The 138,296-nt window shown below is 37.0% G+C and overlaps 3 long non-coding RNA genes across 4 annotated transcripts in view; all 3 read left to right on the top strand.

The window, feature by feature from the left end:
* Positions 1-16,452: 16,452 nt before the first annotated feature.
* LOC306645397 lies at positions 16,453-25,596 on the top strand. Its single transcript, XR_013759638.1, has 3 exons — positions 16,453-16,974; positions 22,665-23,402; positions 25,389-25,596. It is a non-coding gene; the product is annotated as an uncharacterized lncRNA (long non-coding RNA).
* Positions 25,597-33,922: 8,326 nt separating this feature from the next.
* LOC306645063 lies at positions 33,923-112,817 on the top strand. 2 transcript variants are annotated; one of them, XR_013759529.1, is made up of 4 exons: positions 33,923-34,187; positions 84,020-84,161; positions 85,057-85,239; positions 108,727-112,817. It is a non-coding gene; the product is annotated as an uncharacterized lncRNA (long non-coding RNA). The 2 variants fall into 2 exon arrangements; XR_013759530.1 differs by lacking the exon at positions 108,727-112,817 and adding an exon at positions 93,641-95,895.
* A 25,477-nt stretch (positions 112,818-138,294) lies between these two features.
* Positions 138,295-138,296, top strand: part of LOC306644797 — a 2,631-nt gene continuing 2,629 nt past the window's right edge. Inside the window, exon 1 of the long non-coding RNA XR_013759476.1 lies at positions 138,295-138,296. This exon is cut by the window's right edge and continues 616 nt beyond it. This is a non-coding gene — a long non-coding RNA (uncharacterized lncRNA).

The following is a 138,296-nucleotide window of genomic DNA, read 5'->3' as shown; positions in this document are numbered from 1 at the left end:
TATGTCTAAGATTATATTATTGGTGGTGGCAACACACTTTCTCTAAAAGTAAAAAATTGGACCTGTTGACATCCAAGTCCTCTTGAAATCTGAAATCTATCATGCCTTTGAAAATGAAGAATGGAAGTATTAGGATTAGAATAGAAATTTCAGAAACATAAGGACTTCAAGACAGTGTAAACTTATATTAGATTTTTTCTTTTTAGTAGTTTGGATACTTTGGAAAATATTATAGATCTTTCCTTCTTCATGCAGTTGCATCTGGTCTGTTTAGGTAAAATTCAGTCGTCTATGTTATGTGTCTCAAAATAGAGTGCATTTAACCTTTTATTGATGTAAAATATTCTGTGATTCTTTTTCATGGTAAGTATATATTCCTTTAAAAATATGAATACCTATTTTATATTCAGTGAGTAAGAGTCACATGATAAAGTATTCTAAGTCATTTACACCTTAGCATAACTTGTTTTAACTGATCTATGAAGCTGAATAGGCATCATTTTTTAGAGAAAAAGGGAATAAAATATTGCTCCAAGCTTATTATTTAGGTAAGATTAGATAATGTAGCAAACTTGGGCAACTAAGTGGTATCATGAGAACAGTGGTAACCACTTAGGAGAGAAGACAAAAAGAACTCAGCAGAAGATGGGAGAATGTCAAATGGCAATGGTGCTTTCTTTTAGTCTGTTAGTGCTTTACAATTATGTGCCAAGTACTAAGTCAATGCCAGAAGCACAAATATTAATAAGACATGACCTCATCCTTTGACAACTGCGTCAATTAGGATTGTGTTAGATACTGTGACAAAGACTCTAAACACACACACACACACACACACACACACGCACACGCACACACGCATACAGAATTATTCCTTGGTATCCTGAGGGGATTTGGTTCTAGGACCTTTGTGGTTACCAAAATCCATAAATGTTCAAGTTCCTTACTGAACACAGTGGAGTATTTGCATAGAAACTACACAAGTCTCTCAAAACCTTTAATGCATCCCTAGATAACTTTAGGTAACTACTACAATGTCAGTATTATGAAAACAGTTGTTATACTACATTGTTAGGAATAATGACATAAGAAACTTTACATGTTCCATACTGGCACTTTTGTTTTTGAATATTTTTGATCTGCTGTTGGTTAAATCTATGAATGCAGACCAGAGGATAAGGAGGGATGACTATACACATAATTGTTCAAAAGCAAGAGATATGTATTTACTCCTTTTATGATGTCTAAAGTAGATGCTCCTGGTCTATAGGCAGTCCATAAGGGATGAAGCCTCCTTCATCTTGTAGCTCCACCATGTACTGGGGCTCCACCATTAATGACATTCAGCTGATGGGAGGGGGATGCTCTCATGGAGGAGACCTACACTCTTAAAAGGATTCATCTCACTGGAGCTTGGTGACAACTAGTTACATGGTGACAACTAGTTACATGACCACAACTATAAGGAAGATTGGGAAGGCATCCTACATGACCATGAACAAAGAGCAGAGTTTTGATAAACAGCAGCTAGCACCAACTTTGAACTTTGATGCATAAAATTTTATGAGAAAATTTACCAGATCTCACAGGAAGTTTGCCTGTTCTACCATGCCACTCTGCATGTATGAAATGCCATAAACCCTGATCAGGGGCATTGTAAGATTGAACTTCCCAGCAGATTTAAAAATTATAACTTCTTATATATTACCCTTCCTTTCTTTTTTCCTCTCCTCTCCTTTCCTGCATCCCTAGAGCTTCTCTTCTCCCTACATCCTCTAGTAGGGTCAGCAAACAATGGGTCAAATCCAGTCTGATGCCTATTTTTATATGGCCCTTGACATGAAAATGTTTACTGAATTTTTAAATAGTTGAAAAAAAAATCAACAGGATCATTTTTTGTGACACACTAAAAATTACAAAAAACTTGAATTTTTGTGACCATAAAGGTTTTCTAAAATACAGCCATGCTCCTTTGTTTACCCATTGTCTATGTTTGCTTCTGCCTATAACCAAAGAGTTAAATGGCTGCAACAGAGAGTATAATCCATAAAACACAAAATATTTCTTGTCTGGCCCTTTGCAGAAAAGTTTGCAAAACCTAGGGCATGACAGTGGGAGAGAGCCTCTACTGGATATGAAGGTATGAAAACCACGCTCTAAGTGTGCTACAAAACTGAAGAAGAGGCAGCAAGGACAGGCAAGGTGAGCCCATTTCTCAATAATGATGAAAAAGAGCAGATGAGCAGATTTAGAAGATGAGGCTTGAAATTATATCCAAGTCAGAAAAGGAAAGCAAAGAATAGTGTATATAAAAGGGGCTCTCAGGAGGAATTCAGAGGTGGGATCCACCTAATGGGGGGAGCTACTCCTAATATTTCATTTGTGCTTCTTTTAACCTTTTAAAATTTATGTTCATATGCATACTTAGTGTCCTGAGGCTACATTCTTTCATCTTTTTATCTCATTCAATATCTACAATAATTACCTTTCATTCAGTAAGTACTTAGTCAATTTTAATTGGTTGAGTGAATGAATGAATAAATGAGAAGGATATAGACTGTGGAATTTGTATACTTTTATGCAAATTTTGAAAACATGACTAATTTGGGCATATATAGCCCTGTAGGCACACGCCTCCCCTTGCTGTCAGATAGTCTGGCAGTTCTGGGCAGAGAAGAATCTGTGCAGAAGGATGCAGTATTTTTATTGGAGTATGTTAGTGGGCATTTGTGTTCAGCAAGACTTTGAGTACACATGAAGCTAAGCAAGAGTGTTGGTTAATTTTATGGGATGACATAACTGGCTAAGTGATGCCCAAGTAGCTGTAAAACATTATTTTTTTGTGTGTCTTTGAGGGTGCTTCTGGAATAGATTAGCATCAAATCTGTAGACTCAGTAAAGATCTACCCTTGCCAAAGCAGGTGGGCAACATCCAATCTATTGAGGGCCTGAACAGAACAAAAAGGAAGAGAAAGGGTGAATTTGCTTTCTCTGCTTGCCCTTGGACATCATGTTTTGTCAGTGGACATCAACATGCTTGACTCTTAAGACTTTCATGTTTGGACTGGAACTATGCCAACAACATTCTGGGGCCTCTATCTGTATGTGGCAGTTTGTGAGATTACTTAGCCTTCATATTGCACAAGAATCTCTTGTAATGAATCTCTCTATGTATAGTCGTGTGTGTGTGTGTGTGTGTGTGTGTGTGTGTGTGTGTATTAGTTGTCATGTATCGGTGAGTGTGTGTGTATATGTACATGCATATATACACAAACATACACACACACACACACACACACACACACACACACACACACAAACTGTTCTCTGGAGAATTCTAATATAGCAAGATTCTTGTTTGTGCTCACCTATACATGGAAGTTATCTGGTCTCCTAAATCTACCCAAAGTAGAACAATAGAACAATGCAAAGAAATTGTGAAGTCATTGACCTGCAGCATAGTATAAGTATACATCTTCAAATACTCAGATGATGATCAATTTTCAGCTTAAAAGATGACCAGATGCTAGTTCAGAGGGAAAGGTTATATGCTATAAAAATACTTCATGCCAGATATGGGAGTAGTGTAGAAATTGGAGCCTATATAAATACTTTGGTGTTATTCCATTTGGAAACATGCCATGAAAAATAACCTAGAGTAGTTCTGAAAAAGTGTCAATAAATCATCTATTTAGCTCAACATTGCAATGTATCAATTTATTTCTTTTATAAGCTTAAGTGCTCTTCAAAGCCAGACAACATTAAAACTCTAGTTTTAAAATTTCCCCTCAGATAGGCTAAAAGGTTGATCAAAAACTAGTTTAGAAGAAAGATTAGGGGAGGTGCTCAACTTCATTGGTACTAAAATAACTGACATTTCATGCAGGACCCCTAGATCTAACAGGATTTTGAACTCAAAGACGTATGCAGTGGTTTCCAATATACTTTTTCTAACCGAGTGCATACTGGTCATTTCATTATCTTTTATTTCCTCTCGTCAGTCTCCCCTTCCTTATAAATTTGTCTTTGCCTTTTCCTGCACCACTGTTATTCTAACTGGCTAGTTAGTAGTTGCTGCATTACTAAGTCATGTGAGAGTGATCTCAGAACAAAGAAGTTGGTAATTAGTTTATCGTAGCATTACTGGGGGAGGGGAGGACAGAGAAGAGAAAGAATTCAGTGGCATGGAAGAAACTTGGAATACATCAGCTTAAATAAAAGGCTGCTTCATCAAAGGCGTTCAATGTACTAATGAGCACGTGATTCCTAAGGTATGGGGCACATATGATATACAATGTCAAACACATTTTGGATACTTTTTTGACTTCACAACTTCTTTTGGTGGGAATGAAAAATGTTCTGGGATGCCTTAAATTCAGAGTCAGAACACAATGGCTATCAGTATGTTGAAGAACAAAATATAAAGTCTGAGGTTAGGAAAGACTATGTATTTAGAAACTTGCATAAGAGAACTCATCTGTGGTCACTTACATTAGCAGGTGTACATTAGCGTGTTTTATAGAATTAGAAAGAAGAAATACTGAGTCTCTCTGATTGTCAAGCATTCTATTAGGGTGGGACTTAGGAATTGGAGGTCACTTTTTAATTTGTCTTCAAGAGTATTTGGCCCTCCTCAGCTAGCTATAAGGGGACAAGAGATCAGTGTGGGGACATTTCACAAAAGGAAGGAATAGGGGCTGATTGAATGCACTGTCATCAGCTGTCATAGTCCTTATGGAAGGCAGTTGCTTGTCAAATAGCTTGTCAAATGTAACAATGGGCCAGAATATGTAACTCTGGATTGAAGTAAGACAAAGCATTTCTCTGAGCCAATCACTGTACTAAGTCCCTTGCATTAACTTTCCACGTGGCATTTTTCTTTATTTTGAGGCAGTCGTTATTCCATTTTACACATGAAGAGAAATTAAATAATTGTCTAAGTTGATGGCAGAATAGTTATGGAGTTCAGTCTCTAATTTGACCAAACCTGAAAGTTCTTCCCAATACATCAGTCTTTTTCTCTTACTGAATCCTGGTAAATCTAAAAGTGCATGTATTTCATATTATTTGATATCTCACAAGTCACAATAGGGTAAATTACAAAAGAGAGAACAAATTTTGGTTATTCTGAAATACTGTCAAATAGAGAATTACTTGTAACAAATGTAATATTTATCTGCTTTTTACTATTCTGAGGTCCCTATTTTGGGAAAAAGCTGTGTGCTTGTTTTTTGTTCTATGATTTGTGCTGTTACTGTACTTGATCTAAATTGTTTTTCTAGGCCTTTGATGGCTCTCAATAAAAATTACAATAATGGATTAAGGTAGAGTTTAGAATTAGAATGAAGAGTTATTTTGCATGGTTTTCAAGATTTGAAATTAACCCAACATTCCAAACCTCCCACATCTTCCACATCTCATATCTTCTTCAAAAAGTTGGCTACTTTTACTTTATAGAAAATGTTCCCATTTTAATTCAATTCCTAATTCTTTCTCCCTAAACTTCCCTCATAATTCAAAATTTAGCTCAAGCCTTCATAAAGAAAATCAGTGCAAAGGAATGGCCTGAGCAGAGAAAACTGTTCTTCTTTATAAAGTGAATATTTTCTCCAATTTAATATTGCTACAAAAGTAGGAGTAACAATGAATGGGTCTTCCACAGTTCTCACGCAGGCTTAGGATCTAGGAACATTGCAGATTTGGGTTCATCTCTTGTCCCTACCACCACTCTTTCCTTCACTCGGCCACTCAAGCCCTGAAAAGCAATTCAAAATGTGATATCATTCTACCTATATTTTCTTCGATAAGGGTTTTACATTGAAATTCTAAATGACTTTTATTTATTAGTTGTGTGATTGTGGGGAGATTTTTCAATTTTTTTCTGAACCATTTCTTCTGCAATGTGGTAGTGATGATGGTGATGATGGTGATGGTGATGGTGATGATGTTAATGGTGATGATGACACAAACACACTGGTTCATGCTTTGTAGCAGTCCCTTCAGGTATAAATGAGATAATGTATGTGAAGAGTTTTAGCATATAGTGAAAGCTGAAGCAAATTTTACTTCTATTACCCACTTGTAGCATTTGCTGAAGACATTTTATTGAATGCTTTCCTTTTAAATCAGATTATTCCAATTTGTGTAGCCCTAATCCTTTAAATTCTCATAGTAATTAAAAATTATTTTCTACCTCATTCTAAGTATATATGAAGTATAAGAGAAAAAAGAAAAATAATCCAATACATATGGGCCAAAGGGAAAATATGAATTAAAGAAATACACTGGAGAGTTTATGCAGAGAAATGTCCAATATGCTACATCATCCAATGCAATTGTGAGAAGTTTGGATATTTAAATGCACGTAGATATAAATGCATATATCTGTACTGAGGTTGCTAAGTATAAACAGGAGAGTTCTTATCTTCACTGTTTACTTTTCTTCTGAAAAATGACCAGCACTGAAGTCAATAATTGGTTCTCAGTGGAGATGATTTGCCAGAGAGATTTTTGAAAAATTATTGTGTTTTAAGATGTCATGTTTAATGATTTCCCCTGATTTCAACAATAAAACTGACTACAATTTATTGAGGCATAAAATACAATGGAATGTTAGCTCTTAGTTGACAACTGTGGAGACTAAGTCCCACACTGAACTGAAACAGTTTTACTTCTTTCTCTCCATATTTTGTCTTTTAATTCCTTCCCTTGACTTCACTATTAGGTAGTATGATTTTGAGTAGAAGCCCTTAGATGAGACTTTTAATGTTTTTTTTTTTCTGTTCAAGAGGACTTGTTCAGTATTTTGTGATTAATTAGATTGGTTGTGGGTTTTTGTAGATGTCTTTTTCTGATTGAGAAAGTTCTTTTCCCTTCCTAGTGTTTCTGAGAGTGTTTATATTGAATGGAGTTGAATTCTGTGAAAGGCCTTTGGTTTATGTATTGAATAATCATGTAGCTTTTTACCCTTTGGTCTGTTAATATTGTGTTTTATAATGATTGACTTTTGAGTGTTACAATAACCTTAGATTCCTGGAACAAACCCCACTCGCGCATAACGTGTTATCCTTTGTATATGTCCTTTGTGAAGAAATTTTGAGTTTATTATATAGGTCTTTAATTTTTTCTTTCTGTAATGTTTTCATTAGATTTTGGTATCAGGTTAATGTTATAGGCAGTAAAATAAGTCGGGAAGTATTTCAAAAACTCTATTTTCTGAAAGTGTTCCTGTGAGATTGGCATTATTTCTTTCTCAACTATTTGCTACAATTCACTGGCAAAACCATCATGACTTAAACTTTCTTTGTGGGATCTTAAAAAGAAATTACTAAATCAATTTCCTTACTAGATATGTCTTCTCATATATATGCATGTATATTAATATAGGAATGTATCCTTTCCCCTTATTTCTTCTTGTGTCAGTTTTGGAATACTATTGTGATTTTCAAAAAAAGTCTTAAGTTTTATTCAAGTTGTCAAATTGATTGGCATAAAGTTATTTTCTTGTGCTCATGATGCTAGTAAACGGCAAAGAAAAAGGCAAGCCAGGTCTTGTGACCTCTTGCCCAGCAATTTATCTACTACCCTAACATATACTGCAAATCATGACTTAATGAATTGGGCAAATATTTGTTGTTACCCTATCATGCACCAAAGTTTTTGCTGTGCTGTGGAAATTAAAATGCTTATGATGATATCTTTGGCTTTAAGTATTCCTTAGTCTAGTAAAGCAGACATACTTATAGATTTTTGATACAAAGTGATTAAGAGCTACCATAAATTGCATTTCACGGAAGAGGAAGTAATTAATTACCCCTGAAAGTGGAGAGATCAGAGTAGGCTTTATAGAGGGAAATATTTACCCTGGACCTTAAAGGAGCTATGGGAATTTCCCAGTAGAAAATAACTCAGGATAGTGAAGAGAATATGGAAAGGAATCCAGATATGAAAAAGCAGGTTGTATTCAAGGAAGAATGACAAATCTGTGCTAGTGAAGGTATGTTCAGAAGAAGAGTTTAAGATGTGGGTGGAGTCAGGTTTTGAAAGCTCTAGCCATACATGCCGCTGGTTAGTATCTGAGCAGCCACTTGTGTTCCTGAAGTAAAAATGTGAGGCAGTCAGGATGCAGAGATTGAGCAGAACTGGCAGTACTCCTCAAAAATGGATTTGGAACTAGATGCACAGGATCACCTGGAGAAGTTTGTTAAAAAATGCAGATTCCTGAGTCCAATCCCAGCTCCACTCATTGGCAGCAGGCCAGGAAATATATCTGTTATGTCCCTCAGGTGATTCTTGACACACACCAAGATTTGCAAACAAATCCAGTAGAGTTTCGGATTTCAAACTTTTCTCTGATCCAGATTCTCCTGAACTTACTTCAAACAAAGCATCTCCTTTTTGTTTTCATAGTGAACATCCACATAAAATTTTACTTTAACAAGGGGTTTCTATAGTTAAAAATAGAAAACCATGGGATGAGAGATTGGAGAAACCAGTGTTGCGTAAATCACTTAGAAGCCACAGCAGTGATTTCTAAGTTCCTTGAGAATTGCCAGAAGGAATGGGGAAGGGAGCAGTAAACTCACTCCTCGTTTCTTTTTCTTTTTCTTTTTTTTTTTTGGCGGGGGGACCAGGGATTGACCCAGGGGTGTTCTATCCCAGCCTTTTTTATTTTAAGACAGGGTCACACTAAGCTGCTTAATCACTCCTCATTTCTAAGATATTGTCAACAAAACTTGTAAAAGAGCTGTAGAGAATGAGGAAGCAGAAGTAGTCCAGGATTACTCTGAGTCAGATTGCTCACTTAGGTTCTGAGGACCTTTATTTGTATATCTTTTCCACTTTTTGACTCCTGTCAACTCAACAATAATAGCAGAAAAATCACTAAATACAAACTATAAGACTCTTATGTTTATACCCAAGTTGGCAGTTTCCTCATCAAAAGTCACTTGCTTTGAGGATTAATCCTTAAACTTTTTATCATTCAGCATTACCACCTCTTACTATAAAGTACCTAGAATTACTTTAAAAAAATACATGCCTCTCTCTAATCCAGAGAACGGGTAGGCATGAGCTGGGAAATTATGCTGTTACTATAATTCAGTGCCAGAAATTCTCCTCTTTTCTGGGACAGTGAGCCAAATTTACTGCTCTGTTCTTGAGTAGAAAGAATTCATAATCAAAATAAAATAACAACAACCAAAAAAAAAAAAAAAAAAAAAAAAAAAAACCTCTGAGTTCAAAATACATAATTTTAAAAGCTTGGAAAAGAGACTATTTTCATGATCTTAAAATCTTTTTGGTTTGTATTGTTTCTTTGTCTTTTATTTTTAAGACAAGTTTGATAGTTTACTTGAGTTTGGCCCCCTGACCAAAATAAAGACTTAGGTCCCTGTTGTCTTGGTGCCCTCGGTGCCGGTGGTTCTCTGTCCGTAACCCTTGGGTACAGAGAGACTCAGCAGGATGGGATTGCCACAAATGAACAAAGAGCAATCCCTTCAGAAAACCGATGAGCCACATATCTGCTGACCTGTTTGAACTGGCAAAGAAACAGAACACACCGAGTTTTTTCTTGGGTTCTACTGAAATCAACTCCCAGAGTGAGTGGCAAAAACATCCACTCACCTTTCAAATCTTTATCTTATGACATCCTTCTATAAAGTACCCTAACCAGTGCCATTGATTAAATATATTATTATAATATGACTTTGTACAGATACTCCAAAGGTAGGAATGGGATTCCCTTCCTTTTATTCTTTCATACTAATTAGAAGGTTAAAAATAGGGGTAATCAGGAAGTTAGATGTGACCACATCACAGAAACATAGCTTAGACAATGGAGCCCAGTCCAGATCTCCTTCAGAAGAGCATCAAGATAAAACCGTGCTTCTTTAAAGAGAGGCGATCACCCTGGCACTCTCCGCCCCTGCCTTCTTTCATCCCTCCCTCTGTTTCCCAGATTTAAAAAGAAAAAAAATGTGATGTTGGAAAAAATCTCTTGCCTTTATTCAGGTTGGTTTCCTAATCTGAGGAACTATCACACTTATTTTTCCCATTATACAACATTTTATTGTTTTTAAATTTTTATTTTCATAGAATACATTTTCTCATCAGGAATTTCCACTGTGGGAAATAATTTGTTATTTACAGTTTTATATTTGTGGACAGATCATTTAAGTGCAAGTAAAATACTTATGAGGTTTAAGTTCAGTTTCAGATACATCTATAAGAGAGAACTTTCCTCTAAATGGAATTTCTCAAATTCAGTAACTTTCCAAGCTTTCCTCCCTACAATTTAGAAATCTACAATGTGCCATATCAGCATGACCTAATTTTGAAGTTTTCCTAGGACCAATAACCATCAGTAGTTCATACCAACTGAAAAGAGAAGGAAGTTTCCCAAAATTAAACACTGTCTAATTTTCTGCAAAGTCTTTACTCATGTATCAACAATCTTTTCCATTACTTTTAGGACAAATACATAAGTATTTTCATGTATTGATAATAATACAATTAAATTCTCTTTAAGAGATTGGTAAGTTAAATGGCAAAGGTTCATTTAGTTGTACTGCGCAGTCTTCAGAGCTGGGAGTCAACCCCATTATCTCTCTAGAATATAGAATTTCACAACTCCTTGGACACTTTCCTCTCAGAACCTTTTCTCAAAAATTAAATTCTGGCAATAGTCATGTGATAAGGAGTTATCCACCATCAAACTTCTGAATTATTTTCTCCCTTTTGTGAGATGAATGGCATCACAGAGCAGAAGCAAAGAGGCATACCAAAATTCTTTTATTATTATTTTTAGTACGGGGTATTGAACTCAGGGCACTCAACCACTGAGCCACATCCCCAGCCCTATTTTGTATTTTATTTAGAGACAGGGTCTCGCTGAGTTGCTTAGCACCTTGCTTTGGCTTAGGCAGGCTTTGGACACTCGATCCTCCTGCCTCAGCCTCCCAGTTGCTGGGATTATAAGCATGTGGCACCATGCCTGGCTTTATTTGTTCTTTTAAGATATACCAGATAGTAGAGTGTATTTTGATATATCGTACATACATGGAATGTAACTCATTCTAATTAGAATCCTATTTTTGTGGTTGTAAATGATGTGGAGTTACCCTGGGCATGTATTCTTATACAAGGTTAGGAAAGTTATGTCTGATTAATTCTGTCTTTCCTATTCTCCTCTCACTTCCCTTCCCTTCATTCCCCTTTGTCTAAGCCAATGGACTTCTATTCTTCCTCTCCCCACCCTCCCTTGTTGTGGGTTAGCATTTACATATCAGAGAGAACATTCTCCCTTTGGTTTTGGGGGACTGGCTTACTTCACTTAGCATGATATTCTCCAGTTCCATCCATTTACCAGCAAATGCCATGATTTCATTCTTCTTTATGGTGGAGTAATATTCCACTGTGTATATATATCACATTTTCTTTTTTCATTCATCTGTTGAAGGCCATCTAAGTTTGTTCCATAACTTGGCTATTATGAAGTGAGCTGCTATAAACTTATGTAGCTGTGTCACTGTAGTATGCTGATGTTAAGTCCTTTGGGTTTAAACAGAGGAGTGGGATAACTGAGTCAAATGGTGGTTCCATTCCATGTTTTCTAAGGAATCTCCATGCTGCATTGCACAGTGGTTGCACCAATTTTCAGTCCCACCAGAAACATATGAGTGAACCTTTTCCCCACATCCTTGCCAATATTTATTGTTACTTGTATTGTTGATAATTGCCATTCTTCTGGAATGAGATGGAATCTCAGTGTGTTTCTAAATTTTTTTTTTCTTTTTAGTTGTAGACGGACATAATACCTTAATTTTGTTTATTTATTTTTATGTGGTACTGAGGATCAAACCCAGTGCCTCACACATACTAGGCAAATGCTCTACCACTGAGCCACAGCCACAGCCCAGTGTGGTTTTAATTTGCAATTCCCAAATTGCTAGAGATGGTGAACATTTTTTCATATATTTTTTGACTATTCATATTTCTTCTTCTGTGAAGTGCTTGTTCAGTTCCTTTGCCCATTTATTGGTTGTGCTATTTTTATTTATTTTTTAAATTTTTTTATTTTTGGTGTTGAATTTTTTGAGTTCTTTCTACATCCTGAAGATTAATGCTCTATCTGAGGTACACATGGCCAAGATTTTCTCCCATTCTGTAGGCTCTCTATTCATATTCTTAAATTGTTTTCTTTGCTGTAAAGAAGATTTTTAGTTTCATACCATCTCACTTATTGATTATTGATTTTACTTTTGTGCTTTAGGAGTCTGTTGAGGAAGTTGGTTCCTAGGTCAAAATGATGGAGAGTTAGGCCTAATTTTTCTTCTAGTAGGCACAGAGGTCCTTGATTCACTTTGAGTTGAGTTTTGTGCAGGGTGAAAGATAGAGGTTTGATTTCATTTTATTACATATGGATTTCCAGTTTTCCCAGAACCATTTGAAGAGGCTATCTTTTTTCCAATATGTGTTTATGGCAGCTTTGTCTAGTATGATATAACTGTATTTATGTGGGTATGTCTCTGTGTCTTCTTTTCTGTTCATGTCTGTTTTTATGCCCATACCATGACACTTTTGTTACTATAGCTCTGTGGTATAATTTAAGGTCTGGTATTGGGATGTTTTTTGCATCCCTTTTCTTTCCTAAGGATTGCTTTGGCTCTTCTGGGTCTTTTATTTTTCCAAATAAGTTTCATGACTGCTTTTTCTATTTCTATGAAGAACATCATTGGACTTTTAATAGGAATCATATTAAATCTGTATAGTGCTTTTGGTAGTATGGCCATTTTGACAATACTAATTCTGCCTATCCAAAAACATGGGAGATCTTTCCATTTTCTAAGGCCTTCAATTTCTTTATTTGGTGTTTTATAGTTTTCATTGTAGAGGTATTTTACCTCTTTTATTAGATTAATTCCCAAATATTGTATTTTTTTGAGGCTATTGTGAATGAGATAGTTTTCCTGATTTCTCTTTTAACTGATTTGTCTTTGGTGGCATACAGTCAATTCTTATGGTTTTATGTGAGAAAGGTCAGAGCTTCCATGGCACAGTGACAGCTTTGCGGGGCCCACATCACAGGAGTAGAAATAACAAAACCCAGCAAAGGTTAAAGCTGAGAGGGCCAAAAGTCCCTGTCCAGAGCCATAGGGAAGGTGGAGCGTGAGAAGACAGCCAGGATGCAGTCCATCACAGAGCAAGGATTCAAACATGCAGCTGGAGGAAGGTCCAGGAGCAAAACATTGACAGTGCTTTCAGTAGTCCAGTGGAGACATACAGTCTTGGAACCAGAAGCCTGACTTGGTGACAGGTGAATAAGTTGTACTTCACACCATCCTTGGGTAAGACTGTCCTGGAGCAGTGCTGTGACAGCAGATCTGACCTTTGGGGTTTGGAGGACTGTGGCACCAGAGAGGACACTCAGCCTCAAGAGAACTGCCATCTTCCTTTTGAGGGCTCAAGATCATCCACCAACCTGACCAGACTTGTGACCCAGAACTTAAAACACAGAGGTTTTTGTTCTTGTTCCACTCTGAAGACTGATTCAGCTCTTTATTATGAAGTTGTATTTACCAGATCTGCAGTTTTTTGATCATTTCTTCCATATAATTTATGAAAAGCCAAATTAGAACAATAATGTTTGCCAACAATTCTGGGAGCTTTTTAGTCCATAAAGCACATTGATAGACCATGTATTTGGATCCTCACACACATTTTAAGGGATGGTTTTATTTCCCAGTTTATAATGTGAATATTGAGGCTCAAAGTGGTAATAACTTATGTAAGACCATGTAATCAATAATGAGCCAAATATTTTTATATAATATGTGTTTTTCTATGCATATATTCCAATAAAAGTTCTAGATGAGTTTGTAATTTATGATATAAGTCAGACCATGCTTGCATGAAAGGAAGTAGTATTGATAATTATGTGAGAACTGTAAAGGTTAACTGTTTCCACCTTGGGCAAACAGGAACATCTTGATAAAATTCAAGTTTCATGAAACTAGATGTAAATATGAAATCTTCTTGTCAGTCTCATTTTTAGACTATGCTTGACAAAAAAAAAAAAAAAAAAAAAAATAGTAGTTTTAAACCAAAGCTTAAAGAAAAGGTTTCCAGACAGAGAAGATAAATAGAAAGAAGAATATTGACTCTTTGGCACAAGACAAGAGAGAAGAAAAGAATTTTTGATTTTTAAATTGCATTTTCCCCTGCATCTTATAGAAGAAAAAGTAGGTTCACATCTTCACCTTGTTGGCTTAGGATCAGACTTTCTTAACAGGACTCCCATAGCACAAGAAATAAAAGCAAGAATCAATAACTGGGATCGATTCAAACTAAATAGCTTTCTCTCAGCAAAGGAAACTATCAGCAATGCGAAGAGAGAGCCTACAGAGTGGGAGAATATCTTTGCCACTCATACTTCAGATAGAGCACTAATTTCCAGAATCTATAAAGAACTCAAAAAACTCTATACCAAGAATACAAATAACCCAATCAACAAATGGGCTAAGGAAATAAACAGACACTTCACAGAAGAAGATGTACAAGCAATCAACAAACATATGAAAAAATGTTCAACATCTTTAGTAATAAGAGAAATGCAAATCAAAACTACACTAAGATTCCATCTCACCCCAATACAAGCAACAATAGGTGTTGGAGAGGATGTGGGGAAAAAGGTACACTCATACATTGCTGGTGGGACTGCAAATTAGTGCAGCCACTATGGAAAGCAATGTGGAGATTCCTTAGAAAACTTGGAATGGACCTACCATTTGACCCAGCTATCCCACTCCTTGGCCTATACCCAAAGGACTTAAAATCAGCATACTACAGAGATACAGCCACATCAATGTTCATAGTGGCTCTATTCACAATAGCCAGACTATGGAACCAACCTAGATGCCCTTCAATTGATGAATGGATAAAAAAACTGTGGTATATATATACAATGGAATATTACTCAGCTATAAAGAATAATAAAATTATGGCATTTACAGGCAAATGGATGAAATTGGAGAATATCATGTTAAGTGAGATAAGCCAATCTCAAAAATCCAAAAGAGTAATGATCTCACTGATAAGCGGATGATGACACTTAATGGGGCGTTGGAGGGGGACAAGAATGGAGGAAGGAGGGACTGTATAGGGGGAAAAGAGAGGTGGGAGGGGTGGGGGGGGAAGGAAACAAATAACAGAATGAATCAAACATCATTACTCTATGTAAATATATGAATATGCAAATGATATGCTGTTACTCCATGTACAAACGGAAACAACATGTATCCCATTTGTTTACAATAAAAATAAATTTTAAAAAATCTCATATTATCTGAGTTATGAGGGATGCTGAATTAGCATTTTCTATATATTAGAACATCTATCATGTCTCGCCTCTATGTGCTAAAGGAAAACAAACAATATTATCTCTAAAAACATTTCACAGAGATTTTGAAAATGTCCTCATGTGGATGCTGTATCCATTTAAAAAATTACCTCTCTCATTCTGCTCCCCCTAATGTACTAGGATTGTTGACTGCATTGTCTGGCTCTCCCCTCCACTTTTTTTTTTTTAATTCTTGAAAATGGGTAGTATGAATGATACTAGATTTTATATCCCCATGACACTGCATAGGACCTAACCCGTGGCTGAATCTCAATAAATATATGTTGAATAACAAAAAATAAATAAATAAATAAATAAATAAATAAATAAAAATTTAAAAAAAATTTAAAAAAATTGCATTTTCTTCCCTGGTGTAGGTGCATGGTCATTTACTCCTCTTGAGTCAGATTCCCTGTGATCTAATTTGAATCAATACTGAAAATGCCCACAAAAGGAAAAGAACTATGTATGTTATGTAGCAAGATGACTTGTTACATCTGAAAGATTATAAAACACTGAAAGATTATAAAAATTTACTAAACGGGATTATCAAGGCAGTCTGGGGCTATTTAAAGAATGCATGAATTTCTGGAAAACCTAAAGTGATCTTTAAAGATGAAAGGCTAACTGTTGTCTTCTGTCCCCTGTATTCAGTGATGACTGGCCAAACAAGGATGTAAAATCTATAACATCACAACAAAATTCATGAGGCTAAGGAAGGCCTTCTTTAGAATTACTTTCAATGAGGGGAACAGCCATGAGTTGAAAGGGATTTCAATTACCTATAGATGCTTGGCAAGGGTTTCTTTCCCCCTTCTCTGCCATCTTCCCTCCTTCCTGTCCTCACTTAATGGTCACACTTCTTCCTTCCTTCTTCCCTTCCCTTCTCTCCTTCCTTTCTTCTCATTTTCTGCCTTTATTGACATTTTCTTCCTTCTATCCCCAACCCTAGCACTATGCTTTGTACTTTCTAGAATTCTAATAATAGTAAGAATTGAGTCTTTGTTTTTTAAAGGAAGTTTGCGTTTTTTATCCTCTTGCCTAGCAAGATGGGTGGGACCACCTTGGTCAGCACCTCCTTTCTCACAGGGATGTTAGGAGGAGTCACATGTCTTATCTGAATGACTTTGCACTTCATCAAGGGAGATCTTAGGCAGATACAGCCTATCATTATGCCTTGGCTGTTGGACACTTTTGAGTTGTCATGAAAACAAAAATCACTTCAATTAAAGCACTCTAAGACAGTACTAGGCTCTTGGGCTGGGGAGGGAAGAGTCTTTTTCTAAATTTAAAAAAAGAAAGAGGAAAAAAATGGGAGCTAAGTAACTGAGATAGCTTTCTACAACACACACTTTGTACATTTCCTTCCTCCCGCAGTGAGTCAGTACCAGTGAATGAAAGCGGATCAGAAAGATCAAACTTTCAACATAACATCTCCTTTACTTTTGTTTTGAGTCCTCGTTCCACCACTTACCATGTGTGTTCCCTTGCCAGATTGCTTCAACCATCTGCAAAAGGAAAATAAGAAGAGTCCTCTTCTCCAGGTGTCGCTACTGGAATCAAACAATGTAATACAAGTAAGGTCGTGGGAACAGTGACCCTCACTTAGTAAACACTCAAAAGTAGTGCTATTATTCACTTTCCTTTGAGATAATTTTCCCTTAGATGGCATTCATGCTGTTCTTCACAGTCTTGTCTGACACTCAGGCAGACTGTGTTGCTGCCTGGGTAATGTTGAGAGGTTCTGTCAGGGCACCCCAAACCCTAAATATTTCATGTGATCATCCACACCCCAAGGTCTTTAACAGGGAACAAAACCTCCCACTTCTAATGCTTAAGAGTCAACTCTTCCACTCTGGTATTGGTCCCCCGCCACCCAAAAAAAGAAAGACTTTTTTAAATGGAAATAGTTAGAGGGTCTAAATGTTTCTTGGGTGTTAAGAGGAAAGACAGAAAGAAGGAGAGGGCAAGGAGAAAATGAATATCATATCCCACTGTCCTGCAACTGTCTGAACCTCCTCAAAATTTACCAGCATCCCTATGCCACAAATATTTCATTCATCCAAAACTTTGAATCAAGAAAGGGCAAGAAAGTAACAGCAGCCCACAGGATATTTTTCAGGATAAAGATGATTCCCAGAGTGGCAGGTTGCCTAAGTGACACCTGGGGTTATGATGGTGCACATGAATGAATATTCCATTGTTGTACTGAGGATTTCTTCCTAAGTATCTTGCTTCAAGAATGAAGGGTGACGTCAATCGGAGGGGAAAAAAGCCCAGTGAATCCTAGGACTTATTGCTCCAATTGAGCAGGAAGGCACGTTGCGGCATGAAAGATTGGGTAATAATTCATACCTGTTGTGCTTCAATGTTAACTGTGAGCCTTAATGTATACTACCCTCACTTATGCATGGATTCTTTTTACACAATAGCTCAAGGCGTCCAATATATAATTGAATTTTTTTCCTTGAAGAAAATTACTTATAAGGAAATGTTGAAAAAGAATCCATCAACAACTAAAAAAAAAGAAAGAAAGAAAGAAAAGAAAAGAAAAGAAAAGAAAAGAAAAACAAAAATAAAAACAGAATCTCCCTGGAAAATAGTAGGGATCTCATGAAAAATACATCTGGGTAAATTGAGTCATAAAAGACCTGTTCCAGTAGGAACAGAAACTTTGAAGTTCTTTTTCTGTTCAAAAATAAAAACTAAACTTCCCAGGTGATAAATTTCTGGCACAATAGGTTTTTGGGTATCACAGGAGCCTGTTGTCTATCTGGGCTTCCAGATCATGCTGGGTTGAAGCCTGACTACTGTCCCTCTTCCTTCTGTGACCCTGGCATTTCTGGTGCACAGGAGCATTTAGAGACCTTCAGAATCTGTCCCTTTTGGTGAAGGATCTTGCTTTTTCAGTCCAGAGCAGCTGGCTGTTTATGTGTAAGCTGGGCCTGGGTTCTTTCTAAGAAATGACTCTCAGAATAAGGACCTGGAAGGCCTTGCTCTGCTGACCGAGAGGTAGAATTACACAATGGCTATGAATATGAAAGTTGGAACCAATGACCTGTGTTCAAACCTAGTCTTGTCAATTCTGTAAAAGGGTGAGCTTGAGCAAGTTACTTCGTTCTTTAAGCCTCAGCTTCCTTAGTGGTAAAGAAAATGATATGACCTGAGAGGGATTCAGTGAGGTTTTAATTGGAAAATGTAAATAAAGTGCTTAGCAGGTTGCAAGGCACAGAACAAGCAGTCAGGGAGAGTTAACCACTATGGTCAATTCTGAGCATCTTAGGATATAAGGTGGGGGTTCTTTGATCAATAGTTTAACTGAACTACAATCAGATAGATTCTCTCACTTGTAAATAAAGGTGCAAAAATTGTGAAGGTCTCCCATGGGCACAGAGTATGCTACTCAGAAGTGTTTTCAGGGGTATTGCCCTCAACTAGCTTGACTCTGCTTGAGAAGATTAGACATGTGCCTAAGTAACACTAATGCCAAGTAAAAGTGACAAGGCTCTCTGATGAAGTAAATAAAATGCTATTGGAGTTCATAAGAGGGAGAGTTTATAATCTAGTTGTGGGAAGTAGAGAAGACTTTGCAGATGAGGGCCCGGAGGTGCATGTCTCTGTAATCTTAATATTTTGACAACAGGACTCATATAATTATATTGACTTGAAAATTACAGGTTGGAAAGATCCACATTCTATAGTGGACACGTCTGAAACACGTCTGAGAGAGTTCAAGCTCAATGTATATTCTCTGATTACAAGTAACCTAGGGCCATAAAATCGGTATCCATTTAAAATGAGAATCAGGTCTGGCTTTCCCCAGAGGACAGTTGGCCATTTGCCCAGTGGTCTGTGCAGTAACATACTTATACAAACTTCCCTCATTTAAAAAGAAGGGGAGGGCAGTAGGAGGAGAAAAAACGTCAAGCTGTGCTCATCTTTGTCTGTAAGAACTCTGCATTAGGGCCAGGTGTCAAGAAAACTGACTCATTTTCTCAGGGAAGGTTGCCCCGCTCTTGGTAGGAATGATGGAAACTTTCGTTGTCTCTGTTTCTGCTCCCCTATCCTAACTCTCTCTCCATATCCTTTCATGTGATTTGCTGTTGTGTTCATTCTTTTGTCCATTCATTCATTGCATTTCTAGACTGAGAACTTAGGTACTGCTGGAGGTAAGAAGATGAACACAGCAAGCTTCTGTGTTTTAATTCTGACCAGGAATGCTCAAATACAAGATATTACCCAAGGTGTAAGGAATGGGGTCTCTCTAAAATGCCAGAGAATTTGTCTTTTTTGGTTTTGTTTTTTTCCATTTCTATGTGTTCCTAAACACTGTTAGGAGCTGATTTTGTATACCTCTTTGATTTCACTTGCTCTTACTTCATGCCTTGAGCTCTTTTTCCTATGGAAGCAACTTAGCTTAAATCTATAGGCATTTTAAATTTCAGGATAAAGAAATGATTTCTCTCATTAGGTTGAATTATAGGCATAAAAGGACACATTTGGGAAAACACAATTGGAAATGCATTCTGAAACAGCAACACAAAGGTTAAATTTGTTTGGATTATAGAAGAGAAGAAAAATATTTTCCGTCTGTTCTTTACTTCTAGAAGCTTCCATTAATGGCTAATTCTATGAGTGGGCCACTATTTGCCTGGTATGGTATGAAAGTATTTGAAGAGTGAGAGGAAGGTCCCAGTCCAAAAGTATTTTCTCTTTTTGATTCCTGAAATCTCCAGATAAGCAATTTAATTCTTTCTTAATTATTTCCTTCTTTGGTCCTATTTAACTTTTTTTTTTTTTTTTTTTTTAATTTTTCTTTTGGTTCCTCAAATGTTTCTCTTCTGGGTAGTATTGTATGAGAAACTCCTAACCTTTTAGGAAACTCTCTTAAAATCACCTTCCTCTAGATTTGAGAAAGAGTTCTGTTCTTTCTAAATAGGACCTAACTCCACTCATTCAACTCTGTGTAAGTAGGAAAGTACAGACTGTTGATTCATTTCCCTTCTTTTTCTGGAACTCTGGGGCATATCCGTGATGAAAAGTAAATAGCAAAAGGAACATTAACTAAAGAATACAGAGCCCAGAAATGTTCACCAGAAATCACTGAAATATTGAAGGGCCAGCTCATTTTCTGGCCTCTGATTTTGGGAATAACTTCTTTATCTGTTTCCTTCTCTGTACCTGTGAGGAGGTGGCGTTGACTTATAACAAAGACTATTACGGTCTTCAAAGCTCTGTAAGAGAGCTTGTCCAGTTGTGAAAGTTGGCTTCCCTGACATGAGGCAGAAAGCTAGAATACATTTGCATTCATTGGTTTGGTGGAGCCTCACACTGGAGGGTTGAGCCACATTATCTCATCACTGCTCTATAACTGACATGTGCCCAATTGTCTTATATACTTTAGAGGCAACTGTCGTTTTATCTTGAAGAACGATTAAGTCTTCTGAAGGCTAAATGTTTCCAAGGGGTGGGGGGAGCCAGACTACAGTTTAATTTATTGAAAGTTATTTATAATTTAGTACTTACTGTCCTGAAAATGCCTGTCCCCTTGGAAATATGATTCAGATGCCCTGAACTGAAGAAACATTTTCCTTTTTCCTGTGTAAAATATGAAACAAAAGACAACTGAAAAACACTTCATTAAAACAGTTCCTTTGTCCTTTTGACAATGAAAATTGAAAAGAGTCATGCCAGTTTGGCTATGTGGGTGGTCCTCTTTCTATGCTAACCTTAGCATGACCTCGCAAAAAACATTGAAAATTATTTATTTGATGGTTCTAGAGATTTTAAAAATATGTGCTAGAAAGTAATAGTCCCATGCACTAGGGGATTTCAGAAATGCCATGTATTAAAAATGAGGTTCTAAGAGCTGAAGGATCTGCCCAGGAACTTCTGTTCTACCCAGACTTCAGTGTACTGAGGATCCCACATATGTTCACACCTGGGTAAACCTCTCTCTAGTCATGCTCCTTGATCCTTCGAATTCACTCTTTTAAGGTCTTCCACAGGCTGATTTTGCCATCAAATGCATGTAATTGGTCTAAGTTAATGTATGTATGATATTTATCGAATGAACTTAAAACATGTTCCCCATGGGAATATCTCTGACATTCCTTTTTTTTGGTTCAGTAATTCTAGAACATTCCTCATAATGTCCTGAACTTCTTAAGAGTGCAGTAAACAGGGGAGTTTGATTATCTGATGAAAAATGAAAATTAGATACTGTGTTCTGTTTCTTTTCTTTTTTTCAATAGATGTCTTTTACCCTTTTTGAGTTAGTTTTTAATTTCCGAACGATCGTCTGAGAAAATTTAGCCTAGTTACCAGAAAAACTGCCTTTTAATTAATCTGTGTTGCCAGTCAAACAATTCAGTTTAATAGTTTTGAGAAATGAAAAATGAAACTTGTACTTTTGCCTTTGGTTAACGTTTCTCTGTTAAATGAAATTTGATATTGTACCTCTAATGCTATTAAAATGATGCTGTCCAAAGCTATCATATGGTAAAACCCACTCCCTTTTTGTGCTATTATAAAGAAACTTTGCCTAGTTTGGTTGTTGAAAAATAATAAATAATAGCACAAAGGGCTGTTGCTGTAGTGATAAATCTCTGCTGAGTAGCATACAGAGAAGATTCAGGGATATTGCCTTAAAGTCTTAGGAAATATATCTCCCTTTTCTAAAATATTGTAAGATTAAAAAAAATCAAAAGAATAGCTTTTTGTGACCTTCCTATAATATGGAGTCACTGCAATATGTGTTTTTAACACATGGCATACCTTTTGTTATTTGACTTGACGTGAATCATGCTTACAGAATGTTTGGCAGGATTTTGAATACGAATTCCCAAATGAGTATTCAATGCACTTTAATTGAGACTGTTATTTTATGTAGTATAAATACAACTGCTTATTAAAACATATTTATTGAAGATAAACAATTATGCAATAGAAACCAGTTATAGAATATAATAAGATGACTAATGAAAAAGGCAATTGATTACAAATGACATAATTACTGAAGGTTAAAAGCTATGTGATGGATATTACTTGTTATTCCTTATGCAGACTTTAATAAGCATTGTGATCATTATTTAACATGCAGTAACTCACTTATTACATCCAAGGAATGAGTTGCTTTCCAGCTTGGTACACGTGGCCTTTAACAATGCCTAGGGGAGTTGAGGAGCTTATGACTTTACCCATAGGATTGAGGAAAGACATTGACAAAGAATGTTAATCAAGTGTTACCAATTCTATTTTATTTTAGGAAATGCAAAGAAAAAAGTCCAAGACCTTTGATTGAAACCTTCTGCCTGCTCTGAAGAACGTGGACTGCTGCACACTGCAGAGGTTCCTCAGTTTCCACAGAGAGGATTTAAGACTACCACTGGAATTTTGGGGACTTGCTCTGTCCTAAGAATTTCCCTAAGAAATAATTTCATTACCATCATCACCCCTGAGGAGGTCCACCAAGGATTAGTAGCTTCGTTTTGATTCTGGCATTAAAATGAATCATTTCTCCCAACTTCTCTGTGGTTCCTTACTTTCTACAGTAATGTGATATGCTCAGTGGTACGGAGAAGAGGGAGAGAATTAAAGAGGCACAATCAGTAATTTATGACCTCAGTTTTAGGCTATGGAAATAAGGAATATGTTATGAACTTAGAATAGCATGTACAGACTTAGTTCTTTCCCAAGGACTTTTAAGGGACCCACAGGTGGGAGTTGGAGCCAGGAGGAAAAGACTGTGCTGAAAACAGTTTTCAGCCTATCTGATGTGTCAGAACCCACTATCAGAAAGTATTTTTCAAGGCATACAACAATTTGCATCCTTATGCAGGATGTTTCCTTTGCTCTCTAAAATCTAGTTGTGATCACTCTTCTCCAAAATCTCAAGGTTTCTGGTGCTTAACAGAGGACTCTGCTATTTGTTTGTGAATATTTTTTACTGATCACATTTTTCTGAAGGATATATAAGAAGACTTGGTCTTATCAGTGTTGAAAGGTAACTGTACATGTGCTTATGTGTTTGTATTCTAGAGGACACCTGGAGAACAATTCCATTTAGAAGTTGTGTCTTTAAGATATAAATAGACATGATAGCCACTGCTATGATTTGACCATTTGGGCGGAATGGCCTCGGTCTTATGGTTGATGAAAGGCTTTAGAGGAGTTTCTAATTGACCTTTCTCATAGTGATGAGCATGGCCCAACTTTTACCTTTTGGAAGGACTAGGATTTGATGGAATTGTAAGACTGATGAAGTGTGTGTGGGCGAGTATAGCATCCCTGTTCTCATTGTCTCACGTCTCTGTGACTCTGCTCAGCTTGCTGTTTTACCTGCCTTTGTGGTACCAGTTTTCAGATCCCATGATCCCCCTTCACTCCTACTTATCCTTATGTGAGTGCACATGTGCACACACAAACATGCAGTGTATAGGCTCTAGACTTTCTTCCTCCATACTCAACTCCTAATGAAAAAGAAATATTTTTTTTTTTTTTTCTAAAGGCAGAAAAAGGTTGTCATGGTTTGTTTAAGAGCATTGATTTTGGGTCAGACTGCTTTGGGTTCGAGTTCTTATTCTAATACTTGTATCTCTGCTACCTTGACAAACCTGTTTAAATTCTCTAAAGAAGTTAATTTTTCTGCAAGTTCAGAAATTCAGTATGATGTCTGTCACTCAGTGTTGTTGTCACAATAAATTAAGTTATCCATGTAAAATATTTATTTAGCACAATGCCATTCATAAGTATCCCAAGAAGTTGAGGATGACTGTTGCAGCTATGGAAGAGTAAGTGACCGCTGTGTAAGACAAAGTGTGTCCAGGTGTGGTGAGTCACACTAGTTGTCTCTTGTGTATGAAGGCATCAAGCCTTGCAGGAGCCGTTGTCCTCCCTGAGTTCCACACATACTTCTATTTTTACTGGTCCAGTTTCATTCATTTTTTGTCTTTTTCATGGCAACTTGCTAGGGGCGGGGGGCTCTCAACAAATGATCAAGAATGCTTCATTTTCTTTATTCATATGTGAGATTTTTTTTAAACTTCAATCTTATTTGATGTGAATACGACAGATATCTATTTCTAAAAGTAAGTCTGGGCAAAAAGGGGGAGGAAGGAAGGGACTAGTGGCAGAGTTGATTCAGGACTTCTCTTACTTATTTTTGAATTCTAAGTCTAGTTCTTAAGTGCATATGGTGCACATGGTGCTTAGTAAGTGTCATTTGATGTGTGAGTTAAGTCAGTAAATGAATATTCCTCCAGTCTTTCCAGGTAACAGAAACCATTGCATTCTGGCCTGGTCATTAGGCTGTCCCCATAGAAGGCATACAGACAGGTCCTTGATGTGACTGTGATAACTGAATAGTTGAGTCATTCTCATGAAGTTGTAGGTCACTCCTTAAAAACTGTAACTTTCTGACTTGATGTCAGCATAAGAAGGAGAATGGAAACAAATTGCTTTACCTTAGTTTCTTTTTTAAAGCAAGAGGAACTAACCTGAGATTAGAAACTTCTGTGGGTCTTAGAGTCCCATGAAAATATTTCCAAAAATATGTGTGCATGTGTGCATGTGTGTGTGTGTGTGTGTGTGTGTGTGGTGTGCACGCATGCACTGTTTTTGGGGAAATAAATAATTTTTTTTAAATTCTAAAATCAGATTCTTAAGGGACCCAACAGCATGAAATGTTACCTCTGATTTTACAAATCATTCTCTTGAGGGAAGATCAAATAGAGGCCCCTGATTCCATGGCCATCCAAAACCCCCATCAGTAAGAGTCCAACTCAACTGCTCAGATTTAAATTTAAGATATGGGAATCTACTGAATTATTCTATCTACATACATATTTTTGAAATATGGCCTATAGGTAAACATTAAATGTTACAATGAATTGGAAAGATTTTGTGTAAACTAGCTGTGAGATGGTGCAGTTTCAAAAAATCTTTAGGGAAAGAAACCAACTTTCTTTTTTTCTTTTTTTGGTAATGCTAGTGATTGAACCCAGGACCTTGTGCATATGAGGCAAGCACTCTACCAACTGAGCTATATTCCCAGCCCAAGGAACCAAATTTTGATGAGAACAAAATGTTGGAATTAGAACAAACCAAATGTGTCTCTTGTGGATTGAAGAGGTGAGCGATCAGTATCAACTTGAGAAGGACATTGTGGATTAGTGACTCTGTATAGTCCCTTCTGGAAACCTGGCCAACAACTCTACCTTTAAAAATATATTGTCTGTTAATAAACTTCAGGACTTTATAAGATGTTAGAAGTAGGGTGGAAGGACTTGTAGCGATAGTATATTAGCAAAGGGTAAGGGGATAACGTATTTTCATCTTTCATATTTGGGACTCTGATTATCATTCTGAAATTGGCAGATAATAGAAATTGTATTTCATTCAGACAGGTTTCAGAGATATGGTACAGGTTTATTTTATAGAAAATATTAGTATGTGTTTTGAAAATGAGATTTGTGGATACTCATGACATATTTCTCCTTGAGTGGAAAAAATATGGCAATTGTGATTTAGTAAAAGGTACATAATCTTGGCAATAAGAAAGAAGTGGATTTGAATACCAAGCTCCTGATTGGTAGTTGACTGGTATTGAAAAAAAAAATTCTCACTGAGCCTCAATTGTTCCACCTGTAAATCAGGGATACTGATGCTTCAGTCTGAGGTTGTTGTAAGGTTTGGAGGTTAATGTCTAGCTTCATGAATAGCAGGCAAATAATACATAGTTATTATTGTTATAGTTAATATAAAAATGAATATAATTCATTTATATGTTATTAGGCAACAATAGGCTCATTATAAGCAAGTTTCAAAGAACAGAAACTTTCCTCCTGAAATGCTAAATTTTAAATTTTTATCTAATGGGTAAGTATGTCACTGTAGTTTTGATTTGCACTTCCAAAATATTTACTTATATTGAACAATTTTTTCGCATGGCTAATGATTATTTACATATCTTCTTTGAAGGCCTATACCCAAAGGACTTAAAATCAGCATACTACAGAGATACAGCCACATCAATGTTCATAGCTGCTCAATTCACAATAGCCAGATTGTGGAACCAACCTAGATGCCCTTCAATTGATGAATGGATAAAGAAACTGTGATATATATATATATATATATATATATATATATATATATATATATATATACTGTGATATATATATATATACTGTGATATATATATACATATACTGTGATATATATATATACTGTGATATATATATATATACACAATGGAATATTACTCAGCCATAAAGAATGATAAAATTATGGCATTTGCAGGCAAATGGATGCAATTGGAGAATATCATGCTAAGTGAGATAAGCCAATCTCAAAAAACCAAAGGACAAATGATCTCACTGATAAGTGGATGATGACACATAATGCGGGGTGGGAGGGGTTAGTGTTAGGGTTAGAGTTAGGGTTAGGGAGGGGGGCAAGAATGGAGGAAGGAAGGACTGTATAGAGAGAAAAGAAGGGTGGGAGGGGTGGAGGGAAGGGAAAAAATGACAGAATGAATCAAACGACATTACCCTATGTAAATTTATGATTACACAAATGGTATGCCTTTACTCCATGTACAAACAGAGAAACAACATGTATCCCATTTGTTTACAATAAAAAAAAAAAGAAAAAAAAAAAAGAAATGTTTATTTAGGACCTTACCTATTTTAAATTTTTTGTTTTTTGTTGTGGTTGTATTTTAGGAATTTTCTGTAAATCCTGGATATTCATCCCTTATTCAGATGCAAAATTTGCAAATATTTCCTCCTATTCCATGGGTTATCTTTTTACTCTTTTGACAGGGTCTTTTGATGCATATTTAAATTTTTTTCATGAAGTTCAATTTATTTATTTTTATTGGGTTTCATGTGTCTCAGATGTCATAGCCACAAAATCATTGCCAAATCTAATATCATAAAGATTTTGCCCTACGTTTCTTTTAAAGGTTTTATAGTCTTGAATCTTATGTTTAAGTCTGATGCATTTTCAGTTAGTTTTGATAGTGTTAGGTATGGGTCTAACTTAATTCTTTGGACATGAATACCCAATTTCCCCAGCACCATTTGTTGAAAAGACTCTCCTTTTTCCATTGAATGGTCTGGATATCCTTATCAAACATTATTGGACCATATATTCTATATTCTTGGTACATGTCTATTTATATACAAACAGAACACTATAGCATTATCTGAAGTAAGTTTTGAAATCAGGAAGTATGAGTTCTAGTTTTGTTCTTCTTTTTCAAGATTGTTTTGCTGTCTGGGGCCACTTGAGATTGTACATTAATTTTAGTATGAGTTTTCTATTTCTGCAAAAATGCCATTGGGATTTTGAGAAGAATTATACTGAATCTATAGGTCACTTTGGGTAAAGTTGACAACAAAATTAAATCTTCTAATCCATGCACATGGAAAGTGTCTCTATTTACTTATGTTTTCTTTGATATCTTTCCATGAGGTTTTGTGATTTTCATTGAACCTATCTTTCATATATTTGCTTAAATATGTTCCTAAGTATTCTTTATGATGCTATTGTAAATGGAATTTTCATAATTTCCTTTTCATGCTGTTCATTATTAGTGTATAGAAATGCAACTAATGTGTTTGTATCTTGTCACTTTTCTGATGTCATTTATTAATCCTAACAGATTTTCTCTTTATATTGATGGAATCTTAGAGTTCTCTATATACATGATCATATCACCTGCGAAAGAGATAATTTTACTTCACCCTTTCCAATTTGGATATCATCAATTTATTGTCTAGCTGCTCTTGCTAGAACTTCTGATACTATCTCAAACATAAGTGGCAAAAGAGAGCTCCTTGCTTTTTTTCTAATCTTAGAGGAAAATTGTTCAATCTTTCACAACTGAGTATAATGTTCGTTATGAGTTTTCCATATATGGTTGTGGTAGTTTCCTTTTATTCCTAGTTGGTTGAGTATCTTTAACAGGAAAGACATTGAATCTTGTTAAATTCTTTTTCTGGCATCAATTGAGATTATCATATTTCTCTATTCTATTAATTTAATTTGCTATATCATATTGATATTTTCATGTGTTGAACCATCCTTGAATTCCAGGGGTAGATCTCACTTTGCAATGAAGTATAATCCTTGTAATGTACTTCCAAATTCAGTTTTCTAACTTTTTGTTGAGGATTTTTCCATCAATGTTCACAAGGGACGGTGTTTTGTTTCTTTGCCTCTTTGTGCTTAGATATTATGGTACTGCTGACCTCATAAAATGAGTTAGAAAGTGCTTACTCCTTTTCGATTGTTTTGGAAAAGTTTGAAAATGACTTGTGTTAATTCTTAAATATTTGGTAGAATTCTCCAGGGAAGTCATTGGGTACAGTACTTTTCTTTGTTGGGAGATATTTCATTCTAGATTCATTCTTCCTATTTTAATTATAGTTATATTCAGATAATTGATTTCTCTGATTCAGTCTTAGATTTTGTGTCTCTGGTAATTTTTCTATCTTATCTATGTTATCCAATTTTTGCATATGATGACTCATAATAGTCCCTTATAGTTCTTTTATTGCTTTAAAATTGGTAATGATGTCTACACTTTGATCTTAAAAATTTGAGTCTTTTTAAAAATTTTCTAGTTCATCTAGTCAAAAGTTTGTCATTTTTGTTGATTGTTTCTAATAATCAACTTTGGTTTCATTGATTTTTTGAATTATTTTGTAGGTTTCTTTCTGTTATCAATTTCAAAATCCAACCCATTGTGGTCAGAAAAAGTTACTTTGTATGAAATCATTTTCATACTATTGAGACTTCATCAGTGGCCTGACATATGGTCTATCCTGAAAAATGTCCCATGCATACTTGAGAACAATGTATATGCTGCTGTTGGTGACTATGCTGCCGCTGTACATTTTTGTTAGATCTAGTTGATTTGTCGGGTTGCTTAACTCATCTTTTTCTTGCCTTCTGTCTGGTTATTGTATTCGTTATTGAGAGTGGGGTATTGAAATCTCCAACTAATATGGTAGAACCATATACTTCTCCCTTCAGTTCTTTTGGGTTGTGCTTCAAGTATTTTGATGATCTGTTATTAGAAACATAAATGATTATAATGGTTATGTCTTGCTGTATTGAAATTTTTAATATACAATAACCTTCTTAGTTCCTTGTAAATGCTTTGGATTTAAAGTCTATTTTTTTCTGTACCACATAAGCATAGCTACAACTTTTGTGCTCTCTTTGTTATAATTTCTGTAGAATATATGTCTTCTTCTTTTCACTTTCATTCTATGTATGTTTTTAGATCGAAAATGAATCTTTTGTAGACAGCATATAGTTGAATCATGTGTTATTATTCATTCTGTCAGTTGATATCTTGAGTGTGGATTTTAATCTATTTACATGATAAGGAGAAACTTCTGTAATCTTGCTATATGTTTTTATATGCTTTATGACGTTCCCCCTCATTTCCTTTAGTATCTTCTGAATTTAGTTGATTTTTGAAAAAATTAAATGTTAAGTTACTTCTTCATTTACTTTTGTGTATGTTTTTCAGGAATTTCCTCTGTGGTTACCATGAAGGTTATATTTAACATTCAAACTTTGTTCTTTTTTTTTTTTTTTGCAGTGCTGGGGATTGAACCCAGGGCCTTGTGCTTACAAGGCAAGCACTCTACCAACTGAGCTATCTCCCCAGCCCAAACATCCAAAACTTCTAATACTCTAATTTGAATTGTACCAGCTTGATTTCAATAATGCAAGAACAATGATTCATTAACAGATCTACCTCATCCATTTTACTTATTGATGTCATAAAATTACATTTTCATGTATTGTCTATCCCAAAATACAACCTAATAATTATTTTAGAGGCATTAATTTCTTAAATCATGTAGGAAGCAAAATGTAGAGTTACAAAGTTACAAAAGCACTAGCTCTTATACTAATAATTTTTTAAAATGTGTTGGTCTCAAGTCATATAAAAAAAAGCAAAAAATAGAGTTAGACACAAACATTTAAAATAATACTAGTTTTTACAATTATGCATGTATTTACCATTAGTGAGATCACATTTCTTCATATGCCTTTGAGTTACTGTCTTGGGTCCTTTCATTTTACTTTGCAAGAGAGACTTGAACATTCCTTTCAGGGAATGTGTAATGGTAATAGACTTTCCTTAAACTTTTAGAATGTCTTAATTTCTTGCTCACTTTTGAAGGACAATTTTGCTGGATGTAGGATTCATGGTTAACAATATTTTCTTTCAGGACTTTGACTATGTTGTTCCATTTCCTCTAGCATCCAGAATTTCTGATGAGAAACCCATTGGTAATCTTAATGAGGATCCCTTGAATGTAACAAGTCACTTATTTCCTGTTGCTTTCAAGATTTTCTTTGTGTATCGAAAGACTGATTATAACCTGTTTTGAGTTCATCTTGTAGTTTGTTGAGTTTAAGTATTTATATTTCACCTTTCATTAAATTTGAGACCTTTTCAGCCACTATTTCTTCAAATATTTTCTCTGTTCCTTTCTCTCTCTCCTCTCCTGGAGTTTTCGTAATGTATATTTTGTTCCATTTGATTGTGTCCTATTAGTCCCTTAGACTGTTCACTTTTCTTTAGTATTTTTTATTTCTCTTTCTCATAAAGAAAATTTCCACTATCCTATTTTCAAGTTTGTGGTTCTTTCTTCTGCCTACTCCAATGTACCTCTGAATCCCTTCAATAATTTTTTTTTCTTTTCTTTTCTTTTTTTTTTTTTTTTTTTTTTGTTCTGGGGATTAAACCCAGGGGCACTTAACCACTGAGTAATATCCCCAGCCTTTAAAAAAATTTTTTTGAGATGGGTCTTGCTCAGTTGCTTAGGGCCTCACTAAACTGCTGAGGCTGTCTTTGAACTTGTGATCCTCCTGCCTCAGCCTCCCACGTCACTGAGTTTATAGGCAAGCATCATCATGCCCAGCTCTAATAATGTTTTATTTTTAGTTTGTATACTTTTCAACTCCAATGTTTTATTTAAGTTTTTCTCCACTCATGTTTTCATTTTGTTGATATATTCTTTTCTTGATTTATTTCACATTCTCTTTTGTTCTTTGAGAATTTTTAATCTATCTGCCATCAGGTCTTTTTCAGGGAGAATTTCTGATTTTGTTTGTTTATTTTAATTCTTCTTTCTAATGAACCATACTTTGCAATTTATTTGTATGACTGTGACTTTTTGCTACAAACTGAACATTTGAATATAATAAGGAGGTAACTCTGCAAATAACTTATATATTGTTAATTTTTTTTAAATTTTTAAGATACAAGTGCAAATCAGAAATTCAAACCACACTCTTGACTTTTGGTACATTCTATTTTATTTTGTCAGCGCCAACTTTTTTCTCACTATGCTTGGTTGAAGTAGTGAACATAGACCTAGTAAATAGCCATTTTTCTGTGGAATAAATGATGAAAGGACATAACACTGAGTTTTTATCCCCAATGATAAATGTGAAATTCACAGATGGACCATAGGGAATGCCAATGGGGAATATTGAGGCAGCATATTATCTCCTTGATTCTGCTATTTCCTTCTGATGATGGTTTTCTTACTCTCTTAGAGTTTTCTCTACTTTTGGGTTCCATTCTGCCATGAAGATATTACAAAGAAAAAAAAATGCTGTCATAAATCATAACACTATACTGCTAGGTGTCAGGGATTAGTTGAGCAATGTTAGGAGTAATTTGGAAGCCCAGGGTTCTAATCCCTCAGAGACTTGATGATATAGATAATAAGAAGAAGAAAGCAAAAAAGGGCCAGAGAGTACCTCAGTCTCTTTATCTCTCCTCCCATCTTGTACACAACACACACATTTTCCATGTCAGTGTGTTTAGGAGTCCAAATAGTTATAAATATTGCCTTGATTAGGCAGTCTCCTCCTCTGGAGATGGTCCACATTCTCCATTGAATGTGTATTTCTTGCTTTACCCCAAAAGATGTCTACCTTTTCAGATAGTCTTCATTCCCTCTTGAATGTGTATCTTTCCTAAATAAATCTGTCTCTGAAAAATAAAAGATGACCTTGATTAGATATCAATCTAGATTTGATTAACTAGCTGCATGTCATTGACCTAGACATTCAAGTTTTCTAAGTTTCAGTGTCTTCATGGGTGAAGTAGGCTACCATTTCTACTTATTTCATATAGTTCTCTTGATAATGTTTCATTGTTTAATATGTTGAGCTGTATTGTTTTGTCCACTAAGTCAAAAAAGTCTAAAACTTCTCCAACCTAAAACATTTTCAAACTAGTGAAAAGACTGAATTTTTTGGTATTGTAGTAACAATAGACACTAGTAAGTGTCTATAGATAAGAGGGAAGAAGGAGTATATAACTAATAGTCTTGGTGTTTTCCCCCTCTTTTTGTTTTGCATAAATTTAGGGTTCCCATATTCCTTGATTGAAGCCACATTTAGCCTAAATCTACCAGAATGTAACTATAAAAATTTTCCATCTATTGTTCCTGCAGTGAGCCAATTACACACCATTGCATACATAATTGTCTGTCAATGCAGTGGTTTTGCTAAATTCCATAATGTTGGAACAATATTGACAGCGTTTTGATTCTGGACGGAATAAGAACAGCCCATAAACTTTTTATGGAAAGTGTCTTTGATTGCAGATACCACTGATAATTAGGCAGAATGTATGGGAAATAAACCCACCCAAACTCCCAGATAATATTAGAAAATTTTGATATATGTATGTCCCTATGTTTGTTGAAGATAACAGAGATTATTCTGTTTGAGATGGGGTTTTCCCTAGTACAATGCTGTATACTGTTGCAGAAGATGGGTTGGTATTACAATTCGTAACAGTACTCTTTCTTGAGGCTTGAAGGATTTTGATAGTGGAAAGATTTTTAGGGTGAGTAATGCACTCTATGAATAAAACAGATACTTAAGTTCTCCTCTGAAGGAAGTCTTAACCAAAACCCCTCTTAGGAAAACAAAGTTTTTCTTAAAGTCCACATGGAAATCTAGTACTTAAGTCAGATCTGAGATTAAAATTTGACTAAAATATATTGCTACCCTTCTATCCAGTGAGCCTTTTCCTAGAAGCTCTCGGATTCCTCATGTCATTGAGTTATTAACTGATTTTAACCTTGAATCAGATGGTTGTATTAAGGTGTCAATTTACTTTGCAACTTGTGGCATATTATGTATTTCCTTCATTTGTCATTCTTTGTGAACCTATTTGAAAAATCACACACTATTTTGGTGACCGGCTCACTAGGACATGATCAGCTCGTCAGTGCTTAAAACGATTTTCACAGCACAGCCAAATTAAGGCTTTGCCATGCTGATCTTTCTCAGGTCTGACTCTCTAGGGAGCTGACATTAAGAGACCAGCAGCATTTGTAAAATAGAATGGAAATTAGCAGTGAAGAAACTTTGGTTTATTTTTCCTTTTTAAATAATTCGAAATAGCCTTCTTAGCTACATAAAAAGTGGGGAGCAGTCTAGGCCCCCAGTTCTGTGGTTATTTCAGTGGAGAGGAAAGCATGGATACTTTACCGCTCTACCGGTTTAGCAGAAATACTGGAAGTCTGTCGATCAACTGGAGGATCCTTTCTTGTCTTGGCTTGTCTTGGAGCTGGTACAAGGGCTGATAGTCTTAACCCTGTTTAATTTATGTAGCTTCAGAAAGAAAGGTTGTCAGGGCCTACATGATGAAGAAAGAAGAAGAAAAGCAAATGAGAGTGGGACATGTCTAAACCTCCTCCAGCCGCACTGTCACCCTGCTCATCAGGTAAGAAGAAAAACAGATTAAAGCAAGGTCTTTGTTTCCAAATTCCAGGCTTGCAAAGGATGTATTATGATACGCATTTCAAAATATGGTTACATCTTGAAAGCATTTTTGTTAGAAAGGCATATTATCTTTAACAATGAAGCAAGGAAAGAAAAGCTTGGTTCTTTACAGTAGACTCTTAAAATACCTTAGCAGATCTGACTTTATATATATCTTTTTACATTAGCATTCAAAAATCCTTGGCAGGAACAATAGGAATGGTTCAAAGTTCAATTCATAATCATAAGCAGACGTCTCCCCCACCCCCCTACCCTGCTTTAGTTCTCTGTTTGTGGGGGGGGTGGAGCAAAGAGAAAGGGGTCACATTTAAACATCCCCTCCCCCCCAGGATGAGCTCTAATTTCATAATAGGATAGTTTGATTCAGAGTTAACTACTTTGGTTTTGGTTCAAAATGATAATCGTAGAAAATATAAAATAACGTTTTAAAAGCTCAGACTGTGAAAGAAAGGAATCGTGCAGCTTAGTAAAAGCATATGTTGCTAGTGGGACCTCACAACCACATTCACATCATGCTCTTGCCAAATCACGTTATGTTTCTAAAGCTCCTTATTTAAATTTCCCAAGTGAGGCTCGTACAGCATGGTTTGTGTTTTTGCTCTACAGTATTGAAGGAGGTCTTTAGAAATCTTTCCCCTTAAGAACCAACTTTTTCTTTTCTAAATAAAAGTCCAAATTAAGCCTAGTTTTCATTTATAGGGCTCAGGACTCCAGGCCACCGACAACAACAGAAAAAAACATCTGCTCTTGGCACTGTTTGGGGTTGTGATATTGGCCCACGGAGCTATAGAGCGGCAGAGCCTGCAGTGGAAGCTCCTGCCAACATCGCTGCGGCTACGCAGGAGTTAGGTTTGATCTGGTCAGCATTTGCAGGACCCTAAAACGCCATCTAATCAAGTCCTAGTCTCAAAGAAAGACTTTGTTAAAATCACCCCAGGCCTGTGTATTCTTTTATTTTAAAAGATTAAAAATACAAAGTCACTGCATTTCAGTTCTTTATAAAACCTGGATAGGAATTCATACCGAAGTTGAATGTCACCAGTTTATGTATGTGTTTGCTCTCACGTTTCTCACGTTTGAAGACTGTTTCTCTGTAGCCTTCTGTTCTGTTTAGAAAGCCTGATTCTTTTTTCTTTCTTTCTTTTTTCTTTTACTTTTTTTTTTTTTTTTTTTTTTTTTTTTTTTTTTTTTTTTTTTGCTTCTTTTCAGGCTCTGTTTAATCATTGTTTATGATTTTGGTAGTTGTCTCCTGGCACCTCTGAGCTCTTTACAACTTAATTATCATATCTATCACTACAATGAATACAACGATTACTCCCCCTCCAAGTCTTTGATACTGTTTGCCCATCCAAATTTAAAAGCAAACCACACGGAATTGTGTGCCTGCATTAGGCTTGGAGCTATTATGACTTAGAGATCTTTCTGAGTCACTTTCGGAAATACACAGCACAACCAGAGAGAGAAATGATCCCTGTCTGCACTCCCTAATGGCTGTAAACTTATGCTTTCCAGTTTTGACTGCCAATAGCCATAGGGGTCTTCCCAGTCTAAGTATCTATCTCCAGAAACGAAATTGTAACTCGGCATTTTATTTAGAAAACAAAAGGATTTATTGGGAGTAACAGAATCCATCTTATGGATGACACAAACTAGTTTATTTAAACCTATCCCTACCTATGCATTATAAATCTGATTCTGTGGGGCCCAACACCCCCACACCTGCCTTGTGCTTTCCTTATTGCCTATGAACTAGGATTTTAAAAAAAGACAAAACCAAAACTCTTCAACAGGGAAAGGGGAAAGCCTTGCTCTTTCTAACCCAGATCACACCTCTCCTTTGTTTATTTAGGATCTGTTGACCTCCTAAGTGCTTTACCTGGCTTTTGTTTTCTGCTTATATCTGCAGGGCTTTCACATTTTGTTTAAATTTCACTTAAAAATAGATATTTTCCTGACAAGCAGTATAATGTTGTGGTTATGAGCTTAGACTTTCTAGAGCCAAATGCCAGTTCTGAGACTCTGGGCAATGTACTTAACTTTTCTGTCTCAGTTTCTTAATCTATAAAATGGGGGTAGAAATCATCCCTACACAAAGGGTTGTTAAAATAATTTAATGGGTTATTGTATTTCGAGCACTTACAATTGCACCTGGCCTTAGGAGGCCCTCTATTTTAATAACAGCCATTACTATTCAACTATATTGCTCTGCAGAAGTCTGGCTTCTTTTTCTATTCACACAGCCTGAAGTTATTTGTCTCTCTCTTGTGCAAGTGCTCTATGTTCTGTTTTTTGTTCTGGCCAAAGGGGAGCCTGCGCCATGTTATAGCAATGAAAAGAGATGTGTACTGGGTTCCTTTTGTTGGAAAGGGAAGTCTCCAGATTTGAGTTGAAGTCGAATTTCTTTTCCCTAATGAAGAAAGACATGGAAGCTGTTTCTTCCTGTAAATTACTAAGAAACATTTCCTGAGCTATTAGAGCTTTGTCCTCTTCCTCTGAGGTAGGTCATACTTAAATAAGACAATTTGTATATGTACAAAATCTGTTTTTTCCAAATATTCAATCTCCTGAGTCTTTACTTCCATCTTTGTCATTTTAAGACACATATATTTGTATTGCTTTTAGTGCCACAGGAAATATGATTTAAGCTGCTATTTTTAAAGAAAGTTAAAACATATTAGGCTGGGGACCTCAGAATTCTGTATGATACTAATCAGTTTTCAATGGGTTCATGGAAATAGTGCACCTTCTATGCAGGTAACATGCAGCTACAATCAGTGTATAATTTGAGCAGATGTCTCTAACGTTCTGGTAGTGTCAAGCATCTCAAAATTGATGTTTCCACAGTAAGATACCCAGTAGTCTTTGATTTTTGCTGTGCCTGAAAAACTTGTTGGTTCATAATGGAAGATAAATAAATTCATATGAAGGAAACAGAGTAATCAGAAAATGTGGGTTCATTTTCTTTGAAATCATATAAACATTTTATCTGTTATCCTATGATTTTTGGCTGCTTACAAATTCCTTTCCCTGTGTCATATCACAATAGAGATACATTCAGTGCTAAAGCTTGAAAGAACTCTGAAATCAGATTTCCTAGGTATGAACCCTGGTTTTCCTGTTGATCAGCATTGGATGTTTGTGCAGATGTCTTAATCTCTTAAATCTCAGTTTTAAGAGATGTAAAATGAGGACAATAATAGTACCCCCTTCAAAGGGTTGTTGTGAGGGTTGAATGAAATGCTGTGTGGAGTCATGCTTGAAATGTGGATGCATTGGAGAAGTAATAGCTCTTACTAAACATGGACAACATTGTTCTTCATTGTCTTTGAGCATTTAATTGCCCTTTTGTCTTGAAACTAGTGACCTGTACTCTTTCAATTATACAAAATAGTGAAGATTTAAAGGTGGCAAAACAAAACAAAGGAAAGAAGGGAAGAGAAATGTGATCTGACTTTACCTCCTTAACTGTTTCTTTTCTTACCAGATATCAGAATATAAACAAAATTAGGATATGTGACCTTTTTAGCATCAGCAATTGAAAAGTTTTCTTTTAAATATATAGTCGTCCCTCAGTATTGTCAGGAGTCTGATTCCAGAAACCCCCTGTGAATGCCAGACTCTGTGGATTCTCATGTTCCTTATATAAACTGGCATAGTATTTGCATATACCTTACACATTCTCCCTTGTAGTTTAAATAATCTCTAGATTACTAATAATAACCATTCCAATGCAATCATTATGTAAATATACAGTCTTGTTTAGGAAATAATGACAAGAGAAAGTTCTATACATGTTCTATACAAATGCAAGTTTTGGAATATTTTTGGTCCATGATTGGTTGAATCTGAAGATATGGAACCAACTGATATGGAGGACTGAACCTTTTAAATATCTCTCTTCTTTGAGGCACACTTAAAGAATTATGAATTTTTTAATGAATATATAACAATGAATCCCATCAATATGTGTAATTACAATGTACCAAGAATGTGGGGAAAAAAGAATATAGGGGACCCTCTGTGAACTTTCAGAGTTTTACAATTTATCTGAATTTGTAAAGTCCTATTTTTATGATTTTGAGTGTAAGTGGGACCAGAACATTCATTAAATTCACAAAAGCATTTAGGAAGAATTCTGAATTTCTAAGAGCACTATGGGTACTGAGTCACAACTACAGTCTATATTCAGAAGCAGGCAACATTTGGCTCCCAAGCTCCATAGAGTTTAAAATAATATAAGAAAAGATAGCTTGGCAAGACCACGATCCCACTTGGCATATTGGAATGGTGGACATATTATTGTCCCTCTGGGACAATAATTTTTTATAATTATATTAGGACAATGGGTGTATACTGAAGCTTCTCTGGGCATACATGGGCAAATCTGTACGTTTGGTATTTATTTTTTGTAACAAATGATCCTAAACTCTCGTACTAAAAAGTAGTAACCACATTAACATATTTTCACTTCTGTGGATCAGTAATTCAGGAATGGCATAGGTGGTTACTTGACTCTATAGTGACTGGATCTTAGCTGGAGTGGTTGAAATGGCTGGAGATTCTGGGATAACTTGACCAGGCCAATATGTCCTTGATTTTGGTTGTCAGCTGGGTTCTCAGGTTTATTATTCTCCACCTGCCATTTGCAGTGTCTAGAATGGTATAGCTATAAAGATCAAGCACAAGAACAGCTAAGAAAAATTAGAAAGGCACAGGGGTCCTTGCCTGTACTTGGCAGGAAATAGTTAGCACAATATTTCCCAAAGTTTATAGAACATGTCATTGGTGATCTTGAAGTGAACTTGAAATTGACTATTCTCAAATCACATGTTTGAAAATTTATTAACTTTCAATCTTTTTGATGGTTCATAAGAAAGGGGCAAAAAAATCTCCTTTGCTACTAGTGTGTCCTCAGCATGAATGTGTAAACCATGCTGACTTCTCTCCTTCACAAGGAGAACAGAGCTGAAGCCAGAGACTACACATGCAGCACCATTTAGCAATTACTGAACTACATGGATTTGTTTTCATTGAAATATTTTCTTGCTATTACGTTCTAATTTTGACAGGCGATATATTTTTTAAAAGAATTTATTGTGATATGAAACTTTTTTAAAAAAAACACACGCATAGTAGTGATGATTATGCATAGAGTGAATATACTAAAAACACCGAAGTGTTTAAAAAAGTCACGTGGTGTTTCAATGGGAACCAGAGCTACAGAGATTTGGGAAATCTTGAGCTAGAGTTGCTTGGTGCCTGCACATAGAGATCTATAGCAACCAGAGGTCAGAGACAACTAATTCCACGAGGATGTCTATAAAAGAAGCCCTTGAAAATGTAGAGAGAGCAATGAATTATGGAGCAGATTGTGCATGCCTGTCTCTACCCCTGGGCCAACAAGGCCCAAGATGAGTGAGAAGAGTAGAGGGGCCAACTTTACCCTCTCCTCCTATAGGCCTCTGAAGCCACTAGCATGGTCTGCAGTGGTCAAATCGATGTGTCAGTATGGTCGAGAAAGACGTTTTGAACTGTCTCATAACTAATAACTGAAAATGGAAAATTACAACTTTAGTAACTGAAAGTCCTGAGAGATTTTGAAATCCACCCAAGTTGTGATTCAGTAATCTGTCCACAGCATAGGGAGATTTGCCATAGCACAAGAAGAGTGAGTTGAGAAAAAAGAAACTGCTTTGTGCTTTTATCCCACTGGGTCAAGACAATGCAATGATCACTCAGCTGTCATCTAAAAACAAACACAAGCAAATATATATTGGTCAAAAATGGAGTTCGCTAGCAACAAATATTAAATAAAAACACCAGACCTGTAACTGAATATGGCCGCCACACTGGTGGTGCCAGGATAATTAAAAATTGGGGAGTACTTAACATGCAAATGATAACAAAATTTCTAGCATGATTTCTAAAATGAGTTTCAGTTAAGTTCTTTTTCTTGACTAATGAACTCAAGGTTCTATTGAGAGGAAAAGGGATCATCCAGAAGTGAGACAGAGAAAGGGTTAACCTTTAAGTCCTTGCTGATAATTGCCACTGAAAAAATTCCATGATCAGATTATTGGAGGATTGGTTGTTACAGAGTTATACTGTGAGTTTAGGAAGTCTCTGGAACTTGAGGTCGTTGCTGGCAAGGGGTTGATATATGCCAAGGATGCTACAAAACACTGAGAAGTAAAATGAATTTCCTCCAAAATTTCCCTTAGCATAGAAAGTCCATGGCTTTGGTCCCTCACTCTTGTTTAAACCATATAGTTTCTATTCTTCCTTCCCCTTTGTCATTGTTTTTCACAACCCCAAAAATTTCTGTATAGTTTTAAAGCTCCTGACACAGGCTGGCAGCTGCTAAGGAATGATCTCCCCTATTAAATAGGAATAAAAATGTCTAATGATAATATTAATTTTATACACACTCAGAGGATTTTAGGAGTTAAAAGTCAATATTCGTAATAAGGAATTAGGAACAGAACTTTTCCTTAAGAACAAAGTCTACATACATACATGTGCTGTGCACAATGGTTTTGCTAAAAAACGTGTTTTAAGAGAAAGAGCAGGAGTTTTCTTCTAGACAGGTTTTCTCTGTGTGGGGCTAGATGTGTAATGCACCATCAAGTACCATCTCCACTGCATATTAGGTATTTGACCCAGTCAAGTTGCATAAACTTTCTGGGCTTCAGTATTCTCAGGTGTTACCTGGAGATAATCCTTCTTTCTTCTTTGGTTGTTACGAAGTTACAATAAGACAGCACATACAAAGCATACAGTCAGGTGCCTGCAGCCTGGTTTGTGCTCAAGAAAATTGGCAACCATTCCTGTTCCCTCTTATTCTGATTAAAAACATTATGATCAGAGACAAATAGACACAAAAGATTAGATGTATGTATATGTATATATGTATTTGTATACATATATATGTCTGTATATCTGTATTCCCAAATGTAAATAATCAGACAATCAATGCAAATTGTAAATACTGGAAGTAATGAGAAAATAGTTTTCCTAAATTCCTATCAAATTGGAAATAAAAATTTAGTTAGCTCTGGGAATTCAGAAATAAAACCCTACAATCAAGAGCATAAGAACCCAATAAAAATATAGATGCAGAAATTTGTTTGCAGGAGTCTAAATCATTATCCTCTTGCTACGTAGCCTTTTAACCCTGTGTTCACTTCAAGAGTGTTTAAGTGTATTGGTAAATTCAGCGGATTGAAACTTACTAAAATTTTGTCCAAAGGTCTTAGTCTTTTTCCTTTTTAAGTCTGTCTTACAAATCTCCTCTTTTTCTTCCTCTTACTTCCTCCCAAATCCTCAGTGACTCCAACAGCTGCAATCCCTTCCTCCCACTCCACCATTCAGGGTGGAACTGTTGCCATTGGAGACCTCCCCAGCTCCCAGAAGCCAGCTCCGTCCAAGAATTTAGGTGGTGGACTTAAAGTAGCAGAAAGTAGTCAATAATTAGAAAAACAGACTTTCAGCCAAATGAGTAAGTAGAGCTTGGAATTTCATATCTGAGATATTGGTTTCGCTAATTAATTAGCACAAAAATAATGGTCTGTGGGGGAACATAGCTTTATAAACTTTTGGCTAGGACTATTACAAATGAACAATATGCACAGGAAAACGTTAATAGTTGGGGAGAAAGGCATTTTAACAAAGTTTTACAGTATGTGGCTTAGGGTCCTCAGGGCAAACATATGCATTACACATCTAACCCCACACTGAGAAAATAATCCCTAATGTTGGTTCCTCTGCTACTCCTATTAAAAGTTCTCCAAAATGTAAATCCTGCCAATTTCAGACTAAGAATAAATGGTTCATGGTTCCTTCTGAAACAGCATCCAAGATTCATGCTCTCCACACTGCACATGAAATCACTAGGGGAGGAATATCTCTGGTCTGGGGCACCAGAAAAGACCAGTGTGCTCATTCAATCCTGTTTAGTGTTTATTTCAGGCAGGGCACCCAAAGGCCTCTTTTTGTTAGTGTTGGCTTCTGTAGTGATTTCACAGTAAAGAAGGTCAGCTTTCATGTTTGCTTTTTTTACAAGGTAATCAAAGTATGAGACTTGGACCTCATGATGAGGGGACTCTGAAATGCATTCTGTATTCTGTAGGTTGCCACCTCTCACAGAATTAATATTCATGTACAGGAAGAGGGAGGACTCAGTAATCCATAATGTTGGCCATTTTTTGCACATGACTTTAATATAGCATGTTATGGATTGGATCTGCAATGTCACTAAAATTTCATGTGTTGAAGTGTTTGTCCCTAGTGCAGCAATGTCCAGAGGTAGGGCTTTTGGGATGTGATGATGACGACTCTGGTTTTATCAGTGGGTTAATTCACTGATAGCTAAATGAACTACTGGAAGGTGATGGAAACTGGAGGCAGGTGGAGCATGGAGAGAGGTGTGCTATTGGGGAATACATCCTGTCCTTGGCCTCTTCCCCTCTTCTCTCTTTCTTTCCGCTTCACACCTGTCATGAACTGAGCAGCTTTCCTCTGCCACACCCTTCCACCATGATATTCTGCCTCATCTTATGCCCAAAACAATGAAAGCAGCTGACCAGGAACTGAAACCTCTGAAACATGTGAGATAAAATAAACCTTGCCAAGGTTTAAACTTTCTCCAAGTTTTTTCGAGTCCAGTATTTTGGTCACAGTGATGGAAAGAAGGCCTTGATATTCAAGGTTTTACTAGGCAGTTTCTTTTACTCCTCTAGGTTCTAGGGGTATTTCTTGTGTGACCTCCAGTTTATATGACCATATCTCCTATGCCTGGTATCCCTAAGGATGGAAACATTTAAACATGCTCCCAAAGGTCCTTTGTCTTGGAATATGATCCACAAACTGAGTTGCATGTTTATGGCTGCTCCCAGGCCTATGTGTTACTATGTGTGGTGTGTGAATTTTTGAGGACCTCTACAGAGAGGACAGATCTGCATTTCTGAGGATAAACAATTATGCAGACATAAATACTCAGGGAAATTTCTTTAGAATGCTTTTCAAGAGGCAAGCCTTTACAAATACTCTCCAGTATTTTTGTTGTCTCTGAATTGGTCATTGGACATGTCATTTCATGATGACCTATTCTAATTCAAGCTCCTTGCAGTATGAGAGTGTTCCTTTTTAATTCTAAGACCAGCCTGTTTTCCACCTTTACCCTCTTTTATGTGTGGCAAAGGAAAGTGTAATTCAGTTGTATATCATATGATGACATCTTTGACTTCATGTCCTTGGAATTTTGCCTGGCAAGTGGATGAAGGGCTAACATTAGGTTATAAGTACACTGGATTCTGTTTGCAATAAGAAGAGATGCAGGACAGATCTGTTTGCCATAAAAGTATTTAGTTTTCCTCTAGTTGTTCTAAGTAACTAAGGATCTGATTCTCAACAATTAAATCTGCTGTCACATTTTATTTATAATGGAATTTCAAGATCACACTGATAACCACATGTCTTAATCTTCCCTAGGTTGAGGAAATGAAATGAGTTTTCTGCAGTTGTGCTAGTATTAACCTCCCTTAAGAAATATTTTGGGTGTGTTTTGTGTTAAGGACTGTGACTCCAAGTGACTGTGATAAGACTAAAGAGGCACAGACATTCCATGTGAGTGTCACATTTGAAGTGCATGGAAATAACCAGAGAGATCTTTGTAGGGGTTGGGGATCTATAAAGCAGAAAATGGATTCTGTGTCACCTTGTCCCTCCCTTGATCTATCCCACATATGATTCAGGATCTTTTTTTGAAAGATACAGCACAGTAATACCATTGATTTTTACAATATGTGTGAAAGGACAGAGGATGTGGTAGCATGTGTCATGGTGGCATGAAGATCATGGGGGTAGGAGTACAGAATAGAGGTTCTTCATTTGTCTTGGGAAGGAGCCTTTTGGATAAAAAGAAAAATAGTTGCATTGGATGAGCCAGGACAAGGAAAAAGAAAACATGGTTATTCTAGATACAGACCTTTATTCTTGGTCTGTGACAAATAAGATGTAAGGCAAAGGAGAATGGTGCAGTTTTATGGACACCGCCCATAACTAAATGAGGCAAGAGACCTTTGACACAGCTGCGCTCCCTCCTCCAAGTGGCAGCGATCCAGGGAATGGTACCGTGAGAAATAGATTTACAAAAAAGGTTTAGTCACCATCACCTGAGAAAGGGTTAAGGCCACAACAACATCTCCATGAGTGGCCTCTCAACCTGGCCTTGAAGACATCTGGGAAACAAACAAACAAACAAAAAGATTTCTGCCTCTCACCCTAAGGGATTCCTGATTCAATGGAAATTCAGGGATTTCCTTGAGCTTTTCAGGTGACTATCTTGATCAACAGTCTTTAGAAACCATTTGTGCAATTAAGGTGTTCTCTTAAATTCAAGACACTTGTGTCTACTATCAGCTCCAACAAATTAGAATCACTTCAACTTTCCATAGTAATAATAAAGTAGGCCCCTCTTCTTCTAGGACTTGTGGTAAAGTTCTGTGAGATCACAGATAGGAAAAATAACTCATATGGCAATAGGAATCTATGACTTCTTCTTAAAATTCTTTTTATACCTACACAATTAAGAGACAAAACTTTCAAAATTTTGAAGATCTCTTTCTTTTAGAAATCTCCCAACACAAGAAGAAATAAGAACAAGAAATACTTAGCCTATTTTTGAGAAAACAAGGAGATATCTGAAATCTGGAACAAGTTGTTTTAAAAAAGGATATTCTGAGAATAAGATGGAACTTCTGGGAATTAAAAATATAATAGCTTAAGTTTTAAAAAAATCATTAAAATATTTGGATGATAACATTATCTAGAAATAAAACAAATAGGTAAACAAGAAGAGAAAAAAAATAGGGAACTGTGAGGTTAAACTTAAATTATGAAAAAAGTAAAAAAAAAAAAAAAAAAAAAAAAAAAAAAAAACCCAGAAAAAGAAACAAACAAAAGACCTAAATAAAAAATATTGTTAATTCAAAATGCCCCATTCAATACCCAAACCAAGGCAGGTTTTGAATGAAAACAAATTTTTAAAATTTCAAAGGATAGAAAATAAAAATAGATTCACACATAAAATGAATCAGGTATTAGGATGCTGCAAGAACAGTAATCAACTTCCTGACAGCTTTGTTAGAAGACAGAAGACAATGGTGCCTTCAAAATTTTGAAGTGATCTTCTCTCTACAATTTTTTGCTTAGAACAATTATAAAGAAAATATAATGGCAGACTAAAGGTATTTTCAGACATACAGTGTCTCAAAATTTTTCACTCTGCTGTACTCTTTCTCAGCCACTGGAGGATGTTTTTCTCTAAAACAAGACTAAATCAAGAAAGAAAAAGATACCAGAACCAGGATTGAATACAGATCAGAAGAAAAGGAAATTTACAAAGTCAGTTTACAAGAAAATATAAAGTTATGTAGATTGGAGCAGGTGCTTGGAAAGGTCAAGCAGAATTACATATATTTTTAAAAAATTTTTTATTCGTTCTAATTAGTTGTACATGACAACTGAATGCATTTATATATTTTGATAGATCATACAGAAATGGAGTATAATCTCTCATTTTTTCTGATTATACATATTGTAGGATCACATCAGTCATGCAGTCATATATGTACATGAAGTAATAATGTCTGTTTCACTTTACTATTTACATTTAAAAAAAAAAGAAAGTAAATATTTATCTAATGGACCTGATCATGTGCAAAACTGGTTAGGGGTATATATGTAAAAATGTTGGTAGATAAAGAGGGACGTTTAACCAGAGATTTAAATAAGTAAACAGAATGTTTAAAAAAAGATGGCATTAATAACTTCAGGAAAAACAAAGAGCTGCATAATTAAAAAAAAAGAAGAGTGTTAGTACAGTATATCAATTGACCAAGTACGGAACAATATTCATATACTGTAATGATGAAAATTCTGTTAGATTGGGAAATGGAAGAGATATTACTTACCAAAATAGGAGTAATAAAGTCTAAATGTGACAAATCACAATATGGGAGTAAATACATGTGGTTTAAAAAATGGACATAAATTTTTAAGGACATAATTGTAAAAATTAAAAGTGCTTACCTTTAGAGAAGAGGATATATACAAAAGAAATAAAGGATTGAATGTTTTTCTAAATCTATTAGCACAATTTTCATATTTTAACAACTTGAGGTTTTAAACCCCTCTATGTGTTTATTTTATAAAATCACAATTAATTCAGAATTCAAATAAATATCAGTTAGGGTTGAAAACAAATTATGAAGAAATCACAATTTCCCACCTACTGATCAGCTTGCCTGCAGGTTCCATGTAATTGTAGAAGTCCTCCTTCCTCTTCTCCTTCACCCTTTTAAAATACCCTTCCAAGGACTCGGGGCTGCAGGCTTGCCCCAAGTCTACAGTTTACAAAAGAAATTTGCTAAGCTTATTTTCTCCAAAGCATAGACCAATAAAATTTGTATGAATTTTAAAATGAAGACCTCTGAGATTCAATTCAGAGATTTTTTATTCAAGAGGTCTGGGAAGTGCTGATGAATTGACTTAAACACATGTGAGATGAATTTGATACAATCAAAATATTCACTTACTTAACTTGCATAAATGTATTAGGATTGAAAATGTTCACATTTCTCAGAAATATGTATTAATTCATTCATCCCATATTTATTTGAGTACATTTTAGTTTCAGATACTATGTTTAGCATTGGTGAGGAGATAGGGAATATGCTCAAGAAATTCACAATTTAGTCATGTGTAATCTAAAGAAAGCTCAGCTTATCTCATAAAGCTGAATCATAGTACAGAAACACATAGATTTAGTGTAGAAGAAATATGGGCCCATTGAGAGCCTTCTACCTAATAAACTACCTGAACCTAAAGTCAGCTTGAAGTTAGTCACAGCATCCCTCACTGTTGAGTGCAAACCCCAAATTTACCCCTTACGAGTGTGCTGTGAACCTTATGGGTAAGGACCACCTGGATACTGTCGAATTGTCTGAAATACATGTAAAATGTTGAATATAGTGTCAGGAGTACAGTAGGTCTCAATGAAGGTTGAGTCTTCATACCTTTCTGCTTGGAGCAAGTAATCCTATTTGTGATGTGACAGGCAGTAGTTGGGGGTGGTCAAAAGCACAGGCTTATATTTAAATCCCCACTCTCTACTCTTATTTGGGCTATATGTGTTTTTTACACTGGTAGATTATTGGACCTTGCTGAGTTATAGATTCTTCACTTTCAATGTGAGGATTAGGTCATTCTGTGGGTTTGTGGAGATAATCTATTTAAAATGCCTAACACACTCACGTGAATTTAAGAAATGTCAGAACAAATTATTACATGTATCTGACATAAGTTGGGGGTATGCATGTGCATGCATGTGTGGAAAAGCACAAACTGATGAAGACAAGGAGTAAGCCAGCACCTCTCTGAAGTTCAGAGTCCTGCCAAAGGAGATTCAGGTCATGGTGAAAGTGGAGTTCAATGGTCAGAATTCAAGTGCACACTAGGAGGTGAAAGGGTCATTCTTACGCTTTGTGCAGCTCTTCCCCGTTATACTCCATAGAGGCAGTCATTCATTTTATATTGCCAGGACTATTCTCTAATGCTTTCAGCTTTATTATTAGTTTAAATTCAAAGCATGTGATTGAAAGAGAATTTTATAGCCTGGTCATTTTAGATTTAAGTGGGAAATTTGAACCAGGATAATATTTGCTGACTGCATTCCAGGTTTAGATAAAAGATACTGAAATAGGAAATGACATGGAAGTTTGCAGTGAGCAGCCCAGAAAGGAAAGCCAGCCCTTGTTATCATACCTGAGAGGGCCAGCAGGAGTGGTGGGGTGGCCCCATAGCATCTTCCCTGGCTGCAACCTGTTCAAAGAGGGAATGGCAACTGTAAGCATGTCCTCTAAAGAGGGAAAAATATACAGATGGGAAGATTGCCTAGGCTGCTGTTGCAAAGCAAAAGAGCTGAGAGGATGTGGGACCACTATCCCGTTTTGGGGACAGAAAAAATGTCAGGTAGCAATCCTTGCTTCTTACACACATAGACACTATTATAGTCTGAATATTGGTGTCTCCTTAAATCCTTATATTGAAATCCTCACCCCTAAGACAATGATAGCAGGAAGTGGGGCCTTTTGCAGAGTGACTTAGTCATGAGTTTGGAGCCCTGGAGGATGTGATTATTGCCTTTATAAAAGAGCCCAAGGGAGTTTATTCATCCCTTCCACCATATGAGAACACAGCTAAAAGGCATCATCTATGAACCAGAAAGTTTGCTTTCACCAGATGCTAATCTGCTAGTGCCTTGATCTTAGGTTTCTTAGCCTCCAGAGGTATGGAAAATAAATTACTGTTGTTTATAAACCACCCTGTTTATGGTATTTTGTTATAGCAGCCTGAATGGACTAAGACAGAGACATGTGCTCCTAACACAGACTGAGGTTTTGGCTGAGAATGTCTGCTGCTTGGGAAGTGGGTTTGGCTCAGGAAATCTCCAAGGAGGCCAGGGTGGGCCTCAGAAGATAGCAAAAAGGATATGGCTGCTTCAGACTTGCTCCAGCATTAACAGGAAGGCAGACAAAGGAAACATTCCAGTTTCCTTTTTGGTCAATTGAGCCCAATGTTATATATATGGTATCACAGGAGGTTGCTCAATCTATCTTCCAAAGAAAGGAAGGAAGCAGAAATTCCCAGCCAAACCATGATCAGTAAAAAAAAAAAAAAAAAAAAAACACAGGATACATAAGGATTATGTAAAGTAGAGGCACCACAGCCTGGTGGAAAGAATTTGGGTTTTATAGTCAGATAACTCCTGGCTCTTCTAGTGGTGACTTGGCAAAGTCACCTGACTTACCTGAGCTTCACATAGTTTGGAGCTTTAAAAATACCTCCTTGCAAATTTGTTAACAAAGAATATTCAATGCAAATGAAGCTCCAATAAACTTGGCATATAAATAAATGTGGGTTGGATGAGAATTCCCATCAAAGTTGATAATATAATAATATTAATTATTATATTAATAATATAATAATAGTAATTGAGTCCTCTTTATATTCAATATTGTTTTTCTAGCATTGTTAACAATAAGAAGGTGGAATGAGACAGATATCATTACCCTATGTACATGTATGATTATACAAATGGTATGAATCTATATCATGCACAACCATAGAAATGAAAAATTGTAACACATTTGTGTACAGTGAATCAAAATGCAATCTGTAAAAATAAAAAAAATTTAAAAAAGAACTAACAGAACTGAAAATTTATCAAAAAAAGTGGGAAATTTTTTTCTTCCTTACTTCAGAAAAAAATGTCTTGGTTAACTGGAGTGATGTTAAAGTCAGAAGGGCCAGAGAAGATGTTAGAAGAAAGAATGAATGAAGCAATTATTTATAAACTTTAGACTTAGATGTCTACCATTTGATTGAATTCTTTGAAACTCATACTGTGTTTTACTCATTTTTATCTTTGGTACAGCTAGTACAGTACACTCTACTTTCAGTAGAAAGTGGATAAATGTTAACTGACTTAAGAATTAGTAAGTGAACTGTTTTTGTTTTTATTTTTATTTTATTTATTTATTTATTTTTTATTGTAAACAAATGGGATACATGTTGTTTCAGTTTGTACATGGAGTAACAGCATACCGTTTGCATATTCATATATTTATATAGAGTAATGATGTTTGACTCATTCCGTTATTTTTTCCTCCCCCCCACCCCTCCCACTTCTCTTTTCCCTCTATACAGTCCCACCTTCCTCCATTCTTGTCCCCCTCCCACCCCCATTAAGTGTCATCATCTGCTTATCAGTGAGATCATTCCTCTTTCGGATTTTTGAGATTGGCTTATCTCACTTAACATGATATTCTCCAATTTCATCCATTTGCCTGCAAATGCCATAATTTTATTATTCTTTATAGCTGAGTAATATTCCATTGTGTATATATACCACAGTTTCTTTATCCATTCATCAATTGAAGGGCATCTAGGTTGGTTCCACAATCTGGCTATTGTGAATAGAGCCACTATGAACATTGATGTGACTGTATCTCTGTAGTATGCTGATTTTAAGTCCTTTGGGTAGAGGCCAAGGAGTGGGATAGCTGGGTCAAATGGTAGGTCCATTCCAAGTTTTCTAAGGAATCTCCACACTTCTTTCCATAGTGGCTGCACTAATTTGCAGCCCCACCAGCAATGTATGAGTGTACCTTTTTCCCCATATCCTCGCCAACACCCATTGTTGCTTGTGTTCTTGATAATCGCCATTCTAATTGGGGTGAGATGGAATCTTAGTGTAGTTTTGATTTGCATTTCTCTTATAACTAAAGATGTTGAGCATTTTTTCATGTTTGTTGATTGCTTGTAGATCTTCTTCTGTGAAGTGTCTGTTCATTTCCTTAGCCCATTTGTTGATTGGGTTATTTGTATTCTTGGTGTAGAGTTTTTTGAGTTCTTTATATATTCTGGAAATTAGTGCTCTATCTGAAGTATGTGTGGCAAAGATATTCTCCCACTTTGTAGGCTTTCTCTTCTCATTGCTGATAGTTTCCTTTGCTGAGAGAAAGCTATTTAGTTTGAATCGATCCCAGTTATTGATTCTTGCTTTTATTTCTTGTGCTATGGGAGTTCTGTTAAGGAAGTCTGATCCTAAGCCAACAAGGTGAAGATGTGGACCTACTTTTTCTTCTATAAGATGCAGGGTCTCTGGTCTGATTTCAAGGTCCTTGATCCATTGTGAGTTGAGTTTTGTGCAGGGTGAGAAATAGGGGTTTAGTTTCATTCTGTTGCATATGGATTTCCAGTTTTCGCAGCACCATTTGTTGAAGAGGCTATCTTTTCTCCATTGCATATTTTTGGCCCCTTTGTCTAGTATGAGAAAATTGTATTTATTTGGGTTTGTGTCTGTGTCCTCTATTCTGTACCATTGATCTACCTGTCTATTTTGGTGCTAATACCATACTGTTTTTGTTACTATTGCTTTGTAGTATAGTTGAAGTTCTGGTATTGCTGTATCCCCTGTTTCATTCTTCCTGCTAAGGATTGCTTTAGCTATTCTGGGTTTCTTATTCTTCCAGATGAATTTCATGATTGCTTGCTCTATTTCTGTGAGGTACGTCATTGGGATTTTAATTGGAATTGCATTGAATCTGTATAGCACTTTTGGTAGTATGGCCATTTTGACAATATTAATTCTGCCTATCCAAGAACATGGGAGATCTTTCCATCTTCTAAGGTCTTCCTTAATTTCTTTCTTCAGTGTTTTGTAGTTTTCATTGTAGAGATCTTTTACCTCTTTGGTTAGATGGATGCCCAAGTATCTTATTTTTTTTTGAGGCTATTGCAAATGGAGTTGTTTTCCTCATTTCCCTTTCAGCTGTTTCGTCACTTGCATATAAAAATGTTTTAGATTTATGTGTGTTGATTTTATAGCCTGCTATTTTGCTGAATTCATTGATGAGGTCTAGAAGTTTTCTGGAGGAGGTTTTTGGATCCTCTAAATATAGAATCATGTCATCCGCAAATAGTGACAACTTAAGTTCCTCTTTTCCTATTCGTATCCCTTTAATTTCTTTGGTCTGCCTAATTGCTCTGGCTAGAGTTTCGAGGACAATGTTGAATAGAAGTGGTGAAAGAGGACATCCCTATCTTGTTCCCGTTTTTAAAGGGAATGGTTTCAGTTTTTCTCCATTAAGAATGATGTTGGCCATGGGCTTAGCATAAATAGCCTTTACAATGTTCAGGTATGTTCCTACTATCCCTATTTTTTCTAGTGTTTTGAGCATGAAGGGGTGTTGTATTTTGTCAAATGCTTTTTCTGTGTCAATTGAAACAACCATATGATTCTTATCCTTAAGTCTATTGACATGATGTACTAGGTTTATTGATTTACGAATGTTGAACCATGCTTGTATTCCAGGAATGAACCCCACTTGATCGTGGCGCACAATTTTCTTAATATGTTTTTGGATACGGTTTGCCAATATTTTATTAAGGATCTTTGCATCTATATTCATCAAGGATATTGGTCTAAAATTTTCTTTCCTTGATGTGTCTTTTCCTGGTTTGGGTATGAGGGTGATATTAGCTTCATAGAATGAGTTCGGTAGGGTACCCTCCTTTTCTATTTCCTGGAATACTTTGAGAAGTATTGGAATGAGTTCTTCTTTGAAGGTCTTGTAGAATTCGGCTGAGAATCCTTCTGGTCCTGGGCTTTTCTTGGATGGTAGATTTTTAATGGCTCTTTCTATTTCATTGCTTGATATTGATCTGTTTAAATTGTGTATGTCCTCCTGGTTCAGTTTGGGAGGAGCATATGTCTCTAGAAATTTGTCAATGTCTTTGGTAGTTTCTATTTTGTTGGAACACAGATTTTCAAAGTAGCTTCTCATTACGTTCTGTATCTCAGTGGTGTCTGTTGTGATATTTCCTTTTGCATCATGTATTTTAGTAATTTGAGTCTTCTCTCTCCTTCTCTTTGTCAGTGTGGCTAAGGGTTTATCTATTTTGTTTACTTTCTCAAAGAACCAACTTTTTGTTATATCAATTTTTTGAATAGTTTCTTTTGTTTCAATTTCATTGATTTCAGCTCTGATTTTAATGATTTCCTGTCTTCTACTACTTTTGCTGTTATTCTGTTCTTCTTTTTCTAGGGCTTTGAGCTGTAATGTTAGGTCATTTAATTGTTGACTTTTCATTCTTTTTTTGAATGTGCTCCATGCAATGAATTTTCCTCTTAGTACCGCTTTCATAGTGTCCCAGAGATTTTGATATGTTGTATCATCATTCTCATTGACCTCTAAGAATTTTTTAAATTTTGATGTTTTTTGTTATCCATGTTTCATTCAATAGCATATTATTTAGTCTCCAAGTGTTGGAATAATTTCCTTTTTTTATTTTGTCATTGATTTCTACTCTCAGTCCATTATGATCTGATAGAACACAAGGCAGTATCTCTATTTTTTTGCATTTCCTAAGGGCTGCTTTGTGGCATAACACATGGTCTATTTTTGAGAAGGTTCCATGTGCTGCTGAGAAGAAAGTGTAACTGCTCGTTGATGGATGGAATATTCTATATATATCTATTAAGTCTAGGTTATTGATTGTGTTATTGAGTTCTATGGTTTCTTTGGTTGGATTTTGTTTGGAAGATCTATCTAGTGGTGACAGCGGTGCATTAAAGTCACCCAGAATTATTGTGTTGTGGTCTATGTGATTCTTGAAATTGAGAAGGATTTGTTTGATGTACAGGGATGCACCATTGTTTGGGGCATAAATATTTACTATCGTTATGTCTTCCTGATTTATGGTTCCCTTAAGCAGTATGAAATGTCCTTCTTTATCCCTTCTGACTAACTTTGGGTTGAAGTCCACTTTATCTGATATAAGGATGGAAACCCCCACTTTTTTACTGAGTCCATGTGCGTGGTAGGTTTTTTCCCATCCTTTCACCTTTAGTCTGTGGATGTCTTTTTCTATGAGATGAGTCTCTTGCAGGCAGCATATTGTTCGGTCTTTCTTTTTAATCCATTCTGCCAGTCTATGTCTTTTGATTGAGGAGTTTAGGCCATTAATGTTCAGGGTTATTATTGAGAAATGATATGTATTCCCAGTCATTTGGCTTATTTTTGGTTTTTAAGTTGGCTTGGTTTCTCCTTTGAGTTCTTTTTTTCTAAGGTAGTTCCTCCCTTTGCTGACCTACATTGTTGTTTTTCATTTCCTCTTCGTGGAATATTTGGTTGAGAACATTCTGTAGTGCAGGCTTTCTATTTGTAAATTCTTTTAACTTTTGTTTGTCGTGGAAGGATTTTATTTCATCTTCAAATCTGAAGGTTAGTTTTGCTGGGTATAGGATTCTTGGTTGGCAACCATATTCTTTCAGAGCTTGAAATATGTTGGTCCAGGCCCTTCTAGCTTTTCGAGTCTGAGTTGAGAAGTCGGCTGCTATCCGTATTGGTCTCCCCCTATATGTAATCTGATGCTTTTCTCTCGCGGCCTTCAAGATCCTATCTTTATTTTGAATGTTATGCATTTTCATTATAATGTGCCTTGGTGTGGCTCTGTTGTGATTCTGTGCATTTGGTGTTCTGTAAGCTTCTTGTATTTGATTTTCCATTTCATTCTTCAGGTTTGGGAAATTTTCTGATATTATTTCATTGAATAGGTTGTTCATTCCTTTGGTTTGTATCTCTGTGCCTTCCTCAATCCCAATAATTCTAAAATTTGGTCTTTTCATGATGTCCCATAGTTCTTGGAGATTCTGTTCATGATTTCTCACCATCTTCTCTGTTTGGGTGACTTTATATTCAAGATTAAATATTTTGTCTTCATTGTCTGAGGTTCTGTCTTCCAAGTGGTCTAGTCTGTTGGTGATGCTTTCCATTGAGTTTTTTATTTGGTTTATTGTCTCCTTCATTTCAAGGATTTCCATTTGGTTTTTTTTGAGAATCTCTATTTCTTTGTTGAAATGATCTTTTGCTTCCTGAATGTGCTCTTTCAGCTTATTGGTATTATCATTCATTGCCTGCATTTGCTCTCTTATCTCATCCTTTGCTTCACGAATCATCTTAATCATGTATAATCTGAAGTCCTTTTCTGACATTTCTTCTAACATACTGTCATTGGATTCTAGTAATATAGAATCTAGATTTGTTTGGATCATTTTCTTTCCTTGTTTTTTCATGCTGTTCATGTATCTTCCCCTCTAGCAGTGCAGATCTGGGGTATTGCAGATTTCCCCCTATAGGCTTATAGTGGCCCTATAGGTTTCCAAAACCCTTTCTTTAAGGGGAGATCAATATTAGCAGTGCCCAAATAAGACACTATGCAATCCTAGACCAAATAGCCCCTATGGGGACAATAACAAAATTGTCATAATAAACAAAATGAGTTCAAATGTTACCTTCAGTAAAACAAACAGGTTTGCAATAAGGTTTGCAGTTTCTAATGGAGGACAAAGAGGATGCAGAGGGGTGTAGAATGTGGCTGTTAATGGGATAAGAAAAGAATATACAGAGGTTCTAGAAAATAGAAAGGGTGAGAGTATAATCAAAAGAAATCGGATGTTAGCATGCAAAAAAGGGAGAAAGAGACTCTGAGGGAACAGGTAAACAAAAGGAAAAGAAAGCAAGAAAAGTAAAGAAATAAAAACTTAAATTTATTTTAAAAAGGAGAAAAAAGAAAATCTACTGTATAACAGTCATATACTAATGAAACCTCCCAGTGTTCAGTAGCTTGATGCATGAGAGGTACCTGACAATGAGCTTCAAGCCTTCAGCAGGCATCGCAGGATGGGATTTGCCCCACCCAAAGATCGGAGCTAAGGCGTCCAGGATTATCCAAGATGGCTACTCTGGCTTCGAAATGTGTTGGCAAATGGGGAGCTGCAGCTCAGGGGTGGACATGGTCAGCTGGAGGTCCTGGAGACGGGATGCAGTTGGTCTGGCAGGGGTCCTGGAGGTCCGGTGTGTTTGGTGTAGTTGTGGGATCCTGGAGGCCGGGTGCAATCAGTCGGTCTGGGCTCAGTCAGTTGGCCTGGGGGTCCTGGCAGCAGGGAGCAGTCAGTTGATGTGAGGGCCCCAGAGGCAGGGAGTGATTGGTCGGGCTGAGGGATCCTGGAGACGGGGCTCAGTCAGTCTGGCCAGGGTTCCTACGAGGCCTGGCTGTTGTCTCAAAAAATCCTGTTTTTAATCTATAATTCTTGCTACGAATACCTGACCAGATGGTGTTATGGTTTGGATTTGGAATGTCTCCCAAAATTTCATGTAATAGAATCAGTCCCCAATGCAGAGTTCAGAGGTGGAGCTTTTGGGAAGTGATTGGGTCATGAGGACACTAACCTCATCAATGGATTGATGTACCAATGGATTCATAACTGAATGAGCTATTGGCTGGTAGTAGAAGCTATAGGAGGTGACCTAGTAAGAGGAAGTAGGTCACTGAGGACATTTCCTGAAAGGGTATTTCTTGTCCCTGATTGCTTCCTCTTTCTCTCTACTTTCCTGGCTGCCATGAGTTGCCATGCCAGCTTTTCTGCACCATTCCCTTCTGCCATGATGTCCTGCCTTACCTCATGCCCAGAGCAATAGAGTCGGCCAAACATGGACTGAAGCCGCTGAAACTGGGATCCAAAATAAATGTTTCCTCCTTTACGTTGTTTATGTCAGATATTTTTGGTCACAGCAATGAAAAGGTGACTAACATTATTTTTATAGATGTGAAATTAATCACAGCTTAAGGATAGAGGATATGAAAAATGAAGACTTCAGTCATGTAGCATTAAGAATAAGAACTGGGGGTGGGGAGATAGCTTAGTTGGTAGAGTGCTTGCATTGCAAGCATAAGGCCGTGGGTTCAATCCCCAGCACTGCAAAAAAAAAAAAAAAAGAATAAGAACTGAGGGGGTGGGGCTGACTGTTGGACTCAGAATCATGGCTGTGCATATCCTTAGAACATGATTTTGACCTCTTTGTACTCAGATCCTAAAGCAGTAACATGGGGATAATTCCAATATTGACCTGAAAGGAATAAATGAATCCATCTCTTTGAAGTATGTAGAATGACATCTGGGCCTCTGGCACAAAGTGGATGCTAAGTAAATGTTAGCTGTTGTTATTTTAAACTTTCAAGTATGGCATTCAATGTAATTTTTTACTCATAACATCATAGTTGTACATTTTTTTTTTACCAGATATTATTCTTTAAAATGTTAAGGCTATAAAGTGATAGGTCAATCTAATAAATTTCCTAGTAAAATTTGTATATAAAATTAATGAGCAAACTTGTATATAAATTTAATGAGAGACCTAAAGCTGCCACATTTCTAGACTTGATATACATGCAAGAAGCCAGCTTGAAAATGATTCTTAGTCCCTGGTTATTAGAGAAAATCCAATTCCAAAATTTAATCATCTTATTTTTCCCTACCACAGAGTATAATAATAGATAAAGTCATTTTCTACATTTTCCATTCATTTTGATTACAGTTTTCTGAGTGGTATCTGACTCTCCCTTTGGGTGGATCCCAAGATCTGACTTTGGGTCACAGGTTCAAGCCAAGTTCTCTAATCCAGCTTTTGCTGTAATAAGACTGATAATTCAATACTTCTAAATAGAAAGTGAATGTGTTTGCAATGGAGATGGAATTTGGCCTTTCAACGAGAAGAAACGGTTTACGGAGACTGAGGAACTGAAAGGTATGAGGTATGTTTGGGAATTGGAGGAAAGTCTGATGTGACTGGAACAAGTGGAAAGTAAGGTCAAGTTCCTCTCTGAAAGTACTTCTCCCTATGTGACATCAAGTAAACAAAAGAGAAGAGGACAAGTGCTCCTCAAGATAATTATCCAAAATAGGGAAGTATGGTGATGGGTCACCTGAGCCCCATGCCTGAAGCACATGACAACAAACTCCATGGACTCCTGAGAGGACACTGGTAGGTGGGAGCACTGCTCAATCAAGGGAAGCCCCAAGCAACTGGGTGGAAGGGACTCCAGGGTTCCTGAAGTGAGTTCTTGCCACCTCCTTGAGGAGAGGGCAGCTGTCAATTTCCTGATCCATGTTGTTGTCAGAGGCTTCGAAAGGGAAAAGTATATTTTGTTCTCTGTACAAACACTTGCCCTATAGCTCTTTACCTTCTGGGTACAGCTGAGGAATTTGAAGAGATTCAGCCCCAGATCTGGCTGGCCCACACTCAGAACTATTAAGAAGATTCCTTGCTGTTCTGAAACTGATCTCTGATCTGACTACTGATGCTTAAAAGTGTAAACTACAGTTGCATCTATTAATTTCTTTGGCTTAAAGAATTGTTTTAGACAAAACTTAACAGAGAATCCAGTTTCCTGCCTCACTCTCTCTTCCTCTGTCCTAGCACACTGAAGGACTTCTTGATTTAATGGAACACACACTGGCTTTGGAATCAAACTAAACTGCCCTTGCTACCCAGTCACACCACCGCCTGGTTCTTAGTCCAGTTCTTAACCTCTCTGAGACTCAGTGTCCTTATTGTAAAACGAGAATAGTAACACCTTTTTGAGGCTTTTTGGTGAAGATTAGGCATTTTTCTGTAACACAGGAAGTACCTAGAGGAATGCCCAACACATAGTTACCACTCAATAAATATCATAATTAACTAGAGTCTTGAGATCAGGTGAAACATTTCATGGTACACATTTTTTATAATCCCCTCACTGATTTTTTCAAGAACATTAAACTCGAGGGATCCATAATTTTTCAGTGGCACTGCTGGAACAAACAATCTCCTGACCTGCCTTTCAGACAAGCATGGAGGCTTAGCCTGAGACCATCGCTTTTCCCTAATAGCTCCCTGTTTCTGGGGTCAGCCTGTGGGAAGACAAGCAATGAGTAGAGCAGAGATTCTGGGGATAAAGGGCAGTCTTCTGCTGTCGTCTTACCTTGTGTACTGGGAAAAAGAGAAAATATCACTGTGTCTTTCTGGCTTCTTCCTCCCCAACCCCATCCATTTGTTGGCCACCCACCTCACTCCCACTTTCCCCAAAATGCTTTTATTTAGAAACCTTGTTCATTGTCTTCTTGTTTCCTGTCATTTCTGTTTCACACCTTTTCTTTGTTGACAAGAGCATCTGAACAATTATTTGTATGTTAATGATCCCCAGAAACCCTGGTAGATAGTAATTAAATATTATTAGCTGCAGTCTTGTGTCACACCCTCTGTGCTTGGTAAAAAGGCCTGGGAACAATACTACCCCAGACACTCTCATACCTGTGTCTAACCCTGAATTCTGCTGACATTATCTGTATTAGGTTAGAAAGTTAAGGTCACCTGCTAAAGTGCCTAGAATTCTTTTTGTGGAATTCTTTTGTGTGGGAAAGGGCAAATGGGTCTGTAGTATATTTTGGGGATTGAACCCAGGACCTTGTGCATGTGAGGGAAGCACTCTACCAACAGAGCTATATCCCCAGCCTACCCTTAGGGTTCTTTTAGTAAGTATTGGTTTGAGTGAGGGGAAAGCTGGTCCTATTCTGGAACATTTTTGCTGAAGGAATTCATTCAGAAGTTTAAGTGCTTCTGTAGGGAAGCTGGGATAGCTGTGTATCTATCAGAAACCATTTTATCCCCTGATCTAGCTCCAAAACTCTTCTGTTTCCCAGAACACTTTCTAAAGACATATCAGGAGAGCTTCCCTCCCGTGGGATATTTTGTATCTATGGTTTATAACATGTAGTCATATCATGAGGAACTAGCATAACGTTTGCTTGTACTCCGACCTCAATTTAAATTCTAGGTTTGCCCTGAGCAGTTATGTGAATTTGGGTACATTACCTAATATTTCGGATTTTTAGAAGATTTTTCCTTAAATCATTCAAATTCATGTACTAATGCTTGGTTAAGCTACCTATTAAATCAGCTAATATAAATAAGGGACCTAAAAAGATATTTACTATTAGCTCCTTGATGTCTTCTTTATTTAAGTCATTCCCTTCCTTCATTCATTCTCATTTTGTAAAGCACACACACATGCACATTCACACACAATTTAACATGAAGTGACTCAATAAAATATCTCAGAGAACCAAGAACTCTTCCTGAAAGTCCTTTATTCCTGGAAAAGGGCAAATGGGTCTATAGCATATTTTCTTTGGGAAGAAGACACATTTGTTTCCCTTTGTTTCTGTTTTTTGCCACTTTGCAAATCCAGTACCAACACAAATGAATGCAATGGTCAATAGGGACAGAAAGAATTACAGCAATAATAGTACACTGTGCTGTTTAAAAGCTGGATTTTGGTCCCTGGGTGTAGCCTGGAGGTCAGTAAGGCCCTCTTGCAAAGGCTGCCTTCTCCAGGCTTGGAGATACTCATAGTCTCCCTGCCCAACACAATTGAAGGATCCAGGTCATCATTAATGACTGTGATTGTGAGCCATCTGAAAGGCAGGATACCCTTCTACATTCAAGTCTGGGAGGAATTCAGGTACAGTCCTGATACGAAGGCCTCCAAAAGTCTCACCCATCAGAATTCACAGGCACGTGGTGAGTTCTTTACGGATGGGTTAGGGCACTTTCAGAGAGAGAGAGAGAGAGATCATAATACAGGAGAATCAAAGATTATGAGTGTCGTCAACTTCTTTTTCTCTTCCTCTCAAAGGAAAGACCCTGGAGCCTTAGCTCTTTACGAGGAAGGAGACCTCTGTAGGGATTGTTTTGCTTTCCAACTAGGCGCTGCTCTTTAAATTTTGTACTCACTCTCCTTGTGCCCGCCTTTGAAGTCTCTTACTTTAACAACACTAAGGAGTTCCTAGGAAAATTGCCGCCTCTTCCATAGCATGAAGTCTTGCCTGTTAGTAGCACTACTGAATCACTCTTTGCACTTAAGCCAGGAAGGTATTACTTCTGGCTGTCCCCCAAAGCAGGAACAAGATGTAAAAGAATGGACTTCTGTTCCAGGAACAATGGTAAACATGGATGCAAGTTCTAGTTTCCTCTCAATCTTTTCAACAGTGACATACTTGTTCCTTTACTAGTTCCAGCACAGGTATTGCTCTTCAAAGTAATGGTTATCAGTTTTTGTTTGAGGGGTATTTGCTTGATTTCTGCTGACATGGAGTGGCTTGGAATTATGAAGAAGAATTAGTTTAATGTCCACTCTCCATGTGAATCAAGGATTGGACTCAGCTTCTATTACATTCTTTTGATGAAGAAATGTCCTATGATATTGATTCCTACTCAACCCTCAAAATTAATGCTTGCATTTGCTTTATCACTACTTATATTTATTAAGTCATCAGTTCCAAGGAGCCAGTGTAAAGAAAGGGATGGAGCTTTCATGATCAAAGATGACCAACAAGTGGCACAGAACTCAGATTATCTAAATCTATTACTGGACTATTGCTACATTCATATTATTCAAGAAAGTCAGCAAGTTGATTTTGGCCAATGATCTAAGGAAATCTCATTCATATTTTCTGCAATGTAAGGTGGGGTTTGATGGGCGAGTCCTTTCAGTTGAATCTCATTGCAGCCTTGAAGTTAATAGGAATTAAGTTAAAAGTGAGAGTCTTTCATTCTAGCTAAATTCTGAGTTGTGGAACTTAGATATAAATGATGATCTCAATTAAAGGTTTCACTAATACCTTAGAGAAAATTGAGAGTTAATCACAGACCTCATTAGGTTGATACATTTATGCGTTTATTTTCCACATATCCATACATTTTAGACACTCAATGGTTTTTAGAAGAGGCAGTGTAGTACAGCAGATAATTGCCTCCATTTGGGTTAGCCACACCTCTGTTCAAATTGCGAACTTGATCAACTATTTATTTATTCATCAAGCCTGGGATTTTTCATATTAGCAATGGCGATTAAAACATCAAAAGATTTTAGAAGAATTTAATAAAGTAATATATACAAAGTACCCAGCATGGTGAATACCATGTTATGTCTACAACAAATGGCAAATACACCTATATTTTTAGTAAATCATACATATTTCATTCTATAGGGTAGGATAAGCCATTCACCCAAGATACATTTTATATTTTGTTTTTTTAAAGAAAGTTTTTCAGCTGTACTTAAGGAAAAATTCCAGAGTCACATAGATCATACTGACAATTATATCTTGGATCATGTTATCCTGAGTTGGAAAGCTAATAGGTTTCCTGTTGAGGAATAAGCCTAAATACATATTGCCCACTTTTCACAACTTATCGAAAAGTAATCTCAAAGTTTTATAAGCAATTGGACATAAGTCAGTATTGTGGGGAGACAATTTTCCATTGGGTCTTGTATTTCTTTCTATCTTACATATTTAGTTACTGATTGCCTTTATTCTGAACTATCTTTTCAAAAATGTTTGTACAATGAACACACTTGAAAGATTGAGATGGTGTCCCTTTCCTGAGTGAAGGACGTTTCCTCACAGTCCAGTGAGAAAGAAGATCATTCCAGAGCAAAGGGCAAATGCCTACTGCCCATTATAAGAGATGGGGGTTCCCTAAGTTCAGGGTTCCCCTTCTATAATATAACCTAAATGAACCCGTTTGTATCACTCCTGTGGTACTTGAAGGCAAAGGGAGCAGTTATAAATATATTGCTCTTTAAGTACTACAAATAATAAAGTTCTTTGTCTCTGATCTAGGAGTCTTCACTCTTCTGACTGCATCTATAAGCTATTTGACAAAAAAAAAAAAAAAAAAAAAGACTATTTACTCCCTTTTCCAAGGTGAATATTAACTACTTAATCATTTATATCAAGTGCTTTACGTAGACCATTTTAAATGTTTTTTTTTCCAATATAAAAATATCATCCTACATTAATTCCCCAAAGTGGAGCTAATGCATAACATGCATGAAAGTAATGGGAGACTTCCTGGGTAGGATTTTTCCAATGCCTGTTTAGTCTATATAGGTGTTATTCTCCAGGGAAAACAACTCAAGGCTGTATTCATGTTTGTAGGCCACTGGACTTTAGCTCTGCACATTAGAGCATTAGGATTTCAAATGTGATCTCAATGGTCTGGAAGAATTTATGTAACTTTCAAATGTGTGTTTATAATGAACAAAGCATAGATAATACAATGAAGGAATGTAGCAAAACATGGGTTATCCCAAGTCCAAGCAAGTCTTCTGCTAATGAGGAAGGAGAAAAACCTGTGGCTTGATCTCAAGATCAACACAGGGGCCTGAAATATGGGAGCTGGTAATAATGTTGCAGAGAAAAAAACATTCCTGAGGAAACATCAATGGGAGCAGAAGACTGCAATAGAATTACAGATTTAAATTAAAAGCAATTCCTGTTAATGTAGACTACAAACAAATTGGCCTAAACTCTACACTGTATATAACTTTTGGCAGTACTTTCGTACCATGCTTGCAGAACAATAAGTCCTGTATTTCTGTGAACACACAAATATCTTTCCATCATTAACAGTCATACAGTATTCTATCTGTAAAGGCCAGTACTTGTAAATATTTTGATTGTTTACAATATTAGTATTTCATTGTATGTATTTTTGTAGGAAGCAGCTAAGATTTCTCAAAATATTTGTCAAGGTATAAATATGAAAAGTCACACAACTTGATAAAGAAAAATGAAGATTAGCAAGGAGGAGAAATATGAGTAAAGAGCTCCAGACTGAGAACAATTTGTTTGAAGATGGAAAAAATATTTGCTTGGCATATAGTTCTGGTATACTTGGTTTTGCAATTTGAGCTGTATTTGACAATGCCATCAATTAGAATTGCTCTGAAGAGTTTTTTTTTTTTTTTTTCACTTCAAAATAATCAGAAGATTCTCTCCATCTCTGTCAAAGATCCTCACCTCCACAGTGAAGTTTGCCTCAGAAGGAGACAAATAAAGAATTCTAATTAGGGCTCTTGGGAGACTGCAAAGCAATTGTCTGAGACTGTTACTCAACTTCATGAGCTCATTAATAGGCATCTTTCTGTTTGCATAGTCAGAGAGAAAGAGCAGCAAGTTCATTGTGGCCAAGCAGGTATGGACCTGAGAGAATTCATATTTTATAACAGAACATTATTATTTCAGTGAGGAATGATTGGGTTCAAGCAACAACAGACTGTGGGTAACTTTAGAAGAAAAAAGAAGGTTATGTATGTACTGAAGGTTATGGCACTCTAAGATTGAAGAAAAAGCTCAAGACTATAACTAGTCCTTAGGTGAAGAGGCAAGGAAGTTCTTGGAACTTATAGACAATCTTTCCAAGGTTTGAGTGTCATGATGTCACAATGAAAGAGCTAGATATAATTTTTATGTAGTACAATGTGATGTTTTGATATGTGCATACATTGCGGAATGACCATATAAAGCTAATTAAAATTTCATCTCCTCAGATACTGATCATTTTTTATAGCAAGTACATGTAAAATCTATTTTTTTGCAACTTTGAAATATATATTATTATTACTGTGGCTACCATGCTGTTACGATAGATACTCCTATATATCTGAGACTTGAAACACTTTGGTCAACATTTTTCCATTCCCCACTCTCCCATCCATTTCTGGTAATCATCCATCTATAAGTTTGATTTAAATGCTGCTATATATTCAGGTTTTTTTTCCTTCTTTCTTTCTTTCTTTCTTTCTTTTTTTTTGGTTTTCACATATAATCATGCAGTATTTGTCTTACTGTTTATTTCACTTAGTATAGTACCTTCCAGGTTCACCAGTGTTGTCACAAAAGATACTTCTTCCTTTTTAAGATGAATAGTATTTTATTACATGTATATACCACATTTTCATTATCCATTTAGGTTGCTTCCATATCTTGGGTATTGTGAAATATGCTGGAGTGCCTGGGAGTGCATATATCTCTTCAACATACTTATTTCAATTCCTTTGGATATATAAACAGAATTGGGATTGATGGATCACATTGTAGCCCTATTTTTAGTTTACTGAGGAACCACTATCATGTTTTTATAATGACTGTACTAATTTACATTCCCACCAACAGGGTGCAAGGGTTACCTTTTCCCGTATCTTCACCAACACTTGTTACCTTTTGTCTTTTTTGTAATAGTCATTCTAACAGGAGTGAGATAATGTCTCATTGTGGTTTTAATTTGCATTTATCTAATGATCTGTGATGTTGAACTTTTTTTCCATATATCTGCTGGCCATTTGTGTGTCTTCTTTTGGGAAATGCATATTCAGGTCCTTTGTCCGTTATTTAAATTGGGCTATTTATTTTCTTACTAAATTGAATGCCTTGTGCATTTTGGCTATTAGTCTTTTAACAGCTGCATAATTTGAAAGTATTTTCTCCCCAATGTAGGTTGTCATTTTACTCTGCAGTTTCCTTTACTGTGCAGAAACTTTTTATTTGGGTGCTGGCCTATTTGTCTGATTTTGCTTGTGTTGCCTGTGCTTATAATGTCACATTCACAAAATTATTGCCCAGACCAGTGTTGTGGAACTTTCCCCATTTTCATCCAGAAGTTTTGCAGTTTGAGGTCTTACCTTTTAATTTTTAACCTATTTTAAGTACAATGTGAGGTAAGTGTGCAATTAAATTCTTCTGGTTCCCCACACTATTTGTTGAAGAGAGTGCTTTTTTTTTATTATATGTTCTTAGTACCCTTGTCAAAAATCAATGGACCATGAAATAAGTCAGCTTATTTTTTACTTTCTATGACATTCCTTTGGTTATTGTGTCTATTTTTATATCAGTATCGTGCTGTTTTGATTACTTTAGTTCTGTAATATATTTCAAAGTCAGTGTGATGCATGTAGCTTTGTTCTTTTTGCTCAAGATTGCTTTGGTTATTCAAAATCTTTTGTAGTTTTAAAGTTTAGGGTTTTTTTCTATGTAAAAAATGTAATTGAAATGTTGACAGGAATTGCACAGAAACTGCAGATCACTTTGCATAGTGTAGATCTTTCAATCATATCAACTCTTCTCATTTATGAACATGGGGTAGTTCACCATTTATTTGAGCCTTCTTTAATTTCTTACATCTATGTTTTATGATTTTCAGTTTATGAATCTTTTACCTCCGTGGTTAAATTTACTTCTAAGTATTTTGTTATTTTTTAATGCTACATGAATGGAATTGTCATCCTAATCTTTTTCAGATAGTTTATTGTTAGTGCATAGAAATGCTACTGATTGATTCTCTGCTTCCTGGACACCAGGTGTGAAGCAACACTCCTCCACCACACCCTCCCATCACTGTCCTGCTTCACCATAGACTCAGAGCAATGAAGTTAGCCCACCATGGACTAAACCTCTGAAATAAATTTTTCCTACTTAAAAAATAAAAAAAAGCAAAAAGAAATGCTACTGATGTTTTGAATATTGATTTTTTTGTGTCTTGCAACTTTATTGAATCCATTTATCAGTTCTAACAGTTGTGGACTGCAGACTTTAGGGTTTTCTTGTAGAAGACCATGTCCAGAAAACAGATAATTTTGCTTCTCCCTCTCCTATGTAGTTGTCTTTTTTTTTTTTTTTTTTTTTTTTTTTTCTTGCCTAACTGCTCCGATTAGGGACACATGGCTATTTAGCCCAACAGTCATAAATTTCCAAAGCAGTCATGTTTGATTGATGGGTTGATTCTCTCTTTCTTGTATATTCATATTTTACATGCAATTTAAGTGCTGGTATGATTATTTGCTATCTGAGATAGGGAAAGCCAGGAGGATATAATATAGCAATAAGATAAACTGAAATGCACTAAAAAACAGAGCAGCTTCATGACTGAAGTTCCAGAAGACAATTTGGGTTATATTTGTGATGGCAAATAGAAACTATGCCATATCAATGTTTGTTTTTTAGTTGAAGGCAAGTCTGTCATTGATGTTATTCACATCACTCTCAAAGTTGAAACCTCATTGCTAAGAAAATTTCAGATTCAGATTAGTTATTAATGGGCAGAAAAAAAAAAAAAAAAGACTTCTTTTATGGAGCACCTCCTAAGTCCAAGGAGTCTTCTGGAGTCAGGGTCCATAGTAGCCACTAGCCACACATGGTTATTAGGCACTTAAAAGAAGGGCAGCGTGAATGAGGAACTGATGTTTAAAATTTTTATTTCATCTTAATCATTTCAAATTTAAAACATTGATACTCAATTTAGTGTCTGGAAACATTTAAGTACTTTTGGAACAACTTGGGTATGCGAATCTAATTTTTCAACTGTAAATGTTAACAAATCTAAATATAGATTTAGTATTTCCTTTGAAAATTTAGTGTCCTAATTGAAGCATGTTGTACGTGTAAAATACACACTGGCTTTTGAAGACTTACTAGGGGAAAATTTTAAATATTTTATTAACATAAGCTTGCCTGATTAGGTCTTGAAATGATAATATTTTGGACATGTTGAATTAAAGAAAATATGTTACTATAATTAATTTTACAAGTTTCTTTTTGCCTTTTTAAAATATGGATACTAGAAAATTTAAAATGACAACTATGGCTTGCAGTGTATTTCTGTTGGACAGTGTGGTTCTGGTGATTTTTACACACACAATTTTATGGAATTGTTAAAATAATGCATTACAGTAGGCACTCCTCTTCCCACATTTTATAGAAAAAGCAAATGGAATGAAGAATGGAAAAGTTGTTGAAGTTTCTCCATGATTTAGAGCTGATGAGGCAAGCCAGGACTTGAATTCAGGTCTGGATGACTCCATCTTTTCCTGCTTCTACCCCATCATGTTGGTCTTTATCAATTTCTCTTAATAAAGTAGGGGCAACTTACAAATTTTCTCTCTTGGCTCTTCATAATAAATAAAAATTTTGATGACCCCATTTGTGAACAAAGTTAGATGGAAGCAAAAAAAATAAATACTTTACTTCAAATGCCAATAGGAAGAATATTTTAGTTCTTGCAGGGTGAATGAATAAAGCCCATTTACATGAACAAATGGAGTTTTAGGAATCAAGACTAAAACATGTTTGAAATATTAGAGAAATTTGCTGAACCAAGGGCCCTGAATATTAGGTTAACCCTCTGAGATCATTTTCTTTATTTTGGTATTTTTAGAGGACTTGAAATTCTAGGACCTATTTTCTTAAATATATATATAAGCAAAATTTATTTAATAAACACAGTGTTGATTTGACATTAGAAATCCTCAAAGCTGCACTCATTTTTTTTCCTTTTTTAAAAAATTATTGTAAACAAATGGGATACATGTTGTTTCTCTATACATGGAGTAAAGGCATACCATTTGTGTAAGCATAAATTTACATAGGGTAATGTTTGATTCATTCTGTTATTTTTCCCTTCCACCTCCACCCCTCCCACCCCTCTTTTCCCACTATACAGTCCTTCCTTCCTCCATTCTTGCCCCCCTCCCTAACCCTAACCCTAACCTTAACACTAACCCCTCCCACCCCGCATCATGTGTCATCATCTGTTTATCAGAGAGATCATTCGACCTTTGTTTTTTTGAGATTGGCTTATCTCACTTAACATGATATTCTCCAATTGCATACATTTGCCTGCAAATGCCATAATTTTATCATTCTTTATGGTGGGATAATATTCCATTGTATATATATATACCACAGTTTCTTTATCCATTCATCAATTGAAGGGCATCTAGGTTGGTTCCACAGTCTGGCTATTGTGAATTGAGCAGCTATGAACATTGATGTGGCTATATCTCTGTAGTATGCTGATTTTAAGTCCTTTGGGTATAGGCCAAGGAGTGGGATAGCTGGGTCAAATGGTGGGTCCATTCCAAGTTTTCTAAGGAATCTCCACACTGCTTTCCAGAGTGGCTGCACTAATTTGCAGCCCCACCAGCAATGTATGAGTGTACCTTTCTCCCCACATCCTCGCCAACACCTGTTGTTGCTTGTATTCTTGATAATCACCATTCTAATTGGGATGAGATGGAATCTTAGGGTGGTTTTGATTTGCATTTCTCTTATTACTAGAGATGTTGAACATTTTTCCATATGTTTGTTGATTGCTTGTAGATCTTCTTCTGTGAAGTGTCTATTCATTTCCTTAGCCCATTTGTCGATTGGATTATTTGCATTCTTGGTGTAGAGTTTTTTGAGTTCTTTATAGATTCTGGAGATTAGTGCTCTATCTGGAGTATGATTGGCAACGATTTTCTCCCACTCTGTAGGCTCTTTCTTCGCATTGCTGATATTCCTTTGCTGAGAGAAAAAGCTGGACTCATTATATAAATAGCTTCTAATACATGATCATCACAAAGAATGCTGAAAGTCATTCCCAGACACTGATTTTCGATGTGATTAATTAAAAATCAGCTTGTTTCCTTTCTACCTGATCACTGCCTCCACATTATAAGGGAAGACCACTCCTTCCAACATCACTTTCCTGGTTGATGACAAAACACAGCAGAGTTGATGTGAGAGGGACTAAGCCCTAAACTAAAGAAGGGGAATGAAACTTTCTCTGGAGATTCTCAAGCTCAGTTCCCCTGGGAGGGAAAAATGTGTTCACAGAGTGAGGCAACCATTTAGCAAGCCATTTCTTCCACTGAGCTAGGAGCCAGCTATTTGCCCTGGAAAGTAGACTCATCTGCCCTGCACCTGGGTGAGTCCTTGCCTCTCCTAGAATAGTTTACTTGCCTTGATCATAACAGGATTAGGCAAGCTCAGAACTTCAATGACACTTCACTTTGAGGAAATGTCACAGGATCTGGGAGGGAGGAAGAGGGACAATAAAAAAATACATAACTCTAAGGCACCAGGTCCTCCCTCCCCAGAAGGTCTCCTTGTCAGACCCTTGAAGTCACCTCTTTTGGGTGCATCCCTTTGTCATTACCCAGGGGATAGGGAAACAGCGTTCCCACCAAGACCATGTGATTGGCAATCTCTGCCTGGCCCTCCCCCATCATGTTCTGTCCTGGGCAGAGCACAGGCCTGCTGGAGAGCATTGTCGCTATTTTTACTTCTCTGTGAGGGGATCTCAGGTTTCAGATTATATACCGATGAGGTAAGTTACAGGTACAGAGACTCATGTTTCTAATTTAGCTTGGCACTGCTTTTGAACATTAAACAGTCTCTCGCCCCAGCTCTCCCTGTTTCCACTCTCCTCCCGTCTTGGGCATCTCATTTCATACCGATTCTGAGGGTCATTTTCCTTTCCTGCTGGATCCACAGCTTTCAGGCTGCTTGGATGGGGAATCAGGGAGAGTTAAGTTTCACACAGAGTCAAGTTCTCTCTTGCTCCCCATGTCCTCAGCTGTAGCAGCACTGTACACACTCACTTCATAGGCGGATATTTGAAAGGTATTTTAGAATTTTTCAATTGCTCTCATATTGTCACAGATAAGTCTTCCAACAGCTTGGAAAATTTGGGATTATGGTCATTATCTACAATTTGCAGATGAGAAAATTAGGACTCAAAGAGGTTAATGATTTGACTATGAATCCCTGGCCAAGACAAAGTACAGAAGCGATGGATGAATAGGAAACAAACTTCTGGTTGGAGGTCTCTTCCTCAAAACCGAGTCTGGAAAAGTCAAATTCTCCTCCTTTGCTCCCTCCATCGTTCCTTCTCCCTACTTCCTTCCTTTTTTTCTTTTCCAGGGTTTCAGACCAATCTCTTGGATTTTAGGTTGAAATAAGTCTTTCTGAAGCGACTTGGATGACAAATGCATTGTATGTTTTCTGTATTTTGTCATTTTACTTTGAAACTCGAGTGTGAATTTAATTAGAATGGAAGTGTTAGGGAATAAGGGAATCCAAAGTTAGGTGAAAATAAACAAAGGTTATTAAGAATCAGAACCCAAATGCCTGCTTATTTCTGTTTCTTAAAAGCTTAATGTGTCTGTCTACTCAATTGGCATTGAGACAATATTTTCATCTTAGCTTTAATAAGAGTTTACAGGGACTTTGAAGTGCTTATACGGCACTGTCCCCATTTTTAGGGAGTTTATGGCAGAAGAAATAACATAGAAAATTTTTTATTAGAGTCTTAGAGTTACACATAGTAGTTGGGTTCGTCCCAACCAACTCATACATGCATGGAAATTAATTTCAGTTCATGATCCTTCTTTTCCCCTTCCCCTTCCTCTACTCTACTAGACTCCCTTTCACTCATCTACTAATTTGTATTTGATTGTTTTTTTATGTAGTCTTATCCTTCCCTCCCCATTTCCTTTATTTTACTCTAGCTTCTGCATGTGAAAGAAAACATTTGACTTTTGAGTTTGGCTTATTTCACTTAGTATGATATTCTCCATTTCCCTCCATTTACCAGCAAATGTATAATTTCATTCTTTTTTATGGCTGAATAGAACTCCCTTGTGTGTGTGTGTGTGTGTGTATTACGATTACTTAATTCATTCATCTACTGCCATGGATCTGAGTTGATTCCATAAGTTAGCTATTGTGAATTGTGCTGCTATAAACTTTGAGGTGGCTGTATCACTGTAGTATGCCAACTTTAGATCTTTTGGAAAAATACCAAGAAATAGGATAGCTGTCTCATATGGTGATTCCATCCCTAGTTTTTAGAGGAATCCCTGTATTTCCTTCCAGAGTGGTTGTATTCATCTATAGCCCCACCAACAATGTACAAATGTACATTTTCCTCACAACCTCACTAAAATTTACTGGTGTTCATATGCTTGATCATTGTCATTCTGAGTGAGATGAAATCTTAGTGTAGTTTTTTTTTTTTTTTTTTTCTGGTGCTGGGGATTGAACCCAGGGCCTTGTGCATGCAAGGCAAGCACTCTACTGACTGAGCTATCTCCCCAGTTCCTTAGTGTAGTTTTGATATGTATTTCCCTGATTGCTAGAGAGTTAAACACTTTTTTCATATATTAGAGAAGTTTCTGTTTAGTTCTTTTGCCCATTCATTGATTATTTATTTTTTGGTGTTTATTTATTCATTTTTTTAGTTCTTTGTATATTCAGAATATTAATCCCCTATCAGAGGAGTGGCTGGCCAAGATTTTCTCCCATTCCTTAGGCTTTCTCTTCACTCTCTTAATCATTTTCTTGGCAATGCAGACGCTTTTTGGTTTTATTTCTTGTGCTTTGGGGGTCTTGTTAAGGAAGTGGGTGCCTTAATTGTTTGGAAATAAAACAATTTTCAATCAGATTTTTGCAATATTCTTGGCAAGAATCTCTAAGTCGAATATGTAGTTCTGAGTGTATCTGTTGTGTTGTAAATGGTGCCATTACTGGAGACTTTAGACATGTTTGTCATTATACCTACTTGTGAGGCATTCAGACATGCACCCATGCAGGTGTACCTGGTGTTCAGTTATCTCTCAGCCTGTCAAAGTGCCTCTTTTGTGCTCTTTGACTATAAGATTGTGAGTTGCCTAAAGCTAGAAAAGTGCCTCTTATTTAATTTTACTTATTTATTCTTTTATTCATCTTTGGTAATACCCATACAACATAGATAACACACACCATAGTAGAAAAAGCATGGGAATGGTGTACGTCTTGGACAAGTTTCTTACTTTCTTTGTGCTGCCATTTTCTCATCTATAAAATGGGAGTAATAATATAAACCTACATTATAGGGTTGTTGGAAGTATTAAATGAGAAAATCCCTATGAAGTAGTTAGAATACGACTAGTAGCTGCTTGTCCTGGAAAGCTCGTCCTTGTTCATCGAAGACTGGTATGTATGTAACATTTTATGTAAGTGTACATTTATATCCCCACATCAATTTATATTTAATTTTTTGCATGGCCCACTTTTAAACAACTTCATTCTTCCTGGTGTTTTCCTCAACATTCAAGCACTGAGAACATTTATTTTTTAGATGAATGAAGTAATGACTCAGTAGTGTTTGTCACAGATGCTTCCCTTTGCCCTCACAGGTAAGGTGGTATTTGGGGGAAGGGCGTGGGTGCTACTTGAGAGTGGCTCAGAGTTTGATGAGCAAGTCCTTAAGAAAAAGAGACATAAAATGGAAAAATCAGGACTAAAACGCTATCAAATTTCACATGATCATGTCAACTTTCTCTCTGAATCACTTGAAATTATGAAAGGAAATTTTAGGCACACTTAACTTTAATTTGTACTTATGCTCTATGGTGGCATGGCGTCATTGTTGATGAATACTTCATCCAGACTGATTCACTTATTTCTGGTAAAAGAAGGAATGGGTGGGGCTCACCCTCATTGAGTCATTATTTTTCCTCTTACAATAAAAAACAAAAATAGGATTTTAGTGTTGATATTGTCCAATTTATTATGTTTTCCTTAGATGTATTTTCTTTACTTTTTGAGATAAAACTTACATGTAATGAATTGTCCCACTTTTAATGTGCAGTTTGATGATATTGGCAACTGCATATAAATATGTAAGCAATGTCAACATCAAGTGACTTCTGTTACTTGAAAACATTCTCCCTAGCTCCTTTGCAATTGATTAGCTGCTAGGCCCATCCACAGGCCACCACTGACATACCTTCCACATTTATGTCTGGTGTCTTTTACTCCCTATGGTGCTTTCGTGATCTACCCATGTTGGTGCATGTACCTGTAGTTCATTCCTTTTCATTGCTGTTTATATTCCATAGTATGATAGGTCATAGTGTCTTTATCTATGTACCGATTGAATGCTGTTTCCAGTTTTATGTAATTAATTAATGGTGCTGCTGTGAACATTCATGCACATGAGTTATTTTGACATATGTTCATTAATCTTAGATAAATACCTGTAATGAATAGTGCTGTGTCAGATGTAAATGAGCTTTGTAAGATAATGCCAAATGTTTTCCAAAGTTACTCTTATTTCTGTGCAAATGGAACCAGCAATTAGGATAGTACTACTTGAACTACATCCTCACCAAACTTCGCATAATCTACCTTTTAAATTTGCATTGCTAGTGAGTATATAGAGTTATGTCATTTCTTTTAGTGCTTAGTGATGTTAAATAACTATTCAGATGTTTATCGGTATTTATCTATCTTCTTTTGTGAAATGGTTCAAATGTTTTGTCCACTGAGAAAAATTCTTAGGCTTATCTTATTAAATCTTAGGTACTCTCTATCTATTCTAGATGCAAACATTTTGTCTGATATGTGTTTTTTAAATATTTTCTTCCAGTCTGTGTCTTTTTTTCTTCTTAACCATATTTTTCAAAGAGCATATGTTTTTAATTTGAAGGTAGTTCATTTAATCGATTTTTCTTCTCTACTTTGTGCTCTTTATGACCTGCTTAAGAAATATTCATCTCACTTACTATCACAAAGATTTTTTCCTAATTTTCTTCTTTCAGAAACTGTTTTTAGCTCTTATTTTTAAGCTCATTTTTTCCCCCTATGATCCATTTCCAGTTTGTTTCTGTATGTTGCTGAAATCTAAGGGCTGCTTTTTTTTTTTTTCTTTCTTTTCTTTTTTGTATGAGAGAACATGTTGCTCTAGCATCACTTTTTAAAAAATTCAACCTTGGCTGTTGAATTTCCTTGGTACCTTTGTTAAAAATCAGTTGATGGTTTAAGGCTGACCCCACTTCTCAGTTCTATCCCATTGATCTGTAGGACTGTCATCAATATGAATTTATAGTAAGTTCTGAAAACAGATAGTGTAAGAACTCCAACTGTGTTCTTCTTTTTAAAAAACATTTTTTTAATTATATATATATATATATATATATATTTTGCTTTTCCATATACAATGTAGAACCAGTTTATCAATTTCTTCTACAAAACTCTCTGGGATAAAAGGAGTATATAGTCCATTGAATTGTAGTGTGATTATTGCTATGTTTAGGTTTACCATTTTATTATTCATTTTACATTAGTTCCCATTCTATTTTGCTTTTATCTTTCTTCTTTTCAGCTTTTTGCAAATTATTTGAATATTTGTTGAGTTCCGTTGTTATTGACTTTTTTGAGCGTATAGACGTTAATACCCTGGCTGTGGTATTGTAGTTTAGATATTCAAGATATTGAAATAATTGGGAAAATAATTGTCTCAAAGTAAAAAGTTTGTATTTGAGATTTATATTAAAAAAGAACCAAACTCCTACAACTCTACAATAAAAAGACAAATGATCTGATACCTGAGTTTTAAAAAAATGGCTAATGATTTGAACAGAAAAATCATATCCTAAAAGAAGATATATGCATGTCCAACAGACACAAGGAAAAAAATGTTTGCTATCAGGAAAAAAGAAAATAAAAATCATAATGCAATTTCACTATATACCCCAGAAAGGCCAAAGTTTAAAAAATTGACAACACTGAAGGTTGACAAGGATGTGGAATAATCAGAACTTGTACACTGATGATGGTGTAAAATTGTACAAACACTTTAGAAAAAGGAATGAAAATTATAATAAACTAAAGATACTAGGATTTAAAAATACAACTAAGAATTTTCTCAAGAGAAATAAAAATATGTCTATGAAATTTCTTGTGTACAATTTTTCAGAGCATCATTATTTATAATAGCCAAAGCAAACACAGCCTGGGTGTCCATCAGTGAACAGTTAAACCATCTGTAGCATGTTCATACATTAAAATACTATTCATCAATAAAAAGGAGAGAATTGCTACACATAATAACACGGATTTGTCTCAAAGAACAGTACACTGAGTGAAAGGACAGTCTTTGTACAATGCCATTTATATGAAGTTCTAGAAAGGCAAAATCAATCGATGCACATGTTTCTTATCCATGTTGAACCAATGGTTATAGGAGACATAATCTCCTGATGTTAGAACGGGACTCTGTGGGAGCCTTAGGCCAATCGTATGAAGCACTCTTCAGGCTTTGCTTGGGTCATGTCCTCTAATATCCCTTTGACGTAAACAATTCACATGGCCAAACCCAAATTTAAGGAGTTGGAAAATACTTGATGAGTATTTCCTTTCAGGTATGAATTCTAATAAGGTGACGTGTATGACCAATTATGACCATGAATTCAATCTACCAAGATGTGATTTAAGGTATTATGCTAAAAATTTTCAGAGAGAAATTCTAGCGATACATGCTGAATTACTTATGGATTAAATGATAGGTGTCTGGAATTTTTATTAAAATAATCAGAAGAGGGAGATGTGGGTGGCAGCACAGGGGAAAAACTTCTGGCTAGGCAGCCTGTAATGATTGAAGCTACGTGTGGGTACCACGGGCTTCATCATCCCATTCTTTCTACTTCTGAACAAATTTGAACTTTTCAATAATAAAACATTAAAAATAAGCCAAAAGAAATCATGTGTTAAATTTGTCACTTTCATGTATGAGAAAACAGGCTCTGTGAGGGTGTTATTTGTTCTGTGATGAGACAGCTAGTTATTGGCAGAATGGAGCCAGAATCCAGGCCAATATTTTCCAGTTAATGTGGCTTTCAGTCATTTATTTGCTAATTCCTCAAATATTTATTTAATACTAGACTCTATGCAAAGTGTTAGCGATAAAAAGATAAAAGTTTCTACTCCCTCAAATCCCTTGGTTTAGTGGGTCAAGGCATATATCTAAACCGTTAGGTCTCAAGGACAGGGGATGCTAAATGCTATGATGGAGGTTCACACAAAACATGCAGGGACAGAAGAAAAGGTATCCTTAAATCTGACTGAAAAGTAAAGAAGGCTTCATAACTAAGGTAGATTCAGACAGAGAACTGCAGGACCAGTTGGATAAGCCAGAGACTGCATCGTAGCCCCCAGGAGCATCATGTAAAGAGGTGTTGAGGTGTGCAAGAGCATGACATTACGGCACTTTGGGGAGATTACGTGTGACTCAGTGCAGTTAAGGAATAACTGTAGTGTGTCTATTTAGGGTTTCTGGGGAGAGAAGGCAGGAAGCGACGAGGCTGAGCTCACATATTCTGCAAAGTTGAGATTTTAATTCTTTGAATCAGTGTTGCCTTGTCTAATTATAAGAATCACCTGGGGGCTCTCATTAAAATACAGGACCTTCAGTCCCAGCTGTGGTCCAACAACTCAGAAGCTCTAGAGGTAAGACAAGTTTAGAAAACATGACTATGGGAGCTACTGAAGAATTTTAAGCAGAGCAGTGATGTGATCAGATTTGCATGTTAGAAAGACCACCCTGACAGCAGCATAGAGGTTAGATTGGTGAAAGGTAGGTGCACATAGCCAGAGTCAGAAAGATGAATCAGACAGCTGCTGCAAGAGGCCACAGAAGGCATAATGAGTACCTGCGCCATGACACTGATGGAGAGGAAAAAGACATTCTGAAACTGGGATTGGTGGGCTCCAGTGAGTAATTACCTGTGGAGAGTGAGAGGAGGATTCTGCTCTGAATGTCTGACTTGATGGGTTGTATGTTAGTGCTACTGCTCTCCTGCAGGAAGGGAGTTCAAAGGTTCAGGCAGGGTGCAGTGGGATAGAATGAATCTTATTCATTGAGCTCACTTTGGGCTTTGTGTAGTCCTTGAAATGCTTTTTGGACATATGGAGAGAAGTGACCAGTGGGCAGGTCTCGAGTTCAAGAGAAAGTCTTAGCTAGAGATTCAGAAGGTGTGAACATGGAAATGCTAGTAAAAACTCTAGGTTTGTGTTCAATTTCTCAGGTAGTTCATGTAGTTTGCAAGAAAGTCAGAGCCTAGGAAAGCAATGATTAGGCTTAAGGATGAGTTAGAAGAGGAGCCTGCGGGGAAGCAGAGAAAAGGGAGAAGGTAGTATTATGGAAACCAGGGAGAAGAAGGTGGGCACAGAATGACAGAGTGACAGATGTAGAAAGGCAGAAATGTGCTCACTGGATTTGGCAGAAACACAAGTTATTTTTGGCCTTACCCAATAATGGTATAGTGGAATATTTAAGGCAGAAATCATAGTTTCAGATTGAGGATTGATTGGAATTAAGGAAGAAGAGATCAAGTATAGGTGACTCTTCCTAAAGAAGCTTTGGGAATAAAATACGTCTATACTTTTACTTAGGTAGGAAACAGGACATACTGTGGGGTGGGGTGGGGTTACATATTGAAGTCTGTTGCCTCTTTTCACCTGATGAGACACCTTGCTTTCACCTTGCTTCTTGACAGATATGCAAGTTTACTTATTAACACATTTGAGATAACTGATATGAAACCCTTTTAGTCTTCTTGCTGAAAACTCACTGACTAGTCATTCTTTATTATTTTATAGATTTAATAATATGAAGTAAATTTGCATGACAGAGTTTAGATGTGACTTCAGTATTTATGAGAGAATATAAATTAATTTTACTCATTGAGTAAACACGTATTTGAAATGAACAACTACTCTTATGTTGGTGACATTCATATCTGTGTGTATCAGGAGGGATAATTTTATACATGCTTGTGTAAACTTTGAAACTGATGATATACTGGAAATCCATTCAGTCTTTCTTAAGTTTTCAAGATCAAAACTCTGAGAGAATATTGATAGACAACTAAATGTGAATTTTGAGACAAGGTGTCATGAAAACCCTTATGTTAGTATTAACTTTTTTTTTCCTATTTGTACATGGAGTAACAGCATACCATTTGTGCAAACACACATTTACATAGGGTAATGATGTTTGATTCATTCTGTTATTTTTTCCTTCCCCCCCACTCCTCCCACCCCTCTTTTCCCTCTATACAGTCCAACCTTCCTCCATTCTTAACCCCCACCCCCATTATGTGTCATCATCTGCTTATCAGTCAGATCATTCAACCTTTGGTTTTTTGAGATTGGCTTATCTCACTTAGCATATTCTCCAATTTCATCCATTTGCCATAATTTGCCATAATGCCATAATTTTATTATTCTTTATAGCTGAGTAATAGTCCATTGTATACATATACCACAGTTTCTTTATCCATTCATCAACTGAAGGGCATCTAGGTTGGTTCCACAATCTGGATATTGTGAATTGACCAGCTATGAACATTGATGTGGCTGTATCTCTGTAGTATGCTGATTTTAAGTCCTTTGGGTATAGGCCAAGGAGTGGGATAGCTGGGTCAAATGGTAGGTCCATTCCAAGTTTTCTAAGGAATCTCCACACTGCTTTCCAGAGTGGCTGCACTAATTTGCAGTCCCACCAGCAATGTATGAGTGTACCTTTTCCCCTCTCCAACACCTATTGTTGCTTGTGTTCTTGATAATCACCATTCTAATTGGGGTGAGATGAAATCTTAGGGTAGTTTTGATTTGCATTTCTCATATTACTAAAGATGGTGAACATTTTTTCATATGTTTGTTGATTGCTTGTAGATCTTCTTCTGTGAAGTGTCTGTTCATTTCCTTAGCCCGTTTGTTGATTGGGTTATTTGTATTCTTGGTGTAGAGTTTTTTGAGTTCTTTATATATTCTGGAAATTAGTGCTCTATCTGAAGTATGAGTGGCAAAGATATTCCCCCACTCTGTAGGCTCTCTTTTCCCATTGCTGATGGTTTCCTTTGCTGAGAGAAAGCTTTTTAGTTTGAATCTATCCCAGTTATTGATTCTTGCTTTTATTTCTTGTGCTATGGGAGTTCTGTTAAGGAAGTCTGATCCTAAGCCAACAAGTTGAAGATATGGACCTACTTTTTCTTCTATAAGATGCAAGGTCTCTGGTCTGATTTCAAGGTCCTTGATCCATTGTGAGTTGAGTTTTGTGCAGGGTGAGAGATAGGGGTTTAGTTTCATTCTGTTGCATATGGATTTCCAGTTTTCCCAGCACCATTTGTTGAAGAGGCTATCTTTTCTCCATTGCATATTTTTGGCCCCTTTGTCTAGTATGAGAAAATTGTATTTATTTGGGTTTGTGTCTGTGTCCTCTATTCTGTACCATTGATCTACCTGTCTATTTTGGTGCCAATACCATGCTGTTTTTGTTACTATTGCTTTGTAGTATAGTTGAAGGTCTGGTATTGCGATACCCTCTGTTTCATTCTTCCTGCTAAGGATTGCTTTAGCTATTCTGGGTTTCTTATTCTTCCAGATGAATTTCATGATTGCTTGCTCTATTTCTGTGAGGTACGTCATTGGGATTTTAATTGGAATTGTATTGAATCTGTATAGCACTTTTGGTAGTATGGCCATTTTGACAATATTAATTCTGCCTATCCAAGAACATGGAAGATCTTTCCATCTTCTAAGGTCTTCCTCAATTTCTTTCTTCAATGTTTTGTAGTTTTCATTGTAGAGATCTTTTACCTCTTTGGTTAGATGGATTCACAAGTTTTTGTTTTTTGAGGCTATTGCAAATGGAGTTGTTTTCCTCATTTCCCTTTCAGCTGTTTCGTCACTTGCATATAAAAATGCTTTAGATTTATGCATGTTGATTTTATAGCCTGCTATTTTGCTGAATTCATTGATGTGGTCTAGAAGTTTTCTGGAGGAGGTTTTTGGATCCTCTAAATATAGAATTATGTCATCAGCAAATAGTGACAGCTTAAGTTCCTCTTTTCCTATTCGTATCCCTTTTATTTCTTTAGTCTGCCTAATTGCTCTGGCTAGAGTTTCGAGGACAATGTTGAATAGAAGTGGTGAAAGAGGACATCCCTGTCTTGTTCCCATTTTTAAAGGGAATGGTTTCAGTTTTTCTCCATTAAGAATGATGTTGGCCTTGGGCTTAGCGTAGATAGCTTTTACAATGTTCAGGTATGTTCCTACTATCCCTATTTTTTCCAGTGTTTTGAGCATGAAGGGGTGTTGTATTTTGTTGAACGCCTTTTCTGCGTCAATTGATATAACCATATGAGTAGTATTAACTTTGTTTCTCCATGATTAAATTTTTTTCCTTCAAGAGCTCTTGGTGTTCCTTGATAAGGTCTTAGAATGCATATCTGTTTAAAGTCCTATTTTATGTTTATCTCTTTATGTAGTAAGTTCAGCCTCTGTCTTTGAACTCCATGTTTGATTACGTATTGCATTCTATTTCACTCAGGCAGAGCATGTATTTCATTTCTTCAACCCTGTGTAACTTAGCTGACATGAAGCAGGATTTTTAAAAATGACTTGTTCTTAAACTCTGTTCTTCTGAAACTTGTTGACACCCTTGCTCCACCCTTTTTCTTTCCTATTCTCACTGATGAACTTGAGGACATTTTCAGGCTGACAAGAATCCTGGAAAATAAATGAAATTCAGATGAGTTTTGTAGTTGTGCTATGGTCAAAATGTTTCTTGCCTGACTAAAGAACATGTCTTAGGGGAAAACCTAGTGAAGTCGACTCTAGAAGGAGTTCGATGGTCCCTGATGTGAAGATATGAGAAAACTCCTGCTGCTGTGGTCCCTGCTGTGCCTGCCTCATGCTTTAGTGCTATGGTGTGAAGGTTTATGTCCCTGCGCCCAGATTCCTATGTGGAAATAGTAACTCCCAAAATGATGGTATTAGGAAGGGAGGACTTTGAGGAGGTGACCAGTTTCTGACCTCATTAATGGGATAGTGCCTTTAAAAAGAGAACCCAAAGAGTTGCCTTGAGCCTGCATCCATGTGAGGACATGTGACTGAAGTAAATACATGTGGAATCAAGATGGGACTTACTTAACTCCAAGCAGCATAGATGCATTAGTTTATTTCTGCCTTGTCGATTATGGGCCAGCTGCTTCCCCAAGTTCTTCATGCATGTAATATCTTATCCTTCATAAAGGTAGATGTTATTGCCTACAGATGGGGGAAATGAGGCTCAGAGAGGTAAGATAACATGCTTAAGGGCACACAGTAGGTGGAGATCTAGGATTTTGAACCCAAGTATCTGACTACAAAATCTTTACTTCATTGCTTAGGAATTTTCACTGCCGCATCACATTCACTGGCTGACATACATTCACTGGCTGATATACTGAGCACCGTAGCCACCATATATACTCAGGCTTGGATCTATGGATGGGTTGTGAACAGTCAACCTTGGGCCATTCTCCTTGATAAACAGCCGAATGCCTAAGTTAGACCTTCTCTATATTTTGCCTTCTTGGTTTGTCTTTCTTCCCCTTTAGCCCACAGCTGAGCTTCTATACTATCTTGTAGCATACGCACATGATTCATTTGTTGGCTGAGGTTGGAAGTTATCTTCCACTTGGGCCTGAATTTCACCAAAAGAGTGCAACAATTTCTTAGAGCTCTTTTATTGCCAAACTGAGAAGGATAAACAGATGCATTTAATGTACTAGAACACAAAATCCAAAAAGACCCCTAAAATCTGTGAAAGTGAACCTTATCCCAGGAACCTATAAAATGAAAACTTTATATTAATTTCTTTAAAAATACCTTATTAATATTTCATAAACTTTATAGGACCAGTCCACGTTGTGAAATTCAATGTCAGTCTGAAAGCAATTGAGTTTAGTGTCAGAGGTGAATGATCTCAGTTTACCACTGAGAATTATTTATACTTCAGTGAAAAGTTCCTCTGTCTAGATTAACCTAGCTGATTAGGAAATTATGCTAATGAAGGGAAATCAGGGTTTGATAACTGCGTGGGTCTGTTAATATTTCTTGCATCCATGATCTCAGATATGACTGGAACTGGCCAGCCTGGGTAAGTTTTTTTTTTTTTTTTTTAACAATTATACACCAGTTGTGGCAAGCAGAAAGAAGGAGAATGGGTCTGGGCTAGGAAATTCATGCCTAGCTGATGTAAATCAGAGATCTTATTCATTGCTTTCTTTTTATTATTTGATTTATTCAGTAAACATATTGAGCAGCTTTCTTGGTCTTATTTGGTAGGGTTTTATATCATCATGTTATATAATTCTTACAACAAAGTCATGATCTCCTTACCAGAGTGATTAAGAAAACCCCAAATCCGAGGTATCTGGGAAAAGCTCGAATCAGAATTCAAAGCCAGGTTTTCTACTCTTATCTTCAGGATTCTTTTCCTGGAACTGTGGTAATCACCTTGCTAAAATAGCTTAATTATTTTACAGAAGATTCTTAATTCAGAAAACAAAGATAATAATCACTGGTTATTACACTGATATATTTTTGTTATATTTACCAATATTAAGATTTTAAGAAATTCTTTATAGACAAAGAAGGAAAATCAAACTCTGTAAATAATTGCCAACAAGATGGCATTTCAGTTTATTCTGTAAACTTCTACCAAAGTATATTCCTCAGCTTAGTGAAATAGAGTATAACTGTATGATTTTGAGATAGTGAAACATTTTACTCCATGAATAGCTTTACTATTTTAACAAAAATTATACTGACAATCAACTTCATTATTAAAATGTTTGTCTAGAACAATCCCCATTTAGCTAATCAAATATCCTGGTCAATTGTCCTTAATGTGACATTAAAGCCTATTTCAAAATTTATCTTTTAACAATTTTACACACACAAAAAAAATCATAATGACAGAAGTTATCCTGGTAAAGTTCGACATGTTTGTAAAAATTGTTTTATTAAAATAAATATAAAAGATAAATTTTTTTTGCTGTTACTATCTTTACCTAATTTAATATTATGGGTCTAAATTTCATCAAGACTTTTCATCCTCATAAAAATATGGAAAAGATACATAAATAGAATGATATAGATTTTTTAAACTAGTCAACCTGATTGTAAAGTTAATCTTATTTTCATTTCAGTCAGAAAAATGCTGAAAGTCACAATCATGAGAAGATACTATCCTCAGAAGGTGTTAAAACGTATTCTAAATCTACTGTAATTAAAACAGAATAGTCCTGGAATGTGAATATGGATCAATCAATAAGGAAACATAAAAACTGTAAACCCAAATATATGAAACAACTTTGTGTATAATAAATGTAGCATTGAAAATTCTGGAGCAACTGATAAAAGTTACTGAGATAAACTAAGTAGTCAGTTCACATGAAAGGAAATTTATATGGTTCTTAAACTTGTTAAAAAATATCAACCTCACTTACAGTAAGAGAAATATATATTAAAATTATATTGAAATACCATTTCTTCTCCTATGATGAAAATGTGAATAAAGGTTTTGAGAATACGGCTGGTGGGAAAACATATGGGCCAATTTTCTATGAGCAATTTATTAAAACTGGTCCAAATTTATGATGAACACAGTATTTTACCCAGCAATTCTATTTCTGAGTTTGTGTTACTATTATGCCTTTGAAAGGTTTACAAAAATTTTTTCACTGCTATTGGGTGGCTGAAGGAGAGTGAGAGAGTGAGATGGATTCCTTTTTAAATCCTATATACATAATTTTGTATCTTTTCAATTTTACACACAGCCGTTTGTTGGTATTATCGATTTAAAAATATAAATAGTGAAAACAAAAATTATGTCTTCCATTTGATATTTAGTCAAATATGAATTTAGCAGGTCAGTTTTTCAAATTTCTAACAAATTTTCCAAGTACTATTTTTGGTCACTTGTCATTTACATTTCACGTTGGTTATTATTAATTATTAATTAAGCCAAAAAGATGCCATTTTAATTTACTTTTTGGCTATTCTAGGAGAAAATTGGGAGGCATTCCCCTTTGGTATGTACTAGCTGTCATCATCATTGGCCAAGCAAAAGGGAAAATCAAAGATATCTTCAGCTTCAAAATGGCGAGGTCAAAATGTCCCATTGAAGTGACAGGGCTCCCCTTGGAGGTAACCTTGAATGCTATTGTGAAAGTCAGCTAAATAACATTTCCTTTCTTTTCAAAGGCTCGTGCATAACTGTTTTTCTTTATGATCTGTGTGTAAATGGGGGCTCTGGCATAGACAAAGACAGATCCGGGAACAATATATTGGATAAATGCTTTTCTGATTAAAATATGTTGGTGTGTATAATTTTCAGAGACCTGGTAGCATCTAACATCTGTCAGCAAACCAGTTCCTGAATAGTGGTCCAACTAGGAGACTTATATTACGCCCAATGTTCAACCTCCTAAATGAGAGAGGCTCTTATCTTAAGTGTTTGAAAAAAAAAAAAAATCAATGATTATAAATGCTGATATAAATAATAGTATAGACATTTACAAATCATGATTAAACTGGGCATTTCCTCCAGTTTTTTTGTGATCTGATGTGCCAGTACAGGGCTAATTCTTTCTGTCCCTGGGAAATTAGGGAAATGGACTTTTTTAAAGAATTAATTGTTACATTCAACAGCATTTATCGAGTGCCTAGTTTACACCAGGGACTTTAGGCTACACAGGTATTGAATTTATGGAGATAAGTAAAACATGTCTCTGCATATCAAAGGACACTGGTATTTATTTAATCCCTGAATTTTCCTATTGCATTGCCAGGTAGGTGGATGGAAATGAATGTGGTTATTTGTTAGACTTTTTCACATAGAGCCCTGGGACAATTAAATATTTCTGCTTTAGAGAACAGCTTAAGAAAACATTTTTTTTTAAACCAGCAAATGATGAAGTTCACTCTTACAGTTGCCTCTGTATCCTGTGCCATTAAGATGCCAATTGATTGCTAATTGCTCTGCATTATCCATAAGCCAGCTACAAACATGTTTAATGGCATGCTCTTTGTTGTAATTTAGGGGCAGTGACTGCTGTCTATCTCTTTGTGCTTTGGAACATTTCTTTCTGAGCCTACAAAGTGTTTGGCTGGCATGCAAGGGCCTGAGGAAGCTTAAGCAGAAATCTGGTCCCATGAAACATAATCCTACCACACCCTGAAACGGATAGATGGCTCTGCCGTGCCAGTGTGCACACACAGACGGGTAAGTGGAAGACTTGTCAGCCAGAATTGTGAAAGGTGCCACCACACAGCCAGCCAGTTCTGCCAAAGGAGAAAGCCACCTGCCAAGGGCAAACGTGTGAATGGCCATGAAAATCACGTTTTCCTTCTGTCAAAGTCGGTTTCGAACACTGAGAGTAGAGACTGAAGTGAAGCAGACATAGCTCCAAGTACATCATTTTCTTCTCTAAGGACTGTCTGTGTTTTGAGTTCAAGATTCTTCTCTATCAGAGATGAAAACCTGATTCTCAAGTAACTCAAAAGTATACCTTTAATGATGGTTTAAAAAAAAATCATTGCGTTGTCCTAATAATTGGGACTCTGAGATGGATGGAGAGAAAGAAAATTACCAGGTATTAAACCAAAATGAAACATGGATTTAGGGATTCCCATTGTTCCCTATAGAGTCTCTCAGAAGGTGAAGGATAACTGGGCTAGCACTATTAAAAATAAGAATAAAGTAGGTCATTTATATATCTGGAACAGTTTTAGTTATTTTTGCACTGATGGCACCTTAAGTCAGTTCACCAAATTTTCACTTTTCTTTTTTGTCTAAAAACAAATAGATTTCTTGAAGTTTGGTTTGATCTACAGTTCTGTAATTGTTTCGTAAGTAGAGTATTGTTTTGAAGGATTAGTTCCCTGGCAATGTGTAACCTTTCTAAATGTATCTCTTGTCATCTCAAGTAGTTCCTATCTTCTACTAAACTAGACCTTTGCTGTGTTTTTTGCTAAAGATTGTGCTCAGATCTTTTCTAGATTTACAGCATAGAGCATCTTGGTAAAAATAGATTTGTGCCCATCTGCTGTGAATGCTCTTGATGTCCCATCCAGACCCTCTTCACCAAGCCTGTGTGCTAATGCTCCATCTTGTTCCCTGTCAGCATATAGCTGTGCCTTCTACAGAGAATCACCCTTAGCTCAATGGAGGCCTTATATCCTGGAGAATGCATCACAGCTTACAGCAGTGACTGAGGAAGTGTAAAAGTCAGCTCCTGTCTCACGGTAGGGCCAATGCTGAAGAGAAATTCACTCTCCAAATCTCCCTGGGGGACTAGGCTGAAGTTAGACTCTAGCTAGGACAACATCTTTCTTTAGCTGTATCCTGCTGCCTTAGCTGCTCCTCCCCTGAGAGATCTAACACAAGAATCCCTGTCCCAGGCTCTGCATCGAGGGGACCTGACAGGAACCCTCATTATGAATGTTTATGGCAGGTGGGTAAGAGTCTGGGAGTGGTAGTGATTGGAGAGGGCTTAGCACATAATTTATCCTAATAAGTGTTTGCTAAATGAATGGATTTTCCAGGCTTGATGTTTGGATTAAAAGTAACCCAGCTATTATCAACAGATCTATTTCCCAAGAAGGGCCAGGCTCCCTGATTCACTCCTGGACTGGAAACGAAATGACTAGGAAAATTTCATAAGGCTTATTGCTGAATAGAAAGAAATTGATGATTGTTAATGATGTTAATTAATCAACAGGGATGATTCAGTGCCAGCTTTTCCCAGCATGTCACTAAGTACCCCAGTCTGTGGTAGGTTGGATGAAAAAAACAAAAAACAAAACACAAAACCAAAAAAAAAAAAACAACAACAGAAAAAAACAGCCAAGCTTTTATCTTGCAAGTGAAATCTACTTATCTCAATGTGGAGACAAAACTTATTCAAATGAAACAATTAGAGAAATTATAGCACACTATGTAATCACCTGCTAAAATGTACTTTATAGGTAATATGTTCTGAAGGATTTCAGAGAAGTAAGAAACCAATGTGGGTGTTTACCAGTTAAGCAAGTCTTGGAGGAATAGGTATGTGTGGGAGGGGAGGAGAAGGAAGGCATTCCAAGTGGGAGAAGTGGTAAGAACAGAGTTGTAGAGACAATAATGAGGCTGCAGTGTCTGCCAGCATACACAAAATTAGAAAATGTTTTCTCTGAGTTCTCTCCCTATTCATGATACCATCCCACTTCCTTATTTCCACTTATCTATCATTCATTCATTCATTCATTCATTCATTCATTCATTCATTCATTCATCCAATCATCAAATATTCTTCTGAGTGCCTGTTCTGTTCCAGGAACTGCATCAGGCTTCATGGATACAGAAATGAAGAAAATACCTGTCTTTCCTTTTAGGAAACTGTCAGTGTCCAGATGGATAAAGATTCACACCAGGCAATTGCAATGCAGGGTGGTCCTGGTACTGGAAGAGTAAGCAGAGAGTGCAAAGAGAGAACAGATGAGAGATGTGGGAGATTTGGGAGAAGGCAAAAAAGTTTTCCTCGGGAAGTGATATCAAATTTGAGACCTAACTCAGAACTTAGCCAACTGAAGTAGGGTACAAGGACAGATTTCTAGAGATACGTGGTGCTTTGAGAACAGTGTATGGTGCAGTGTGAGTGATATAAATATATGGAGGACAGAGAGGTGGAGGAGCAACAATGACCAGAAGCCAGGTCAGGAACCCCTGTGTGACCAAGCAAAGGAGTATGGACTCCATTCAAAGGAGTGGAAATGACAGATTAAATATTAAAATGATGTGACCATATTATTACTTCTGAAACATTGGTTTAGATGGAGTTTTTAAAATGAGTTGGAAGAGAAAACTGGATGATGGAGATAAGAAGTTTCATTTACTTGTGATCAGTGGTGGTGCAAACAGAGGGAGAAAGGTGGAGGAGGAATCTCACTGGCTTCCAGGAAGGAAAACAAGAATAACACTGGAGGTTGAGCATGCCTGGGTTCAATTCCTAATTAATAAATAAATACATAAGTAAAAGTAACAAAAAACCCAAAAATAGTTGGATCGCTTTTGTCTTTTCCTCTTTTAAACATATACTCATGAATCAAATTCTACAATTTATCTATATAAAAATATGTATAACCTTTACCTTTCTTCATTGCTAGCTTTATAGTTTAGATCATTATTGCTTGCAATTTTCACTATTTTTATTGGAATGATTCAACTACCCAGTATATATATGTTCACATATTCTTCAAGCTACTACCAATGACATCAAGTCCCAACCTTCATGAGCAGCTGAAAACCCTGTCTTTGTCAATACCGTCCAGTATTCATCAATTTAGTATACTGACTTTTGCCATCCAGCTATTAAAATCTCAGGCTCAGTTCAAATCACTGTATCTTTAACTAAATTAGACATTGCCGGGCTGCTGGAGGCTGAATGCAGAGGAATAGAGAATGACTCGTTCTTTACTTCCTTCCCTCTCGGGCAAGCTGTTCTGTCATAGTTGTGTCAGAAGTGGAGTGAAGGGTATTCATGTGACTGCCAGTACGTTAGAGATGGCAAGCTGGCTGTCTTGCCCTCAGTCAGCTAATGCTTCTTGTCCAGTCTCTGGATGTAGGTAACCTGCCTCACTTACACAGTGTGGTGACAGGTGGATTCTGATGCCCAATCGGCAGTCTTCTGGGACAGTGCTTCCTCCTCTCTTGATAGGAGGCTGTCTAACCTCCTCACTCATTCATCAGTGGGGCTGGCTTATCACTATCCACCCCTTACTTGGTGACCTAGGCTAAGTCTATAGGCAACTTAGAATCCTTGCTACATCTGTCTGGATTTGAGTGAAATTCGAAGTGGGGAGCAGCTTTAGTATCTTATGATTCACTTGTTTACTCTGTCTTAGGATGTAAACATCCAAGATATTCTGTGCATTTTCCTGGGTGTGTGAGTTTCCAGGTATAGTGAAGGTTCATAACAATGTCCCCTTCCTAATTATACTTTCAGATTTGTGAGTGATCCTCTAGGGGACACCTCGCTTGGTTGGGCTGTGAGAAATATGCCCAACTGTTTCTCCACCCAGTCACCCCGCTTGGAGAGATGAAGAGGGTAAATCCTCACTCACAAACTCACTTCTCTCCCAAAGATGATGCCTCTTCTCTCTGTTTACCTCATAGGGGATGCTCTGCTAATTCTTCCCAAAGGTTCCCTTGATAGCAAATTCTGAGCTGGGATAGTAATATCATTGTCTTTCAGCTTTAAGTAGTGTCTACTGGGTAACTTCAGGAGGTAGGGTTCTCAGTATTTTTTACAAGTTCATGTCACTATCTCTTAACTGGTACCCATGATAAAATATCTTTCCTTCTTCATATGTCCTTCCTAATTATTTTCACTTCAGTGACTCCTCCAGTTCAAGAAAAATCTCAGAGTGGCTTCCTAGGTCATCTAAAAATATGACCTCACCATGCCTAGTGGCACATGCCTGAAATCTCAGCAACTTGGGAGGTTGAGGTTGGAGGATCTCAAATTTAAGGCCAGCTCAGCAATTTAGTGAGGTCTTTAGCAACTTAATGAGACTTTGTCTCAAAATTAAAAAAATAAAAACGAAATAGGACTGGGGATGTGGCTCAGTGGTAAAGTGACCCTGCATTCAATCCTCAGTATTGACACAAGCCTAGCCAGGTGCCTTGGATATAGAAAATTTTCAACAGTTCTGTTAGAATGAAATAACAGCAGATTATAGCTGGAGCCTCAAATGACCTTAAATACTAGTTTAGTTGATGTCTAGTAGAGCCTTTGGAGAGAAGAAATACAAGTCTCTCAGGGTCTTTTAACTTTGCAATTTGTAAAATGCTCTCATTGTAATAGCTTATGAGCTTTCACCAAAGCAAACCACACAACTATAACAAGAAACTCTGCTCACAAATTGTCACTGCCTGTCTAATAGACACTCTCTGCTTTCATATTTGGGGGACACACTAAAACCATGTGTTTGGATCTAAAACACAATCAACAAGTGGGGACATGGGGTCTAAAAGAAGATGAAGTGTGGGTGTTCCCCAGATTAGCACCATGCCTAATGCCAGGACTCACATTAACAGAGATGGGGGCAGAGCAGGGTGGGTGGGGTGGGGGGTGCCACCAGTTTCAGCTGTGCGGTGGTGATGAAGGAGAAAATGAGGTAATTTGGGCCAACTCCTGCTAGGGGGGAATGAAGTCCATATGGATGTCAGTTGGCAGCCCGAGCATCCTGTGTTGTACAGCCATGTAGCCGGTGCCATCAGGCATCTGAGCATCTGGACTCCAACAAAGCAGAGCTTCTGGATATACTGCATCTTCAAGGGTGGCTCTAGGCAGAGGGCTTCAAAGAGGGCCCAGGAACCTTTGAGCAATGCTCAAAGTCTGGCTACTCTATAAAGCCCTGATTATATGAATAAAGTCTTAGCTGTTCTTTAGGCAACTCACTTGACATGCTTGAACCTTATAAACTATGAGACACATGAAAATGCATGGTGCTTTAAATGCATTTGGAGGACCATCTCAACACATCAAAATTGAATTTAGTTTGCTAATTTTCAAGAGCCAGATTTAATGATGTGCATGCATTACTCATCCCATTAATACCAACCACATATACTTCTAAACCACCCCTTACCCTCATATCCTTCTTCATCCGATATGTGCACACCTGCCTCCTCACAGGACCCCACACCCAAGCAACCCATGTCTGCCTCCAGAGGCATGTGCACATGCAGATGCAAACATCTTCACCAAACCTGGGGGTCATACATGCTTCCCTTCTCCTTGCAGCCTGTCTTGAATCATGCAGCTGTTTTGGGTCATTTTCTGACCCACCAGCTACACTCCAGGTGGAACAGCTGTGGTCACAGACTTGGGCAGGACTTGTTGCCAAGAGAGGGCTGAGAGGTGGCTGAGTGAGCAGCCTTTGAGTGTAGCTGTGGAATGTGGGTGGAGCCAGATGAGAAGGGGCACAGCTGATGCCACTTTTTCAAGAAGAAGGTGGGAATCTCCCCTTCCATCCCAGTGAGATGACTGAAGGCAGCTGTGGGCTGCTGATGCAAGGAAAATAAGATGATGGAGCTTAGCTTCAGAAGCAGCAGCTGCTGTGGTCCACAGGGCACCGCTGGGTCATCCCTGGATGGTGGGCATGGCTCCAGTGCCTGTGTGTAGTGGTGGGAGGTGGCTTCAGTAGGGCTCTGACCAGAAGGTGTTGGCAGTTGGTTGAGTTTTTTTGCTCTGAGGGACAGTGTGTGGTCATATGTGTGAGAGGACATATCTCCATGTGTTTACTCATCTACCTGGAGACAATTGGCCTGCAGGATGATTTTTAAGATTTCTGAGCGGCAGGAAGAGCTGAGGGTTAGCGAAATCTGCCAAATGCATGTGATGCACTTGCACGCGGCTTCTCTGCCTGCAATGCTAATGCTTTCACTATTGTTGAGAAGCAAGATCCCTGTTGGTTGGAGAGTCCTGTCCAGTGCATCTCACTCCATGATCAGTTTTGTTCTCTTTCCCTAGTTGCTCATTCCAGGCTGAAGGAGATCCATGGGGTCATGAACCCAGTAAATGATGCTAGAGCAAAGTCTGGTCTTGGTTGTTGCTACCAACTGTGGTTCCAAGTTCTGAAGTCACTTGTCTTTAATGCAAGAGTTCATGTTTAGTGAAATTATGAAAAAAAAAATGACTTAGGTGTGTGTGTGTGTGTGTGTGTGTGTATTTACCACTTTCAGTCCTACCATAGGTTTTTTTGGTCTCCTTCATTTCCTCTCCAGGACCAGTGACCTTCAATTGTTTCTCTGTCAGGCAGGCCACTCATTAAGCTGCTCTTTCCAGAACAATCTTCTATCTGCAGTGTCCCAGTCATTCAGCTATCACCAACAGTACTGTTGTGACTGGAGAAGGACCCGTGGCTATAGAAAGACCAGGCTTAGTAACTAAAAACCAACTGCTGGCTGAACTCCTTTGTCTTTGGCACACATCTTCCAACTTCTGAGCCCTTGGTCCCTTTCCATCATCTCACCTTGCACCCAAGTAGATGCGGTCACTCTCTTTGATTCTGTGATGGGATTGGCCATGTCTTTGATTTCACTCCTTGGCCCACCTCCTCAGCAACAGCTGCCTTCTCGGCTTGACTTCAATCTCCATATTCGTTATGGATAAAGCTACAAGATGAATGCATCTGTCCCTAGCAGCTGGAAATTATAATCTCCCACTATGTGATTCATTTCTTGGGCACAGGGTAGGGCAACAGAGCTTAATTTGAATTGAAAAGTTCCTCCTCTCCTTCAGTAGTTTGCATCAGAATTTTTTTTCTCTCATCATGGTATTTGGAGAACACCAATTGATTGTGAGAATTCATACTAAAGTATGAATGACTACTAAGATGTTAATAGAATGTATGACTCCCTGAAAGAATGATTTCAGAGGAAGATAGGTTGTTTTCTGATTTGTTTAAGAAACGAGAAGACCCTTTTCCAGGTTCTCAATTGCTAAAGGATATTCTTTGACATATCTCTAGTCTTCTGATGTCAGTATGTTTGTTCCTTTTCTTTCACTACGTGACACCAGCTCTTCAAGGACTGAGATTGCAGTCCTCTGGATAAACACACTCCTTGGCCATCTTCAGGGTGAGATCCATCTTTCCTTGGGGATGAAATTTAGAAATTTAGTCTCCCACACTGCCCCTCCCTCTGATATCCCTCACATATTAGTACATTAGCTCACTGGGAAGTGTGACCACGTGAACTTGCCTCCTCTTCAGCAAACTCTGCCTGATTCACGCTGTCAGCATGTGTTCAGAAAACCATGCCATTTGCTCATGATTATCAAATTTCATAGGACACATTTTTCACAGCAATTTTTCCTTTCTGAATAAACCTATAAACAATGAACATGAAAAACATTTGTTTATATTCTTTTATTGGAGATTCATTGTAATTATGATAATTATAATATCTTGAACATATCTCATTTGTCATCTTAATCCCCTGAGATGATAATTACTCATCCTATACTATAGTTAAAGGAACTAAGGTTGAGACATATTCAATAATTTGCCTAAAGTCATGTCGTCAACCAGTGATTATTATAGAGTTCAGATCAAAGTTTATTTAATTCCAAATTCTGTATTCATTCCACTAAATCTATCTGGCTAGGAATGATCTGTTGTGATGAATAAGCGTTGATGTTTTCCTTCCTTCAGAGGTGAAGGCCATCTTAGTGACTAATGGGAGCTTGCTCCTCTTCCCGGCATCCCTCACAGTTTATAAAGTAGGGAACCTTGAGGCTGACATGTCCTCATTATGGTCAACCAGCTGATTCATCTTGGTCCTCAGCTTCTTTGTACTGGTTTTTAATAAGGTAAGCCTGCCTTGCCATTATACCTACATTTCTGTATCATGTATGCATTGTGTGTGTGTGTTTTACATTGTACTTTGACATCTTAAAAATCCTTTATAGCTGAGGAGAGCCTGTCCTTGGGGTGGGAGTAGAGCTCTAACCAATTCTTCAAGATAAGAGGGGTTCAGCTGGAGCTTGCAATATGCAAACTAACTATTCCAGAGCAAGACCTGTCTGTCAAGCCTGTACCAAGCAGGAGGTGATTGTCTTCTGTTTTTCTCATCCCAGAGTCAGGGACCACCTCCATAGTGTAGACCCCCAAAATTATTCAGAAGAGCTCATCCTGAACTGCTGGTGCTGCCCTGCCTTGCCCTTCCCTTGGAAAGCCCAATGGGCTCTGGCCTAGACCTTCCCATCAGTCCTGTCTTCTGCCTGATTATCAACCATCTTTCCCATGTGACCCTTCATGACTTACTGTGCTTCCTGTCCCTAGGACCTGTGAGTCTAATCAACTTTAGTCTTTTTTTTTTTTTTTTTTTTAAGTCTCTCTTCTGTCCCCACTTGTGGCCACATGGGACTGAAGATCACATAAAAGAACAATTTCCCACAGAAGGGAAGAAGTAACTTGTACTACTCTTCATTGCAATAAAGAGCCAATAGTCTTTTTGATAAGCAGGAAGTACTGCAAGAGGAGTTAAAAGCAAATGTACAGTTTCCTCCTGACCTGTGGACAGAACTTAAGCTTGGGATGCACAGCTGGGAAAAATCCTTAACCACAGATTTGTGAATTTGTGAGGCTTTATAATGAATACTGTGACGGCTGTTACTTAGTGGCAGCTGATATCATCTGCCAGTTTTGCATATATTCCTCTTCATTTTCTAAGGCAAACCACAGATGTTTTATCCCTTGCGATCACACCTGCAGACCTAAAACCAGTTTTTAAAAAAATGGGATAGCAGATGTTTTGAAATTGGAACAGTTATGCAATTGGACAGAAAAAAGAAGTTACCAAAATGATTCCACTATTCCTTTATCTGTACAAATGCCAGAAAATAACTTTTTTTTTCCCACTATGGTATAGAAAATGAGCTGTCCTGGATTTTTCTGTTTCCCCTAAATTAGAAGGCAGTTTTGACATTTTATTTACATAAAAGGTGATGGTTTTTATTCCAGCTCTGAGATTCAACTCACCTTAATAAATTGTCTCACTGTATTCCTGACCCACCAGCTTGAAATAAAAGAACACTTTTAAGTCATATGAGGGCACCACATTTGCTGATGCAAAAATGTGTTACTCTGATAGGAAAGTTAATTAAGCAATAAGACATGACATGACGTGAATTATTGTGTAATAACTCATGCCTTCAGTGTAGCGAGGCACAAACCTGAAGGCCAAGTACCCCTGCAGCATCTGGGCATGAATTATGCTACAATAACTCAAGCCCTGGAGTTTTTCCAGTGAAGCAGGAGAGGGGGCAGGGATGAGGACCAAGGACAAAAATTGATCTCTTGAAAATAAGAGAGAATGAAAAGGAATCACCACTTAAAACTGCATATGCTTCCTTTTAAACAATATATTTATGACCACAATTTGAGGATAAAGGATACTGGGATTCCTTTTAACATTTCTAGTTGCTTGGAGAAAACACTATAAACTTCTAGTTTTGGGTCTATTGAAGGAAATGTTTTGCCAGAAGTTTGGGCACTTGGAAACTCAACAATTCAGTGGATTCTTTTTGATACAAAGGGGGAAATAATTCATTTTTATTCAGAAATTTCACAATCTACCTCTGACTCTGGGAAAATAAACGTGCTGAGAATTGGAAGCCGTGGGTCTTGTGAGATAGGGGTATGGTAACTGATCCGTGAAAACACTATTCCCTTTATTTCCTTGTTCCCCACATCATATTAGGATCCAGATTGGCTTCAGAACTAAGGCAACAAGGCTGATTCCCCAGGCTTCTGTTTGGCCTGAAGAATTAAAGACAACGTGAACTGTGCAGAAGTCACAGCTTAAAGAGTTAAATAGAATGAGCCCATTTGGAATTGCATACACAAAGAGGGAGCAAAATTAGGTCCACAGAGAGATTTTCCAGCTTGTTGTTCTTTTCTTTCACGGACATATTGATTTAATGAATGATGATGTACCTAACAAGTCCCAATTAGTGGATATGGTCCTGTTAATCTCACAGCTGGATAGCTTGACAGCCAATCAGATCGCTCTTTGTTAAAATCCAACTTAATAAAAAAATGTATCTATAAAGGAAGCAGCAGCATTTCCCCCATTTACATGTGGACACTTGGGACTGACTGAGATTGACAAGAATGTGCCCTGTCCAGCCTCAAAGAACTGAAGCTGCATGAAGAACAGCTCTCCCGTGTCCCTCCTGTCCTCCTCCTTTAACCTTCAGCCACAGCCTGCGTGGAGATGAGCAGTTCAGCAAATCTGCAACTTCAGATCTTACAAGTTTGCTGGTAAAGTTCCAAAATTCATAGTCAGACCATGCCTCCCTCCATACGACTAACATATGGTATTAACGAATTTTATCAACACTGTATAAAGGGAACAGCTCCAGAATGTGTTTCTGTTATTCTTACAGTTACTCTGTTGCCTTTCAGTGTGGCACTGATATTGCCTCTCTTTGGTCCTGTTTGAAATGCTTATTTTAACATTTATTTCTCCTCTTAAATGGCTTCATTATGGAACTTTCATTTTATTTGATAAGCTGCAATTCATTCTTTTCATTGAACAGGGGGAGATCTGGAATTTTCTATTCACATTATAAAATTTAGAGTGTATTTGATTAATATATTCTCATGGGGGAAAAATTATTGTGATGAACAAAGATAGTCTATGGCACAGGTCTCAAACTTTCTGTAAAGAACCAAATGATGAATATTTTTGGTTTTGCCATCCTGTTGTAGTTACTCAGTTCTGCTATCTTGGTGTATAAACAACCTTTGGAAACAGTGTTCTAATAAAACTTTATTTAAAAAAAACAGGCAAGACAACAGGCTGAATTCAGCCTAAAGGCTACACTTTGCCAACCTGTGGTGTAAAGAATCTAAGAAAAGGGGGGTGCAATTTTGTTCCCTCCCATTGCATCATGGATTCTCAAGAGCTGAGAGAAGAATATGAAGACTGGGTTGTTAGGATATAGCAAATTTAGTAGTATAGTAAAAAGGTAAAGAATTTGGAGTCAGCCACTTTCTCCTGTGTGACTTTGGGAAAGTTATTTAACTTCTTTGAGATACACTTTGCCCACATTTTAAAGGCAATCACATTATGGGGCAGAGGCTGTTAGTTATGCATAAACTTTGATCCTTGACCTCCTCCTGGTCTTAGAGCTAGACTACATTTTCCAGTTTCCTTTGCAGTGACGTGCTTCCATGTGGTTAAACTCTCATCAATATACTGGGCAGAGAAGATGTGGGCTTGTCCAGATCTAATACCTTTAAATTGGTGAACCCATTTTGACCATACCTTTCATTCTGCTGACTGGAACCTGGACATGGTGATAGAGTCTTGGATGAGGTACAAGATCAATGCAAGGCAAAATTAGGAGAAGCCAGGGTCAAGGAGTCTCATCCCTGAACTGTTGCATGGAGTTCTGCTGCCTGATGAGCTGAAATGCTCATTGGACTGTTCTTGTGAGAGAAAAGCACATTGTTCTTGAAGCTGCTCATGTTAATGTTTTCTTGCTTTAGTGGTTCAGCCCGAAGTAAACAATGCAATATCTAACTTGCATGAGTATTATGAAGACACAAAATAATTCACATAAAGTACTTGGCATTTAATGGGCATTCCAAGATAGCTTTTATCTGTTTTGTTATTCAGGAGCATGATGGCAAAATTGGCCTTCTTGTATCCATTTGCTCCATTATCATAAGAATAATTTTTGCAAAATGTAAAGCTGGTTATGTCACCCCCCCTCCCCCAGTTTAAAATCCTTAATAAGCCACTTCTGAACTCTTTAGATGCAAATCAGAATTCTTACCACAACCTTCAAGGCCCTTGATGATCTGGCCCTTGCTGTCATTTCCAGCTGCATCTCTTGTCACTCTTTTCCTAGATCTTGTCTCTAGTCTATGTGTTCTTACAGTTATCTAGACATGCTATAATCTCCCTGCAGAGCTTGGCTCATGCTCTGTCTGCCCAATGCAACAAAACCTCCTTAATTATCTTTTTTCATTTCTGCTCAAATGCATTGGGAAGTCTTCCTTGATATCACCTTAGTAAGTTTCATGTAGCACTACATACCTTTCATTTCAAGCATGTTTCACAAATTGATGGGAATGTGTGATTACTGGAAGTTTTCCCCTCTATATTATAAATACCTTAATATGCAGGAATCTATATATTTTTGAAACCATTAAATCTCTTTAACAGCTTCCAATATCATGATCGAATGCTGGGTAAGGGAAATTGCGTTAGTCAGTTTTCCATTGCTATAACGAATAGCTGAGATAAGTCAACTTATAGCAAGGAAAGATTCATTTTGGCTCATGGTTTCAGAGGTTTCAATTGACAGTCACTTGGCTCTGTTGTTCTGTTGTGCACATAGCGGGAGCACAAGGCAGAAGGGGACACTTGACTTTATGGCAGTCAGGAAGCAAGCAGAGAGAGAAATGCATGTGAACTAACTTTTTCCTACTATCCCCACCTCTTGAAGGTTCTACCACCTCCCAAAAGGACTACACACTGGTGACCAAGTTTTTAACACATAGTTCTTTGGGGGTATTCAAAAACCAGAATATAGATGTTGAATCTCTACATAACACTTTACATAAAAATAATTTCAAAATAAATCAAAGAGTTATTTATAAGAATAAAGTTTTAAATATAGCAAACCAAATTATGGGCAATATATTATTCTGGTTTTTGAATGGAGAAGCCCTTTTGAACAGTTACAGTTTATCATCTAAAACTAATACTTCTAATATGAAAATAATATCCACTTTAATAAAAGCACAAAAATACATTTAAGGGGCTGGGGAGATAGCTCAGTTGGTAGAGTGCTTGCCTTGCAAGCACAAGGCCCTGGGTTTGATCCCCAGCACCGCAAAAAAAAAAAAAAAAAAAAAAAAAAAAAAAAAAAAAAAAAATTAAAATATGCACATTGCATAAAAGATCAATTTAATTGATATAGAAAGAAAATTATGTCAATAAAAAATTTAAGGGAAAATAAGAATATGAATAATTTACTGGAAAAGTAATTAATACATTTATGAAAAGGTATTCAGCCTAACTTTAAAGGAATGGAAACAAAAAATGAAAGATTCTTTTTTACTGATCTCATTAACAAGGACAAATATAATGATGATTTCCTAAAATGAAAAGAAGTTATATTGATTATGGAAATATATATTGGTATAAAGCTTGTGATACTATTTTGCCAAGTGAAAATTTTAAATTCACATATCCTTTGACCCAGTAATTTCACATCTAAGAATGTGCTCTAAAAATATGCTACATGATTGTTCTTTAAAATATATGAATCTCTTTATGCATAAACTTGTTGGTCACAGCATAAATGAGAGAAGCCCTGCTCTGCTTATTGCCAAAATATGGATCAAAGTAGAATTAAATAAATTGTGATAAAACATCCAGTTGTAAACTACACTACCATTAAAAGTAATGAGGTATATGTTTGTATCAGGTTAGAAAAATGTCCACTATTTATTAATTATTCATTAAAATGAATAAGTGATAGAATAATACATATACTATGATTTCATTTATATGAAGAAGTATGTACACATGATATGCAAATATTATATATGCATATATTGTATGGAATGGATAGAAAACATCTGATTTTGAGCCTTTGTCATTGACTACATCTGGGGAATGGGTTTGTGTGTCAGTGATGTAGGTGGGGAGAAAAGGGGTTTGTGGGGAAGTTTTCCTTTTTGCTTTCTAGAATCATGTTTGGTTTACTTTTTCTTCAAACAGGTATTAACTTCACTATAAGAACTTAATTCTTATTATAATTCATATCTGATTTTGCATTCAGTTCATTCTTTTTTAATTAAAATTTTTAATATTTTTTACAGAGTGCATTTTGATTCATTGTACACAAATGGGGTAGATCATTTCATTTCTATTGTACACAATGTAGATTCATACCATTTGTGTAATCATACATGTACATATCTATCTCTTTCCACCATTTTTCATACCCCCCTCACTCTCATTTTCCTCTACATAATCTCGTTCCTCCATTCTTCTCTCACCCCCACCCCCATTATATATCATCATTCAATTATCAGCAATCCCAAAATACCAAAGGTCAAATGTTTTCCCTGATCAGTTCATTCTTTATGCTACTTAAATTATAAGCTTTTAGTACATTTAAAATATATAACCTTCCTCCCATTAATATTTTCTTTCAAATTTTTGCTCTTCTATTCTTTTAGGTAACTTAAAGACCACTCCCTCAAATTTCTCAAAAATTAGGTTGAAAGGACAATAAACCTCAAAATTATCTCCAAAATACTAACATCTTCCCCATTTGTGTAAGTCTTCTTATGACTGTTGCTGAAATTTTCATATTTGTACTATAAAATATGAATTGGATTTTGTTTTTATAAATATTATCATTTCTTCCATTGTACATTTCTGTTTTTCATGATTGACAGGGAATGTACTGCTTTTGCCATTATTTATTTCAAAGCTTTGGAGAACTTTCTTACTAGTTCTTATAGTTTTTAGTTGACGCTCTTAAATTTTCAATGCAGACAATATAGGCATCTATAAGTAGTGAGTGTTTTACTCTTACCAATAACATTATCTCCCATTTCTCTTTTTAAATATTCTATGCTGTCTAAAGCAGTGATTTGTAAAATTCCTTCTTAGAAATCCCACAAAAATCTGTGGATTCTTACAGATTATTTTTTTTAATTTTTGCAAATCTTTTGTCATTTTTCCCTCTATGATTGCAATTGATAAATGAATATTTTGATGTATTTTTAGTTTGATATTTTGTTATGTACATTGAACTGAAAGGTGAAAGCGAAGCAATGAGGATACATGTTGAAATTTCAGGTAGTTGTCATTAATGTAAGGGTCTTCCTTGCTGAATGAGCCTTCTAATTCCAGAGGAATAGCTCAATTTTTAAAGTTTTTTTTTTTTTTTTTAATATGTCATGGCTATCTTTATAGCACGTTGAATTTTTTTGTATTATTAACATTTTCTCCATCACTTTAAAAAGTCAGGGGTCATCAAATTATGGCCATTGGGCAACATCTGGCCCAATGCCAGTCTGTAAATAAAGTCCTGTTGGAATACAGTCATTCCTATCTGCTTATATTTGCCTATAATGGTTTTCACATTCTATTGGCAGCTATGGCATGGAGATATGAGCCACATTCTAAAATGTTTATTATTTGCCCTTTCTAGAAAAATTTTTGCCAGCCCCCAATCTAGTCAGTTAACATAACAAGAAACCACCTCTTCCCTTTTTGGGGGGCATTTGCCAACTGCAATGCTGTAAATACTCATATCATGGTTGATCTCTTTTTTTTTTTTTTTCCATTTTTTTTGGTCAGTGCTGGGGATTTGAACCTAGGGCCTTGGGCTTGCAAGGCAAGCACTCTACCAACTGAGCTATATCCCCAGCCCCTTCATGGGTAATTTCAAGCTAGCAATGTGAATTCTCATAAGGCAGAGATGGGACAATGTGCATAGCACAGCACTATATAATATCTCTACCATATTGATACGTTATCTGCAAAAGCAATAATAATGTGCTGCAAAATAATTAGAAGGTGACACACTTTGAGTTTTTATCTTTGATTTTAACACACTTTAATTGTAAGTTTACATTTTTAATTTTTTAATAATGGTTATATTTAATAATAGTTCACAATACTCTTGAAATTTTAACAGATTACTTCTCTCAGTAGCCATATATACAAGTTCTAGCATGTTACTGACTGAAAGGATTTTCAAAACACTAATTGAAGAGCTCCACCCTCAATGTTTCTGAATTAGTAGGACTGGAGTGAACTCTGAGGGTTTGCATTCCAAATGGGTTCCCAAGTGATGCTAATGCTATTGGTCAGAGAACCAAACTTTGAGGCTGTAACATTATCTTCAGTGACAGCAGGACCCACATTTGTTTGAGATGGATATTTCAAGTATTACAATTCTAATTTGCTGGAATTTTTTTATTATTACCATTATTAATTTCATCATTAATATCATTGCTTATATTTTGAATTGATGGTTTATTTTTCTTTTGAACTCTTTATGTGATCTTTCTATTAATACATTTCCCCATTTAAAAACTATAATTTCATTCCTGGCATTGCCTGTGATCATAATGGATTATGTTACTTTATCATTGCATTCAATTTCTGTATTTATATAGGGTTTTCCTTCAATATTCATAATCAGAAAGAATATTCATAATGCTCTTGCTCCATTTTAGTGTTCCTTCTTATAAGGTTTATTTTCAAGATTATACTAGCTTTCCAAAATTAATTTTAAAACTTCCCATCTGTTTCTGTGAGCTGGAGTGGAGTTTATTCTGTATGGAAATTACCTGTTTCTTGAAAATGTGAGAAGTCTCATTGGAAGACACATCTGGTTTAGAAACATTTAGAGGAAATTCTTTTGAAATCTTAATTTTTTTTCTAGGCAGTTTTTCTATTTCCCCTGTAAGTATTTAGATTTAGTTTGAGTAAATTGTACTTTCCCATACAGGTGATCATTTTATCTTGATTTTCAATATTTTTAGACACCTCTGAATCTTCTTGTTTTCCTTTCCTTTCCCCTAATTTCATGAATTTATTTTTTTTTCTTTTTCACTGACTAGATTTGGTATTTTGTAGATTTTGTATTTCATTACACTAAAAAATAAATAAAAAATAAAAAACCCTGATCTGTGATTTACTGACCTACACTAATTTTCTACTTTGTAATTTGTTTTACTTTTGAAAAAGTAGTTTGTTCTTTTTTAAAAAAAACTTTTTATCATCTTGAATTGAGACCCTAATTTAAATTTGCCAGTTTTGTGCTATAAAAATTAAGTTTATAAACTTGAGATTTAAGAAATCATACTACAAAGCAGTAAATAACCATAGATACTACTTCTGAATTTCCACTGTTTTATCATTATCTACACTCTTAATAATCGATTTACATCTATTGTATCTATAAGGTGAAAACCCTATGCTACACATACTATAAATTGAAAATAACACAGGACAATTGAAGAAATCTATTATTCAAAACTGGTTATTTAGTTTAGAAAAAATAACCTATCATGGCAATCACAGAAAGCTTTGACATGTGTCTTCATTGTTTTGCTCTTTTCTTCACTCATTAATATACACATAAATCAAAATAGTAACCAGTGTTTACATTGGTTCTATACTTATTTGTCAATTATAGCCATAGAGTGACTATAGATACAAGAGTTATGCAAAGTAATTGCAAAGCATTTTATTATTCTTTGAGAATCAATTGTCTCTGTTGAAGTTACAAAAAAGTACATTGTATAAACTACCATTGTAGATAGCTTGTGTCCTGTGCAGTCTTTGTATCAGTAATATTTGTAATAAATTTACATTTGCATATATTTCTCTAGAGGGTCAACTATTAAATATTTACCAGTGTACTAATAATACCTAGGTCAAGTAAAAGAAATGAATAGGTAGCATGTTCTAAGATTGGAGTGTGTGTGTGTGTGTGTGTGTGTGTGTGTGTGATTTCCATGTGTTTTGAAGCACTCTTAGATATAGATCTTATTTTCTTCAAAAGGCAAATTGTGCTTTTGTTGTTGTTGTTGTTGTTTTATTTATTTTTATTGTAAACAAATGGGATACATGTTGTTTCTGCTTATACATGGAGTAACAGCACACCATTTGCATAGTCATACATTCACATAGGGTAATGGTGTTTGATTCATTCTGTTATTTTTTCCTCCCCCCCCACCCTCCCACCCCTCTTTTCCCTCTATACAGTCCCTCCTTCCTCCATTCTTGCCCCCTTCCCACCCCCCATTATGTGTCATCATCCTCTTATCAGTGAGATCATTCGTTCTTTGGATTTTTGAGATTGGCTTATCTCACTTAGCATGATATTCTCCAATTTCATCCATTTGCCTGCAAATGCCATAATTTTATCATTCTTTATGGCTGAGTAATATTCCATTGTGTATGTATGTATATATATATATATATATATATATATATATATATATATATCACAGTTTCTTTATCCACTCATCAATTGAAGGACATCTAGGTTGGTTCCACAGTCTGGCTATTGTGAATTGAGCAGCTATGAACACTGATGTGGCTGCATCTCTGTAGTATGCTGATTTTAAGTCCTTTGGGTAGAGGCCAAGGAGTGGGATAGCTGGGTCAGATGGTGGGTCCATTCCAAGTTTTCTAAGGAATCTCCACACTGCTTTCCAGAGTGGCTGCACTAATTTGCAGCCCCACCAGCAATGTATGAGTGTAACTTTTTTCCCCACATCCTCACCAACACCTATTGTTGCTTGTATTCTTGATAATCACCATTCTAATTGGGGTGAGATGGAATCTTAGTGTAGTTTTGATTTGCATTTCTCTTATTACTAAAGATGGTGAACATTTTTTCATGTTTGTTGATTGCTTGTAGATCTGTGAAGCATCTGTTCCTATCCTTAGCCCATTTGCTGATTGGGTTATTTATATTCTTCATGTAGAGTTTTTTGAGTTCTTTATATATTCTGGAAATTAGCGCTCTATCTGAAGTATGAGTGGCAAAGATATTCTCCCGCTCTGTAGGCTCTCTCTTTGCATTGCTGATAGTTTCCTTTGCTGACAGAAAGCTATTTAGTTTGAATTTATCCCAGTTATTGATTCTTGCTTTTATTTCTTGTGCTATGGGAGTTCTGTTAAGGAAGTCTGATCCTAAGCCGACAAGGTGAAGATTTGGATGTACTTTTTCTTCTATAAGATGCAGGGTCTCTGGTCTGATTTCAAGGTCCTGGATCCATTTTGAGCTGAGTTTTGTGCAGGGTGAGAGATAGGGGTTTAGTTTCATTCTGTTGCATATGGATTTCCAGTTTTCCCAGCACCATTTGTTGAAGACGCCATCTTTCTCCATTGCATATTTTTGGGACCTTTGTCTAGTATGAGAAAATTGCATTTATTTGAGATTTATTCTTTGTTTTCATTGTGGTATTTACCATACCCAAGATGTGGAAATAACTTAAATGTTCATTGAAGAATAGCTAAAGAAAATGGTGTGAGATGTGTGTGTGTAATATTCTTAAGCCTTAATAAAGAGGAAATCTTGCCATATTCAACAACATAGATAAATTTTAGGATGTTATGCTAAGTAAAATAAAATAGTCACAGAAAGACAAATACTGCATTATTCCACTTACATATTTTTTCTTTGAAATTAGAATTTTTCTTCTCAATGAATAATTTTCTATTTAAAGACAGGATTTTTGTGAGAGTATTAATATTGATATAGGGTATTAATTTATAGGGTGGAGGATATTAAGTTGTAGGACTGAGATTTGGATTCACCATTTTGTGGCTGAGAAGTAAGAATTAGCTATCATGGGACTGGTAGAGTGTCTGTGGTTTACCTTATAAAGCAGTGGTCTTAATGACGAAACAAGACTAGGTTCTTCAATCCTGATGGTTTATTGACCTATAGACAGTTTGGCCATTCTGTTTTGGAGAGAGAGCATCCCTTCTAGGCACCTGGTAAGCCCAAGAGATTCATTCCTCACTCCACAGGGCAAATATTAATAAGGATCTACTATTGGTAGGGCATTGTGCTATGCACTACTGGTATGCACCACTGATTGAAATATTCCTCCCCCAACTCCCCACCATTTAGAAAGTTAACTAGCTCCCCTCAGTTCTCAGATCATCTTCTCTGACTCAATAATGGAATAAGGAAGGCTAAACAAAAAAACAAATTGTAATATTATAAACTCACACATAAAAAGTTTAATTATTTGTGATTATTCTTATTGTTAAGACTGACTAGACTTTTTAAGGGAGGATTCAGTAGAATTTATTAAGCATTGTGCTATGTATTAGAGGACCAAAGAGATGTAGGGCACAGTCCCTGAACTCAAAGACTGTGACAGGAAGTCAGGGAGATAGCAAGGTGAACAGTTAATGAGCTATACCTTATTCTTAAAGATAACGTTCCCAATAACATAAAAGTTACAATTTTAGCCATTTAAAGTGAACACTTTAGCAACATTTAACATGTTCACAATCACTAGTATCTAGTTCTGGAATATTTTCATTGCCCCCAAAGGAAATCACGTGCTCTTTAAGCAGTTGGTCCCCATTGCCCCTGGAAATTTCTAATCTGCTTTCTGTCTCTATGGATTTAAGGCTGGTTGGATTTTCATTCCACACAAAGACTTGTACTATGAGAAAAAGACAAGAGGTCAAATCCCCTGAACTAGCTGGGTGAAATTGAGCAAGACAGTTTGGCTTTTTGAAGTTCAGGTGCTTTATCTACCAAATATAAATAATAATACCTGATTTCTCTGAAGACATGGGATGAGACCAGATGATCTTTAAAGGTTGCTTTGAGCTCTAAACTTTAAGATTACGTAATTTCATGCCATTAGTGAAAACTAGGAATTTATGCTTTGCAATACACTAGCTAAAGCTTTATTTGTTTGTAACCTTAGGAATTAAACTCTAACAGGCCATCACAGGCCTATATTTAAACAAATATATCACAGTACTTGCATGCACTCCAAATAGTGGAAAAGCAAAGCTGTAAAGTGACCAGAAATGATTCTGAAAGCACTAGTTCTTTGTGTGGTTAGGATCTGTATTAGTCACACCACGATATGAAGAAAGAGGGAGGTTTGTCATTTTTTCCATGTTTCTTTTACTCTATTGAAATAACAACCTGTAGGAATTCTCTCAACTGCTGACCTGTGTTTTGATCTCTTGCTCAGCTACTAAATGACAATTCCTGTTAAAATAACTAAAGAGAAATATCTAGAAACACAAATGGTCCAAGATTTCCCAAGTCAGAGTCATGGAATTTCAAATACATATGAAGATGTCTAAATAACGAAGGGAATATCAACATAGAGGGGAAATTCCCTTGGCTCCTGTCATTTGGCTTGGATGCTGACTTCCTGACCTGTATGAATGTGATTATAGCACCCACTGCATCCACTAATCCTCCATCGGGCTTGATTCTCCTTTCATTATCACTTCTCTCATACAATAATGTGACTGAAAAAAATATGGTAGAAGAAGGGAGTATTTCCATGGATTGACATTGTTTCACAAAGATGCATTTAGCAACAGGAGCCCTTTAGATTCATTGTTGGACTAAAGGAAGATCTCAGCTTTCTTGAGTATAACATTTTTAAAGCTACGTTAAATGTGGTAAACATTAGAAAATACAGAGGACCTGATACCGAAGCCTTTCTTGTTAGTTTTAAAGACAAAAGAGCTATAAATAGAAGAGGGAACATCTAAACCCCATGGACTCTGTATAGCCCTCCATTTTTCCCTTCCTCTTCTTTTTCCCTCCCTCTCTCTGATTTCTCTTCATTTTTCCTACTATCTGCAAACTGTCAAAGACAGTCAGTCATACCACAATAAAACAGCCTAACCTGGTTCTCAAAGAGAATCCTACCCCCATCAACATCCTGCATGATCAGGTTGGATGACCTTGGGCTTTCAGTTTGTATCTTTGAGGTACTTGGGACCCTGTGTAGTTTCAAATTATGAGGCACTTTCCATGAAAATAAGCTAGCATGAAGCCCTTGGGTCATTAGTTCTGCCTGGATTGAGTATTGCAAAGAGCATAACTCTTTTTCTTTGAAAGGAAAATTCATGAAGAGGAAGCTGTTGTAAAGTTCTGGGTATTCATTAAGATACATGTAAAAAGTCAAAGAGACCCTCAATTTAAACTAAGCTGAGTAATTTAAGAAAATGTGCCCATGGCATAAAGCTCCCTGAATGGATTGTCCTTACTTACTAACAGCTGTGTAGGATTTGCCATTTCTTCCATGTTTTATGTGACGATAGTGGATGCCGGCTCTTAGCCTCCGACACTGATCGCTATTCAGGGACTGGGATTCTGGATCGGCTCCAATCATGTGGAATCTATTTTGGACCCGTCATGTCACACTTGAACTCTAAAATATGCCTATCGGTGAAAGGTTCTGTTTATCCTTCTCTTTATTCAGACTCACACAGAAAATGGAGCACAGTCCTCACACCATCGGAGGTTTGCGCTACCCGAAAATCATCTTTGAGTCCTCGACAGGAGTCATAGAATCAGCCCTGTTCCTGAGATGGTGGCTGGCTTTCCTCTGTGCTCTGGTCTCAGCCTTCTGCTCACAACTTGCCCTGCTCCTTCATCCCACTCACTCCCTTCTTCTCACATCTCCCACACGGGCAATTAGGGCTGCGATTTACACAGGGCTTCTTCTGCTTGGCACACAGCAAGTGACTCGGTCCTTTCATAGGACACACAGCTGTGGCAGCTCTCCAGGGGGAGGGATTCCACGACAGAGCATGTGAGGGCTGCCAGAGAGAACATCAGGGGTGACACTTCATAGTCAGAGAAGCGTGCATGGAGGCTGGCGAGAAGAGAAAAAGCAAAGAGAAAGAGGAACAGGCTTTGCCTCACTGAGCATAAAGAAATAAATATGGTGGAAGCAAACCTTTAAGACAGGCCTCGGAGGTCAACTTTTGGGCACAGGGCAAAGTTCGGCATCTCACCTAGGAAGACGGAGATACACAGGATGCTTTATGTACCTTGGTGAAGTTTCAGTCCACAAGGAGGTTTTCTTTCTAACTACTGTAGCCAAAGTGTGTATAACAGGGCTGCAAATAGTTTTTAGTAAATTTGTTTTGAATTCAGAAGATCATTTGAGAAAGCTTTTTGATATTCTCCTTCTCCCCTGAGTTCATTTTTTCCCCCTGAGTAGTGAGCCAAGAATGTAGTTCAGACTTTCTGGCTGCTCAGGGTTGAGATCTGAGTATGATAAAGTTGTCTAGCCTACGTGGGCTGCAATCTTTTTTCTTGGTGAAGGGAGGGCTCAACAAGAAGAGAAGGAAGAAACGTTCTTAAAGCTCTGTGAGAATGAGTAACTGATTTTAGGAGGACCGTGTGGCTTGCTCTGGAAGGCCTCTGAATCCACCAACTCCGATGCCTTTGAGAGGGGACCCCATATGCGATGTGGCATGATTGACAAGAAATTTGTCGGAAATGACTGAGAGGCCCTCATTAGGCTGGGACTCCTCACCATCTGGCCTTGAGTTTTGATAATGGGGTCAGGCTCTCTTTCGGTCTGTGCATTGAATAGCTGAGCGTAATTTGTTAGTGATTGTGGCTAAAACGCAAACATTTTTTAGTCACATTCACAGGAATTTGAAACTAACCGCAGTCTTGGGGCACAACAGTGAGAAAACGCGTTCCAGCTGCACTACCGTGCTTGGCGACCCGGTCGAGAAGTGCTCTCACAAAGCTGCCAGTCTCACTGCGGCTGGATGTGTGCCATTGGAAACAGAAGTGCAACTTTATCACTTGACTTCAAGAAGAGGTTTCCTAGCGGCATATGGAGACAATATACAAGACAGATCCCTCCGGGAAAGAAGCTCTCCTGTCACCACGGGGAGGCTGAGTGGGTGCTCCTTCCACCAGGTTTGAGGAGAAGAGGTGAGGAAGAGAGGAAGGGAGAGGCAAAGGAAGGACCCAGCCTGTATTTTTTCTTGCAAAATCATTTTAGCTGATTTCTCCCTGAAATACAGTACAACAGATGTGAACTTGAGGCTTCATCTTTGCCCATGAGAAATGGATTAAGTCCAAATTACCACCCCACAAAACAGCACCAACGAACGATACCCTTACCACGCACAGTAATCGCTCTCAGAACTTTCTCCTAGGTGCTTTCTGTAATTTGGACACAGAAATGCTCCAAACTACTTTTTGTTGTTCTCTAACTATTCTACCAGTCTCTTCAAAATCAGAAGTGTACTTTGCATCATGACTTTGATTTGGGCTCCTTGGTGGAGAAAGGTGTAGCAGCTTTGGGGTGCGCACCTCCGGAAGCATAGCACTCCGCTCACCTGAGGACCTGGCTACCCCAAGTTCCACGGGGTCTCCACAGTAGCAAAGCTCTAGGAGGAAGTCAATTAAAAATTGTTTGTTTTAAAAATATATCTATTTCAGATGCTACAAAGGCTGTTAGGCTGTGTGAGAATTAATCATAGTCTGAGATACAATCATACTTTATGCACCCCTTCAAGGTCAACAGATCAATTATTTACTCTAAAAAATGTGACTACATGTTCATCGCCTTTCATAGGCTAGAGCTGGAATTCACTGAGAGCTGCAGATTACCGATTCATCCCTGATTTTATGTTTAAAAATATGTAAGAAACTGTATGATTAAGAATATCTTAGAAGCTTCAAGTTCACCTATATTTTTTCTTCAATATGAGAAACACCAGTCAGGAATACCATTAGAGATGCTGATGGAGGACAGACACTAACTTGATTGAATTGACCTTCATGTTAATCAGAACTATAGTTTTCTTAATACTTTAAAGGTGTCTATGTGTTCATGTAAGAAAACAACTGAAAATGTTTTTAAATATTCGACTATAAGGATGGTCAATGTAATATGGTATAAAAGTGGGTATGGTGAAGTGTTATAAAAGCCCAAATTAAGTAACCATTAATTATATTTTGGTATACAAATGCAGTTAAATACAATGTACACTTAAAAAAAAAAAAAAAACAGCAACAGACAAACTATATACACATCAAAAGAACATATAAAATACATTTTATACATTGACATGTTGAATAAACAGACTACAAAACAGTAAATACCTGAATTTGAGATTATGGGTATCTTCTATTTTCTTCTTTTTGAGGAAGAATAGCACTTGGTCTGATAATTTTTTCTTTTGATCGTCTTTATATAATCTGCATTATCTAATGTTTCCATAACAATCAACACTATACATACTGCTTTATGTTAAAAATTTTTGAGTATCTTATTTTTATAAATTTTCTTATCTTATTCCAAAAGAATTTGAACATTGTAAAAATGCTTATGATCTTGTAATTTTTTAAAAGATGAAGCTAATAGGCTAAAGGAATAATAATGTAAAAATGTATGCTATGAATTTTGAGATTATTAAAGATCTTTCTTTGAAATTCCAGAAAACTGTGCAAAAATGCCAAATGTTTCCTTGTAAATTAGAAGTACATCAATTCATTCGTAAAAGCACGGCACTCATTGAAGCCTTGGAGAGTTTTCTATTGTGAATTCCTTTAGCATAACACAGAATGAAGGAGAGGCAGGTTTATTACATCTTTCTAGTAAATTCTGCTGATGGTCTCAGAACTGTTCTGTAGAAAGGGCCACCTGTTGAACAGCTCCAGGGGATGCTGTTCACATCACAGTTTGTGGAGACACCCTCAGCAATTGTACTCTGCTGCCATACTGGTGGCCCTGTAGATAGGGTTTGCTAATAAAACTGAGGTCATTGAAGTAAATTTAGAAAAATAATTTTAAACATTATGCAAATCTCCAGTGAGTTGGATTCATCTATGGTTAAGGCAATGGATCGTATATCTGTCAGGAATATTGTCTCTCATCCTGGAACTTTTGGCACATTCTGAGCAGCTATAAGACTGAAGAGACCTGTTCATACTTCACCAATCAGCACAATGGGAGGTGAGTTTAAAGAGTGATTCCTGGGCTCAGTGTGTTCCACTCCATGTTGAAGATCAAGACAATATTCTATCAATTTTATATTCACTGTCTTTAAATATGACTCATTTTATGGAAGATGAAATGATAACAACATGGTGTCAGGAAACTTCAGTTGAGCACATTTCCCTCTATGACCTCACATTAAAATATTCCTAAGAAAAGTTAAAATATACATGGTCATATTCCCTGAGATGGATAAGAAAGGTCATTTTTTAACTTTGAAAATATTATAACAAAAATCAGAAATGGGGAGCTACCTCTAGACTATGGGTCCTAGAGTCAGGTAGATTGGAGTAGGAGATTTTATACCACTAACGCTATAAACTAGATAAATCACTTGCCTCTAAACCTTTAAAATGGGCAATGATGCTTAATACAGAAGATTGGTGTATGTACCTTACTCACTTACAAAATTCCCACGAGGTCCAGGTGTGGTGGCTTATAGCTGTAATCCCAGTGATTTGGGTGGCTGAGTAGAGGAATCTCAAGTTCATGGTCAGCCTCAGCAACTTAGCAAGGCCCTAAGCAACTTAGCAAGACCCTGTTTCAAATTAATAATAAAAAAGTAAATAGAAAGGGCTGGGATGTAACTTAGTGGTAGAGCATCTTTGGTTTCAACATTCAGTGAAAACTAAAAAGGACTGTTCCTAACAGACTAGAATATGTAATAAATGAAATGATAGTTTTTTGCTTTTAAGGAAAATACGGAGGATATGGGGAAATAAACAAGAACCAAAAAATGGGCAATTCTGCATCTCTGTCACTTGTGTTACCTGGCCCTGTTCTCGGTTCCTTGTTTGTTCATTTCTGTGATAGTTATTGATATGTGTGTTGTGATATGTCATGACACTTAGAAGGGTGTTAAAAGGTCGTGAACAAATGTGCTGGACAGATGATTGTCACAGCCTGAGCTCAGAGAAATGCCAGCTCGACACATTGTCAAAATGCTCTGTTGTCTCTGTTGTTTTGGGCCCCTTCCTCTCCTGCACTCTCCTGGACAAACTAAACCTACTATGTTAAATATAAGCGCCATTTTTATGGTAAGCTACTTGTGTACGTACAGTCATCCCATTGCAAGAATGCATCTTTAGAGACCAAAGTATCAAAAGCCCCCTAAATTATCTTAAAAATATAAAGCTCTTAGGCCAATTTGGGTTTCAGATTAGACTGAACTTCCCCAGCCTCTGAGGATGGCATGATTTCCCATGGTTCCTTGGTGTGGAGGGGTATCCTCTGAAAGAGAGTTGGAGGAAAGGCAATATGATTGACAAGGGCAGGTGATGTGAGCACAGGCATCCTGCTGAGGGGGCTCACTTAGGATTCCAAATTAAAGTCAGCCACAGCCCCATGCTGGCTTGCGCTGCCCCCATGCAGACACTGAGTCAATTCTGTGCTAAGTACTTACCATGTACAGATTAGCAAATGCAAGGGTTGAGGGTCTCAGTGCATCCTCTGTCTTTCAGAAATAAGTAGCCATAGTTGCAATAATGAGGAAATTAGCTGGGAGCTGACACGAAGCTTTCAAAAGCATTTCCTCAGCTTTGTATGTTTTTCTGTGTGGTTATTACAGGGTTCCTTCCATTGTATTGTATAATTTCATTCAAAATGCATTTATTATCACTCTACTCTCCTGCAAAACCTCAAATGAAGACTCTGGACCTGGAAAAGAAACTGATATTTATTAAATTATGATTTTACTTCTACATACATTAAATTCTCTAAATTTTTTTGGTTGTTGTTTGTTTGTTTTTGCTGGTACTTAGGCGAGTGCTTTACCACTAAACTACCTTCCTCAAAATTTTCACTATAAATATCATTGACCAAGGTTTCTATGATGTAAACTCACCAAAGCCAGCACAGCAAATGATAGACTCATAACCTGAATGGAAGATTTATACATAGATGAATAAAATGTAATTCTCTGTCTTCAGAAAGCCCTAGTTAATGGAAAAACAACATATTATTAGAGAATCACAATCTAAAATAGACTAGATTCATTTTGTAATGAGTGCCCAGTGTAGAGCTTGACACATAATAAAGATTCTATAAATGATCATAGTATTAATGCATAGAGAATAAATGTGGGTAATAAATATAAAAGCATATCTTGAACTTTGAAAAAGTGCTTGTATGACAACAAATATATATTCAAACAAAGAATAAGAATCTGTGAAATGAATGACATGGAGCCTGGATAAGTTTAATCTGCTCTCTTTAGAAGAACTCTTTCCGTAACATTGTAGACATTGATCTGTTCTCAAGGTGTTATTTGGCTTTCTGCCACTATGACAAAATACCTGAGAAAAGCACCTTAAAGGAGGAAAGTTTTATTTTGGTTGATGGTTTCAGTCCATAATCAGCTAACTCCATTGCTTTTAGACCTGTGTGAGGCAGAGCATCATGATGGAGAGGGCATGGCGGAATAGAGTTGTTTGCCTCATGGCAGCTGGGAATGAGGGGGTGGGACAGGCTGGGGACAAGACAAATCCTTCTAGGGCATGCTCCTAGAGACTTACTTCCTTTACTGAGGCCTACCTCCTACACTTTCTGCCTCCTCTCAATAATGCTGTCAAATTATGACCCCATCAGTAGATGAATCCACTGATAAGGGAAACATCCTCATGTTCCAATCACTTTTCCAAAGGCCCCAAATCTGAACACTGCTGCATTGGGGACCAAGCCTTCAACATGTGTGTTGGGAAACATTCCAAATCCAAACAATAACACAATGTTTCTGTTTGTCACTGGGATCTCATATGTCACTTCCATGAAGAGCAATGTACTACAAAGGATGAGGTCATCATGGGTCACATTTTTGTAATTCCTTCCCTTACTTACATATTCTAGACATAAAAGGCCTCTCATCTTAAGTGTGTTGCAATGTATATGTAGTTCTAGAGGAGCCAGGACTGACACATAGCTTTTTCTGGTGAATGCAATTGGGTGGCACTTTTCCTCACTCCCTGCCTTACCTTCCCAAGCATCTACTTGCATCCATACATTGACACAGAATTCAAGGATGAGACTAAAAGAAGATAAAATATAGATGGCTCCAAGGTAACAAAGGTTCAACTTACTTTTTTTTTTTTTTTTTAACTTTAAGATGGTGCAAAATTTATACACATTCAGTAGAAACCACATTTTGAATTTTGGACTTTGATTTTTTTCTCCCAGATTAGTAATACTCCTCTTATTGCTGGGCAGCGGCAGCTGACAGTCAGTCACACAAGCACGAGGGGAAATACCCAATACCTTACAGTGCACTGTGTGGCTAAGTAAGCCACAACATTTGGTAGGTTAGGTATATTAAATGCATTGTGGGCTTAGGATATTTCCAGCATATAATGGGTTTATCAGTATGGTAGTCTCTTAATAACTTGAAGAGAATCTGTATATGAAACATCATCTTATATATAATGGGGGTGAGGGGGTGGGGAGTGAGAGAAGAATGGGAAACTAGATTATGTAGAAGGAAATGAGGGGGGGGTGTATGAAAAATGGTGGAATGAGAGACATCATTACCCTATGTACAAATATGATTACACGAATGGTATGAATCTACATGGTATGAATCTACATCATGCACAACCATAGAAACGAAATGATGTACCCCATTTGTGTATAATGAATCAAAATGTAGTCTGTAAAAAATTAAAAGATAAATAAAAAATAATAAAAAAGAAGAGTGAGATTGTAAAGCAGTAAAACATTTAGGAGAAACAGTGGGTCCTTGAGAGAAAGAAAGCTCACTAAGAAATCCTGCTGGAGGGCAGGGAGAGAATGAGGAACCATGCAAATAGTTAGAACTTGGACTTGGAACCTAGTCTCACTCAGTGAGGAACTGACATGCCTGCCAGGTAGGGGATGGGAATGACAGAGACTCCAAGGGGAACCTAAGAGTTTGTACGAACTGCAAAACATCTAAAAGAAATACCCAAGTGCAGGCCTCTTGGCAGTTAGTGAAACAAAGGTGCAGGAATCCTTTCTGGTTTTCCAGTACACTTCTGGTTGGGTTGGAGCCATAGAGTACTAGGGACATTAATGTCAGGAAATGTAGCTGAGGACCTGTCTCAGGAGCAGAGAGAGAGGGCATTATGGTTGCTTGACTGGCCCTGGCAGTGGGAACCATGAGGACAAGCAGATCTACAAGTCCCAGTTTTTCCAGCAGAATCTTGGGTTGGCATCCAAGGGACAGGTAGCCCAGAAACCTGCTGAACAGCTCCACAGTTGTGGCACAGGACCGAAGACCCCGGCGATCTGGGAGTGTTCTCTTCACACTTCTGGGACACCCACAAAATGCCGTGTGGACTTTTCAAGATTTTCCCAGTGAGCTGGGATGTTTTCACTGTCTGAAATAATGTTTAACTTTCTCTCTACATCAACATGGATGATTCTCAAAAACAAAATGTTGAGTGAAAAAAGCAGATTGCAAAAGGATAAGTACAATATGCTGCCACTTATATATATATATTCTAAAATACATGAAACATTGGGATTTATTTTTTGGATGCTTGTACATATATATGGTGACATTTTTAAAAAACATGGACAGGGAGGAATACAAATGGGATGGGAACTACCACTGAGGAGTTCACCTCTGAGAGGGATCTCTGTGGAGGGATACATGGGGCTTTGAGTTCATATATTCCATTTTCCAAAAAAATATTTTTGATGAAAATATCGTACAATTTTAATATTTATTATATCTAAACACTGAGCTCTTTCTTCTTGTAAATCAGGCTTACTTGTTAATATTAAAATACTTGCGTACATCAGCTTATGAGGCCTGGGATCTTTATAACTTTGTTATGTTTAAGGAGAAGGGTTAATATTATCCCAAGGATCAACTTTCCTTATGGATTAGACACATAGAACATTTCAACCCTATGTTTCATCTGAACTTGAGTTATCTGTATACAAAGAGTTATCTTTAGTTGTTGTAAAGGTAGAAATGTGATATTTTTCATTATCCATGTTTAGCTAGAAAGCAACTGAGGACATTATGTTTAACTTCTTCAAGTTTTATCTTTGGGATAAGACCAAGCATGAAAGTGTTTAGATTCCAAAAATGATAATGCATAGAAATGTTCTGATTAAGCAAAAAAGTAACTTATGCAGGAACTCTGTATATAATTTTAAGTATAGTCTGCTTAACCACGAATGCCATTATCTATTACTACATTTCAAACCAAGCTATTTGTCTCTACACATGCATGCCTTCTCCTGGACATAGGCCTTGGTTTTGATTTCTTCTATATCAGACAAATAGATCAGAAAATAGAATCCTAAATACACAATTCCCTGACATCAAAGAAAATCCAAATGTTTTGAATTTTCTATTTTTAGTATTCTTTTTCCCCTTCCTTCCCATCAAACATCTTAGAGGATAGAAAACAATAGACTAGTCATATTTTATTAAGTAATGGGACAAATTTTGACATGGAAAGGAGAAGGTAATACTTTTTAAAATTTTCAATACGGGACTTGAAGTCAAGAGAAAGGTGATTTTAGAGGTTTGCAGAGAAAATCAGTTTACTTTCATGTATGTATGTTGGTGGGGGGCATCTATGCAGAGAACTCCTGGATCAAAGTGTGATCTCTGCTAACAGGACTACAGAAGTCATTTCACTGGTTCTGAGGAAAGACAGCTACTGTCTAAGACTTAGTCTTTCCCTTCCTTACATAAACTTTCACCACATCCTTTTCTACATGGAAGCTGATTCTTGATTTCCCCTCAGCATTCCAAAATGCTGACCACTCTGGAAACTTCTGTCCTATCTATATTACACACGCATACACATAGGCACATACACGTCAGGAATAACTGCATCCTACCTGTTAATAAGTGCTAGTAATTTCATGAGTACTCTTCTTTCCTACGAGAAGATTGTATCTTTCCTGAATGTATGAAACTTATAAGGTTTTCATTTTATTTGCTTTTGTTGTTGTTGTTGTTGGATTTTTTAATTCTGTTTTTTTGTTTTTAGTTTCTATAGCACTACAGTAAATGAGACAAAGTGATAACTCCTAGGTACCCCTGGAAGAGACTGCCTCCATTATATACAGGAAGTAGCAGTACTGAGGGTGGAATGTTTTGTCGAGTGACATGCAGTGGAGGTATTGGAGTGAGTTCAGCCCCTAAGACCTGTTGGGGTTGGAGCCTTGCCCTGGTCTCAAGCCTACAGGGGTAGAAATCTAAAACCTGCATCCTCGAGACTTCTCTCTATATAAATTAGCTTGATATGGGTGAGAAACCATAAAATTGTGAGTCAGACAAACCTGACTGGCTTTAATTAGTGGGGTTACAGAGCATCTACTTCTTCATCTCCAAAACAAAAATGATAGTATCTCCATTTAAAGTTTTGGTAAGTACAAATTTAATTTGAATAATTGTATGCCCATTGCCTAGCACATACCAGATGCTCAATAAATGCTAGTTCCATCCTACTCTCTGCCAGGTCCTTCTCTCTGGCAGCTGGCATCGGCTTCATATATTCCATGCTTCAGGGCTTAAATCTTTCTCTAAACCCAACCAAATGACAAAACATGTCAACTACAAAACTGTTCTTCTGTCTTGAGCTTTAGTTATGTAGTTCTCCACCTATAATGTCAATCCTATTTGGGTATAAATGACAATTCGATTTGAACCCCAAATTTTCATGGCAATTTGAAGCTTATGATGAGAACCACAGGCTGTATCTTTAAACATCAACTGGATTCATACATATCCTCAAACTACTCCATCCTCCATTCCTTCCCGTTGCCAATGTCCCACTGCTAGTATGCCCTGTGACTAAGCCTGTCCTAGGATCTCCTTCCATGAAATTGGAGCTAAGATTAGAATCCAGTTCCCAAGCTTCTTCCATACTGCCTGCCCACAGTCAACTCCAATACACACATGCTGACTGAGTTGAGGTACAAAATGATGAACCAGTCCAAAGCAAATGAAATCTGTGACTGGTCAGAGTGGGTAGAACTGTACCAGAGAGGAGGATGGAAATGTTGGCATATAGGGCCAGAAGAAATAAAGGGCTGAACTGGTAGATATTTAGTAGACTCTGTCCTATTGAAAGACATTGGATAAACTTTTCTGTTGAAAGTCTGGAGGTAGTAAAAAATATAGCATGTCCAAAGGTAACACTCAGGAGCCATTTCTTTCCAAACAAAATCTAAGTGGATCCACTTACCACATTACCATATAACCAGCGTTAAATTTATGCATTCTTTCATTATTCTTATGATTAACACGATTGAGCACCCAAATAAACCTGACAAAAGCATCCCTTACACTTGCCTTAATCTCACCTGTCTCCCAGTCTCCTGTCATTGGATTGTCATGACCACAGCTAGAGGTTTCCAGGTCTCAGGAACATACTTTCTCTCTCCTCCATTGAATGCTCAGCTTGGCAATTTCACATTCATACCCTCTTAGTAGAAGCCATTTAGTTTTGGAGCCTAAACTCAGCCTATCCAGACCCATAAGGATCTTCTTTCTCTTATCTCTTGGTAATTTAAATGAAACATTTCAACACAGAGCAGGCAATCTTGCCTTTCTGCCAACTGTCCTGAGGTGGAGGGGTTGAGGGTGGAAAAATTGGGAAGATAACTGCCTATGTGGAGAACTTTGATTAATGACTGTCTTCGTCTTTTTTTTGTTGTTGTAACAAAATATTTGAGGTTGGTTACTTTATTAGCAAAGTGGTTTACTTGGCTTGTGATTATGATGTCTAGAAATTCTGAACAGTATGGCACTGGTATCCTGGCAAGAGACACTTTGACTGTATTACAGTATGGCAGAGAAGCAGAAAGGCAAATGGCTGCAGAAGAGACCAAGAACATGGGTGATCTCATTTTATATCTTGCTCTTATGAGAACGAATTTACTCCTCTGAGACACAGCCCACTCCTCAAGACCAGTACTAATCCATTCCTGAGGGCAGAGCTTGCTTACTTCCCGGTCTTACTTTCTCCGTTTTGCTGGCCTGGGATAGGGCCTCCCCAAAAGAATTAACACTTTAGGTTTGCCTTGAGCATATTTCCGTGGAGCCCTTGCTAGAGAACACAAGCCGATTATGTGAACCTGACACCACTGCTCTGTGTGGGACATCAAATAGTGAACAAGACAGACACAGTCCCACCCTTACACAGCTTTCAACATAGTGAGAGAGACAGATATTCGCTCTGTTAAACAACAATAAAGGAAAGAAAACATGACAAATTGAGAGGAAATAGTGGAGGAGTGGTGGGTAAAAAGATGGAATCAATTTAAATACAAAGAACTGGGAAGGTCAGCCTGAGAAGACTGTGACTAAGTTGAGACATGAGGAGACAGCCCTGGGAAGAACGGAGGGATCAGGATTCTCAACTTCCAGAGTGAAGTTAGAAAGCAAGAATGAGCCTTGAGTGTTCCGAGCACTTAAGGAAGATAAGATCAAGGCAAAGAGTGACAGACTTGAAAACCGGAAGATGCTGGAGTTAGATTCTGTAGATTTTGAAGGCTCTTGAATAAGGCTAGGTTTCATTCTAAGTTCCATTGGAAGCCATTCATTTGTTTTGAGCTGAGATGAAATCCAGTGGAAGCTTAATTCTACTCCAGGATCCTCCTTAATTAACTTGAATAATATTTTTTTTCTTATAGTAACAATAGAAAAATAGAAGAATTCTAGAAATAAATGCCTGAAAGTAAATTTTTTAATATATGAGCATAGATGTTATACATACGTGCTTGTAACCACAGCTATCTCTTAAGAAATTATGATCTAATACTAATTTCCTTTCCTTTCCTTTTCATTCTTTTCTTGCCCTTCTTTCTAATCTGATTCTTTTTCTACTTTACTTCATGTTCATTCATGTTGGTTTGATCATTTCCTTGAATACATTTTGGAAAGTTCACATTATCTGAGGCTGCAATTTCCTAAAGTACAGAGCCTCTTCTGGTACAATAAGACTTTCTTCATTAACTGAAGTTCCATTGCTATGGCTGCTGTCTTTAGTGCAATCTGCTAGTCCACAAATTCACGAAGTAGGGAAATACATTTTGCTAATGTGCACTGCAAAATGCCCTCTATGAAACACCTCCCATATAAAGTCAAAGTATCTGCTGCAACTGCCAAGGTAGGGTTTTTACAGACCAACCTGGATTAGGGCAAAAGCAATATATCTTATAGGTAGAGAAAGCTCTCCCCTACAAACCTGTGACGACTTTTCTCCATGATTGCTACCCGTCTTTGTCAGATGTTCCCAGATTGTCTCTCTGGAGTTAGGTGTTTAACCAACTCAAGCCTATTTAAACCTGCTATATTAACAAAGAATTGGAAGGATTTTGTATGGTCATTTTACAAAGTAACAACTCTCATGGAAATTTAAACCAAATATTGATGTTACTCCAGCCCAAGTCACACTGAAGCAGGATTGGCAGTAACCTACATGACATGTTTTGAGAGGAAACAAAATTGTTGAATTACCAAATATATTATTTTCTGATTAGGAATTGCACCATGGCTATCCACTCCTTTTTATCACTGGGAAAACTTTGTCAATATAGGGGTTAAGTTAGCCATAGGGCAGCACAAATATGTTCGCTGCGTTGGTTTTTCAAAAGACAGTGGCATGAGATGGAACAGATTCTCACGGAAGAGAATGGACGGACGTTGGGAAGGCAGTGAGAACAGCGAGGCCCACAAACAGGGAACCCGAGGGAACATGAAGTATGCAAGGGAGGTGGTGGCATCGGGCTCTGAAAGCAAAGATGGTCGTGCGCCAGATTCTAACTTCAGACTTTGCCTCAGGCAGCACTGTGAGCACTCCAAGTCCCATTAGAGGACCCTTGCTTGCAAGCAGATGGTGGCTTCACTGATGACAAAGAAAACAACAGTCGGGTAAGAAAAGATGACCAGACCAAGCTTCAAAGAGGCAGAACACCCCAGGGGAAAGTTATTAATTCTTGGGAATGAATCATTGAAAGAAAATAAAGGGTTTAAATGGGAATGATACAATGGAAATAATTTATTTAAGAGAGTAAGTAATATCAAGTTTATGGTCACCCCAGCTCGTTGTAGACTTCCTCATGCCTCTGTGCAGATTAATAAGGGAATAGAGTTAAAATGCACCTAATGTGAAAAAAAAAAAGCGTCACACACTAGAACATATTTTTATATGGGGTATAATCTGTGTTCAACTAGGATGATTTAAGTGGAGGCTTGAGAAGGTCTCTGAGAGGAGAGAATATTTAACCCTTTAAGTTTTCAGTTCTGCAAATATTTCAACAAAATTGGCACAGCTGCAGAAAAAGAAGCTGGACATCATAATCTAAATTTACATCTCATTATTGTATTCATGTTATTGTATTATAATTGCTATATCATAATTATATTCTTATTATACAATTATATGAACTATCATATACTAGATTAAATTTTTATGTGTTCCACATGTATATAATGGAACAAAATGGGTTAAAGTTTGAGCAATAAAACTTTGAGTTATCAAAGTAATATTCTGTCTTTTATCAAGAAAATTTAATTTCATTAGGAAAAATTTAATGCCTTTAGTTTAATTTCTGGGAATAAGCTACTTTTATATTGCATATTTTCAAAAACCTAAATTCTTAAGAAATTAAATTTTGGATAAAATGAAAATTTTGTATTATTTATTGTTATGGTAGAAGGCTTATTCCCTTGATGGCACTATTCAGAGGTGATGGAACTGTTAGCAGGTGGGGCATAATGAGAGGAATTTAGGTTTTTGGGGGAATGTCCTTGAAGGGTGAATTGGGATCTGATCCTTCTGAAAACTGAAACATGGTAAACCTTTCCTTTTTAAAAGTTGTTTAGCTCAGGTATTTTGTCACAGCAACACAAAGCTGAGTACACACTACACATAGCATGTGAGTTCATGTATACACACAGATGTGTATATTAAAATTTGCACACATGTTTACATATATATGGATAGACCTTATTAAAATATGAACCCAGTGTTCATGAGTCTCCTCATGTCAAGTGTTGTCTTATCACCAGCCCTGTATCCCAAGCTCTACCTGTAAATCTTACCAAGGTTAAAAGTGCACAAATTTCAGATTTTTTTTTTTTTTGGTCACTACCCCACACTTTGGCTGTTTTGACTCCTTTTTCTGATTTTTGACCCTATTTTTTGCCTTAACTTCACTTTCATGCCGGGAACTCTTCACCTCTTATTTCCTCTGCATCTGGCTTCCATTTCATCTGTGGTTTCTGGGCACTACCAGCCCTTTATTTTGTTTGTCAAACATGTCTACACATTCTTGATCCTGGCTGCTCACACTGTCACCAAAATCTGGTTCCAAGGATTGCTCCAAGTGAGCACATGGAACTTCTTACCTTCAGGCTGGTTTAATGAGGATCTAAATTTTTGTAAAAATGAATGGTTTTGACCGACTAGCTGTACCTCTTGTTCCTTTACTTGTGTAATCCACTTGTACAGCTTTGATCACATATCATACATTCATGATATCTCAGATTTGCTGTGTTAATTGTCATGTACATGAAGAGTAAAGCATAGTGCCTAATCCCTAAGGACCTAGTTTCAAATATAATAGGTAAGAGAGATATATAAACAAGTAGTTTCAATGCAACACAAAATTTGGGACAGTGGTTGGCATAAATAAGAGAAAAAACTCAAAGGAAAAGGAATAATCAACTCTCTTTATGGGTAAGGGTTGGTATAATTCAGTTTACCTAAGTCCTAGTTTATGACTTTGTCCCAGCATCACTTAGAGTTTAACCTTATTCTAATCCTTTTTACTTTCCAAAGTATCCTAGTACAGACAAAATTATATGGTGAACCTAATTATATTAGGGATCTCCAGAGACAGGCCCAAAAGGGTATTTATATAGTAGTTGTAGATGTAGACACATGAGAAGGGATTTATTAGGAAATTGGCTTATGTAATTAAGAAGGTTGAGAAGTTCCATGATAATCTGTCTGTAAGCTGGTGAACCATAAAAGTCAGGAACATGGCTCAGTCTGAAGTCTCAAGTCTGAAGCCTTGAGAACCAGGGAAGCCAATTCTCTATCATTCTGAACCCCAAAGCCTGAGAAATTGGGGATTCATAGGTTCAAGTCTTGGAGTTGAAAGACTGTAGAACCTTGAGCTTTGATGTCCAAGGGCAAAAGGAGATGGACACCTAGTTCCAGAAAACAGAAGTAAAGGAACTTGCTCTTCCTCTGCTTTTTTTGGCTCACCCAGGACCTCAGCTGACCATATTGGGTAAGGCAGATCGTTATCACTCAGTCAACAGATTCAGACCAATCTCTTCCAGAATCATCCTCAAAGACACATCCAGAAATAATGTTTAACCAGTTACCTGAATATCCCTTAATGCATTAGCTTACATCTAAAATTAAGTACCACAATAGTTATCATGGGAAGTTCAGACAAACTTTATAAGAAGATGTAAGATAAAAGATAAAAACTATGAGAAAGAATTTGCTAATATGGTGAGATATAAATGGAATTAAAGGCAAAAGAAATAGACCACACCACCCAAGCAACATGAGGATGACATGTAGTTCATGAGACTGTGTCATATGAGGAGGGATGAGATGCTATGGGTCAGGGAAGGCCTTCTCTATCATGCCAAGAACCTTCACTTTCTCCTGTAGATAGTGGAGTCACAGTAAATTTATTAACCAAAAGAATGAACTGATTGGCCTTCTCACTTTATCAGAACAACGTGAGACTATGAGTAACAAATGAGAAAAAAGTTTAGATAACAAATATGTGAGAGATTGATGGGACAATTAGTTTTGGTTAAATAATCAGGGAAAATATGGGCACCTTTTTGCCCATATCCTCATCAACATTAATTGTTACTTATATTATTGACGATTGGCATTCTGACTGTAGTGAGATGGAATCTCAGTGTGGTTTTGATTTGCATTCTTTAATTGCTAGAGATGTTGAACATTTTTTGATATATATGTTGATTGATTATATTTCTTCGTTGTTGATTCTTGATTTTACTTCTTAAGCTTTAGGAGTTTTATTGAGGAATTCAGTTCTTACGCTGACATGGTGGAGATTTGGGCCTACTTTTTCTTCTTTTAGGTGCAGAGTCTCTGGTCTAATGACCAGGCCCTTGATCCACTTTGAGTTCCTATTCATATCCTTTTAATTTCTTTCATCTGTCTAATTGCTCTGGCTAGAGTTTCAAGGACAATGTTGAATAAAGGTGGTAAAAGAGAGCATACTTGTCTTGTTCCAGTTATTAGAATACTGCTTTCAATTTTTCTCCATTTAGAATGATGTTGGCTTTCAGTTTAGCATATATAGCCTTTAAAATATGGAGGTATGTTTGATTCTTGTCTTTAAGCCTACTGATGTGATGAATTACATTTATTGATTTCCAAGTGTTGAACCAACACTGCATTCCTGGGTGAATGCTACTTGGTTGTGGAGTATTGTCTTTTAAAAATGTTTTTGTGTGTGATTCATTGGAATTTTATTGAGAATTTTTGTGTCTATGTTCATCAGGGATATTGATCTGAAGTTTTCTTTCCTTGACGTGTCTTCATCTGGTTTTGGTATCAGAGTGATATTAGACTCATAGAATGAGTTTGAGCAGATTCCCTCCTTTTCTATTTCATGGAATAATTTGAGGAATATTGGTGCTATTCTCCTTTGAAGGTCTTGGAGAACTCAGTTGAGATTCTGTCTGGTCCTGGGATTTTCTTAATTAGTAGAATTTTGAGGGTGCCTTCTATTTTATTGCTTGAAATTGATCTGTTTAAATTGTGTATATCTTCCTGATTCAGTTTGGGTAGGTCTTATGTGTCTAGAAATTGGTCAATGTCTTCAAGATTTTCTATTATATGGAGAATAAATTTTCAAAATAGTTTTTGATTATCTTCTGTATTTCAGTAGTGTCCACTGAGATATTTCCTTTTTCATCATGAATTTTAGTAATTTGAGTTTTCTCTCTTGTTCTCTTCTTTAGCATGGCTAAAGTTTTATCAATTTTATTTATTTTTTCAAAGAACCAACTTTTTTGTCAAGTTTTTGAATTGTTTCTTTTGTTTCAATCTCAATGATTTCAGCTGTGATTTTAATTATTTCCTGTCTTCTACTGTTTTTGGTGTTGATTGTTTCTAGGGTTTTGAGATGTAATGGTAGGTCTTTTTTTTTTGTTAACTTTCTATTCTTTTAATAAATGAGCTCAATGCAACAAACTTTCCTCTTAGCACTGCCTTCATAGTGTCCCAGAGATTTTGATATATTGTATCACTATTCTTATTTACCTTTAAGTATATATTTTTTATTTCATCCCTGATTTCTTCTGCTATACATTCATCATTCAATAGTGCATTGTTTAGTCTCCAGGTGCTAGAGGAGTTTTTATTTTTTTATTTTATTATTTATTTCTAATTTCACTCCATTTTGATCTGATAGGATGCAGGGTGTTATCTTAATTTTTTTGTATTTGGTAAGAGTTGCTTTGTGGCATAAGATATGATTTATTTTAGAGAAGAATTTGTGTGCTGCTGAGAGGAAAGTGTATTCTCTTGTTGATGGATAAAATATTCTATATATGCTGTTAAGTCTAAATTATTGATTGTATTATTTAGTTCTATAGTTTCTTTGTTTAGTTTTGTTTAGTGAGAGAAGTATGTTAAAGTAACCCAGTCTTATCGTCTATTGATTCTTGAAATTGAGAAGGGTTTTTTGGGTTTTTTTTTCTTTCTTTTCTTTTTTTTGGGGGGTGGGTAGCAGGGATTGAACTGGGAGGAATTGGAGCACTGAGCCATATCCCCAGCCTTATTTTGTATTTTATTTGGAGACAGGGACTCACTGAGTTGCTTAGTGCCTCCCTTTTGCTGAGGCTGGCTTTGAATTCACTATCTTCCCACCTCAGCCTCCTAAACTGCTGGAATTACAGGCATGCACCACTACATTTGGTAGAGAAGGTTTTTTTTTTTTTTTTTCTTTCTTTCTTTTTTGATGTCTGTAGATGCTCCATAAGTATTTATGATTTTCATGTCTTGTTGATGCATAATTCCTTAAGCAGTATGAAATGTCCTTCTTTTCCCTACTGATTAAATTTGGCTCGATGTCTACTTTATCTAATATGAGGATAGAAACCCCTGCTTGTTTATGTAATCCATGTAAGTAATATGGTTTTTCCCATCCTTTCACCTTCAGTCAATGGATGCGTTTGCCTATGAGGTGAGTCTCTTGCAGATAACATAATTTGGGTATTTTTATTAAATCCAGTATGTCAGTTTAAATCTTTTTGCTCAATAAGTTTCGGCTATTAACATTCAAGGTTACTATTGAGATATGATATGTATTCCTAGTCATTTTGGTTTATTTCTAGCTTTTAGTTTGAATTAGTTTCTCCCTTGATTGACTAGTCCTTTGGTGCAGTTTCTCCTCTTTGCTGGTTTTCATTTTCATTTTTTTTTTCATTCATTTTCCTGGAATCTTTTATTGAGAATGTTCTGTAGTGCAGGCTTCCTAGTTGTGAATTATTTTATTTTAACTTTTTTTTTTTAATCATGGAATGGTTTTATTTCATCTTCAAATCTGAAGCTTAGTTTTGCTGGATATAAAATTCTCAGTTAGCATCCATTTTCTTTTAGACCTTGGTATATATTATTCCAAGACCTCCTAGCTTTGAGAAATCAGTTGATATCCAAATTTGTTTCCCCCTATATGTAATCTGATATTTTTCTCTCAAAGCCTTTACAACTCTATCCTTATTCTGTATGTTAGGTATTTTCATTATAATATGCCTTGCTGTGGGTCTGCTGTAATTTTGTACATTTGGGGTCCTGTAAGCCTCTTGTATTTGATTTTCCATTTCATTCTTTAGGTTTGGGAAATTTTCTGATATTATTTCATTGAAAATTTTGTGCATTCCTTTGGTTTGTATCTCCATGCCTTCATCTATTCTGATAAATCTTAAATATTGTCTTTTCATGGTCTTTTACCAATGGTGAATTCTCATGGATTCTGATAAATTAGAATGCACTGCTAATGCAAGCGTTCGAATGGCTATATGAAATAGTAATTACAAGGACTATGGAATCAGATGGCTCTTTCTAAGGGTCATTGATGCATTGGAGAAAACAACAGAATTAAAGGGTTATTAACCACTGAATTAGTATGAAGCATGAAATTCAGGTGGCCTTCTTGATAATATATAGAAACACAATCATACATCTGAAGCAGGTATGGAATTTTATTATAAGGATAGCGAGATCCTGAGAAGGTTCACATCTCAATTCCAGCAAATCTGCTTCTCAAGATCAAGGTCCTAATTAGCAAAGAATGGGATCCTGAGATTTGAGAGGATAACCTAGGTCAGTGAACTGAAAAATCCCAAATTCCTAGTTTACCCTGAATGCTCCACAGAACTGCCCATTCTTTTCTAATAATTTATCTCTCTCTCCTTCTTTGAGGATGATGCAGTGATCTCAGTCTTATAAGACATATATGCTTCTCTAAAGATTGAATCTTACTTGTCCACTAGTATCAAACAATAATGACTTTTATCTCTGACAAAACCCAACCACAAAAGTGCTAAGCCTAAGGCCAGAAAGAGACCATATCAAAAAAAGAACTGCTGGACTAAATCAAAATATGGTTTAGATAGTAAGTAAATTCTAAGGTACTAGGATCAAAGGGTAGAGACTTAAAATCAGACAATGGGGGGTTTATAATATAAAATCATTTTTTTTCTGTAACTTTTTAAATACCCTGGCAATGATCCTGCTGTAGAGAATTCAAAGGCCCACAATGAATGAAGTGGAACTACTAGAACTGCCTTGATACAGGGGAGGAAAGTGTCAAGAGGCTGAGAGTGGGCAGACCAAGTGAATATACTACATAAGATCAAAAACTCTCCATCTGATTTTGGTGTATGGGAAGTCCCAGGGTGTATATTATTTTCCAGAAAATTAGGAATACCCACAGTATCTGAACTCTGAAGACCTGAGCTGACCACAGGGCTGCTTCTGTGGAACTGGGATCCCTGAGAGCAATGCAGATGATCAAAACCCCAAATGATAGAGGTCAAGGGGCTATGCAAAATAGGTATCGAGGTAATGACAATATGGTCAATGTGGCAACGTAGGTTGCTTAAGTCATATAAAACGGTGGAGATATTTAATAGAAACCAGGGGAAACAGAAAACTATCAAAGATACTATTCAATCTATACAGTCAAAACATCAGGAGGCTGTGGGAAATGACTCAGTAGAAAGTCTTGATTCCTTGTCCAGGTTCCTGCATTGAGTTAGTTTTCAGACTCAGAAACCACATATTAAAGGAGATGCTAGGTCCCTGGTGAGAAACACAATACAACTCCACAAGTAAGTCCAGATTCTCTGATATATTCAACCTTCCTGCCCAGAGAGTCTCATCCATATGCTTGGATGATCACACCCTACAAAAGGAGAAAACCCAGATATTTCAAATACTAGTAACACAGGTTCTAAGTTGACTTTGATACCTGAGGACACCACATTTCATTCTGGCCCACCTGTGATAGTGAAGCTGAGTATTAAAGGAAGTCCTGAGCAAGGTCTAGCTTACAGTGGCCTGCTGGTGTCATGATTCACTCACTGATCATTTTCTTGAACCTTAAAAGTATAAATATAATTGACATACTTGGTAGTCAGGTGAATGTCCACGTCGATTTCTTAAACTAAGGGACCAGAACCAGAACCAGCATAGTGGGAAAGGCTACAAGGAAGCTGCTGAAGTGTCTGTCCACTCCAGCTAATAATAGAAATAAAAATAAGATTGCAATCTGGTGGAATGTTAGAGATTAGTGTTACCCTTAATGACCCATAGGATGTAAAGTAGTGGACGTCATTGTATTCCCATTTAATTCAACAGTCTTGCCACTGCAAAATTCAAATGAATCCTGGAGAAGGATGGACTACTGAGCACTCAACCAAGTATTATCTTCAATTGTAACTGCTTTCTCAGATGTAAGTGCATAATAACACTTAGGAATGTGGTATGTAGCCATAGAGTTGGCAAACCTTCATTTCCAAACTTAATAGGAAGAAGGGTCATAAGCAATTTGCCCTCCCATGGAACAGATGGAAGTATGCTTACATAGTGTTGACTCAGAGTTATGTAACTTTCCTAACCTCAATCATAATGTAAGAGACATAAAGATACATCTACTTCCTGGATATTCTGCAGAACATAGCATTGGCCTACTGTATCAAAGACATCATATTAATTGAAGCAGGTGAACAAGAAACAACAAGTACATTAGATATTTTGGTAAGCTACATATACTGTAGGAGGTGGGAGAGAAACTCTATAAAGATTCAGAGGACAGACATATCAGTGAAGTTTTAAGACATCAGTGAGGTATGCCTCTGAAGTAAAGGACCAATTATTGTCTCTTGTGTCTCTCACCCCAAAGAAGGAACCATAATATCTGGTAGGCCTCTTTGCATTTAGAAAACTGTATATCCCTATATTGACATTGGGGAAAGTGTTAAAACTTCTTAATCAAATAACAAGAGAGGCTGCCAACTTTAAGTAGGACCCTAGCAAGAGAACTTTGTAGCAGGTCCAGGTTGTAATGCAAGTGACCCTGCTGTGTAGGCCATAGATCTGGCAAACCCTGTGGTATTACATAGAATATATAGTATTATAATGGAGATAATTGTGGTAGAAAAGGATGCTATACAAAGTTTATGGTGAGCCACAGTAAGAGAACCACAGTGCAGACTCATACGTTTCTGGAACAAAGATATGCCATCTGCACCAGAAAATTATGCCCTAGCCCCTGGCATGCTACTGTCCTGGTAGGATGATGATAGGACACAAAGTAACCTTTTGACCGAATTTCCCATCATGGTTTGGATTCTGTTAGTAGCAGCAATCTCTTGTAATACAGGAGTGGTACTCTAAAATTGGGTCTGGGATATCAGGTACCCCAGTGCTTGCGCAACTGACTCGGGACCAAAATACCACTGTGGTGGAGAAGGAGACTATCCATGGACTTGAAACTATAGACTCCCACTCGTCAAAGTTGATTTAGCCATTGCTATTGCTGAATATCCATCCTGCCAGAGGAAGAAACCAAAACAGAGTCTCCAGTGTGGCAACATTCCTAAGGAGATAACCAGTCACTTCATGGCAAATTGATTACATTGGACTCCATTTTAAAATGAATGGCGATTTATCTTGATTGGAATCAACACATCTGAATATGGGTATGACTTTTTTTTGCCCCCATAACCTTTAATTTACACCATTATCAGAGAGACAGTCGAATTGACCGACACGGGGTCATGTATAATACAGTTTACACTAAAGTATTCTCTTTAGAGCACAGGAGGGACCATAATCATAACATTTATGCAAAACTGAGAACCAGATGGACCAGATGAATGCATATTTTCAAAGAAGAGCAAATGAGGTGCCATCTTGGAGAGGATGCAGAATGGAGTGGGTTCCATTCTCCAGGGTAGAATATGCACTCTAAATCAATGACCATTATATGGAAAGAGATGGAATCAGATTCCAGTTGGTAGAATATCTGGATCCAAGAAAGAAAAGAGATATTGAAAAAAAAAAAAAAAAAGAAAGAAAGAAAGAAAAGATTGGTCCTCGTTCCACAGATTCATTTGGATGGTTTATGTGTTCTGTCTCTGAAATTCTGAGTATTGAAGATCTAGAGGTCTGAACTTCAGAGAGAGAATGCTTCCACAAGAAAATATATCATTAAAGATATATGTATGGCTGCTAACTGGTTACTTTGTACTCCTTGGACATGAGCTGTGTCATAGATGGGGTATGTTTTAAGGTGAGGTAGATGTGTTTGGCTGAGAGTAATGCTGAAGGGGAGACTCAGCAGTGAGTCTCATCAGACATTACTCTTGGTCTCTGAGGGAATGAGTATCACTGTCTTGAAGAGGAGATTGGGCGATCCTCACAGCACCCATTACAGTCCATTCCTAGCACCACTTGCATTCATATAACTTACATGGAAAATTCAGCCCATTTGAGGATAGCTCCCTTAAGATTCTGGTTGGTTTCTTTCCTTGAGAAAAATGACAGGAAATTAGTGACACAAATGACAGTTCCTACCATTGCAGCTGGTTGGGCTACAACTAATAGTCATCATCTCATTATTCCATTGCAACCACACCTTTGCTGACTTCTCTGCTTTTTTACATATGAGACCAGCCCCAGTGTGCATGCAAATCTCCATCATGGAGACTCATTCCCAGAGTTGCTGTCCTTTGACATTTTAGTTTCCTCTTTCATCAGAAGGACATTAAAGAATTTTGATCAATACAGTGTTTAAGATCATCCTACAGAAAGTACATTGACCTCAAAAAATATATTAGGATCTCTTCATTTCTGATACCCATTTTTAATTCTTAAGTTAGATTTGTGTCTAAAATTTACCTGGAAAATTAGTAAAGAGAATTCACTGAATAAGTTTAATTTTGAAGGGAACACATATGAAAAAAAAAAAAAAAAAGCCAGAAAAACAATTGCTGTATTAATTAGTTCGTGAGGTCTTTACCACAAACTGAATGGCTTAAACAACAGAAACACTCTTTCAGAGGTCTGGAGGCTGGGAGCCTGAGATCAAGATGGTGGCAAGGTTGGTCCCTTCTAAGAAATGAAAGGGAAAATCTGTCCTTATTCTTTCCCCTAGTATAGGGTGGTTTTCTGGCATCTTTTGGTATTCCTTGGCTTCTTTGGTGCATTACCTCCAACTCTATCTCCATTTTCACATGGCATTTTCCCTGTGTGAGTCTCGTCTAAATTTCCCCTTTTTATAAAGATACCAATCATATTGGAAGAGCAACCCATTCTACTCTACCATGACCTTATCTTAATTTAACTACATATATAATGACCCTGTAATAAGACATGAGAATGTGGTCTTATTTGGAATTCTAAGGTACCAGGAATTAGGAATTCACCATATGAATGATGTAGGACACAATTCAACCAATAGTACTTAACTTTAGGGAAGGGATGTATTTCTTAAGGAAGTTAAGTGAAAGAAAACACAAACTGTAGAAGTAATAAGCTTGGATTTTTTTTTTTTTAAATGGGAAACTTAGATCATGATCCCTGAGAAAAATTGCTTTTCTACCCATTTGCAGCTGGGGCATTTCCCCCAGGGCCTCATTTCAGAGGAAGAAGCAGAAAGCAAAGGACTCCATTTGTGACTGAACATGTACCTGTGTTTTTGCTTCACCTGAAAACTTTATGCATCAAAGTGAAGAAAATGAATGAAGTGTTCTCTCTCCATGAGCCCATCCATAGTAACTAGTTACAGCTAATCTTCTGGAGAAAGAGAATTCAATCTAGCAATTAGAATTATGAGCACAAGTTCTGGAAGATGAAAACCCTCATCATCCCTTTTGGTTCACTGACTCTGAAAGGCCCACATGCCATGTCACACTGCCAAGTCGAACATCTGCATTTTAGTTGGTGCATGCCTTCGGTGTTGGCATTGGCCCTATGACCACAGAGCTTTCTATTGCAGCTATTTTAGTGGCTTGGCTCTTTTGTATTCCCTTAGGTCTTATGGTGGAGCAAGAGGACACCCACAGTGGAAGCCAAGAGAGTCAACCTAATGAATGGTATATTACAGACCTTGTGAATGTGATTTGCATTGTTTCATGGCATAACTGGCTAAATTCCTGTTACTAAAGGATCAAGTTAAATCAAGCATAAAAGTGATGTGGAGTCTTTTCTCTCAGGAAATATGTCACAAAACCACTCTTGTCCCAACCAAGCCTCCTTTTTGCATGAGTTCTTAACAGGAAGTTGGATATTAGATATGAATATGAAGCATGTCTAGTGCGGCAGGGCTCTAGAACTGAAGTTAACCAGACTTAGGAGGTAAAGGAACTGTCCCACGCCTCGCTCAAACCACTCACATGTGGTAGGCCCTGGTGCCGGACCCCTGAATATAAAAACTAGGTCAATGCTTCCAGCTGTGGCTCCCCTCAGGCAACCATTTCATTAAACACGGGACTCAGGAACCTGGTGGCACACCGCCACAAACGCAAAAAACATATTTCAGTCCCAAAGTGTCTGAGCAAAGAGGGGTGGGATGAACCAACACTAAAGCAAATAAAAACATCTTTTAAAATGTTGCCTGCTTGCTGCCAAATGTGGGCTGGGAAGGAGTGCCACCAGGAGCGAGTTCCACATGGCGAGCCAGGCCTTCAGTGGAGAAACCTGGCTGGCAGGCCGGGAAGAGTCAGTAATTAACCCTGCCAATGACTCTGGAGGCCCCATTCAGCAGCTCAACCTGGAAGCCATGCGGCTGCAGTCACCCTTCAGTGGCACAGCTGGGGTGTGCGGTCCGTCAGTGGCTGGCGCACGTGTGGTCTCAAACTCTTTTCTGTGAAACCTAAGAAAGTCCATGGGGCTTCTTTGGGGGGCTTTAGTCCATGTGGATTAGGATTCAAGGTATCTAATGCTTCAGTAATGAATTTAGTGAAGGACTCTAGGAACACTGAGTAACTAGTTCCTAGAAATTATAACAGTAATGACTCTATAGCAAGATCAGAGCTAGGGAGCGACATGGGCTGCCTCGGGTCTGGGAAGATGGAATGGCTATTGCGGACTGGAAAGAGGGCAGTGGAAACATTGGAGAAGGGCGGGTGAAGTTACAAGCTATTAAGGAGACTCGAAAACAGACTATGGTAAGGAAGAATGACAGTCATCTCTTGAGCAGAAGAGATTATTGGGTAGGCAACTGTGCTGTAATGGAAGAAACAAACTGAGTGTGGGTTTGTGGGTTCATTGTCCAAGATGCCCTTCCCCAGTGCTGGGGCATAAGGCAAAATACTTAACCCCTCTAAACATGTGTGTATATAACTTAGTGAAGAATATGATATCTCATATGCAAATTTTTATGAAGTTTTTTTTATCCAATCTTTATTATGATTAGAAAGACATGTATTGTGTAGTAAATAAGCTACACACATATGTGTGTATTCATGCCTATTTGCATTTATCTCTATAAGCTCTCATTTATTAATCACATACTATGCATTCCTTGAGTACCTTCTCTGAGTAGGCAAATCTTAAAATATGACAAGTAAGGTCTCTCATCTTTAGGAACTTACATTCTACCAAGTGAAGGAAAATAACAAATGAATGAACATGTAAATAAAGGAGATGTTTTCAGGTTGTGGGGAGACCTATGATCAAAATTACAAGGATGATATAGAGAATTAGAAAGGCTGCATTAGGTGGAATGGTTCCAGAATATTAGAACACTTGTTCCCAATAATTTTGCTGGCACCCTGCTGTAATAAGCACTAGTGTTCCCATGTCCCAGTACTGAAATCCCCATGGGTTAGCTCTAATGGGGCAGGCTTAAAACTGGATACTCGATCAGAAGTGAGTGAGCTACACTGAACACTTGCAATTCAGTCAGGGGACGTCTGAAATCGAGGGATGCTTGAAGCCCTACGTTTGATTTATATTGTTTGCTTCTCTTCTCTAAGTAAACTATTGTTTGCTAGAACCTGCATATATTGCAGTGATAAGCTGTGCTCTTTATAATTCTGGTATGTATGTTACCTATCATTGCTGAACATTGGGACAGACATAAATGGGCTGAGATAGCAACAGTGCGAGTTTGCAGACATGAGCAGACCTTTCTAGCACTCTTGAGTGGAGGATCGATTTCAAGTAACCAGACTCTTTTCAAGAAGTTAAGACTGTTGAGTGGAACTGCTTTGGACCAGCATCTTTGAACCGGGAAAGAAGATCACATCTTCAGATTTATTCTTTTCATGTTTCTTGTTAAAGCCTTCATTGCTTGTCATGGTGTGAATGGTTTACGTAAAGGGCAGGAATTAAACTTGTACTGCGGGAAAAAATACTGCAATGGAGAGAAGGAAATTAGATCCTATCTATCTTTGTCAAAATGTTTGTTTTAAGTTAGATTCGAAGCATCTCATTGTCTTCTTTCATTATACCAAGTTTTAAAATTATGTGAAACAGATGTCTTCCATGGGCCCACAGGGAGGACGTGGCTTGAAAGGGTAGAATGGTGCTAAAGAAAAGCCTAAAATCACAGAGGTGAGACCCAGGTTCCTGCTCGCATCTGCACAGCCATTTTTCTTTCCAGTTTACCATATTTATGAGGAATCATGTAAATGTGTCAAGTACAGAGTGAGGCAAATGTCAAACAACAGTAACTGCTGCATGAGTGAACATGGCCAAGGAAACAGGAACGAATGGACTATGGAGCAGGTCTCCCACCACTGGTTCTCCCTCCCTCCCCAGGGTTTCACCTCTCTTACTACTTCCCAGTGAAGCTCCCCTACCCCCGGTGCTCTATGGCTTTGTTCTCTCTGCCTTACTTTTGCTGGCTTTAAATGCCTTCCCTTCTTTCATGCTCTTTCTTCCATCTGAACTCCTTTCTCATAGGCACTCTCACCCACTTTGTCTTGGTGAAATTTTTGCAAGGTCTTCCTGGTTTCAGAAGCCTCCCTGGGCTTAATAAATACTGTGAGTCTTGGTGAGGGTTTAACCAAGATTTGTCTGTCACTACTGAGTCCCAAGGATTATGTTTTCACCATATATTGTTTCACTTAACCTTCAAAGTGACCCTCGATTTATATGATATGTTTTTCACTGGAGGAAACAAGCTCGAATGTTTATTGACTTCTCCAAAGGTACTGGGCAAGTAGGTGGTGGAGTGGTAGATCAACCTACCTCTGATATGGGCTTTCGGGTCAGCAGCACGACATTGGACTACCATTGATTGTATTACTTTCCCTCCTTAGTGGTGAACGGTCAAAAGGATGACAATAGGTAGGAGAAGGATAAAACCTGCGCTAGATCCTTCCAAATCAGCCTATGCAGAACCAAGTAGTCAAGTACTAGGGAGTGGTGACTAAAGTTTTGAAAAGTAGCATTTTGATAGAACTTTAGTGAAGAGCTTTGTCACACACACTAGTTCCAAGAGCCACTCTGTTGAGCAGCTAATTAATCCTCTTGGGGCAATTACCCAGCCACCACAAAGGATCTGCTGCAGGCCTATGCCCCTAGGCACAGTCTGCGTTAAATAAGCAGCAGAAGAACCTTGAAGTGGCAGGTTTGTAACCACTCCTTCCTGAGGTCAGCACTTCGGGCACTTGCGCGTTCTGGCGCGTTCTGGGTCCAGCAGCACAGCATCACACACAGGTGGGTGTTCTGTAAGTGCTTTTTAATGATGGCGGTGGCGATGATGTATGAAGGTCTGTTTATACTTGCAGAGAGGGTCGTGTATTTTAACAAGAGGGACTTTTGATTGGCATTTCAAAGAGGCTAGTGTTGTTGGAAAATGTCAGCACCCTGCATAGGAGGGCGCTTCATAAGTGTTAAGGGATTGGGTCTGCTAAGGGGATTAGGATAATTGTTTTGGAGTGAATGGGCAGGCTCAGTGGAGGTGACCTCAAGTCATTTTAATAGGCCTAGTGGAACTCATGGTGACAACTCAAGCTTGTGGATTAAGATGCTCTGATGGAAATTCCCAATCATTACTCAGCATTGGTTCCACTGGGATACTGGCTGCCTATTGTATTGCTATGCCTGGTAGGGTGACTCAATTTCTGGGCTTCAGCAAAGAAATACTGATCAAAGGAACTGCCACCCCACCATGTGGCACAGGGCTCCTTTGCCTCCAAAGATGAAAGGTGCCTATTTCCATGGCACTTCTCATTTGGGGAGAACCTTTTAATTCATGCCAATTTAAGATCAATCAGGGATGAAGCCAAACACTGTCAGAAGTGAAAGTTCTATGGATGAAAGTAAAGAAGGAAAACTTCTTTCTCCTAAGTAAGCACAAAGCTGGAATGCTGAAAGTTAATATTGCATCAAGTTTGCAAGTTTTAGGAATAAACAATAAGGTTCAGAATGAATGCATACTTGGACTCAAAGGTTAAAAAGAGCAGTGGTTTATATTATATACAAGGAGTCCATGTTTGTCTGCAACCTTTTTTTTTTTAGGTTGAAAAAGTTTAATCTCAATTACTCATTGACTCAGCCAGCAATGACAAAATCAGGCCATTTTGTTGGTTGGCAAGGCTGGGATGCCACCATTGCCCTTCATGTTTGAGTACTTTTGCTTTAATCCAACTTGAATTTCTTAATGCATTAGACTATCCAACAGTCACAAACATAACTCTCACCCTAAAAGAACTAAAAGAGGGTATTCTGGAGTAAACAGGGTTTATTTCATCATGAATATATAAGAATATATTTATCAAACTACTGTTTGATAATGTCAAAATTTACTGTGTTGTCAGCTGGCATTGGGGCTTTCTGGTTTATCAGAATCAGATGCTCTTCAAGGTCATGGCTGGAGTGGAGAAGGAGGGAGGTGTGCTCATGCAGGGCAACATATCAGTGTGGTTGCCATGGAATGTACCAGTTTTGCTGCAATGTGAGATTTGCACCTGCAGCAAACAAACTTTGGGTTTCTCTAGAATGCAAATTGAGCAATTGTATACACAAATGGCTCTCCGCCTGGAAATTCCATGCCTTCCCACATTGGTTTTGTAAACAGAGTCTTAACACCCACATTACATATCTGGCCTGGGCTGCCTGTAATCATTTCAGTTCTTTTGGTGGCTGGACAGTAATTGCTTCAGAGGTTGAATGTTTTCCTTTTTTAGTTTAATGCTTAAGTGTGCTTTATTTATGGAGCATAACTTGTCCAAGATAGCTATTCTTCAAATTAAAAAAAAAAAAAAAAAAAAACTAATGAAATTTACTGTTTTTCTGTGCAAGATTCTCTTTCTGTAGACACATTCATCTCTGAAATTTCTCAGTCAGATTTCTCAAAGGGCCCAGGAAAGTCATGAAGATTTTGATGAAATAGTCCACAACTTTGAAATACTCTTTCTCTGCAACAGTACCAGAACCACCAACTGATTGTTAAAAATGGAAATTCCTAGAATTCAACCCAGGTTTACCAAATCAAACTCCCTTGTGTTGGTTTAGGAATCTTCCACACCCATAAGCCTCATAAGCACTTTCATGAGTCTCTGCCAGATGCTACCAGCTGACTCTCAGAGACACCCACTCCACCTATTACAGGGTCTTGGATGAGTAAATTCACTATATTTTTGGTTTCCTACATTTTGATCTGATTCCAGAAGGATGGATTATTGTCTAAACAATGTATCTAAAAGAGAGAATTTTT

The sequence above is a fragment of the Sciurus vulgaris genome (genome assembly GCF_902686455.1).
Source record: "Sciurus vulgaris genome assembly, chromosome: 15".
NCBI classification, from domain to species: Eukaryota; Metazoa; Chordata; class Mammalia; order Rodentia; family Sciuridae; genus Sciurus; species Sciurus vulgaris.
This window is presented reverse-complemented; position numbering and strand designations above follow the sequence as displayed.